General features: G+C 40.5%; 1 protein-coding gene across 1 annotated transcript; it reads left to right on the plus strand.

Annotated features, from left to right (window-relative positions):
* Window positions 1–18649: 18649 nt before the first annotated feature.
* Window positions 18650–91917, plus strand: DPY19L3 (dpy-19 like C-mannosyltransferase 3). Its single transcript, XM_068993214.1, has 18 exons — window positions 18650–18752; window positions 21856–21989; window positions 42325–42415; window positions 49524–49645; window positions 50224–50369; window positions 53453–53576; window positions 54103–54237; window positions 66633–66764; window positions 68097–68198; window positions 70333–70406; window positions 70571–70729; window positions 73849–73971; window positions 74329–74440; window positions 75237–75293; window positions 79456–79538; window positions 86611–86743; window positions 89494–89652; window positions 91431–91917. Exons 1-18 carry the CDS (start codon window positions 18650–18652, stop codon window positions 91590–91592), a joined length of 2151 nt encoding a protein of 716 aa, XP_068849315.1. The 3' UTR covers window positions 91593–91917.
* Window positions 91918–134305: the final 42388 nt, after the last annotated feature.

Consider the following 134305-nt stretch of genomic DNA (forward strand, 5'->3'; position numbering starts at 1 on the left):
GAGGGGGAAGATGATGCATTCTGATCATTATAAGTAATATTTTATCAGGGCTCTATCATTTTCCCTTTCTCTAGTAATCCAGAATATGGTTGGTATCCCCAGTGTTGTAACAGTACCATGCCTATATTCCAGTTGACCTGTAGACTTCCAGTTCTGAGTCCAACCAGCGCAGTGTAGTGACACTGACTGAAGCCTTTATTCTAGATCTTCTGTCTGTTCGAGGTAGCTATCAGTGGCTTTGCTACTATTTGTTTTTTTGTCTCTTCTCACAAAGCAAGCGGTGGGCGCCTATGTTTACATTGTATCTTCCTGCAATGTACTTGGCTTGACAGAGACAAGCAGGCTTCTCTATTGAGACTTACTATATTTTTAGTTTTCATAGACACTTATTTAATCTTTTTTTTATTGTACAGCAAGGTGCTCTAAGTAATATTCTATAAAATATATTTAATAGAAATTTGAGTTTGATATTCATGAACATGAATACATGTATTTTTTTAAGAAATAAGTATTGTGTAACACTACGGCATTGCTTCTATAGCCAAAGTCTGAAAATTTCCGAAACACTGACATGTAAAGACTACAGTCAATTCTGACACTGTATCTTATTAAAATAGGATGATTTGCATTTTGTATAATTATCCTGCACATCAAGCTGCATGCCTTAACGCCTAAAACTCTAGGATTGTGTTCATGGTAGAACAGTTTATCTGTTCAATAAACAGTGAAGCAAGGTCTTAGCGCTTCTTTAACTACCTTTGGAAATACTGTACAATGTTAGAATAATTTATTTTGCTTTATAGGAGTTTGTCATGTATTGACTTTAATATTGTATTTTGGTAATAAATTTTTTGTTAAAAACACTTGCCTCTAAGTTTTATTAACAAAAAGTTATGTCCATTCTTAATTTGGAAATGTTGATTTAATCACATAGAAATTTGGGTTTAAATAATGAAGAACTTCTCCAGGCTTCAAATAAGGGTTATGATTGCCTATTAGTAACATGTTAAACTGTTGGTGACTAGCATTATACTATGTTGGACAGAGGTAATTGAAAAACCGTTTAGATTGTTTTAATCTTTTTAAAAATTCAATTTAATTTTTGAAGTTTGTTTTTCCTTGCTTCACAGCCATCTTCCACATGCTTTAAATTCTGATACAGTCTAAGTGCTGAAGACTAGCTCTCCTAACTGCAGTTAGCATTTCGCATGTGCATTGATTCAGTGCATTGGGAAGTGAAGCTAGTCTGACTGTATCATTGGTCTAGTTCCGTTGCCCTAGAATCACGGGCTACCTCAACTGCTAATGTCCGAGGCCACATATTTCTTCCCAAAAGCTTTAATCCCTTGTCCTGTCTCCCAGAGGCAGCATAATTATATCCCCTGTCTTTTCAAGAGCCAAATCCCAACACTCTTGCCAGCCTCCAGAGAGCTGTAAAAATCCCAGCACAGAAGATCCAGAACATAGAACATGTGCAGTTTGGTAGCCACCAGCCACATGTGGCTGCTGAGCACTTGTAATGACTAGGATGCTACGTGTACAATATGCAACAGTTCTGAAGACATATTTTTTTAAATGTATCTCATTGATAGCGTTTTATATTGATTACTTGTTGAAATGATATTTGGGATATTTTGGATTAAATAAAATATTAAAATGAATTTCACCTGCTTATTTTTTTGTGTAGCTGCTATAAAATTTTAAATTGCATATGTGGCTCACATGGTATATCTGTGGTGATTTAGAAGAGGGATTAGTAAACTGGCAGCTCCTGCTTGAAATCTGGCGTGACACCCATATTTGTAAAAGTAAGTTTTATTGGAACACAGCCATGCCCAGTCATTTGCGTATTCATATGGCTAATTTTTATGTACAACAGCAGCACAAAATAGTTGTTACAAAATACATGCACCATGAAACCCAACTTACTTACAGTCTGTTTAATAGTAAATCATTTGGTAGTTTGCTGACCTCTGACATAGAACTGTGGTATGATCTGTGCTTTAAAGCTCTGAGAAGGAAAAAAGGCTTCTTATACAGAAAACTATATTATATAGCACTATTTTATAACTATGTTATCTCTCCCTCTGTAATTTTTATAGTCTTCTATAGCCCTACCCATAATTTACAACTTCAGCCTAAGTGTTTCATCATCCCTACTTAAAGCCAAACATTTGTTTAAAATAACATAATTAAATAATAATGCCATTTTTAAAAGTACACTTTTCCTCCTGATAACCTTATGGTGCTGATGTACCCTTCCTACTTCACCCCTTCAGTGATGTAACTGTGGTGGGAGGTAACCATGGCAGCTAAACCACTCAACCGTGGTGACCAGTTAACTTGCATGATCCAGGATATAAAGAGGAGCCTCAGATCCACCTCTTTATAATGAATAGCTTCTCTGAGCCTAAAACCGGATTCAGGTCGGGTGTGGTTGTGGTTGCCTTTGATGTAGAACTGTTGATTAAACTGGTAGATCTAAGAAAAAGTCACAGTACTCACCTATATAGATTCTTCTGTATCAAGCAGCAAAGATGTAAAATAAACATTCTTGGCCCTGTAAATTCTTAGAGACATTTCTGTTTTTAATTGGTGCCACACAATAGAGAGTATGTTTTGGTTTATATCTTAGAATCCAAATGACTAAGGTGCTTAAAGCATTTCCAGAGTCCTAAAGGTGCAGCAGAATCCAGTGTGTGTGTGGTGGTGGGGGACTGTAGACCTCGTTCTTCTGGTGATATATTAATATACTGTATCCAGTTTTCTCATTTGAGCCATAAAGTGCTATGACATTGATTTTTATCTTTTTCCAGTATGAGTAATTCCTGTTTAAATTGTTTGCCTTAAAAAATGTTGATTATAGTAGATCATCCTTTGAATTAAAGTTTAATTTTAGGCATCTAATGTAAATTCTTAGATCTTCAGATGTTGGTACTGTTTTGCTTCCTAACTCAGCCACATTTACACCAGTTGTGTCACTTAATCCAGATAGTAAAGGAACCATTTGGAACAGTTTGCAAACCTGAATGTAAGACATATACCCTCATGGCAATTCAGAGGCGCATGGGACCGTTGTTTGAAAAGGGTAAGACAGGTGGGTGGGGTTTTATTTACTCTTTAACCATGCAGTCAGATGCAACTATTTTCATCTTTCTGATTTTTCAGCTTTGTTGTCGTTTAGTCGCTCAGTCGTGTCCAACTGTTGTGACCCCATGGACTGTAGCCCACCAAGCTCCTCTGTCCATGGGGTTTCCCAGGCAAGAATACTGGAGTGGGTTACCACTTCTTCCTCCACAGGATCTTCCTTACCCAAGGGTCAAAACTGGGTTTCCTGCATTGCAGGCAGGCTCTTTACTGACTGGACCATAAGGTAAGCCCCAATTTCTCAGCTTTATCGTCTTAAAAATTAAAAGAATAATTATCCATGTCATTGCCACTGGTATCAGTAATAGTAACATGTTTTTAAAATTATTTTTTAAAGATGTATTTCTTTCTTTAGGTTGTGCTGGGTCTTCGTTGCTACATGTGGGCTTTCTCCAGTTGTAGCGAGCAGGGACTGCTCTCTAGGGGCGGTACACAGGCTTCTCATTGTGGGGGCTTCCCTTGTTGTAGACCACAGGCCATAGAGCGCTTGGGGTTCAGTAGGTGTGGAACACTGGCTTAGCTGCCTGGTAGCATGTGGAATCTTCCCAGACCAGGTGTCATACCCATATACCTCACACTGGCAGGTGGATTCTTAATCACTAGACCACCAGGGAAGCCTTGTTGAATTATCAATAAAGTATATCATCTTAAATATGTACACTACAGAAAATTGTGAACTGAAGAGAGACCTCAACAAAATAAAACAAGTTACTCATTTTTCAGATGTTTTATTAGTACCTAATGTTATGTAAAGGCTCATTGTCACTACAGTGCGTATCTCCAGATTTGGGGGGGGGTGGTTTTCTAATTGTCGTTTTATTAATTTTAGTATCCATACTTCACCAATATGGTGGCTGCATTTTACAGAAATAGATACATCAATCTACATGTTTGTATCTGCAATCCTATTTAAATTCAGTATTTCCAACCACAAAAGGTGTTAGAAAATTCTATTTCGGACTTCTAAGAAAAAGTACAGCGGGATACGGTTCAAATCTTAAGCTGTATTTATTTCTGGTCTCTACAGCTAACATTCTACAAAAAAATAGTTGTGCAGAGATAATTAAATAATTGTGGGAAACCAGTGGTTTCAAGGTTCTTTCTTTTCTAAACCCTTCTCCATATGAAGCATGAGAAGGCAGACGGTATGGTCGTGACGCTAAGACGAGTCCATGCAGGGTGTCACCTTGTAGGTTAACAAACCCTTCAGCATCTGCCCAGTTGGAGCCACCCCTGTGCTCTGTGTGCCAGTGCTGATAAAAAGCTTCCAGTTTACTGTGTGACACTTTATTTACTTTTATTGGAGGATAGTTAACTTTATAATATTGTGATGGTTTTTGCCATACATCGATATGAATCAGCCATAGACGTACATGTGTCCCCTCCATCCTGAGTCCCTATGTGTGACACTTTTTAAAACCTGCTTTGTAATCACAGGAAAGGAAAAAAGTGTGAATCTTCCTAATGGGGAAGCAGTCATCGTGTCCTTGGACAGCCCACTAGGCTTCACGCAGAGTGAGTATTGCTACCTTAGCTGGTGCGAAATATAGTTTACTTTTACCTGTTTTAACCTCTTGTAAGTTCAGTTATTGTTTTTATTTTCTGAAATGTCAAACTGATGTTATAATACCTACCTCAGAGTTATGTGGACTAAAGGAGAAGATACAAGTTCTAGTCAAGTTCTGCCAGTTCTGGATGGTCCTTGGGTCTAAGCTATGTAACCTTGAGTAAGGCTTTCAACCTTTTTTTGAGCCTTGGTTTCTTCAGTAAAACAGTGATACTTAAACCTTGTAGAGTTGTTTGAAGATCAGGAACCATGGGTATAAGGATTCTGGCCATCTGTGAGCTCAAACAGTGGCTCCTATCATTGTTTGAGTATTCAGTGTGTGTGTTGGGGACAGGGAGGCATTAAATGCCCTTATAAATCATGGTATCAAAGCCTCCTGTTACAGCCTTGGAAAGAACCATACTGTTTTGTGTTTTGAGGAAGGATACATCATGAGAAATGTCTGACTGGATGATTTACAAGCTGGAATCAAGATAGGCAGGAGAAACATCAACACCCCCAGATATGTGGATGATGCCACTCTAGCGGCAGAAAGCAAAGAGGGACTAGAGCGCCTCTTGATGAGGGTGACGGAGGAGAGTGAAAGAGTCAGCTTAAAACTGAGATCATGGCATCCAACCCCACGGCAAATAGAAGGGGAAAAGGTGTAAGTAGTGACAGATTTCCTCTACTTGGGCTCTAATGTCACTGTGGAGGGTGACTACAGCCATGAAATCAGAAAACGATTGCTTCTCAGCAGAAAGCTATGACAAACATAGTGTGTTGAAAAGCAGAGACATAACTGCAGACAAATGTCCGTATAGTCGAGGCTGTGGTCTTCCCAGTGGTCACACACAGTTGTGAAAGCTGGACCGTAAAGAAGGCAGAGCACGGAAGAATTGATGCCTTCAAACTGTGGTGCTGGAGAAGACTCCTGATAGTCCCCTGGACAGCAAGATCAAAATCTTAAGGGAAATCAACCCTGAATACTCATTGGAAGGACTGATGCTGAAGCTGAAGTTCCCGTATTTTGGTCACCTGATGAGAACGGCTGACTTGTTGGAAAAGTCCCTGATGCTGGGAGAGATTGAGGGCAGAAGGAAAAGAGGGCGTCCGAGGATGGCATCACTGATGCAGTGGACCTGAACTTAGACAAATTTCAGAAGATGGTGAGGGATAGAGAGGCCTGGAGTCCTGCAGTCCATGGAGTGGCAAAGAGTCGGACATGACGGTGTGACTGAACAACAATAACTCAAAATAATCCTCTCTCTTCAAATAGACCCAAAAAAGACAAACTTGGTACTTGGACTATATACAACTCATGTCACATCTCAAAAGAAAATGGCCTGGGATAAAGTATCAGAACATTACCCTGCTACTATTATATCAGTCCCTCTCTTACATCCATAAACCACCATTAAGGACTATGTAATAATGCCTCTTTCGTTAAGTAAGCTAGTAACCTGGCAGAATGGCCCAAGAAAAAAGAATGGTACTTTAAATTGTATGCATTCAGTATAACCAACTGCTGACTATATAGGAGTGCAGAGGACTATTAGGGAAGGGTGGAAGTTCTTGAAAACAGTGAGAAATGTCCTTAGACCATGCAAGGCTCTGACATGAAAGTCAGTGTTCTAACCGTCACACAGGACAGTTTGACCTGCAGGACTCTGGTTGCAGAGCAATCCTAATTCTGAAGTACACCTGCAGGCCAGCCCCAAAGCCAGCCTCATTCTGTGGGGTACTGTCCTGTGGGCATAGGGCATAGCTCTTGTAGTTCCACCAAGAAGAATTAGGATCAGGTAGGAGAAAGGGCTTCCCTGGTGGCTCAGACAGTAAAGAATCCACCAGCAATGCAGGAGACCTGGGTTCAATCCCTGGATTGGGAAGATCCCCTGGAGAACGAAATGCCTACCCACTCCAGTATTCTTGGCTGGAGAATTCCCTGGACCGAGGAGCCTGGTAGGCTACACACTCTATGGGATCACAGAGTCAAACATGACTCAGTGACTAATACCTTCTGGTTTTTTGTCCAAAGGAAAAAGGCAGAAGGGGCAAAGATAAAACCCAAAGCAGCACTTGTATTTACCCATTATCTGTTGATGTAACCTAACATTATTTCCCATCTTCCTCCCTGCCCCCTGCCACACACTCATGCATAGTGAAAATTCATTAAAGAAAAAAGTTTACTGCTAGGATTTAGTCAGGGTTCCAACCCCCAACACTTAAATCTATATCAGCATTTCAACCTTTTTCTCATTATCACCTCCTTAAGGAAACTTTTCTAGACTTATATTTCCTGATCACCTCTCCTCCATGAAATTTGAATACCTTAGATACACTGTATATCTGCATTTTATACTGGGTTGGCAAAAAAGTTCATTTGGATTTTTCTGTAACATGTTATGCAAAAATTCAAACGACCTTTTTGACTAACCCAATACATAGCACAAACTCTTTTTTCAACTCCTAAGAAACAATTTTCTCCCTATTGGGAGTGGAGGGAATAGTGTCACCATGGAGAAGTCATGCTCATACAAATGAGCTGGTTGGTGACAGTGGTCAGAAGAAACAAGCCTTGTTTCCCGGTATCTTGGCTGAAAACATTTTAATCCGTCAAGAGATGGTGATTAAAAACCTCTCAGAGTCAACTGTGTTCTTTCCTCCATCACGTGGGGACCACAACAGACAAAGCCCGCCCACTCCAGTCTCCACACAGCTATTGAGGTCATTTGAGTCCTAGCATCTTTCAAGCCTGATGAGATGCAATCAGCCCTCTGAATTCTTAAGCAAGTTTATCAACCCACCGGTGGACTCAGGAAGGTTTGGGGACCAGGATTAGATAAGTGTCCATGAAAATTCAACCCAGTGCTAGATTAGCCATAACTTAAGAAATGATAGAAGAAAATGCAACCCACTCCACTATTCTTGCTTGGGAAATCCCATGGACAGAGGAGCCTGGCAGACCACAGTCCATGGGGTCAAAAGAGAATCACACAGGACTTGGCAACTCAACAGCAACAGCAACCACACCACCACCTCTGTTTTCTCTGGAATCTGAACTCCATTATTACAGTCACTGTATTGTAACTAACCCTGCTGCCCTGCTTTCTACCCTACCACTGCTCTCGTCAGTGGTATTTCTAATGCTGATTCTCTTAAGTGGCATGTTTAAATAAGTATGTGGTCAAAGTTCCCTGTTATAATGCCTTTGGGTAAATATTTGGCCAGATCTTTGTTCTGGGCTCCAGGTGACTAAGGCATATATCCCTAAAGCAAGATCCTTTCCAACAACCAATCATCAATTCCATTGTGTGAGTTGGTTAAAAAATATTTTAGGGGGACTTGGTGGTCCAGTGGCTGACACTCCATATTCCCAATGCAGGGGGCCTGATCCCTAGTCAGGGAATTAACTCCCACGTGCTGCAACTATGGGGCAAGTAAGCCACAGCACAGTCAAATAAATAAATAAATATACTTGGACATATTCTGAACCCATCAGAAACCTGGAACTAATAAAATATATACAAAAAAGAAATGATAAAACATCTGAATTTGAGGGTTTTAGAAACACATATATTTATGGCTAAAAGTCCTACTTCTTCCTATTAAAAAAAAAAATACCAAAGCCAGAAATATCTGCTTCTAGGGTCTCCAGACACTTTTGTGTATATGCTGTTTTGCAGGGAATGATACTAGTACAGTCTAGGAGAACAAATTGGAAAGCCTAGCCAAGGCCACTGATTTGTGGATTTGAAAAGCCAGCATCTAGGAATCATCATATTTGGCCTAGAGCTTGAGTGATAAACCACTAGCATTTTGCTTCCCCATTCAAAAATACACAAGTACAATAATTAATCTAACCATAGAATCAGAAAAGAAAGGTGTAGGTGGAAACTAACACAGAGTGGAGGTAAGAAGAGTAGCAGGTGTTGAAGAAGATAAAACAACACTGACAGTGTGTAAATAATAGAGTCCTTGGATAACTATGCACCTATGCTAATCTGCCTATAAATTTCACTGTTTAAACCATTACAAACCCAGTTGATCAAAGGAAGAGAGGAAAAGTTATGAATGATATTACACACTGCCTACTCTTAGCAAGGTACCAAATATTTTAAATGGGGATGGAGGGTGAGAAGGGAGTACGGAGGGAGGAGGACTCTGTGGTAACGTTGATTCCTGTGCAACTCCGGAATGATCTCTGAGCACTGAGATCCTCCTTAGGACTCAGCATGGGGTGCTTAAGACCACGTGTGCCAAATCAGGCTGGAAAGAATGCTGTAGACACACCTGATCTCTGAGGTCTATGACATGGGTCATACACATGGTATATGGGATGCAGGAAGACGTACTAGCATTTCCATATACGTAAGTTTCTGTGTGTGTGTGTGTGTGTGTGTGTGTGTGTGTGTGCAAGGTATATGGGATGCAGGAAGACATACTAGCATTTCCATATACATAAGTAGTGTGTGTGTGTGCGTGCACGTACATACACAGGCTTCCCTGGTGGCTCAGTGGTAAAGTATCCACCTGCCAATGAAGGAGACACAGGTTTGATCCCTGGGTTGGAATGATCCTCTGGAGAAGGAAGTGGCAACCCACTCCAGTATTCTTGCCTGGGAAATCCCATGGACAGAGGAGCCTAGTGGGCTACAGTCCATGGGGTCACAAGAGTCAGACATGACTTAGTGACTAAACAATATATACATACACACATATATTTATCTGTATTATATCTATACATTATATATAAACAATATGTGTGTATACACACAGAGACAGGACAAAATTTGTTATTTGTGAGATCAAAGTTTGGAGACCACTGCTCTTTTATTATTTTGTGTGGGGGGGGTGTTTTAATTTTTTATTGAAGGATAATTACTTTACAGAATTTCATTTTCTGTCAATCCTCAACATGAATCAACCATAGGTATACATAGGTCCCTTTTGAACCTCCCTCCCATCTCCCACCCCATCCAACCCCTCTAGGTTGATACAGAACCCCTGTTTGAGTTTCCTGCGCCATACAGAGAATTCCCATTGGCAATGGGGAATGTAACATTCCAAGTTACTCTCTCCATACATCTCACCCTCTGCTCCCCTCTCCCCATGTCCATACGTCTATTCTCTATGTCTGTTTCTCCACTGCTGCCCTGTAAAGAAATTCTTACCATTATTCTAGATTCTGTACATATGTGTTAGAATATGATATTTATCTTTCTTTCTGACTTACTTCACCCTGTGTAATAGGTTCTAGGTTCATCTACCTCATCAGAACTGACTCAAATGCATTCCTTTTTATGGCTGAGTAATATTACATTGAATATATGTACCACAACTTCTAAATCCATTCATCTGTCAATGGACATCTAGGTTGCTTCCACGTTCTAGCTTTTGTAAATAGTGCTGCAATGAACAATGGGATACATGTGTTTTTTCAATTTTGGTTTCCACAGAGTATATGCCTAGGAGAGAGGTTGCTGGGTCATATGGTGGTTTTATTCCTAGCTTTTTAAGGAATCTCCATACTGTCTTCCATAGTGGCTGTATCAATTTACATTCACACCAACAGTGCAAGAGCATTACCTTTTCTCCACACCCTCTCCAGCATTTATTGTCTGCAGACTTTTTGATGATAGCCATTCTGACTGGTGTGAGGTGATAGCTCATTGTAGTTTTAACTTGCATTTCTCTAATAATAAGTGATGTTGAGCACCTTTTCATGTGTCTGTTAGCCATCTGTATGTCTTCTTTGGAGAATGTCTGTTTAAGTCTTTTTGCCACTTTTTGATTGGGTTGTTTATTTTTCTGGCATTGAGTCATGAGTATTGTATATTTTGGAAATTAATCCTATGTCAGCATAGACAGCATATTAAAAAGCAGAGACATTACTTTACCAACAAAAGTCTGTCTAGTCAAAACTATGGTTTTTCCAGTAGTCATGTATGGATGTGAGAGTTGGCCTATAAAGAAAGCTGAGCACCAAAGAATTGATGCTTTTGAACTGTGGTGTTGGAGGAGACTCTTGAGAGTCCCTTGGACAGCAAGGAGATTCAACCAGTCCGTCCTAAAGGAAATCAGTCCTGAATATTCATTGGAAAGACTGATGCTGAAGCTGAAACTCCAATACTTTGGCCACCTGATGTATAGAACTGACTCATTGGAAAAGACCCTGATGCTGGAAAAGATTGAAAGCAGGAAGAGCAGGGGACGACAGGATGAAATGGTTGGACGGCATCACCGATGTGATGGATTGAGTTTTGAGTAGGCTCTGGGAGTTGGTGATGGACAGGGAAGCCTGGTGTGCTGCAGTCCATGGTGTTGCAGAGTCAGACACGACTGAGTGACTGAACTGTTTGACTGAACCTGCCAATAGAGCTACCGTATGATGCAGCGATCCCACTTCTGGTTATACATCTGGAGGAAAACATGATTCAAAAGGATACACGCACCCCAGTGTTCACTGCAGCACTATCTACAATAGCCAAGACACGGAGGCAACCCAAATGTCCACTGACAGATGAATGGATAAAGATGTGGTACATACGTGCAATGGAATATTACTCAGCCAGTAAAAAGAATGAAACTGCCATTTTTCACAACATGGATGGGCCTGGAGATTATCATATTAAATCAGACAGAGAAGTAAATCAGACAGACAAATATCATATGATATCACTTATATACAGTATCTTTTTTAATGTTACAAATGATCTTCTTTATAAAACAGAAACAGACTCATAGACTTAGAAAATGAATTTATGGTTACCAGGGGTGACATGTGGAGGGGAGGACAGATAAGGAGTTTGGGATTGACATGTACACACTACTATATTTAAAACAGATAGTCAGCAAGTTCAGTTCAGTCGCTCAGTCATGTTTGACTCTTTGCAACCCTATGGACTGCAGCACTCCAGGCTTCCCTGTCCATCCCCAACTCCCCAAGCTTGCTCAAACACAGGTCCATCGAGTCAGTGATGCCATCCAACCATCTCATCCTCTGTCATTCCCTTCTCCTCCTGCCTTCAGTCTTTCCCAGCATCGGGGTCTTTTCCAATGAGTCAGTTCTTTGCATCAGGTGACCAAAGGATTGGAGTTTCAGCTTTAGCATCAGTCCTTCCAATGAATATTCAGGACTGACTTCCTTTAGGATTGACTGGTTTGATCTCCTTGCAAGGACCTATTGTAAAATAATAATAATACACTATGCAGAACTGTTGCACACCAGTTCTTTTTTTACAATCATTTAAACAAGAGTTTACAAACAGGCCATATACATACAAGAATTAGTATGTGATACAGATAATTCAAATCAGTAAGAATGAAGGTGAAACAAGTGATTCTCTGATTTAAAAAACTATCAGATCTCTATCATTCCTCATATTAAAAGGATGCAATAATTTTAAAACTAGTAAAAAGTATGTTAAAAATTTTACAATCTTGGGATGGTAAAAGTTTTCCTAAGCATAGCAAAAAACCCTGAAGCTATAAAGGGAAGAGGCTAGATTTGACAACATAAAATGGAAAATCAGTGCATAGTAAACACACAGTATGAAGTACACAACACTGAGAGGATATCTGCATCTTAATGACAAAAAATTAATATCCATTATCTACAATAATCCTGGGATATAAGAACAGGAAAAGATAAATCACAGAAAAAAGCAACACAAAGTCAATAATCTCCGGCTATAACTATCTCCACCTCAGCAATACATCTGAAGTGCTATATCATTTGTCACCTAAGATTGGCAAAGATGAAAAACAGCCATTGTTGGCAAGGACACAGAGAAATAAGCACCATAACGCACACTGGTCCAAGTGTAAAGTCACAGAAGTTTTAACCTTTTTGGAATGTAGTTTGCCAATGTTTATCATAATTTAAAATATGAGTTCTAGCAATTTTAATTCTAGAAATATATCCTAAAAATATATATATAAGGATATTCTCTATAGCATTACTCATAATAGGATAGAGCTAGAAACCATGTAAATGTCAAATTACAGGGAAATATTAAGTGATGATAAATATATCCATATGATATAATGGACAATATATCCATATGGAGGATGACTACCGTATTGATCAGCCATCATGGTGTAACAAAACTACCCCCCAATCCCTTCGGCTATATCAAAAATAAACATTTACTATTCTCACCATCAGATATTTGGGAGTGGCACAGAGGGCCTGGACCTGGCAGGTCTTGCTCTGAGGTGGCTTGCTCACACGGCAGGCAGGTTGTTGGTCACAGGCCAGGTGCTGCCCATGGGGCCTTCACTACAGGCTGTGTGAATGTCCTCTCAACACAGGGGCTGGTGGCCCTATAGTTGAACAGTCCCGGAGAGGCTAAGCTAAAACTGGGATGTCTTTTATGACCTGGACTCAGAAGTCCCACAGTATCACTTCCACCACATCCTATGCAGCACACAGAACAGCTGTATTCAGTGAGAGGGGAGTATATGAATACCAAGCGGCAAGGATCATTTAAGCTGAAATTTAAAGGCTGAATAGTAGATAAGTCAGGCAAGGAGACCACTTATAAAAACTTAGAAATTTATGAACAGGAAGTAGAGATGAGGCCAGAGAGGTAAATGGAGCCTGATTCATGGCAGTACTTAGAAACTTGTTAAGGAGCTTGATTTTTATAGAAAGCTAGTAAGCCACCAAAATATTTATGTCTTAGTAAGATCAGTTTGGTTATTATATGGAGGGTGGATTGAGTGGACAAAGCCAGGGACCAGGAACCAGAGGCAAGGTGATCTGTCAGCAGGCTATTGAAATGATCCAGACAGAAAGATGGGACCTTGGATTATAGGACTGGCGATAGGGAGAAAAGTTGGGCAAGTTCTGAGATATTTAGGAATAAACCCAATGGGACTCAGTATTTGACTAGGTATTTGGGTTACACAACAGGGAGGAATAAAGTCTGGTTCCTAGGTTAATGGCAATTAGGTACATGGGGGTACGTGGGAGGAAAAGTAGTTTTGGGGATTAGAAAAAGTTTAATTCTTAACAAGGTGAGTTTGACATGCTTTGTACACATGGAAATTTCCAACAGGCACTGAACATATGGGACCTGAAGGTGAGGAGCTATGCCTCGACATAAAAACTTATGAGTCACCACAGTATCACTGGAAACTGGAGACATGAGCCAGAGAGGAAAAGGAGCTTACAAAAGACTGAAAAGGAAAGCCAGAAATCAAGGACTGCCAGAATCACCCCTGAGTATTCACTGGAAGGACTGATGCTGAAGCTCCAATACTTTGGCCACCTGATAGGAAGATCCAACTCATTGGAAAAGTCCCTGATGGTGGAAAAGATTGAGGGCAGGAGAAGGGGGCGACAGAGGATGAGACGGTTGGACGGTATTACCAACTCTATCGATATGAGCTTGAGCGAACTCCAGGAGACCCTGAAGGACAGGGAACCCTGGCTTGCTGCAGTCCATGGGGTTGCAAAGAGTCTGGCATGGCTTAACAGACTGAACAAGACAAAGAAGGAATACCAGGAGAGTCTATTGCCACAGAAAACAGGAGTGATCCAGAGTGTTCACACTACTAAGCCAAACAACTTAAAAACTGCACAAACATCGTGCATGAGAAGAAAGCCGGGGGAGTAGAGCTCTCTGTCTCTGCTGGTCCAAGGCAAGATGCTTTTATGGGAAAGATGCGAACAGCATTAATGACTTCTGGGGCAGTGCTTCTCAGTGTGACGTACATACAAGTAACTTGAGGATTATACTAAAACGCAGGTTTCTGATTCAGTAGGTCTTGGGGAGAGCTGGAGATCCAGCACTTCTAAGGTCCTAGGTAATGCCAACTCTGCTGGTCCACAGATCACATTTTGAATAGCAAGGTCCTGCTATGGGTGTCAAACTTTGCTGAACACAGACTGACATGGAGAACTTCTACAGATTCTCAGTCCCTGACCCCTACAGATTATGATTCAATAGGCATGGAGAGACTCTGATAATTTCCAACAAGCTGTCCATGATGACCCAGGTTTCCAGACCATACTTTTTGAGTTAACCTGTTTCAGCACAACTTAACTGTTGCTGACCCCAACAAAAGAAAAGCCAGAGTCCACTGTGTTTCAAAACATAATACAAACAAGAAGTGCTCACCTCTGCGGTCACATTCCATGACCAGAGCTCAGTGGGGGCTAAGGTCTACCACTCATTACCCATCACCCCCACAGCCACAACTGCTGTATCAGAATGAAGAATTCATTCTTAATTAACTTATTACCAAGACTTACTCTCTGCAGTGGGTGTCTATTTCTCTCAAAGCTTTGTTTAGTAAAAACCATTTCATATTAAAACAACAAGCAGCTGCTAACAAACAGTATTTCCTTTACTCAAAAGATACATGTTTCACAACAGACTCATGAAAATTTATTAATAAAAAAATCCTATATAAGAAAGAAGGGGGGAATCCTAGTTAATGAGGAATCAACTCACATATGTATTTATTAAGCACAGAAATGTATTTCACTACTGCATCTTAGGGTGAAACAGGCAAATTATAAATACGCAGTCCCTGTTCGCAGGTCCACACCATGAAGTAAAGACACCAACAATCATGCTGAAACATGACAAACACCATCTGAAAAAACAGCTGACATTTAGTTTTATTAAAACCACCCAGCAGTTACCTCAATCCATACTCACAGAATGTGTGTTTGTTATTAGTAGCAACAGACACACAAAGGAGGAGAAAAATATCAAACAGGGGTAACTAGGAAAGGCACCTGGCTGAAGTTAATTCCTGGAATTAAACAGATGGGCAGCCTTTTCACAGGTGGAGGACCTAGAGGGCCATTCCTTAACAAAAATGAATTAACATGTGCTCTGAGAATCTGCTGACAAAAGGCTTTACCTACTGTTCATCGCAGTGTGATTAAGAAAGATATTTACGTAGACAGAACAGTAAAAGCCCTCCAAAAAGCTGACACCAGTTTTGAGACGAGTAACACAGGAGAGTAAAAACAGGAACATACTGTTTTCTAGAAGACAAAACTGGGAGAAGACACTACTGCCCTGCTGCTGCTAAGTCGCTTCAGTCGCGTCCGACTCTCTGTGACCCCATAGACGGCAGCCCACCAGGCTCCCCCGTCCCTGGGATTCTCCAGGCAAGAACACTGGAGTGGGTTGCCGTTTCCTTCTCCAATGCATGAAAGTGAAAAGTGAAAGTGAAGTCGCTCAGTCGTGTCTGACTCTTCACGACCCCACGGACTGCAGCCCACCAGGCTCCTCTGTCCATGGGATTTTCCAGGCAAGAGTACTGGAGTGGGCCGCCGCCCCCCAAAAAGGGCATCTATGGAGATACGAAATTATCTCTGTAGGTACTTTCACTGGCAGTCAGTGAAAGACTTCCAAGCACAGATCAGCGACATCTGGGGCCTGGGGAGTTTGCCAAGAGCGGGGAAGGGGCGCGCAGGCCCTGCCACCCAGGAAGCTGACAAGTCCGAGCGGTCGGAATGCTTCCGTCCGTCGGGCCCTTACCGGCCCCTTCGGATCGACCAGCACATGGGACAGGAGGGCGCCGCCGGAAAGAACAGTTTTCTGCTGCCCGCCCACCTTCCCCCTGGGGGACGAAGAGGTGCCAAGGCTCCGCGGTCTGATCCGAGCCACCCTTCCTCGCAGCTCGGCCCTCTTCCCCCAAGCCCCAGCGCTCGCTCTCGTCCCGGGGCGGTGGGCATCTGCGTGGGGGAAGGTGGCCTCCGGCCCTGCGGTCTGCAGCACGAGTCCAATGCTCTTCCCGGGGTCCCGCGTGCCGCGGAGGTAGCTGCACCCCGCAGGCTGGGACGTTTCGAAGACCGGAAGTGCGCTGCTTCCTTCCGGCCGGCGCTGCACGAGACGGGGTGGGGCGTCCCGGGAGGGGGCGGGGGCCCGCGCTGACGGACGGCTCCCGGGACCTATGGGCGCGGCCGCAGCGGCCCAGCCTCCCCGGCGCGCCCCCTCCCCGGGGCGGCAGACGCCCCCCAGCCCCCCATTTCCAGGGTGCTGCACAAGGCTCCGCGGCTGCGGGGTCCAGGCTGTACCCCCGGCGCGTTGCAGGCCGTGGTGAGGCCCCGCACCCGCGACCCTCTGCGCCCCCGGCCGGCCCGCCGCCTTCCTTCCCGGTCCCGAGCCGCGCGCGAGGACGGCTGAGGCTGCAGGTTTGTGGTTGCGTGTCGGGCCGCGGGCGGCGCGAAGGGACGCTTGGGCGCCAGGCTTCGGCGGTCTGGGACTGTCCGGCTGGTGGGCGGGTGGGTGGCGCTGCGCGTTTGCCTGGTGGTGTTCGGCCGGATCAGCCGCAAAGACTGAAAACCCACTGGCCGCCCCGCTCCGTCGCGCAGTCTGGGGGCGCGGCCCCGCCCCTCGTGGCGTCTTGGGGCACCCGATTTGGGACGGGTCGCCCCTTGTCCACCCGACGTGCGGGGCCGGGGGCAGTAACTCTGGAGAGAGCAAGTTTGCCGAGGGCGGGGCGCCTTCTCAGGCGACTTTTTGCTTTGGCCACGCGAGCGGAGGGAGGGCCCGGGTGGTCTCCGGCCTTGGCGGCCACGCCACTTCCTGGGTGAGTCCGGGCGAGTTATTGAACTTCTCCGGCCCCTCGGCCGCCGGCGGGGACCGCTGGTACTATAGGGTTGGGGTGCGGAGGTGAGCTGAACAACGTGCCCTGCAGCGCCCCGGATGTCCAGTACGCGCTGGTCCTCCTAAGCAATGGAGGAAAAAAGCACCGTTGTCGTTTCCCTTTTTAATCATTAGGATAGCTTGTAATTTGATGGGGAAACTTTTGTTCCATGGGTTCATGCAATTATCACACATAATTGACACTTAAATATTTGTTGCCGTCTATCCTAATATGTTACAGTGTATCAGTTGTGGGATTTTTCACAACTCCGCTCGGAGCCTCTTTCTGAGCGTGACTCTAGGATGAGGTAACTTGGGGATAAGCTCATCTCTGAAGATACGACTTTGCCGACACTCCTTTTCTGTCTCGTTGCTCCAGATTCTCCATTTTCCGTGTTTGCACCGAAGTCTGTTTTGCCTCTCAGGTTTTTTGGCTTGTTTGAATGAATGAATTGCATAATGTGGGATGATGTGTTCTTTTCAATAGAGCACCTTGTTTACTTTTAGGAATTAATAAATTGCACCAACAGTCATGTCCGGCGGCAGGTCATAGTTGATAAATAATTAGTTAAGGCTGTTCGTTCGTCGGAGGAGTGACGCAAGATGTTCTGGGGGACGGTAGCCAGCTTACTCACTGCCAGCACTCCCCCGCCTCCCACTTGCTGCTTCCAAACCAGGCTCCTGCTCCCTGCTGGCACTCCCACTGTTGCTCCCTGGCGGAGCAGCTGCCCTGATTGGCACACCCCCGCTGCCATCACCGCCCAGGCATATTCCTAAAGCTTCCAGAGTGGATTGTTTGAAGGAACACAAGTATCAGAATCCAGATACCTGAGACAAAACAGTATTTCGGTTCTTCAAAATCAGGCTATCAACAGTCAACAGATTCTACTTAATACCATTTCCATGGAAGCTACCTAATTATGTGACAAATTGCATGATGACTGCTATAACTCAGAAAAGGGAAGGATCAGTAGGGGTTGGTGCATCCCAGGAAAAGAAGACTTCCTAGAAGAAGGGCAGGGGTTTGTCTGTGATGCTCACCTGTATTCCTAACTCTTGGCAGTGCCTGCCATAGAACAGGCGCTTTATAAATGTGGTCGTGTTAAAGAACTATTTGTGTTGTGTCTTGAGAGTAGCTTTGAATGCTAGTTAAGGTTTGGATGGGAAAATGGGAGGGCATGGTAAGCATGGGAAAATGGCTCAGGTAAAGTCTCTAAAACACAGATGAGCACTAGGGTGTATTTGCTAGAGAGGGTACTCACATGTGGCTGGTGGTTTACTTCTGTGTTGTTTGTAGGAGTGGTTGGAAGAACAATGCATGTGAGTCTTTGACACCATGATATCCATCAGGCAAAGAAAAGGACTACAAACCACAGAAGTTTCTGAGGATTACACGGCACAAGAAGAAAATGCGAAGTTGGAAGATAAATTGCCATCTAGTATGTGATTTAAATTAAAGCAGCATTTTGGATTGTTTTTTGTCTGCATATTGAAATAATCACTCTCCAACAGGAACAAAATTTGGAGAGACCTAATAGTTGAAGAAACTTGTTCTATTACCTGAGGGTTCTACAGATGATTTGATTGCAATCTGATAATGTTTATTTTACAGTTATGCTTAGAATCCTTTGCTTCTCAGGTGTCTGTTCAGTATGATTATGCCAACCTGATCTTTTGACGTTCAGGGTAATACTTTTTCCCACTGTTCAGATTTTAGTCTAGTTCTTATTTTTCTGGTTTGTGTATGCTGCCAACAGTAGACAGCCTTAGCTTGGGTGAGTTTCTCAATTCATTAAAGTATTGAAAGATGAATAAAAACATTTTTTAATTTTCAGTCAAATTCCTGAATATTTTTTCTTTACCTTTTTGAGGGGTGGAGAGGGAAGTGGTCAGAATTTGGTAAATTGTTTATACAATGTTGAAGACTTTTGCTAAGCCATGCATCAAATGGCATTAATTGCCAACCTTTTCCTTCCTGAGTTGCTTTCTTAGACTAAGCATATCAGGATTTTTAAAAGTAGGCATGAAAAAGTCCATGTCCATCAGCCATTTTGGATAGACTGAGTTTATGTCGACTGTAGCTAGAGCTAGTAAAGTAATTTGGGGGTAGCAGTTTTATAAAATAAACAATCTGTGTTGAGCAGTCATGCCACTCAGCTGTTAGCAAATTGAGACAATGCAGAGTACTCTCTGAAAATCTTATACAAATACAAGTTCAAGTTTGTCCTCTTAAATTTTTGCCAAAAGTTTTACTTTCATTTTAGGTTGGAAGTATTTGTTAACAAAAGAAAACACTTGTCACACACAATAAACAATTTCAGCATTTAATAGAGGATTATTTGACTTAATTTCAATATACAATCATTAAAAAAAGATAAATGGAAACAATAGAGAAAAGTAACAGCACGTATATCACCAAATTGGGCTGACCCACATCCAGACTTAAACAGTGCTGGGCAGGCCCTCCTTAATAGCAAATCTGGACTCTCAGTTGGGGAAGGATCCTGGGTGGTGTGTCCACCCAACAGGCGAGATTTGAGATTGCAGGTAGAAGGGCTCCCACTTATAATCCTGGGGCTTCCCTCATAGCTCAGTTGACAGAGAATCCGCCTGCAATGCAGGAGACCCCGGTTCAATTCCTGAGTTGGGACGATCCCCTGGAGAAGGAATAGGCTACCCACTCCAGTATTCTTGGGCTTCCCTGGTGGTTCAGCTGGTGAAGAATCCGCCTACAATGCCGGAGACCTGGGTTTGATCCCTGGGTTGGGAAGATCCCCTGGAGAAAGGAAAGGCTACCCACTCCAGTATTCTGGCCTAGAGAATTCCATAGATTATACAGTCCACGGGGTCCCAAAAGATCGGACACAACTGAGCAACTTTCACTTTCACTTTTCACTTTCATTTATAATCCCAGGTCACAAACTGATATCATTATGAGTTTGCACACAAAAATGAAGCTCTGGTTTTTCTTTAACTTTTATAATGCTGTTTGTTTCACCTTGTGAGTCACAAGATTTCTTAGACCCTGGGGGACTGGCCAGGCCTCCAGGGCCCCAAAAATTTCAGGACACACTCCCATTCTTATCTGAAGTGCTACCTGACTTGCTATACTTGCAGGCAGGCACAGAATTCAGGCAGTGTCCGGGAAGGTCAGAAGCAGGTCAGAGACCTGCTCTCCTGCTTCTGAAGCCTGAACAAGATGTCCTCCATTTTAGTTTCCCTAACATTAAATTAAAACACAGCTTTGAGAATTGTTAATTCTACCAAAGCAGTATCTATGTCAGAAAAAAAAAAGCAAAAAGGAAGGAACAGATATTCCCAGAAACCTACTCATCCTGAGATTACCACTTATGGTCCTTTGATTACCTCACAATCTGCATGTTGTTCTCTGTACATATATACCTACAAGCATTCAGATGTGGTTTTGCAAAACTGAGATCCTACATGCTGTTGTGTAACTTGCTGTCTTTTTCCTATTATGATATATATGAACATACATCAGTCAGTGTATTTTTTAAATTTGTCAGTGTTTAGTCACTGCGTAACTATGACATAATTTCTTTAACTAATTTCTCATTTAATATTTAGATGATTTTTAACCTTTTACCTATACGAACTGAACTGTGATAAATATCCTTGTGGCCAAATGTTTTGTTTAAAACTTTTTATTTAGGGCATATGCCTAGATTTAGAATTATTGTTCAAACAGTGGCTTTTACTTCCTATTGCCATGTTGCAGTGCAGAAAGGTATCAATTTATTCTAACACCAGCATTGTTTTTAAAATGTCTTTTTGTGTGTGTGTGTACATACCAAAACAGAACACTAAACATTTTTAAGCTATCGAATTACCCAGTATTGTAAAGTTATAGCTCTTTGTTTTGATTTCCATTTCTTTAATACTAGCCTTTTTTTTTCTATTAATTTTATTGGCCATTTTTTCTTTTGTGCATTGCCTATTCATATCCTCAATCAATTTCCTACTGGAATATTCATTGTTCTATTATCTTGAAAGTATACTATATTAAGAATACTTAACTTTTCTTATATGTACTATAAATATGTTTCCTAGTTTATATGCCCTTTAACTTTAGTATGATGGATTTTTTCCTATGGATTTTAAAATCTTAATCAAATTTTGGGGTAGCTTTTAATGAATAAACCACACATTTTAAGTAGATCATCTTAAAAGACTGTTTATATTTAAACTATAACACATTTATTCTTCCATTTAAGAAACCGTAGCTAGACTAAGTCAAACATCGGTCCTAGGTTTTAAGGTGAATAAGATAGTGTGCTCGTCTTGACGAAGTTCACATTCTAGTTGGCAAAATGGACAAATGCACAGTTAGATACAGTGGTGGGAAAAGCTAGAAAAAGTATAGAAAGATCTGTGGAATCACAGAAAGGAGCCCTTAACAGGGAAAAATTCTCCAATGACAGGCAGCTGGAACTTAGCATGCTTGACAGTCTGAAATAGAACTTTTACCTGCTAAACCCTTTACTGATTTGGTTTTTCATCTGTTTAATTTTTTTCTAAAAGGTTGTACCAGTAGAAGATTATGGAAGATTCTGTCATTTACAATTGGCGGAACTGTTGCCCTGTGCATTGGGCTTCTTACATCTGTCTACCTGGCCACTTTACATGAGAATGATTTGTGGTTTTCTAATATTAAGGTATGAACATTGTATGATTTACCCATCAATGTCTCCAGTAGCTAGTTAGCCGTTTAGATGTATGACCAAGACAGTTCCATTTTGCCATAAAGAATTCAGGCTCTTACGCTTGGATGCAGAGTAAAATGACTTTTGTTAATTTAAAGTAACATCAGAAGTTTTATAGTCAAATGAGTTTTCCCATTTTCGTTAACTTATTCCAGTTATGTATCAGTTACTCTAAACCAGTATTTTTCAAACTGTAGATTGTGAAATTGGTGTAGTAGGTCATGAATAACATTTTTCTTAATGAAATCAGATACAGGAGAATATGGTCACATAGTAAGGTTGATAATTATTTGTGAAACTTTTAACTATATGTATGTATATACAGAACAGGTCACATTATAATTTTTTTCTGTTAGGTATAGAAAAAAAGGGGGATGGGGAGAAAGAAAGAAAGCCAAAGCAACTATTCTAAACCAAGGAGTTTTAATCTGGCTCCATAGATGACCTTGATGTGGTATACCTTTCTAAAAGTATATGCAAAAGATTGGGGGAAGCTATAAATGTCATCAGATTTTCAGGAGGGTCTGTGATTCTTTAAACACCAGTTTTCTTGGTGTCTCTCTCTCTCTCTCAACATTTCTATACATCCTTCAATTTGGCTTTAGTTCAGAGCAAGGATATCACTTAAAAGGAAACTTAACATGTTGCCAGTGTTTTTCATCCAAATGTAGCTTGCTTTTCATCCAAAAATGTCATGATCTTTGACCTTATTTCCCACCATGACTTCTAATGACTAGTTTGGTTATGAAGGTAAAATTGACTTTCACAAGCAAAGTTTATTGTCTGTGAGAACATTCAAAAGCATCTTTGCAGAATATAAAGACAGTGTCTAGTGTTTTCCAGAATATTTGGAGCTTCAGTTCCATTATTGGAACGAGTCTCCAAAGGAGACTACTTTGAATGACAAGTTTTATTTTTATGAATAATGTCTATTATGTTTATTTTTTTAAACCTGTCATATTACTTTATAGGTACAGCAAGTATCTATGTATCTATCTTTTTACAAATGATCATGGTACCAAAGGATAATAATTCTTATCTTTCAATGACGCTTGGTAGTTTTTCTTGTCAAGAAAAATTTTACTCACCTATGTCTTTTTAAAATGGAGTGCCTGTAAATAGATTCCCTGGAGACAAGAAATTTAAAACTTATTTAACACAAGTATTTTGAATAAAGCAGGAAATTTCCCCTTTGTGGGCGTAAAGCCAAAATTAAATGCTAGGAGCTGTGTAACAGGTAACAGGTGAAAGAGATCACATAATTTTAAAATGTAAGTTTAGTTCTTTAATTTAAAGCTGATGAGTGGCCTTACTAATATACCCCCTCATCAAGAAGCCTGAGGAAAAGGCCAGGTCATGTAGGGCTTTGTGGACTGGGCAGGAATTGGAGAGAAATGGACCGAGACAGAGTCAGAAGGATGTAATGATTGATCGTTTGTTGGAGGACGATTGAGGAGGAGGAATCATCAGTGAAGACCTTTCTCCTGTTAGCAGAAGGACAGATGGGTGGATCTTCATTCACTGTGATCATGAACCCCAGGAGAAGAGAAGGTCTGGAGGGGGCAGTAACATCTGACCAACGACCTGGAGTTAAGCCACTCTTCACAGGTTGATGGCACGGTCCTCCCCAAAACAGCCCCTCACTTCAGACACCAGTCACAACCTTGGGGGTCCCCCAGCTACTCTCACTTGTGACCAACTGGCCATACATTCACTCAGAGGACAGAACTCAGGGAAGCTCTATACTTATCATTGCAGTTTCATTATAGAACTAGGATACAAACCAGAACCAGCCAAAGGGACAGGCACATCCTGCTAGCCGGGGAGGACCCGAGACTCGACGTCTGCATTGTCCCGTCTCCCAGAGTCAGGACATGACTGACTGTCACGTTCTTGTGTGGCAGTATATAGAGTATAGCCAGCCAGCAAAATTTCCCTGAGCTCTGGTGTTGAGAGTTTTTACTGAGGTTTCATTGTGTATGCATTATTAATTAAATCATTGACCACGGGTTGAACTCAATCTCCAGCCCCTTTTCACTCCCCAGATGTTGGTCTGATATCTGCTGGCTCAATGCCCCAAGCCTCTGATGATATGGCTGGACTTTCTGCCTTGACCAGCTCCTATCCTGAATCATCTCCTTAGTGAAAACGGTCTAGGGGTCCACCCTGAGTCGCTTGTTAACACAAGCTATCAGATGTGGGCCGAGGAGCCCACTGTGAATAACAAAGATACTCTTGTCACAGGGAAGTTCCAGGGTTCATTGGCTGCCCGCAGGAATGGGGGACAAAGGGCAACCAAGTCCTTTATTATATAGGAGTCAGTAAGGCAAGAAATGAGGAGTCCAGGTTTGGATACATTGTGAGTCACTTTCAAAACAATCCAAGTAAAGACCTAGAGTAAAGGAAGCTGGATTTACGGACCTGAAGGCAGGGATTCCATCTGTGTTGGAAACAGACACTTTGATGTTACCAGCTTGTGGCTGTGTGGGCAAGATTGTTTGGGGAGTTAGTAGGGTGAGAAAAGAAAGAGACCCTACGCTAGATTCTGGCTGCGCCTCATGTGGCATCTGGGAGAAGCCGTGAAAGAGGCCCATCCTCTGACAGGTTTCTCCCTCTCACCATCAGCCACCACCCCCAGCCCCTCAAGCTTAAAATTGAGCCAGAGTCTTCATGCATTTTTTTTCTTGGTCTCTATTCAACCTCTCTCTCTTTTTCTCCCCTATGTCACAAGAGGAGTCCTGAGATTTTGTAATCATTTCTCAAACCAGATTACAGGCATTGGTTTATTTTTCATCTTCGAACCATCTAAACCCAGTGATCTGCAGAACTCTGCACTGAAGGAAATGATCTAAACCCGCACTGTCCTGTACAGTAGCTGCCAGCCAGGTGTAGCGATTGAACGTTGGAAATGTGGCTAATGCAACACAGGAATTGCACTTCAAATTTTACTTAAATTGAACTTTAATTTTAAAGTATGTATACATTTTCTGTGAATAAACCAATGACAGTTCTAGCCGTTATTGATCAGTGATTTACTTAGCCAAAGGAGAAGCTCGTTTTCAGAGTTTATACCTAGATTTATTCCATTTCATCACTTTCATCTTGGAGGATTATGGAAATATTTGAGATGTGTAAATCTGTTTTCCTCTTCTTTATTTGTGAGTTATAACTTACCAAAATTACTAGGCTACTTTTTTATGAAAATACTTTGCTCTTTTGAATTAGTTGTAATTATTCAGAGAGTATGCTGCTGCTGCTGCCGCTGCTAAGTCACTTCAGTCGTGACCGACTCTGTGCAACCCCATAGACGGCAGCCCACCAGGCTCTGCTGTCCCTGGGATTCTCCAGGCAAGAACACTGGAGTGGGTTGCCATTTCCTCCTCCAATGCAGGAAAGTGAAAAGTGAAAGTGAAGTCGCTCAGTCGTGTCTGACTCTTAGCGACCCCATGGACTGCAGCCTACCAGGCTCCTCCGTCCATAGGATTTTCCAGGCAAGAGTACTGGAGTGGGGTGCCATTGCCTTCTCCTTCAGAGAGTATAGATATTGTTAATAAAATAGACTAATCACACATTCAGTTTATGCATTCAAAGTAATTTTTTTAATGATCATAGCAATGTTAGAATTTAATATGTGGGAAACTCTGGAACAGAGGAACTGGAGAGCTGAAAAGGAGAAAATGTTGGTTTAAATGGTCCTAGAAAATGTGTATGTAGTATCCTTTCCTAGCATATTTCTTTAATTAAAAAGTCATTTTCAGAGTATAAGAGCTTTTTTCAGATAACCTTAATTGAATGTCTGCTATGTGCTAGACTCTGTTTTAGGTGCATTTTACGCATATTTTACTTAATCTGGCTGTTTCCAAAACCCAAGCATTTTAACTCTAACTTGTCCTTTAAATGCAACGTGTTTTTTTTTTTTTCTGCTCTATATTATTAAAAAAAAAAAAAAACTAAGAGAATTTAAAGCCCATACTCTTACTTGCTGTGCTCCCCTCACAGTGACCCGCACGTCATCAGTGCTGAGTAGCCAGTGCTCTTTTGGAGCAGGGTCAGCCTCTAGGGGTGAGGGAGTGGTGTAGCCTGGGGACAACTGACTGCTGCAGAGAATCTGGTTGGAACTAGAGCCGAAGGGTGCAGCCTTCGGAGCTTGCTTTCAAGGTTAGTGCATGGCTAGCAATGGCAAATGGGGAGCCGTTAATTGCATTTTTAATAATTTGTGTTTAGTAGGTGCTAAAGTAAATATCTGTATGGTCTTGTTTGTTTTTGTTTTTTGACCATGTATTTTTTTTTAATTGCACAAACTATACTGTGATAACAACAAAAACCTTTTCAATGAAAAACATTGCTCGGTATTTATTACCTTTAACAGAATACAGTTTTCATTTTCCCTTCCGTTCTTCTTCATCCTGTATCTGTATATGTATTTTACTTATTTATGACTTCAATATAGGTAGTTTTTATAATGATCATATGCTTTTCAATATACAATTGTATATTTTCACAAACAATTATTATGTAAATAATGATAGCTATATAATTTAATCTTTCTGGCATTTTTATACCCTGGTCATTTCACTGTTTCCTTGTTCCCCAATTTGTGGTAGATTGTTCCGACTGTGTGGTTAGACCCGTAAAATTGCTTACTTCTCATTTTAAAGTGGCAGGGTAAAGATGTTAGTGCTCTTACTTTTTTTTTAGAATTACTTCAGAGCAATTGAGAAAATGAAAAATAGTCAAATTCCTTCTCTGATGAAACTAGAGAGTCCTGTAATCTGGAATCGCAGTATATGAGGAACGGCTGCCAAATCCAGTGAAACTCCTAGAAGTGTAGAAAGGTGCTGAGAGAGGAGTCTCAAAGCTGCAGATTTTAGAAAACCCTGCACCTAAACCCAACGTTTAGTCCTCCAAACTCACTGGCATATCCTGAGTTGGGGGCTGTGGTGGCTAATGGGACTGGATGTAAGGAGAAATGACAGAAGCTTTCCTGGAGACACTCTGATGTGAAAGAGAAACAAGATAGACAGGCTGAAAGGCGTCACAGAAACATGCCATTTTTATAAAAGTTAAGAAGTTTAAGAAGACCAGGACAAAGAGAGAAAACTTGCATTTTCAACAGCCCCGAAGCCGCCAATCTCTGTTCACTAAAATGAGAAAAAGACTAAAACCTCACTCTGTAATCCACTCTGAAGCACCAGAAAAATTCTTGCAGGCATGAGTTATGGCCCAGGCCTCTCCCCTGCGTGAACTTCCGACATGTAGCTGATTGGGTAAGAACTTGCCACATTCAGAAATGACTTAATACTCAGAAAGGAGCTAGTACAGGATCTGTACAATGATACTGCAAGAAAAAAGGGAAGAGAAAAACAAGAACAAACGATACATGAAGAATAGTCACCAGAAAACTCTTACAGCAGAGACAAGAAGGTTCTAGCCAGTCATGTCACACTGAAAAGCAAGCAGAGTACAGTGTTTGCCACTGCAGAAGGTGAATGCAGGCTACGGATATAGCAAGGTATATGCCGTCTTTAAGGAGAAGCAGGAAGATGACAAAAGGAGACGAAACTTGAGCTGATAGAAGCTAGTCAATAAATAGAATATTTAAAGGCATAATCATAATAGATAGAACTCATGACTACAGGAGGCAAGAACCTGCAGAAAGCACAGAGAGAGAAATGTTGGACAGGACTGATTCAACAAAATCAAATTAGTAAAGTTAAAATAGCAAAGAGAAGTGACAGCTGAGAAAAACAGCAGCAAGACTGCATAATTTGCGTCCCAAAGGAACCAAAACCATGAAACAGGAAAAGAAAAAGAAGTTTAAATGTGTAATTCAAGAAAACTTTCCAAAAATAAAAGAAGACTTCAATCTCCAAATTGAACAGGCACAGTGGGTCCTAGGAAGATTTGGCCTAGAAAAGTCATTAGCAAGTTGTAGTTATGAAATTGCTGTACTTGAGTAGTAAACAACTTTTCGTCATCCAGACAAAAACATCAAGTTATGTATAATAGGAGACAAAGATCAACCTGGCTTCAAAGTTTTCCATAGTAACATCTAGTGCTCTAAGACCACGAATGACGTCTAAGAAAGTGATTTACATATTTTAACCTAAATAGGAAAAGGAGTACGTCAAGGCTGTATATTGTCACCCTGCTTATTTAACTTCTATGCAGAGTACATCATGAGAAACGCTGGGCTGGAAGAAGCACAAGCTGGAATCAAGAGTGCCGGGAGAAATATCAATAACCTCAGATATGTAGATGACACCATCCTTATGGCAGAAAGTGAAGAGGAACTAAAAAGCCTCTTGATGAAAGTGAAAGTGGAGAGTGAAAAAGTTGGCTTAAAGCTCAGCCTTCAGAAAACTAAGATCATGGCATCTGGTCCCATCACTTCATGGGAAATAGATGGGGAAACAGTGGCTGACTTTATTTTGGGGGATTCCAAAATCACTGCAGATTGTGATTGCAGCCATGAAATTAAAAGACGCTTACTCCTTGGAAGGAAAGTTATGACCAGCCTAGATAGCATATTCAAAAGCAGAGACATTACTGTGCCAACAAAGATCCGTCTAGTCAAGGCTATGATTCTTCCAGTGGTAATGTATGGATGTGAGAGTTGGACTGTGAAGAAGGCTGAGCGCCAAAGAATTGATGCTTTTGAACTGTGGTGTTGGAGATGACTCTTGAGAATCCCTTGGACTGCAAGGAGATCCAACCAGTCCATTCTAAAGGAGATTGTTCCTGGGTGTTCTTTGGAAGGACTGATGCTAAAGCTGAAACTCCAGTACTTTGGCCACCTTGTGTGAAGAGTTGACCCATTGGAAAAGCCTGATGCTGGGAGAGATTTGGGGCAGGAGGAGAAGGGGACAACAGAGGATGAGATGGCTGGATGGCATCACCGACTTGATGGACATGAGTTTGGATGAACTCCGGGTGCTGGTGATGGACAGGGAGGCCTGGCATGCTGCAGTTCATGGGGTCACAAAGAGTCAGACGCGACTGAGCGAACTCCATCATATATAAGACACCATACAGATTTTTTTGACTCTGAGAAACATGTATTTTTAATAACACTTGGAGAAGTTGGTAGAGAAAAACTTTATCCTGTCAAGAGATAAAAGGCAAAACAGTGATAGAAAAATTGTCAGTGAAGTTCAAACTTATTTAACTCTAGGACTGAGACTAAATAGTTACAGAATAAAACATACGTGAACAGTGGGAACGAATTGAAAGTCACTCAGTTGTGTCTGACTCTTTATGACCCTATGAACTATACAATCCATGGAATTCTCCAGACCAGAATACTGGAGTGGGTAGCCCTTTCCTTCTCCAGGGGGTCTTCCCAACCAAGGGATTGAACCCAGGTCTCCCACATTGCAGGTGGATTCTTTACCAGCTGAGCCACCAGGGAAGCCCATGAACAAAGTAATAACATGTAATAATGTTATTCTATAATATTAACACACCACAGTGTAATAGTAACATAATAGCACAAATCAGAAGAGGAATTGGAAAGAGAAGGTAAAAGACGGTGGAGGTATCCTGATGTATCTTTTATAGCTAGATTTCAAAGTTTTAACTAAAAATCATGTCCAGAAACAGACACACAGTATATATAGAAGAACATTCCAAGAAAAATATGAAATAAAATTGGCAGAGGAGAAATATGAACTTCATAATAAGATTGTCATTACTCCTTATAGGAAGTAAGTAGATACTATCCATAGAGGTAAAGAAGTTATCCTCTGAGGTTATAAAGAAAGGTAACCGCGAGAACAAAAACATAAACCGTCCAAGTTAAAGACACATGTACACACATGCAACCACACACACACATAGAAACAAGCAGACAAATCATGTAGCGAAAGATCTGTTCTGTTGCTGCTGCTGCTAAGTTGCTTCAGTTGCATCGAACTCTGTGCAATCCCATAGATGGAAGCCAACCAGGCTCCCCGATCCCTGGGGTTCTAAGCAGCAAAAAGCATGATACAAAATGTATTAACATAACTATATCCAAATGTTTTTGTTTAAATAAATGTCAATGGGTTTTACTCATCTGATAAAAACTCTGGATCATAAAGCAAAATCCGAATCACATCATATATGCATATTATCCTCCCAGAACAAAGTTCCTTAGAGGGATTAGACCGAAGGTGAAGGTGAAGGTAAAGTCGCTCAGTCATGTCCGACTCTTTGCGACCCCATGGACTGTAGCCTACCAGGCTCCTCCATCCTCCAGGAAAGAATACTGGAGTGGGTTGCCATTTCCTTCTCCAGGGGATCTTCCCGACCCAGGGATCGAACCCAGGTCTCCTGCATTGGAGGCAGACGCTTTAACCTCTGAGCCACCAGGGAAGCCCATAGACCAAAAGTGTAGATAAAGACTTAATAAATGCAAAAGGGGGAAAGAAAGTCTCAGACAAAAAATTTTATTCACTGAAGCAAAGAAGGTGAATGTGGTATAACCTAAATCAAATCCCTTACGATTATACAGTGGAAGTGACAAATAGATTCAAGGGGTTAGATCTGATAGACAGAGAGCCTGAAGAACAATGGATACTGTACAGGAGGCAGTGATCAAGATTGTCCCCAAGAAAAAGAAATGCAAAAAGGCAAAATGGTTGTCTGAGGAGGGCTTACAAATAGCTGAGAAAAGAGAAGCTAAAGGCAAAGGAGAAGGAAAGCTATGCCCATCTGAATGCAGAGTTCCAAAGAATAGCAAGGTGTGATAAGAAAGCCTTCCTCAGTGATCAGTGCAAAGAAATAGAGGAAAACATTAGCATCATTCCTTCCAAAGAAATCCCAGGGCTGACCTCCTTCAGAATGGACTGGTTGGATCTCCTTGCAGTCCAAGGGATTCTCAAGAGTCTTCTCCAACACCACAGTTCAAAAGCATCAATTCTTCAGCGCTCAGCCTTCTTCACAGTTCAACTCTCACATCCATATATGACCACAGGAAAAACCATAGCCTCGACTAGACGGACCTTAGTCAGCAAAGTAATATCTCTGCTTTTGAATATGCTATCTAGGTTGGTCATAACTTTTCTTGCAAGGAGTAAGTGTCTTTTAATTTCATGGGTGCAGTCACCATCTGCAGTGATTTTGGAGCCCCAAAAAATAAAGTCTGACACTGTTTCCACTGTTTCCCCATCTATTTGCCATGAAGTGATGGAACCGGATGCCATGATCTTCGTTTTCTGAATGTTGAGCTTTAAGCCAACTTTTTCACTCTCTTTCACTTTCATCAAGAGGCTCTTTAGCACCTCTTCACTTTCTGCCATAAGGGTGGTGTCATCTGTATATCTGAGGTTATTGATATTTCTCCCGGCACTCTTGATTCCAGCTTGTGCTTCTTCCAGCCCAGCGTTTCTCATGATGTACTCTGCATAGAAGTTAAATAAGCAGGGTGACAATATACAGCCTTGACGTACTCCTTTTCCTATTTGGAACCAGTCTGTTGTTCCATGTCCAGTTCTAAGTGTAACTTCCTGACCTGCATACAGATTTCTCAAGAGGCAGGTAAGGTGGTCTGGTATTCCCATCTCTTTCAGAATTTTCCACAGTTTATTGTGATCCACACAGTCAAAGGCTTTGGCATAGTCAATAAAGCAGAAATAGATGTTTTTCTGGAACTCTCTTGCTTTTTCCATGATCCAGCAGATGTTGGCAATTTGATCTCTGGTTCCTCTGCCTTTTCTAAAACCAGCTTGAACATCAGGGAGTTCACGGTTCACGTATTGCTGAAGCCTGGCTTGGAGAATTTTAAGCATTACTTTACTAGCATGTGAGATGAGTGCAATTGTGCAGTAGTTTGAGCATTCTTTGGCATTGCCTTTCTTTGGAATTGGAGTGAAAACTGGCCTTTTCCAGCCCTGTGGCCACTGGTGAGTTTTCCAAATTTGCTGGCATATTGAGTGCAGCACTTTCACAGCATCGTCTTTCAGGATTTGAAATAGCTCAACTGGAATTCCATCACCTCCACTAGCTTTGTTCATAGTGATGCTTCCTAAGGCCCACTTGACTTCACATTCCAAGATGTCTGGCTCTAGATTAGTGATCACATCATCATGGTTAACTGGGTCATGAAGATCTTTTTTGTACAGTTCTTCTGTGTATTCTTGCCACCTCTTCTTAATATCTTCTGCTTCTGTTAGGTCCAGACCATTTCTCTCCTTTATCGAGCCCATCTTTGCATGAAATGTTCCCTTGGTATCTCTAATTTTCTTGAAGAGATCTCTAGTCTTTCCCATTCTGTTGTTTTCCTCTATTTCTTTGCATTGATCGCTGAAGAAGGCTTTCTTATCTCTTCTTGCTATTCTCTGGAACTCTGCATTCAGATGCTTATATTTGTCCCATTTGAAAAGATCCTGATGCTGGGTAAGATTGAAGGCAGGAGAAGGGGATGACAGAGGATGAGACGGTTGGATGGCATCACTGACTGGATGAGTATGAGTTTGAATAAGCTCCAGGAGTTGATGATGGACAGGGAAGCCTGGTGTGCTGCAGTCCACGGAGTTACAAAGAGTCAGACACGACTGAGGAACTGAACTGAACTGAGGTAAAGAAGGACAGTGTTTCAGTGTAAACATACAAACTACAAAAATCTGTATATCAAATAATCAAAATATTTACAAAGCAAAAACCACAGGAGATGCAAGAAGAATATAGAAATACATTAGTATTGAGTTTTAATTCTTTCCCATTCATAGAAAAGCATGAGAACAAAAATAAGTAAGGAGGAACCTCCCTGGTGGTCCAGTAGCTAGGAGTCCATGCTAGAGGGCCTGGGTTTGATCCCTGGTCAGGGAACTAGAGCCCATATGCTGCAATTAAGACCTGGCACAGCAAAATAAATAAATATTTTTAAAAATAAGGATATAAAGACCTAGTAATATTGAATATGATAGACCTAATCTATAATATCTAAAGAGAGAATATACACTCATCTCCATTTTCCACAGAACATTCACTAAAACATTGATAAACTAAGCCATAATAAAAATCTCAGTCCAAAAATACAGAAATTATATGATAATATTCTCTAATTACAGAGTGATAGCACATAGTCTTGGCTTGTTCCTGACTTTGGCATAAAGGTCACAGTATCCCCTTTATTTAAATAAAGATTGGAGATAACTAGTTAAAAAGAAAAAACAGTACCTTGAATTTTAAAAATAATCTTTGACCATGGGTAATTAAAACTGAACTTGTAGAAATTGCAAATGAAATCTAGAAAATATTGAAAACTATGTTTCAGAATTAATGCTGCTACTGCTGCTAAGTCGCTTCAGTTGTGTCCGACTCTGTGCGATCCCATAGACGGCAGCCTACCAGGCTCCCCCGTCCCTGGGATTCTCCAGGCAAGAACACTGGAGTGGGTTGCCATTTCCTTCTCCAATGCATGAAAGTGAAAAGTGAAAGTGAAGTCACTCAGTCGTGTCTGACTCTTAGTGACCCCATGGACTGCAGCCTACCAGGCTCCTCAGTCCATGGGGTTTTCCAGGCAAGAGTACTGGAGTGGGGTGCCATTGCCTTCTCCTTCAGAATTAATGAAATGAAGTATTATTCGGAAGAAAATTTACAGCTGAAAATACTTTCATTATGAAATAAATGAATTATTCCACTTATGAGGTCTCATAACAGAAGGAAGGATAAAAGTATTAATAAGAGAAATTATCACCTCAAAAGAAAGAATAAGTCCATAAATGAATGGTTATTTGGGGAGTGAAAACCAAAGACAGATAAAGATGTGGTAGGAAGTGAAAATATCCAAAAATTACAAAGATCATGAAATACGGTCACAGAGAAATAACCATAAAGACCATGAAATAAGAAAGAGCCACATGATACTGTTTTGTTTGATTTTATGCAAGTTAGATGAGTGGGTAACATGGATGATTTTCTAGAAGAATATAAATGACCAAAATGGCCCCAGTAAACACAAATTATTTCTGTACATGTGGTAGAGAAAACTTGAAAAACACCTACCTAACCCCCACCCCCAAAATACCAAATGCTGTTGATTTTATGAAGGAATTCTGTAAAACTCTTAAAAAATTCCACTGCCATTTGAGCTTTTCTAGAACACTAAAGAGGAAGAAAATCTCCAAGATATTGTTATAAATCAAGAATTACACACTGAACTTGAGGATCAGAATATAGCTATAGTCAGTTCTTATTTCCATCAGTTGCAATCTAGTCACTGAGAACCGTGAGTTAGAGAATACCGAACCATTGCTCTTGGGGAGATATGTACATGTGTATAAGCACACTCATATCACACAGAGGTTGCAGTCTTAAATCCTAAAATCTCCTCCTGGTAGATTCTATTTTCTTTTTTTCACACACACACACAAAAATGAGGTTCAGGAGTGTTACCTGAGTTGCCTGAGGCCGTCCACTAATATTTGAAAGAGCTGGGATTCAAACTTTGTCCACTGGCCCCGGAGCTGGGGCATCTTGCACTGTGCTGCTCTGCACCGTACTGAAAGAGGACATAGAGTTATTGCCACACGGCGCAACTATGTACCTGTTCACCCCAAGAGAATCTAAAAAATGGTTACAAGCAATAAGAAAATTCAGAATGTACCAGGGTTTAGATATGCTGAAGCCAAAATTAAATATACAGAAGCCACGATCATTTTATTTTTACATCTGTCAAAACCTGAAATTAATAGGGAAGGAAGACTTCACACATGCCCTTTTTAAAAAGTGTTGTCTGGCTGTCCTAGAACACTTCATTCGGTCCCCAGCTCTTCTGTGACTGTTTCAGCCTTTTCTTCCCTGCTCCTCTTCACTAGACCTCCAGTCTTCACTGTCAGCTAGCGACACTGCTTCCTGTTTCACCGTGTAGGGAAGGAAGAAATTATTTTTCCTACTACCCGCCTAGGTTCATCTGGCTGGAGTCTCATAAATTGAACTGGCAAAAGACAGGTTAACAAGAGAAAAGCGTATGAATTTCTTTAATACAAGTTTTACGAGAGACAAACACCTTCATAACGAAATGACCCAAAGAAATCCTTAAACCTTTGCATGTTTGTACTGGATTTGATGAAGAATTGAAAGTAACGGGAGAATGTGATGGTGTGTGAGCCCAGGGTAGTACACTGGGGGACACTGAGCAAGGCCTGTTCATTCAGAGTCCTCTCAGCACCCTCCATCTTCAGAGATAAGAGGTTCTTTTCCTCTCAGAAGCCACCTCTCACAAGAGTCTTAATGACGGCTTCCAGGGAGAAACGAAAGGTCAGAGTCCATTCTGCACCTGCCGTCCATCCAGTTCCTTCAGCTTAAAGTGTTCAGTATGCCAAGGTGCCATATTTTGAGGTAACGTGTTCTGAACTTCGTCAGCTGAGAAAGTAGAAGCAGAGTAGACGAGATCGCCCGCCTGCCTCCACTCCATAGCTGCCCACGTAGTCGCCCACTTCCTGCCCCACATGTGCCAGACCCGTGGCCCTGTCCTCCACTGATGCACGTCGCTCTAGCGGTTACTTCCGTCTCACACTTTCTCCCATCCTGGAAGGAATAGTCCACTCTACCCTCCCCCCTTCTCTTGCACTTACTGTCCCATTTTTCTGCTCATCTTAACACCAAAATTCCCCCCCACCCCAGAGTTTGGTGACTGGTCATCTGTGTTCCTCTCTTCTCCTTCTCTCTCTCAAACCCGTTGCAGTCAGGCTTCACCCATGATGTTGTGCTTAAAAATGTCTGGCTAACGTCACGGATATCCCCCAAGTTACTTAACTGTGGGCTTCCCTTGCGGCTCAGCTGGTAAATAATCTGACTGCAACGTGAGAGACCTGGGTTCGACCCCTGGGTTGGGAAGATCCCTTGGAGAAGGGAAAGGCTACCCACTCCAGTATTCTGGCCAGGAGAACTCCATGGACTGTATAGTCCATGGGGTCGCAAAGAGTCGGACACGACTGAGCGACTTTCACTTTCACTTACTTCACTAACTGTAGTGGTCATTTCCCGGTCCTCATTTTACTTGACCTGTTAGCATTTCTTTTCTTGGCTCCAGTACACACAGACTCCTGGGTTTCCTCCTGCCTCTCCAGCTGCTCCTTTGACTCCTTTACAGGCTACTCCTCAGCCTCCTGAGTGACCTCTTATTGGCAGAGAACCCTAAGAATCAGCTCCTGCATGTTTCTGTCCACCCTCAACTGCTAAGAACAGCCTGTCTATAGCTTTAAATACCATCTCTGTGGGCTCCCCAGGTGGCTCAATGGTCAAGAATCTGCCAGTGCAGGAGACGCAGGTTGGATCCCTGTGTTGGAAAGATCCCCTGGAGTAGGAAATGGTAACCCACTCCAGTATTCTCGTCTGGAAAATTCCTTGGATTGAGGAGCCTGGCGGGCCGTAGCCCACAGTGTTGCCAAGAGTTGGGCACGACTGAAGCGACTGGGCACGCGTGCACCATCTCTGCGCTTGCAGCTCCCAGATGTCCCTGCTCAGACATCCCCCTGAACTTCAGACTTGTGTATCCAGCCACCTGCTTGATCACCTGCATTTGTCCAGTAGGCATTTCGGACTTAACTGACTTAAACACCTGACCGTCCCTGGCTGCAGGTGTTTCTCCTTAAAAACCAAATCTGTAAATAGCAACTTTGTCCTTCAGTGGCTCAGGATTTCTGTCCTTAGAGAATTCCAGTCCTTTCAAACACCATTAAATCTAGGAAATCCTATCAGTTTTCTTTCTGGCTGCGCTGCGCAGCATGCAGGATCTTAATTTCCCCACCATGGATTGAACCCACCCCCCCTCCCCACCGTCCCCCCCTCCCCACCCCCCCGCCGCATTGGAAGCATGGAGTCTTTTTTTTTTTTTTTTGATTGGAAGATAATTTTTTTACAATATTGTGGTGGTTTTTGCCATACATCAACTTGAATCAGGCACAGGTGTGCATGTGTACCCCCGTCTTGAAACCCCACCATCAACCTCGCCCCCCACCCCATCCCTCTGGGTCGTCCCAGAGCACTGGTTTTGGGTGCCCTGCTCCTGCATCAAACTTGCACTGGTCATCTATTTTACATATAGTATATGTGTTTCAAGGCTGTTCTCTCAAATCATCCTACCCTCGCCTTCTCCCACATAGTCTTAAAGTCTGTTCTTTACATCTGTGTCTGTTTTGCTGCCTTGCATATAGGGTTGTTGTTACTGTCTTTCTAAATTCCATATATTTGTGTTAATATACTATATTGATGTTTCTCTTTCTGACTTACTTCACTCTGTATAATAGGCTCCAGTTTCATCCATCTTACTAGAACTGACTTAAATGCATTCTTTTTTATAGCTGAGTAATACTCCATCGTGTATATGTACCACAGCTTCCTTATCCATTCGTCTGCCGATGGACATCTAGGTTGGGAAGCATGGAGTCTTAACCACTGGACCGCCAGGGAAGTCTCTCAGTTCTCTTTTAATAGTATCTAGAATCGGATCACCACTCACAACCTCCGCCTTTGTGTCTGCGAGGATTGCTTCAGCGGCTCCCCTCCTGCTTTCCGTGCTCTGCCTGTGCCCTGTGGAGTCTATCCTGAGCATAACAGCCAGTGAGATTCCTTTCGATGTTCGGCAATGTATGTCTGCTCAAAACCCTTCACACTCAAGCACAGCATGCCTAACACCCAACTCCTACCTCACACCTCCCTACACACCCACCTTCTAGCTCAGGGCACAAGCCCAGAGTCCGTGTGCCTCCCAGACTCGGGCCAGCCCCCAACCCCCCCTTACATCTCAGCTTCTCTCTCTGCGCCTTCGGCCGCTCTGACAAGGCTACCCCTCCTTTGCTGTTTCTGCTCAAAGCACCCTGTCTTCTCCGTGCTCTCCAGGGAGTGTGTGGGCTGCTCTGACCTCCGCGGGGCCCACTGCCCCACCTCTTCCAGGCTCTGGCCAGTGTCAGTCCATCAGTGAGACCTTCAGTGCCCACCTCCAGGACCGCAGTACCACCCCCTTCCCTTCCACACCTCTTCTCTGCGTTCCCTTTTCTGTTTTACTGGTTTATTCTCTTCTCCTCCTGCTCTGGGTTATAAATTCCACGAAGGCAGAGATTTGTGCCTCTTTTGTTCCCTGCTAAATCTCCCGGCGAAAGATTGCTTATAAATTGTTGGTGGTTAGTAGGTATTTGTTGAATGAATAAATGAATGGATGGATGGATGAATGAGTGAGTGAATGAGGAGATTAGAAAGATACCAATCAGAAGCACCGAACCCAGTTGGCAGGCTAGGTTTGGGTTTTTTATATTTATTTTTATTTACCTCTTTAACTGCACAGGGCCTCAGTTGCGGCGCGCAGGACCTTCAGTCTCTGTTGTGGCGCGCAGGACCTTGTTTTTTTGTTTCAGTTGCAGCATGCACACTCTTGGTTGTGTCATCTGTGATCTAGTTCCCGACCCGGGTCCACCCCAGGCCCCTCAACCTGGGAACTCGGAGTCTCAGCCCCTAGACCACCTGCGATGTCTGGGAGGCTAGTTGAATAGGCAAAGAATAGTCGTTCCTTTGTATTGATACCAGTCTTTCCTGGAATAGTTATTTCCCCTTTTAAAAAATGCATTGTTCTTTCTCACTGAAACTCAAACTGCTTGGGGTCAAGGACTGAATTCTTAACACCTTTTATTTCCTCAGCAAATGAATGTTCAGTGATGAGAATAGGTAATTCTCATTTGGCTAAAAGTACTAAAGTCACTCACTTTTTTAAAAAAGTCTTTTTACCTTATGCTAACATTTTTGCGTATGTATTTGATACTATAGAATTTGTACATCTCCCCATTAAATACTCCTGCAAAGCAAGGAGTCTTTAGACCAAGTAGGGTTAATTTGCACAGTGGTAACTATGGTAGAACAAGGGATAATAATTGCTTCAACTGAGCCCAGTGGAAGTACTGTCACTTCAACTAGTCTAACCTACTCACAAACACTGCTTGGCAACTGTCACATGTCACTGCTTTAATCAACTCTAGGGCAAGAATCATCCCATTGTAACAGATGGACATGAATTTAACCAGACAATAAACCATGTATGTGCCATAAATATGTTTGCTGAGGGCATGATTCCCTGTACAGAACTTTAAGAACAGCTGTCTTATCATGAGCTACTGTTTCTTGGTGAGATGATTTGTTAACTGAATTCTGAAAGGTTACATTTATCTTTAATGTAATCTTTAACGTTAATATGATCTTTAATGTTGGTTTTTCAGTGGCTTCCCCACTAACAGTTGCCTAGTTATTTGGGGGGCAATTTTTATAAACAAAAGTTATTTACATGAGATTTTTAAAAGCTAATGATATGGTTCCTTTGCACATTTGGTGTGATTTTGTCTGAAAGGGCTTGTTACCTTTTGTATGTTGCCAGGATATGCATATCATTAACTGTGAGCTGTCATTTTTTTTCCTGATGCTTATTTCTTTTTAATACTTCTGTTCAATTACCATATAAACTACTGCTTACATGGTTTTAGCTGTATAATTTCTTAAAAATGCAGTGTTTTGTCTTTCTCCTTTTTTATGTCATTATCTTCAGAGACCATGTTTCTTTTTATTCTTTCAACAGTGCTTCTTACCCTGTGGAACTTGTGCAGATTAAAATGTGAAGTATTATATTTGTTCATTTTACAATCTTTAGAGGGTAACTTCTATTGGTGTACATTTTCATTGGCACTATCCACCAGGCAAAGTATAAATTGCTGTATAAAAACTGGAAAAGTGTTTGAATGAGTAAAGCAGATGTTCTCCTAGCGTGAAGCAGATGTAAAACTTGCAAGTGTCTGTCTAATAAAGTACAGCATTTGGTTCTATACAGCTGGTGCTAAGATTACCAATTAATCATGTCGAAATGCATTTTTACTAATCAGGATCCCCTCTGTTCTTTACACATTCTGGCTATGTTAGAGAGAGAGATGGGGCACAGAAGTGGCTTTCTACTTTTAGTACTTTGAGCAGTGTTGTTTTTTTTTTTTTTCCTCATCTTTATGAAGTCAGTATCCTTTTATTTCTAAAAGCATGTCAAATTGGAAGCCCCCTACATGTGAATGGCTGGTTTGGTTCTCCAGTTTGGTTGGGCATGTGAGTTTGATGTTAGAATATTCCACTGAAAGCAGGCATACTTTCAACACCTTAAGGCAGCAGGAGAGAAGGAAAGGAATGTAATACATTTAATGGTTTGGTGTTTGTTTGTTTTGGGTTTTTTTTTTTTTTTTTTTTTGGTATGGACAAAAGCTAATATTTGCTTAATGTCAATTCCTAGCTTCTATGGTTACTTGATCAAGGAGGAGGTTGAACATTCTAGGAACAAGTGATACAATTTAGTTTTATGTTATCAGAAGCAATGGAGCAGGTTTTGCTGAAAGATTGAAGGTGAATGGATTAATGTGACTGCTAAGAAGATAAAACTTTGTAGCTATAAAAGACACATCACAGATCAGTAGCAAATGTAAAAGCTAAAAGAGCTATATCATTTTCTGTCCTTTTTATAAAGCAAGTGTGCTCATGAAATTATGTTTCAGAACCTCATGGGCCTGGAATGTTTGCTTTCATGTTTGATTTCCCAAGGATAAATTTGTTTTCTATGAAAGGCAACTCAGTATATAAGAAGTTTTGCTACCCCATATCTCCTGGCTTTTTAAAAAAGAAGCGTTAATAATGATAAAACGTAACAGTTTGTTTCAGTATCATTAAGCGGATGTTTACACACTCTTTGAAAGTTGAGTATTTCTTCAGTGCTCTATTCATGAATTGGTTTATAATACTTTTTTAAAGGGTAGGAGAAATATTTCTTTAAGTATCGTAAGGGCAAAAGGAAATACATTGCATAATTTCCAGATCTGAAGATAAATAGCATGAATGGTTCTTTTAATGAAATGTTTATTATTATTTGAAAAATAATTGGAGATGGGGAAAGCAAAGATGTGCTAAAAGAAGTTATCAACTAGAAAGTAAGATTTTCTGTGCTTTTCTTCCCCAGTAAAGCTGCATTTGTGGAATATGGATCTGCTGTATAGGAAAAACGCATAGATGGTATTATGTTTTAGACTGTGTGTTACAGAACCTGGTCTTTTTAAATACTGGTGTTAAAAATCTATAATAGGTTATAAAAATTTTTGTTCATTTATATTTTTATATATATATATATGAAATATAAGGTCTAAGAATATTAATAGGATGATTTTGGAAAGTTCCCCATGCTTATTACCAATTGCCTCCATATTTTGTATTACTGATTTAAATCTTAAACTTCATAAAAGCATCTTGCAACCGAATTGACTAATAGCTACGACTTTAGATTTTCAGTTCTTCTAAAACTGAATATTTATATAAAGGCAGTTTAATATTTCTTATATCCATTTTCCTACAAGAAAATATTTCCACCAAGGCTACACTTATCGGAGTAAAATTCACATGTAAGAGATCTGCCCCATTTTACTAAGAATACCTTATACTCTTAGAATAAAAAGATTATCAATCTTATATAATATTATTAGCTTTTAGGTGAGTATCTAATGCAATTGTAGTTCTTTTTATTTGAGAGACTTTTTTGATGTCCCTATTTTGTTTCTAAGTAATAGTACATAAGAATGGTGTTTTTTTAAGGTTTTAATTTGTATGAAATAAAAAAACATTAACTCCAGAACATTAACTTAAATGGAACTAGTTTTCTCCATTGTTAAAAATTATTTGTTAGAGAAAATTTTAAACATCCAGAAAAATAGAATAGTAAAATCAACCCCTATAATATATACCCAGCTTCAATAATTATTAACCTTCTGTTGCTTATTTATTTATTGAAGCATATTAATAGTTGATATACAGTATTACATAAGTTATAGGTATACAATATAGTGATTCACAATTTTTAAAGGTTGTATTCCATTTATAGTAATTACAAAATGTAGGCTATATTCCCTGTCTTATACAGTATGCCTTTGTAGTTTATATTTTTTTAACTTTTTGTTTTATTTTAGGTTATAGCTGGTTAACAGACAGTGTTGTAAGTTTCAGGTGAACAGTAAAGGGACTCAACCATACATATACATATTATGTATCAAGCCTTCCATTGTTTTCTATTGGGGTATAGCTGATTACCAGTGTTGTGATAGTTTCACAGCAAAGGGACTCAGCTATACATAAACATGTATCAAGCCTTCCATTGTTTTATTTGCCAAGATTTCTTAAGACTGTTTTGTCAGAAGTTTTTTTTTTTTTTTTTAAGTTGTAGTTCTGTGTCCTGTTTCTACAGTGACAGTAGATGTTTAAACAAAAACTAGGTCATGTAAACCCAGTAAACCTCACTTTATTTCAGGAAGTGGAGCGAGAAATCTCTTTCAGAACAGAATGTGGACTGTATTACTCCTACTACAAGCAGATGCTGCAGGCTCCTACCCTCATGCAAGGTAATCACAACCAACAGTCTTATTCAGAGTCTCCTGCATTCTTTTCGATATTCCAGCCAAAATATACTTCTGCACTAATACATTTTCAGTGTTTTATAGGGCTTGTGTAGTTTCTCTTTGTACTTGTATGGTTTTCCTTAACAATATCTGTGAAGATGTTTTGCTCGGGAAGAAGTTACATGTAATATTGTCTGTAGCTCTCCTCTCTTTGCGTCTCAGCTCTACTCCATCCCAGATTATCTGTTTGCAGTTTCTTGGTTTTACTGTTGTCGTCGTCGTTTTCTCATGATCATTTTGGAAAAGGTCCCTGTATTTAAAAGGAGTGTTGTCTGAAAACAGGAGACATTTTGGCAATACAAATGAGAATAACGGTTGTCTTTTCTGTCTCCAGTGCCCCCATTCGTCCCTTTATTTGCAGTTACCTTTTTCCTCCATTTCCTGGGTTTCTAAGTGGTTTTGTGTGTACTCTTTACCTTTACTCCATTTAATGGAACCCCCACAAAAGGCTCTCTCCTACTTAATATATGCTTTATATCCTTAACATGGGTGCAGTGACAGAGAATTGCCTTTTTCTAGGCTTTGTTTGGAATCAGGTATATCTTTGGCAAGTATTCGTCACAGGTAATGTTTTGTACTTCTAATTTTATCACAACAGGAGACTTGAAATTTTGGCCGCCTTTCATTTTAGTGCCATAAAAGTTAATCCCTTGACTCCTGTGTAGATAATCACATTCAGACATAAGAAGGCAAATTACCCACCAGCCTTGCACTTAATGGCTTTAGCAGCCATTGATGCCTATTGCCTATGTACATTATTTCAGTAGTTACAGAAGTGACTGTCATCCCTCCTGCGTTTATTAGCCGAAACTCTGTTATATAGAAAACCTTTTTCTCATCAGCTGTTTGGTTACCCTGAAGTAGTTTATTTAAAAAAAAAAAAAATGTCAGGGCAAGTGTTGATTTCTCATCCCATATAGTTGATCCTCATTATTCATGGATTCAGTGTTTGCAAATGCACGTACTCACTGCAACTTATCTGTAACCCCAGAGTCAGCAGTTCTGGTGCTTCCGTGGTCATTCACAAGCGTGTGCACAGCAGTGACAAATCTCAGTTGCCTGGTGTGCGTGTTCCCAGCCGAAGGTGAACAAGGTGGTACATTGCTTTCATGTTCCAGCTCTCAGACTACAGAGTCCTTTGCGCAGTCTGTTTAGTGCCATGTTTTTTGCACTTCTGTGCCTTTTGTTGATGACTTGGATATTTAAAGTGATCCCCAAGCATAGCACTGAAATGCTATGTAGTCTTCTTAAATGCGAGAAGGCTGTGGGGAAGGCATACGGAGAAAATACATGTGTTAGATATGCTTTGTTCAAGTGTGAGTTAGCGTGCTGTTGAGTTAAATGTTAGTGAATCAACAAATGATGTCTTTAGACAAAAACTCACATAAATCAAGGTCATGAGTTGATCATTTGATGAAAACACATGACTAGAAGCTTGGAAGAACCTAACCCTGTTTTTCCTACTCCTTCAGTATCTCTCAGTTTTCTTTGCAGGTTTATAGAACATAACTACAGTGAGTATGAGAATCAACTGTACTCACTAGTTCTCAAAATTATGAGTTGCTTCTCTAGCATTCTCTAAAGCAGTGGTTCTTATTGAAGGGCAGTTGTGTCCCTGGGGGACAACTGGAATGTCCAGAGATCTTTGATTGTTGCAATTTAGAAGGGAGGGAGTGAGTGTGCTACTGGAATTTAGTGAGCAGAGGGCAGAGATGTTTCTAAACATCCTGCAATGCTCAGGACAGTCCCCCAAACAAAGAATTATCAGGACTAAAATATCAAAATACAGGTAGTGCTGAAGTTGAGAAACTGCTCTAAAGGTGAATAATGAGTATTTCCTAAGTATCACTGTGAATGCAACAGTTGCTATTTCAGTTCATTTAAGTCATTTGTTAAGATTATTCTTTTGCAAATTTCCAAACATATAAAAACGTAGAACTCACTAATGGGTTTGCAGTCAAGTATCACTCAGCTACAGTGGTTACCCATTTATGACCAATCTTGTCTCCTCACTACCCCCCACCCTCAATCTGGATTATTTTGGAGTAATTCCAAGACCTCATATTGCTTCATCTGTAAATATATCAGTATATTTCTCTAAAGAATAGCAACTCCTTTTTGTAAACATAACCAAGTTGTCATTGTCACAAGTGAGAAATGACTTAGTATCAAATATCCACTCAGTATTCTCATTTTCCTGATTGTCTTACAGATTTTTGATGTAGTTTTTTGAGATCCAAGTAAAGCTCATCCATTGCAATCTTTTGCTGTGTCTCTTTCTTTTAAGCTATAGATTTCGTACCATCGTTTTTTGTTGTAATTCCTTGTTGAAAACAAACACGGATTGCTTTGTCTGAGAGTTTTCTACTTTCTGGGTTTTGCGGGAGCTCCAGTGGTTGCATTCGGTGTTTCTCTGTTGTCTGAATTTCCTCTTGATTGGCAGTTAGATCTAGAGGCTTGCTCAGATTTAGGTTCTGCTTTTTGGCAAGAATACTTTATAGATGGTGTTGTACAGTTCCACATCAGGGAATGCACAATTCTTTCTTTTGGAGTTAGGCCTGGGCCATCCATTATTGAATTCTCGGCCTTTCACCTATTGGTTTGGCACTGCTGAGGATCACTACCTAAATCTGTTCATTGTGTCATGACTATAACGTGGTGATAATCCAAGTCTATAATTCCTGCCATCATCATCAGACGGAATTCCTCTCTAAAGAAAAACATTTTCTTTTCAGCTGTTTGGCAACCCAGAACTTCAGTTCCTCGAGGGAAAGTGGGAGAAGCATCACTCCTCTCTCTTAGTTGTAGAATGAGGTACATCTCTCGCATCCCCTAAAGGTTTGCTTTTTAAAATATCACCATAGATGCATGGATCTCTAACATATTTGATGTGTTTCAATCTTCTGCATTATTCTTCTTACAACAAGCTGTCCAGTCTTTGGCCAGTGGGATGCTCTTCATGTCTTCCTGATATGACTCCTGTAGTCTTTGCAGACTCCCTTGTTTTTGGCATGACAAGTTGTTTCAAACCCATTTTGTGTGTTTTCTACCCCTGGCTTAGAATCAGCTGTTTCTCCAGAGGAGCCCCAGTCCTCTTTTGTGGCTATTTTGAGACCACATTCTGGGTACTCAAGGCCCTTACTTCTGCTAGGTTGGTCTTTGTTTCCAGACTATTTTAGTGAGCAGAGCTAGGAAATGTGATTTTTTTTTTTCCCCTGAGAGAAAATATGAATATAGCTATTTTTAGTTCAAATTTAGAACAAGGTTTTACTTTTTCAACTTTATATTTGTATCTTTTTTACTTAAGTCAAAAACTTTGACTTATGACATTAACATCACTTACCTATCTTTTGCTGCTATGTATAATACTTACAGTGTAGAAATGATAATATTGCTACCAACAGTGTGACTGCCTGAAAAACAAAGCTGTCTTTGTAATTCTTTTTCATTTTTGTATTTTTTGTTTGTGTGTTTTTTGCCTTTGGCCACACTGTGTGACTTATAGGACCTTAGTTCCTTGGCCAGGGATTGAACCTGGACCCATGGCAGTGAGAGTGTGGATTCCTAACCACTGGGCCACCAGGGATTTTTGTCCTTAGGATGTAGCCTCCTAGAAATTTATAGTCACGTTTCTCTATTCTCAAGAACACTGGAAAAAGGGTTTTTTGGTTTTTTTTTTCAATACCAACTCAGTAGGTATCTTTGTTTTATCTTGCTTTTGGTTTTCAGGGATTGCTTTGTAAAACATTTATATATATATAAATATATATATATATTTATATATTTATAAAAAAAAAATATATATATATTTATACTTATTTTTAAAATGTTTTGCATGGTTCCAAAGTCAAAACTATAAAATGGGGAGCATTCAGGAAGGTCCCCGTCTCATCTCCACCCTGTTTCTTTGCTTACTCTTAAGGTAACTGTTTGTATTAGTTTTTGGTTTATTCTTCTACAGTTAATATTTTCAGTGTAAGCAAATATTTTATATATTCTTATTTTCCCTTTTACTGTAGAAAAATCCCTGCTTACTGTACACACTGTTCTTTATTTTGCTTTTTTTTTTTACTTGACTGAAATCTTCATCACTCTGTAGCAGAGTATCATGATTTTCCTTATTTATTTGCTTGCTTACATCCGTGCAGTGGCACAGTAGCCCTTTGTGTGGGTAACCATATTTTATTCAGGTAGTCTTCTTTGTCTGCTCGGAATGCCATAGCAAACTAACACAGACTGGGTGGCTTAAAAAACAGAAATTTGCTTCCTCACAGTTCCGAAAGCTGGCAGTCTGAGATCAGAGTGCCAGCACAGTCGGGCTCTGGTGAGGACTCTCTGGGTCTGTTGATGGCCGCCTCTGCACCCTCACGTGGAGGAGAGACAGAGAGCAAGCTCTCCAGCGTCTCTTCTGATAAGGGCACTAATCCCACCATGAGGGTCCCCCTCTTCTAACCTTCATCTCTACCTAATTACGTCCCAAAGGCTCATCTTCAAATACCATCACACTGGGGGTGCTTAGGACTTTGACATAACACTGCTACATTCAGCTAGTAGGACTGCTGTAACGAAGTAACACAGACACGGTGGCTGACACAGTATAAGTTTATTCATTTTTTTTCAGTTGTGGAGGCCAGAGGTCTACAATCAGGTACTGTCAGGGTTGGTTTCTAGCGAAGCCTCTTTCTGGCTTGTAGATGGCCCCGTTCTTGCTGTGGTCTTAGATGCCCTTTCCGCTGTGTGTATTCTTAGAGAGAGGGAGAGAGCCCCCTTTTGTCGGTTCCTCTTCTTATAAGGACAGCAGTCCTATCAGATTAAGGTCCCACCCTATGACCTCACATATTAACCTGTTTACCTCCTTATAGACCCTATCCAAATACAGACACATTGGGATTAGGGCTTCAACATAGAAATCTGGGGAGATGCAGTTCAGTTCAGTCACTCCCATTGATGGACTTTGGAGTTGCATGCATAATTTGGTACTCATGTCGTTTTGTCTTTCTGCCAGTCTGTCTTTGGAAATACTTTCTAGACATGGCTTCCTGGATCAAAGAGTAAATGCATATGTAATTTTGCTAGGTGTCGCCAAATTCTCTTACACAAGGATTATATCGTTTTGCCTACCCAGCTACAGTGTATGAAAGTACCTTCAGTTCAGTCCAGTCCATCAGTCATGTCCGACTCTGTGACCCCATGGACTGCTGCACACCAGGCTTGCCTGTCTGTCACCAGCTCCTGGAGCTTGCTCAAACTTATGTCCATCAAGTCGGTGACGCCATCCAACCATCTTTCCTCTGTTGTCCCCTTCTCCTCCTGCCTTCAATCTTCCCCAGCATCAGGGTCTTTTCCAGTGAGGCAGTCCGGCAGTCCTTTGCATAAGGTGACCAAAGTACTGGAGCTTCAGCTTCAGCATCAGTCCTTCCGGTGAATATTCAGGGTTGATTTCTTTTAGGAACGACTGGTTTGATATCCTTGCAGTCCAAGGGACTCTCAAGCATCTTCTCCAACACCACAATTCAAAAGCATCAATTCTTTGGCACTCAGCATTCTTTATGGTCCCACTGTCACATCCATACTTGACTACTGGAAAAACCATAGCTTTGACTAGATGGACCTTTGTCGGCAAAGTAATATCTCTGCTTTTTAATATGCTGTCTAGGTTTGCCATAGCTTTTCTTCCAAGGAGTAAGCGTCTTTTAATTTCATGGCTGCGGTCACCATCTGCAGTGAGTTTGGAGCCCAAGAAAATAGTCTGACACTGTTTCCATGGTTTCCCCATCTATTCGCCATGAAGTGATGGGACCGGATGCCATGATCTTCATTCTTTGAATGTTGAGTTTTAAGCCAGCTTTTTCACTCTCCTCTTTCACTTTCATCAAGAGGCTTTTTAGTTCCTCTTCACTTTCTGCCATAAGGATGGTGTCATCTGCATATCTGAGGTTACTGATATTTCTCCCAGCAATTTTGATTCCCGCTTGTGCTTTCTCCACCCAGCATTTTGCATGATGTACTCTGCATGTAAGTTAAATAAGCAGGGTGACAATATGCAGCCTTGACAAACTCCTTTCCCTTGTAGCCTCACTAATAGAATATATTGTCAAGCTTCTTGATTGTTCCCAAGCTGGCAGTTGAGAAGTGGTATCTCAGTGGAATCTTAATTTGCATTTCTAGTAGGGGTAAGGTTGAGCATCTTTTCAAATGTGTAAGAATTGTGTGCATGTTCTTCTTTGAACTGTCTATTCATACCTTCTGTTGAATAGTTGACTTGGTTACAGTAGCAGATGACCAAATTATAGCAGTGGAATTCTTTAACAACAGATTTATTTCTCACTCTTATTATCCAACCCCTATGTGGAGCATACTGTTATCACAGCAGAGGGAAAAGCAAGGCTGCTGGTGGAAACATGCAGTGATTCTGCTGATGTTTCTGTCACATCCACTCACATGCCATTGCTCAGAGCAAGTCATGTGGCCAAACCCCTCCCAGGGGAGTAAGGGAGGCTTCATATATTCTCCCCAAGGAGGTCCTACAGGCCCCATGACAGGAAGGCAAGGCAGGAAAATATAAAATCCTCTTGTGCAAATTTCTGTAGAAGATTCTCTCACATCACGAAAGTTGTGATTTACTTATGTTTGTGTAAATATTTAAACAAGTGTCCATCTGATGTATGGGGGGTAAGCTCTTTGTGAATGTTGTTGTTTAGTCGCTAAATCGTGTCCGACTCTTTTGCAACCCCACTTGCCGTAGCCTGCCAGGCTTCTCTGTCCACGGAATTCTCCAGGCAAGAATACTGGAGTGGGTTGCTGTGCCCTCTTCCAGGGGATCTACCCAACCCAGGGATCAAACCCACATCTCCTGCATTGCATTTCAGGTGGATTCTCTACCGCTGAGCCACCTGGGAAGCCCAAGCTTTTTGTGGATAGGACTATATTATATCCCCAATACCGAGCACATTCTCTGACATATACTAAAGAATCTATGAATAGTTTTGAATGAGTAATTGAATGAGTAATTATAATTATCTTTTCCTGAATTTTCAAATATTAATCTTAGGTTTTCGTGGCTTAATATATGATAACAAAACGGAATCTATGAGGACAATTAACCTCCTTCAACGAATGAATATTTACCAAGAGGTTTTTCTCAGTATTTTGTATAGAGTTCTGCCCATACAGGTATGTTGTGATCTGTAACATTGAATTTAATATCAGATGAAAGTAAAAGTGTTGAAATGTTTCACATAGGTTTTTCTGATCTTCAGCTGTCTTGATATAAAAACAACAGTATGCTAATTTTCTCCTTACATGTTGTGAATTTGCTTTTTATTTATATTTTATAAGATATTTTTACATATAGATACTTCAAGGCTTATAAGTGTGCAGTTTGAAAGATGGTAAATATTTTCAATTGGAAATGTGTAATCACTCCTCATTTACCTTTGAATTAAAAAAAAAAACCTGGAAGATTAGCAGATCACAGTGACCCTCCTCACCTAAATAAGGGAATGCTAGACAAAATTAGGTGTAAAACTTTTCTGAAGCCAAAGTCCTCAGGAACTTCCCTCTTCTGCTCTTGATACTGAGAAAGAAGGCTGCTAGCACAGTTTTACATGGGCAGGCGTGATGTATGCTTATTTCTTGGAATTAATACCAAACTTCTAAATATTAAATTTCCACTGGCATGTTTTTTAAGTTGCAATGAGTAGGAGTAGGAGTTCTGTAACAAACATTTTTTTTATCATTCCCTTTTACAGAAATATATAGAGCCAGTTTATTTTTATATCTACACCTTATTTGGACTCCAAGCAATTTACGTCACAGCTCTTTACGTAACCAGCTGGCTCCTGAGTGGCACGTGGCTGTCAGGACTGTTAGCAGCCTTCTGGTACGTCACAAACAGGTGAGTTGGAGTCAGTATTCCTTTCTCCCTTTCTAAAGTGAAAGTTTAGGAAGTGAAGTTACTTCATTTCCAGTTTAAAGAAGGTTGTTCTTCCACATTTGGGTGAGAGTGTGGGCTTCTCTTTGGGGAAGCCCTGGTGGCTCAGTGGTAAAGAAGACATCTGCAATGCCAGAGACATGGGTCTGATCCCTGGGTTGGGAAGATCCCTTGGAGAAGAAATTGGTAACCCCCTCCAGTATTCTTGCCTGGAAAATTCGATGAACAGAGGAGCCTGGCATGATACAGTCCACGGAGTTGAAAAAGAATCGGACACGACTTGGTGACTAAACAACCACCATTTTCTCTTTGGGTTAGCTCGTGAAGTTTTTATCTAGTAACATAGAAAGTCCTACTTCTGTGTTAATATATCTGAAACTGAGGAATAAAACATTGAATTGTAAGTCAAAAGAATCATCTATAATAGTCCCAATCCTGTTACTAACTTGCTGTATGATTAATATTTCTCTAGTCATCAATCTCATTTCTTAAAGGTTTAATAATATCTTTATTATCAACCTCAATAAGATTGTGTGGACCTCCTAATTAGCAAAGCATAAAGCACTGTATAAATGTAAGGAAGTTCTTACATTATTTAATTAATATATATTAATTTCCAAATACCAGAGCATTATGAAATAACATTAAAAAAAACATATTCAATATATATCGAATTATTGCCTGACCTGTAAAAGCAACATCAGTATTCAGTATCAGTCTTAAAATTTGAACATGAGTTCTAATACTGGTTCAGTTCAGTTCAGTTCAGTTCAGTCACTCAGTTGTGTCTGACTCTGCGACCCCATGAATCGCAGCACACCAGGCCTCCCTGTCCATCACCAACTCCCGGAGTTCACTTAAACTCAAGTCCATCGAGTCAGTGATGCCATCCAGCCATCTCATCCTCTGTCGTCCCCTTTTCCTCCTGCCCCCAATCCCTCCCAGCATCAGAGTCTTTTCCAATGAGTCAACTCTTCGCATGAGGTGGCCAAAGTACTGGAGTTTCAGCTTTAGCATCATTCCTTCCAAAGAACACCCAGGGCTGATCTCCTTTAAAATGGACTGGTTGGATCTCCTTGCAGTCCAAGGGCCTCTCAGGAGTCTTCTCCAACACCACAGTTCAAAAGCATCAATTCTTCAGCACTCAGCGTTCTTCACAGTCCAACTCTCACATCCATACATGACCACTGGAAAAACCAGTCTTGACTAGACAGACCTTTGTTGGCAAAGTAATGTCTCTGCTTTTGAATATACTATCTAGGTTGGTCATAACTTTTCTTCCAAGGAGCAAGCAAGCATCTTTTAATTTCATGGCTGCAATCACCATCTGCAGTGATTTGGAGCCCAAAGAAATAAAGTCTGACACTGTTTCCACTGTTTCCCCATCTATTTCCCATGAAGTGATGGGACAAGATGCCATGAACTTCATTTTCTGAATGTTGAGCTTTAAGCCAACTTTTTCACTCTCCACTTTCACTTTCATCAAGAGGCTTTTGAGTTCCTCTTCACTTTCTGCCATAAGGGTGGTGTCATCTGCATATCTGAGGTTATTGATATTTCTCCCGGCACTCTTGATTCCAGCTTGTGCTTCCTCCAGCCCAGTGTTTCTCATGATGTACTCTGCATAGACGTTAAATAAGCAGGGTGACAATATACAGCCTTGACGTACTCCTTTTCCTATTTGGAACCAGTCTGTTGTTCCATGTCCAGTTCTAACTGTTGCTTCCTGACCTGCATATAGGTTTCTCAAGAGGCAGGTCAGGTGGTCTGGTATTCCCATCTCTTTCAGATTTTCCAGTTTATTGTGATCCACACAGTCAAAGGCTTTGGCATAGTCAATAAAGCAGAAATAAATGTTTTTCTGGAACTCTTGCTTTTTTGATGATCCTGGTTAATCCTCAACAAATTACTTTTTATTATAACATTATTAAGTGGTTACTATATGCCAAGCACTCTACATTAGTGCTTTATGTATATTATTTTAGCAACCTTATAGTGCAGGTACTATTATTATTACTATTTCAGAGATGAGGTAATTGAAGCTTCAAAGGTTGAGTTTTATAGTATATATTATATATATAAATACATGTAAAAGGTTAAGTTATATGCATAGACATGTATATGAGACTATTTATTAGGTATATATACTTATATAGAAAGGTATACACACACACACGGAGCTAAGTTTTGATCAGAATTCAGATGCAAAGTGTGAGACCGCTGTGTTATGCTGCTCCTTAACATTTTAATCTAACATATAATTCCTGCTAAAAGTCAAATTTGCTTCTATTAAAAGTAAATAAAAGACATTTGTTGGATACCTAGTGTGTGTAGGAATGGTTCTTGGTACTAGGTATACAAACTTGGAAACTATTCTTGCCCTCTGGGTGTTCACATTCTAGCAGGGGTGGGTCAAGCAGTTTTTACCAGTATTTTTTAAATTTATTTATTTTTTATTGAAGGATAAGTGCTTTACAGAATTTTGTTATTTTCCGTCAAACCTCAACATGAATCAGCCATAGGTATACATATACCCCTCCTTTTTGAAACTCCCTCCCATCTCCCTCTCCACCCCACCCCACCCCTCTAGGTTGATGCAGAGCCCCTGTTTGAGTTTCCTGAGCCGTATACCAAATTCCCGTTGGCTATCTATTTTACATAGGTAATGTAAGTTTCCATGTTACTCTTTCCACACATCTCACCCTCTCCCTCCCTCTCCACATGTCCATAATTCTATTCTGTTTGTCTGTTTCTCCACTGTTGCCCTGTAAATAAATTCTTCAGTACCACTTTTACATATTATTAATGACAAAATTAAGACTCGAGTATAAAGCACTACCAGTTCCACCCCTGTCTGCCTGTGGACAGGTTATTTAAATTTTCTCAATGACAGTTTTATGTTACAGGGATGATGATAAGGACAAATTAGTGAGAACCAAGAACCAAAATCTAAATATATTTAATGTAATACATCTTTCACTTCAGGAAATCTTTGAGGTAGTGATAGTAAAAATTACCCTTTTGGCCTTTGTGTTTTCCGTGTACAGAATAGATACCACAAGGGTGGAGTTTACCATCCCCCTGAGAGAGAACTGGGCGCTGCCATTCTTTGCAATCCAGATAGCAGCAATTACATACTTCCTGAGACCAAACTTACAGCCTCTTTCTCAAGTAAGTTTTTACAATCCTTTGTGTCTATTTTTAGTTCTCCAGTTTTATCTTAGAAGCTTCAGAAAATGTGATGTTCATAGTGTCCCAGTGTCTGTCGATAATTCTTATTCCACGACTAGCTTTTTAATTTTTTTTCCAAGCCTTTCCCTACTTTACAAAGAAAATGTTTTCATTTTTGATGTTAAAAATGTTCTTTGTATCATCTGCCCTTAAATAGTTGCAGCAAACCACACAAAATTTCTGCAGAGCTGTCAGAATTTTTAAGCGATTGCTCTTGAGATGTGACTTGGTGCATTATCGCCTCCATAATAATATGGAGTACACATACTGTATGTGAATATTTATATGCAAAGTGTCACTTTAGGATATTTAGAGCATAAGTAACAAATGCAAGAGTTTTCAGAGCAACATTTTATAGTTTTTTTCTGTTTTGTTTATAGAGATATTGGCTGCTCTTGAGAACACTTGTCTGAGAGGCTTTTTATTAGTAGAGACATGTAAATTATATAAGATTTTCTTTTTACAGAGGCTGACACTTCTTGCCATTTTCATATCAACTTTTCTCTTTAGTCTAACATGGCAATTTAATCAATTTATGATGCTGATGCAAGCATTAGTGCTGTTCATACTGGACTCCCTAGACATGTTGCCAGCAATGAAGGTAACCTTTGCTTTCTTTTCTCAGTTGAGATGGTCATTGTTTAATGTTTTATATCATAGAATGAGCTCAAAATATGCACATGCTTAATGATAAAGTTGAAGCTCCTTCTTAACTGTAATGTAAATATGTTGTGGTCAGTTGAAGTTGAGTAATTTATACAGCCTAGTTTGATGATTTTAACTTTTGTCCTGCTTATTTTACATTAAAAGACATATTTATTTGGAGCACTAGTGTCTGAGTCAGTGGTCCTTTATAGAGTTTACTTAAATGTTAAAATATGGGATAGCTGTCTTAAAATGCGTTACTGTGTATTGCCCCATCCTTTTTCCCCCTAAGGAAATCAGTGGATGTATAACAACTTTTCTGTGGTACTTTATAAAATTTTCATAGTAGCATTTACCAGTGTGGGGTCTGAATCCCTATTGATTGGCCAGAGGCCACCTATGAAATAAGGAAATTATGAAGGAAAGCGTTGTTTGTCTCCCAGTGTGTGCTGCTGTCATTTAACTGCATGGTTTTTGTCACGTGCAGAAATATGTTATAATGTATTGTGTATAATTTTAAGTTGCTCATAGTTACTATTCTAAAGTCAAGTATATAAAGTAAATATTCTTAAGTATTTCCCAAATACAATGAAATATTATCTCCAGACCTAGGGCAGCAATATAATCTAATAGAGAAGAGTTGAGCTTACATATTCCATGTCAGAAGAGGTGTAGCACTCTTTGAAAACTGACTGAATCTGAATTAGGAAATATTAAAATCAGTCAGCACAGAAAACACAGGTGGGAACCCATATAAGATGTTGTCCCATCCATTGGGAGTTTGCCATCTAACTTGGGAAATGAAGATGTCTATACAATTAGATGTCTAATATATACATCTATATATCTATATCTCTCCTCTATCTATATAGATAGATGTCAATTTGTCCTGATAATAAGCAATAGAAGTCTAGAAGAGGAAAGTTATTTTTAGGCTAAAAAGGTTTCACAGAAATGAGATGCTCGAGCTGGACAAAAAATGAAGAGAGTAGAATTTGGATGGAGTGTGAGAAAGCAAAATAATAAAGGTAAAATACAGTAAAGAAAGCAGGTGGATAAATGGGAAAAGAATCAAAAAAGAATGGATACTGATATGGGTATAACTGAATCACTTTGCTGTGCACCTAATAGCCAACATATCATTGTTAATCAAGTAAATTCCAACATAAAATAAAAATTTTTTAATTTAGAAAAAATTTAAAAAGAAAGCAGGTGGATAAGCGAAAGCTAGAATGTATACGTGTGTATGTGTATATGTGTGATATTGGATAATAATAATAGAACCCACGTGCCTGTAAAAGCTATATGTACAAATGAAGCTGAGTCCATTCCTGTCGGTTTATTTTGGCTTTCCTGTTTTGTTAACTCTTTATACTTAGCTCATGGAGACTTGCAAGTTAAGGGGAAGGACTGCCTAGATGCCTCTGTATTTCTCCTTGTCATACACTCCTAGGCCAGTTGGTGTCTTCATATCACTCCCCTACCCCCACCAACAAGTACATTCAAAAGAACACTGTACACTTTAACATAAATAAATTGATTTATTAATTAATTAATGGAATACATTTAAAAATAAATAATTAGAAATTTTGAAAATATAATTATGAAGTTTTTCTGTAGTATATAATTTTCTCTAGTGTATTTTTACAGTAAGTATCAAAAGCCCAAGAAAATGTGTTTTGTCTTTTCACCAGACTTGCACTTCTTGAAATTTATCATAAGGAAATAATCAAAGATGTTCATTTTAGTTGTATTGTAATAAGGAAATTCTGGAAATGACCTAAGTCAATAGCAATAGAGTACTGTTAAATAAACATGTCTTAACTATGTAACAGAGTGTTATATAACCATTAGTTTTCCTTCTCCCTTTTTTTCCAAAAGTAAAACATGTATATAGAAAGGAAAGTTTCCAGAAATATATACATTAAAGTATTAGCAGTCATCTGATCCGTGGGTGGGGAACATCCCCTGAGGAAGGAAATGACAATCCGCTCTAGTATCCTTGCCTGGGAAATCCCATGGACAGAGGAGTCTCGTGAGCTGTAGTCCATGGGGTCGCAAAAGAGTCAGATATGACTTAGCAACTAAACAACAACAAAATGTGCTTAGTGCTCTTATTTTCTTTTTGTTCTATAGATCTCTTGAGTTTTCCATAATAAACATTTCTTTCTTTTTTTTTTAAATAGAAAACAATAAAAGATACTATTTTGGCACACACACAAAACTAAAGAATAATACAGCTGATGTATTTTATATTCAGTTCTGAACTTCACCGAACTTTTCATATTTGAAACTCTGTTGGTGTTAGAAGTAGTATCAGAATTTAAGGAGGAACAGTATCATAATGAAAGGATCCTGGCTTATAACACCAAGTTGCTACTATCAGTTCTGAAAATAACTAGCTCTTTAAGAGCCTTAGTTTCTTCATAAACTGGAATCATGATATATAATCATGTCACATGGGAAAGAGTCAGAATAATTGATACAGAAAAGGATAATACAAATTCAGAGCCTGATGTGGTGATAAAAAACTATATTTTTCAGTACACGTCATCTTCTTTTCATGGATGATGGAAAGTCTCTTACCATCAAAAGTGAAGTTTTCAGTGAGAAATGTGTACAGAATTTAAAAATATAAAATAGAACAATAAATGTTATTATTAAGCATGTAATTCTGTTCCGTTACTAAGAATATAGAGATTACCTATTATGAAAACAAGACACATTAGTGATTAATACCTGGGAGGCAATTTAAAAATACTCAATAAATTTCCAGATGAAATGAAGTAAACACACTTCTCCTTATTCCTCCTACTGCTGCTGCTACTGCTAAGTTGCTTCAGTCGTGTCCGACTCTGTGTGACCCCATAGATGGCAGCCCACCAGGCTCCCCCGTCCCTGGGATTCTCCAGGCAGGAACACTGGAGTGGGCTGCCATTTCCTTCTCCAATGCAGGAAAGTGAAAAGTGTAAGTGAAGTCGCTCAGTCGTGTCCGACTCTTCGTGACCCCATGGACTGCAGCCCACCAGGCTCCTCCGTCCATGGGATTTTCCAGGCAAGAGTACTGGAGTGGGATGCCATTGCCTTCTCCTATTCCTCCTACTAAGTACAATTAAAAGCAGCCCTAGACGTTATATAAAAAACAAACGTAAGATTTTGAGAGGTGGAGAAAAGAAAGTAGACTATGCCTCGAGACCTCAAGACCAAAGAAAAACATGACAGTGAGCTCCCTCAATTTTCTCTTTGTTGTATTTATCTCAGACTAAGTACTAGAGTAGTTAACAACCAGGAAATACTAATGGATTCAGAGGGGAAAAAAGCCTCAAGAAAAAGGTGAAGTATGAATGCCACGTGGAGAACCTCCAGCTTCTAACTATTGGTAATAAGACATCCCTTCCCCTCTTTGCCAGGATGGTGTCAGCAGATGCCTTTTGGGGAGCCTAAACTTTCGTCTTCACCTTGCAGTAATGAGATGCCCCCTTAAAAGTCAGCAGAGGTCAAATGGGCACCCTGGACAGCCAGATTCATCTGGAAATAATGAGGCAGCATCCTTCTTTCCTCAGTGGCCTGAGGCTGGGATGGTATCAGAGGAGGTCTGCTGACAATGAAGGTTTACAGAAGGTTCCAAGATCCATAATATCCTACAGTACAGTTGAAGATCATTTATTAAACTAAGAACCAGGAAAATCTCTTGAATGAACAGGGATCAACAGGTGGCAACACCAGGACACACAAAAGTTGAATTATCTGACAAGGAATTTAAAGCAGCCATCATAAAATTGTCATTGAGCAATTACAAATGCACTTGAAACAAAAGAAAAAATAGAAACTCTCAACTGAGAGTTAAAAGATAAAAAGAAAAAGCAAATGAAAATTTTACAACTGAAAAATTCCAATAATGAAAGTAAAAACCTCAGAAGGTCAATTCAACAGTGGACTGGAATGGTCAGAGGAAAGAATCAGTGAACTTGAAGGTAGGACAATTTAGAAATTAACTAGTTTGAACATGAAAATAGACTGGAAAAAGTGAACAGAGCCTCAGAAACTGGTGGGACCATAGCAGGAACTTGAATTCATGTAATCAGAACCCCAAGAGGAGAGAAGGGTGTTAAACTGGAAAAAAGTATGTCAAAAAATACATTTTTGAAGGAATGATCAAAAACTTTACATATTTGGGAGAACCTACAGAATCAAGACGTTGAGCTAATGTCGAATAGTATAAACCAAATAAATCAATGCCAAAATGCATCATAATCAAACTTCTGGAGGCTAAAGATTTTTCTGTGAAATCCGTCAGAGAAAAATGATACTGATGGGGTAAACCAATTTGAATGACAGTGAATTTCTCATCAGAAACCATGGTGCTGAAAGAAAACAATGGTCAACCCAGAGTCTTATACCCAGCCAAAATATCTTTCAGGAAAGACAGAAAGCAAAACATTCTCAGATGAAGGAAAACTAACAGAATTTCTTACCAACAGACCTACTGTTTTTAAAAAATGGTAAATGAAGTTATTGAAACAGAAGGAAGTGATAAAAGGAGAAATGTTGGGACATCAAGAACAAATAAAAGGCAATTAAAAATAAAAATATTAATTCAGTTGACTTCAGTCATTCAGCCATGTCTGACTCTGCAACCCCGTGGACTGCAGCACACCAGGCTTACCTGTCCATCACCAACTCCTGGAACTCGCTCAGATTCATGTCCATCAAGTTGGTGGTGCCATCCAACCATTAATCCTCTGACGTTCCCTTCTCCTTCTGCCTTCAGTCTTTCCCAGCATCAGGGTCTTTTCTAAGGAGTCAGTTCTTCTCATCAGGTGGCCAAAGTATTGGAGCTTCAACTTCATCATCAGTCCTTCTAATGAATGTTCAGGACTGATTTTCTTTAGGATTGACTAGCTTGATCTCCTTGCAGTCCAAGGGACTCTCAAGAGTCTTCTCCAACACCACAGTTCAAAAGCATCAATTCTTCAGCACTCAGCTTTATGACTAATGGAAAAACCATAGCCTTGACTGCATCAACCTTTGTCAGCAAAGTAATATCTCTGCTTTTTAATATTCTGTCCAGGTTGGTCATAGCTTTTCTTCCAAGGAGCCAGTGTCTTTTAATTTCATGATGTCAGTCACCACCTGCAGTGAGTTTGGAGCCCAAGAAAATAAAGTCTGTCACTGTTTCCATGGTTTCCCCATCTATTTGCCATGAAGTAATGGGAACTGATGCCATGATCTTAGTTTTTTGAAAGTTGAGGTTTAAGCCAGCTTTTTCACTCTCCTCTTTCACTATCATCAAGAGGATCTTTAGTTCCTCTTTGCTTTCTGCCATAAGAGTGGTATCATTTGCATATCTGAGGTTATTGATATTTCTCCCTGCAATCTTGATTCCAGCTTGTGCTTCATCCAGCCCAACATTTTGCATGATGTACTCTGCATATAAATTAAATAAGGAGGGTGGCAAGATACAGCCTTGTGGTACTCCTTTCCCAGTTTGGAACCAGATGAAGCAAGTTTGTTTTGTGGAAGTTGCTCAGGCATGTCCAGCTCTTTGCAACCCCATGGGCTGTAGCCTACCAGGCTCCTCTGTCCATAGAATTCTCCAGGCCAGAATACTGAATACTGGAGTGGGTAGCTCCCTTAATTTTGAGTTATACTTAATTTTAAAATATGAATTAAGTGTAATAAACTTGTCTCATCTTGAGTGTTCTAAATTATGTTTGATAGCTGAAGCAAAAGTTACTAATATTGCCTGTGGTTCTCTATGTAGAAGAAATATTTAAGACAGTTGTAAATGAGAAAAGTGAAGGGACTTAAATTGAGGTAAAATTTCTAGACTTGATTCAAACTGATAAAATGTCTACACCAGTAGACTAGAATAAGTTAGAATGCATAATGGAATAATCCAGGACAGCCACTAAAAACCTGTACAAAGAGATACATTCAGAAATACTATAAATAAGTAAAAATAGAATTCAAAGAACGTTCAAGTGACCCACAGGAAGGCAGAAAAGAGAAAACAAATAGAAAACAGAGTGAACAAAAAGCAAATGATAAAATGACGGATTTTAAGATCTAGCACAGCAATAATTACTTAGGGCTTCCCTGGTGGCTCAGAGGGTAAAGAGTCTGCCTGCAGTGCAGGGAGCCTGGGTTCAGTCCCCAGCTTGAGAAGATGCCCTGGAGAAGGGAATGGCATACCACTCCAGTATTCTTGCCTGGAGAATTCCATGGCGAGAAGAGCCTGGTGAGCTACAGTCCACGGGGTCACAAAGAGTCGGAGACGACTGAGCTATTAACACACACGTAGCTGCTAACACACACAGGGCAATGAAATACAAAAACTTGAAGACAGAGATGGGTTAAAGCAGATAAATATTAACCCAAAAAAGTAGGAGTGGCTATATTAATATCAGATAAAGTAGGCATGAGAACAAAGGAAATTACCAGAATACTGTATATTGAGAAAAGGATTCATCTACCAAGAAGACATGAGAACTCTAAATGCATATGTACTAAACAGCAGTGCCACAATATATATGAAACAGAAACTGACAGAACTAAAAGGAGAAATAGACAAACCTACAAACAGGGTTGAGGATATCAGCAACCCTCTCTCAGCAATTGAGAACCAGACAGAAATCATTGAGGATATAGCACTGAACAACACCATCAACCGACAGGATCTAACTGACATTTATAGAACATCCCACCCAACAACAGCAGACTACCCAGTGGATTGAATCAATGGATTCAAACTAGAAATCATACAAAAAGGTAGGAAACTTTCCAAACTTGGAAACTAAATAGTGCACTTCTAAATAATCTATGGGACAAAAAGGCAGCCTTGAGAAAACAATGAATTCAGTGACAACAAAAATGCAAGACATCAAGCCTTTTGGGGTGCAACTAGAGCAGCACGAACAGAGAAATGTGTAGCACTACATACTTACATACATACTTACAAAGGAAAAAATCTCAGTCATAACCAAGCTGTCAACTTTTTGTTGTTCAGTTACTAAGTTGTGTCTAACCCTTTGCAACACCATGGACTGCAGCATGTCAGGCTTCCGTGTCCTTCACTGTCTCCCAGAGTTTGCTCACACTCATGCGCATTGAGTTGGTGATGCCTTCCAACCATCTCCTCCTTTGTCCATCCCCTTTTCCTATGGAGGGAATATGCTATGCACAGGCTTGTACTATAATTAACATGGCTTCTTTGAAAAAGAATGACTTTCTCCTCACCCCCAGATGAAGGGCTGGGAGCAGTAAAACGTATATCATGGAAAGACATCTTGAAAACAAGATGTTGAAGTTTTGATGTGACTGATGGAAAACCGTAACCAGAGCCTTGAGGGCATTGCTAAGAAAGGTTGTCACTAACCAAAGAGCTAAACAAAGTCATGAAAGGCCTGAAGGCTTGACATTGTGGACCGTGCATTGTAGATCTTTATCCCCAATCTGAGATTGTAAAGAACAGATGTCTCTAGAGCACAAACAAGGAAGTAGAAGTTAATAATAAAAGGCATGCAAGGATTAGGATCTGGGCTTTTGCCTGCGAATGGCATCAGACCCCTGAGTCTTCTTTTTATTTCTGAGTCTTCTTTTTCTTTATTCTTCTGTGGCACTCTTCCCTTGGGTCGGTTCGTTGTTGGGCTGGTGCCAACATTTGGCACCTGAACAGGGACCCTGGCCCTCAGTCTTTCTCAGCATCAGGGTCTTTACCAGTGAATTGACTCTTCACATCAGGTGGCCAAAGTATTGGAGCTTCGGCTTTAGTCCAAAGAATATTCAGGGTTTATTTCCTTTAGGATTGACTGCTTTGATCTTTTGCTGTCCAAGGGACTCTCAAGAATCTTCTCTAGCACCACAATTCAAACACATTAATTCTTTGGCCCTCAGCTTTCTTTATGGTCCAACTCTCACAATCCGTACATGGCTACTGGAAAAACCATAGTTTTTACTATTCAGACCTTTGTCAGCAAAATGATGTCTCTGTCTTTAATCTGCTCTCTTGTTCAGTCACTCAGTCATGTGTGACTCTTTCCAACCCCATGGACGGCAGTAGGCCAGGCTTCCCTGTCCTTCACCATCTCCCAGAGCTTGTGTCAGTGATGCCATCCAACCATCTCATCCTCTGTCATCCCCTTCTCTTACTGCCTTCAGTCTTTCCCAGCATCAAGGTCTTTTCCAGTAAGTCAGCTCTTTGCCTCAGGTGGCCAAAGGATTGGAGCTTCAGCTTCAGCTTCAGTCCTTCCAATGAATATCCAGAGTTGATTTCTTTAGGATGGACTGACTTGATCTCCTTGCAGTACAAGAGGCTCCCAAAAGTCTTCCCTAACATTACAGTTCAAAAGCATCAATTCTTTGGTGCTCAGACTTCTTTATGGTCCGATTCTCATGTCCATACATGACTACTAGAAAAACCATAGCTTTGACTAGATGGACCTTTGTCAGCAAATTAATGTCTCTGCTTTTTAATATGCTGTCTAGGTTTGTCATTGCTTTTCTTCCAAGGAGCAAGTGTCTTTTAATTTCATGGCTGCAGTTACCATCTGCAGTGATTTTGGAGCCCAAGAAAATAAAGTCTGTTACTGTTTGCATTGTTTCCCCATCTATATGCCATGAAGTGATGGGACCAGATACCGTGATCTTAGTTTTTTGAAAGTTGAGTTTTAAGCCAGTTTTTTCACTCTCCTCTTTCACCTTCATCAACAGGCTCTTTAGTTCCTCTTCACTTTCTGCCATAAGGGTGGTGTCATCTGCATATCTGAGGTTATTGATATTTCTCCCTGCAATCTTGATTCTAGTTTGTGCTTCATCCAGCCCAGCATTTCACACAATGTACTCTGCATATAAGTTAAATAAACAGGGCAACAATATACAGCCTTGATGTGCTCCTTTCCCAAGTTTGAACCAGTCTCTTGTTCCATCTTCAGTTCTAAATGTTGCTTCTTGACCTGCATACATATTTTTCAGGAAGCAGGTAAGGTGGTCAGGTATTCCCACCTTTTAAGAATTTCACACACTTTGTTACAATCCACACAAAGACTTTAGTGTAGTCAATGAACCAGAAGTAGATGTTTTTTGGAATTTCCTTGCTTTTTCTATGATCTACTGTATGCTGGCAATTTGATCTCTGGTTTCTCTGCCTTTTCTAAATCCAGCTTGTACATCTGGAAGTTCTCAGTTTACGTTCTGCTGAATTGGAGAATTTTGAGCTTGACTTTGCTCACTTGTGAAATGAGTGCAGTTGTGCAGTAATTTGACATTCTTTGGCATTGCCTTTCTTTGGGATTGGAATGATAACTGACCTTTTCCAGTCCTCTGGCCACTGCTGAGTTTTCCAAATTTGCTGGCATATTGAGTACAGCACTTTAACAGCATCATCTTTTAGGATTTGAAGTAGCTCAACTGGAATTCCATCACCTCCACTAGCTTTGTTCGTAGTGCTGGTTCCTTAGACCCACTTGACTTCACACTCCAGGATGTCTGGCTCTAAGAGAGTGATCACACCATCATGGTTATCTGGGTCATTAAAATCTTTTTTGTATAGTTCTGTATATTCTTGCCACCTCTTCTTAATATTTTCTGCTTCTGTTAAGTCCATACCATTTCTGTCCTTTATTGTGCCCATCTTTGCATGAAATATTCCCTTGGGATCTCTGATTTTCTTGAAGAGATCTCTAGTCTTTCCCATTCTATTGTTTTCCTCTATATCTTTGCATTGTTCACTTAGGAAGGCTTTCTTATTTCTCCTTGCTGCTCTCTGGAACTTTGCATTTAGTTGGATATATCTTTTCTCCTTCGCCTTTCACTTTTCTTCTTTTCTCAGCTATATGTAAGTGTTCCTTAAACAACCATTTTGCCTTTTTTGCATTTCTTTTTCTCGGGGATGGTTTTGATCACTGCCTCCTATGCAATGTAATGAACCTCCATCCATAGTTCTTCAGGCATTCTTCCAGATCTAATCCCTTGAATCGATTATCTGTGTGTCACTTCCACTGTATAATTGTAAGGGATTTGATTTAGGCCATACCTGAATGGTCTAGTGGTTTTCCCTACTTTCTTCAATTTAAGTCTGAATTTTGCAATAACGAGTTCATGATCTGAGCCACAGTCAGCTCCCAGTCTTGTTTTTCCTGACTGTATAGAGCTTGTCCATTTTCAATTACAAAGAATATAATCAATCTGATTTTGGTATTGACTATATGGGTGATGTTTATGTGTAGAGTCATCTCTTGTATTGTTGGAAGAGGGTGTTTGCTATGACCAGTGTGTTCTTTTGGCAAACCTCTGTTAGGCTTTGCCCTGTTTCATTTTGTACTTTAAGGCCAAACTTGCTTGTTACTCTAGATATCTCTTGACTTCCTGCTTTTGCATTCCAGTCCCCTGTGATGAAAAGGACATCTTTTTTGGGTATTAGATCCAGAATGTCTTGTAGGTCTTCATAGACTATTCAACTTCAGCTTCTTCAGCATTACTGGTTGAGGCATAGACTTGGATTACTGTGATATTGAATGGCTTGCCTTTGACTGTATACCAGACCACCTTACCTTTCTCCTGAGAAACCTGTATGCAGGTGAAGAAGCAGCAGTTAAAACTGGACATGGAACAATGAACTGGTTCATATTGGAAAAAGAATACGTCAAGCCTGTATATTATCACCCTATTTATTTAACTTATATGTAGAGGACATCGTGTGAAATGCTAGGCTGGCTAAATCCCAAGCTGGAATCAAGCTTTCCAGGAGAAATATCAGCAACCTCAGATATCCAGATGATACTACTGTAATGGTAGAAAGTATAGAGGAAATAAAGAGCATCCTGATGAGGATCATGAGTTTGGGTAAACTCCGGGAGTTGGTGATGGACAGGGAGGCCTGGCGTTCTGCAGTCCATGGGGTCGCAAAGAGTTGGACACGACTGAGCAACTGAACTGAACTGAACTGAACTGAACTGATGAGGATCAAAGAGGAAAATGAAAACACTGGCTTGAAATTCAACATTCAAAAAAACTAAGATCATGGCATCAGGGCCCATCACTTCATGGCAAATAGAAGGTGGGGGAGGGAGTGGAAGCAGTGACAGATTTTATTTTCTTGGGTTCCAAAATCATTGTGAACAGGGACTGCAGCCATGAAATTGAGAGACACTTTTTCCTTGTAAGAAAAGCTATGACAAACCTAGACAGCGTATTAAAAAGCAGAAATATCCTTTTGCCAACAAAGGTCTGTATAGTCAAAGCTATGGTTTTTCCAGTAGTCACATGGATGTGAGAGTTGGTCTATAAAGAACGCTGAGTACTGAAGAATTTATGCTTTCAAATTGTAATGCTAGAGAAGACTCTTGAGAGTCCCTTGGACTGCATGGAGATCAAACCAGTCAATCCTACAGGAAATCAACCCTAAATATTCATTGGAAGGACTGAAATTTAAGCTCCAATACTTTGATAATCTAATGCAAAGAGCCGACTCACCAAAATAGACCCTAGTGCTGGGAAAGATTGAAGGCAAAAAGAGAAAAGGCTGACAGAGGACGACATATTAGATAGCATCACTGACTTAATGGATATGAATTTTAGGAAACTCCGTAAGATAGTGGAGGACAGAGGAGTCACGTGCTGCAGCCCGGGGAGTCACAAAGAGTCGGACTCAACTTACCGACTAAACAACAGCAACAAAATCACGAGTATGTAAAAGAAGAAAAAAATTGATGAATTGGACTTCATCAAAATTAAAACCTTTTGTACTTCAAAGAATATTACCAAGAAAGTAAAAAGACAGCTTAGAAAATGGGGGACAAAATTTACAAATCACATGTTTGAAAAGGGATTTCCAGGATATATAAAGAATTCTTACAGCACTATCAATAGTTAAATATCGGCAAAAGCTTGGATAAATATTTCTCCAGAGAAGATATATAAAGGTTCAATAACCCATGAAGATGTTCAACATCATTAGGGAAGATTGAGAAATAAAAGATTGGGAAATAATGTATACATTAAATTATTGATTGTTGGAATATGATAAAATATTATAAACTGTAACTGTAAAGGAATTTAGAAGAAAATTGAAAGCTATTAACAGCATTTGCCTATTTCTAGAATTTATTTATACCATTGTTTGCTTCCTCTACTTCATATATTTCCTTTCTTTTTAATGTTATAAAGTTTAAAATGTTCTATAACTAAAAGGTATAATGTTGTATTTTCCTTTCTTAGATTGTATTACTTGAAGCTAGGTGTGCTTTCTGCATTATTTATAACTAGAGATGTATTCAGCTAGGGACCAACCCATCAGCATGTGGGAGTCCCCTGATAAAATCTGTTTAACCATCTAATCTTTGGTTGTTGCAGGTGACATGGCTGTATGGTATACAGCTCACAGGTTTACTCCTGGTCTGCCTGCTTCAGTTTTTTAATTCCATGATTCTTGGATCATTGCTTATTAGTTTTAACCTTTCAGTATTAATTGCAAGAAAACTTCAGGTAGGACTTTTTTTTTTGTCCTTAAACTTTTTAAAAAATGTGTATTTGTTTGGACCATGTCTTCTTATAGGATACAAAGGAAAATTTATGACCAAACTCCCACTAAATCACAGTAGGGGCTTTTTTTTTTTTTGAAGTGCATGGTATAGCATTTGTTTTCAAGCTCTCTGATATGTCATCATCCCTTTGTTGTGACATGATTATTTCCTAAAAAATTGGAATCTTAATTAAATTCAGGATTAGCCTGAGATACTTATTTGAATGCTATTGGTTTAAAGTTGAAATAAAAGAGAAAAAAATGTTAACTTTTCAAGTGTGAACTCAAGAATGAGAAGAACCTATTGTTTGTAGGAAGTTTGTCACAGTCTTTAAAGTTGGTGGACACCTTGTTATTTGAAGTAGTAACACCACTCTCCCTCATTCTTACATATTATTATTATTATTGATTTTTAAGTCAGTTAAAATTAACAGTTTTGAGAATTTGAGGTTCCAAATAAATAAATACCTTGGGACACTTACTAGAATAACATGTTTGACATTCACCTAATCTTTGACTTTATTATACAATTAAAATTTGTTAAATTTACATAAAATTTGAGTTAGTTGTCATTTCCTTAATAATGTTGCAAAGCCTATTCTCTGTCTCATAAGCATATGAGAAACATTTCTCATAATCACTTTTAAATCAAGAAGCTGTTTTGTTTTCCATTTGGGGAAGAATAAATCCTTTTTCTTACTAGTCTTTTGAGTGAGAATTGCTATGGCAAATTCTCACAAAGATTTCAATAAATGGCTTTTAGCTGACTGTTAGAAACTGTATGTCTCACTTATCCTTTTAACCTTAATTAGAAATGAATTATCACTCATCTTTGAACTGTTTAGATATTATATTTGATAATCTGTAAAGTTATTTGAGTGTTACAATAAAACTATTATATATCAAAGAGCACAATTTATTTTTTATGCTGGTGTTTTTATTTAATGGGTTATAATCTGTGACATACAAAGCAGCGGATAAATCTTCAAAAGATTTCTTCAGTCAGTATGAGCTGAGTACCTTCTAAGGAGCCGAGTCCATTCTCTGGTTGAAGAGGTCTTTAAAACAGAAAGGACTTGGTTACATTCTTTATCATATAGAACTTATTATTAAGTGATTCACTTACTATTAGAAAATAACAAATTTTAAGCAATGTTACTGCATGAAAATTAGGTTATATTTTCTCTGTATGTTGCATGACTCAATGTTTTAAATCTTTTAAGTAATCTCATTTTAAATGTTTATGAAGTAAAATGAATATTAAAAAATTAAAACTTAACTCTCTTAATTTCTAGAAAAATCTGAAAACTGGAAACTTCCTTAATAGACTTGGGAAACTATTGTTACATTTATTTGTCGTTTTATGTTTGACACTTTTTCTCAACAACATTATTAAGGTATGTTAATAAAATGATATATTTAATTTAGCATTACTGAAGAGCTACTAGTTTTACTTTAAACAGATTCAGTTTTACCTTTGTTTCAGTAACAGGATTGTTTTCTTTATTTTAGTCCTTGATTTCTATTCACTCTTTAACATGTTCTACTTTGAACCCACCTTTAAGTTTATTAAACTTTTTTAAAAACTCACCTTTAAAAGCATTTGACAAGCATTTCTCTAAATTTAAAAAATCTACTTTTTAGAGATTGTTTTCTGTACTATATATAGTACTAAAAAAAAATGACATGATTTTTATTGGATTAAGTTCATAAATAAAACTAGCTTTACTATCAGAGCCACATTGATTGATGGAGATGATTTCACCCCTCTGGGAAGGCCAGACCAGGACAGACCCTTTCTCTAGGAGAATGGCAGTCCCTCCCCCTGTCTGTTGACTGTCAAAGAAAGACAAAAAGACCCTTCACTCAGCCAGCTACATTACACACCTTTACTCCAGGTCCTTGTCACTATGTCCTTAAACTCCATTATCGGTCAGTACTCACCAAAAACATACTTGAGCGGAACAATCAGCATTTCTGAAAGACTGGCTGAAAGTTATGCAGTCTGTTCATTTCGCCACTCTACATGTTCAGTATCTGTGTCTGGATTAAACCAGGAGAGAGCTGCATATCTGGACCACTGTTCTTTGACTCCCCCAAAAATAACATCTATCGAATTGCACTTGACATTCTGCCAGCCACCTAATGAGAAGAGTTAGGGAGAGATACTCTTCGAGACTGCTCACTGTTTTTAATATACCCAGGGGCAAGATTTCTCTTGAGTCTCAATTTTAAGACCATAAGGATCTCTTCTAAGCAACTGGTTGGTTTTAATCTTATGACCCTGTGGGTAGCATGAAGGCTTTTATTTCCTTCTTTGCATTTTCTGCTAGAATGCTTGAGCCCAGATTTGTGGCTCGTCTCTAGTGAATATATGTTATGTACCAACCTCAGTTCTGGATTAATCATTTTTTTTTCTATCTGCATTTTTCTTCTGATATAATTTCTTCACCCATTTATGTTATAAGAATTTTTGTAAGCCATAAATTAAAAATAAAATAATGTGAATTAAAATTATACTCATTAATGATAAACACTGGCATTTGTCTCTTCACCCCTTGAGGGTTACTCCTGTGTCTTGAATTATCTTTGAGTGAATGAGTCTTGTATCAGCAAAATAGGATTTGTGGACTATGTTCCTGTTTGAGGTTTCAGATCATGATATTATCAGTTTTCTGATTTAAAAAATTGTACTCACTGGGCCTTCAGCCATCTTGCTTTCCCTGAAACCAAAGAACCTCATCTTTTATCTATTTTGCATATTGAACTTAAGCCTAGATTTTGTTTGCAAAAGTGATTCTGCTAAAAAAAAAAAAAAGAAGAAGAAGAAAGGGAGTTTGAAAAGCTCAGCTTTTGAATAAAATAATGCCATCTGCAGCAACATGGATGGATCTAGAGATTATCATACTAAGTGAAGTAAATCGGACAGAGACAGACAAGTATTGCACATCACTTACATGTGGAATCTGAAATATGATACAAATGAATTTATTTACAAAACAGAAACAGACTCACAGACATAGAGGACAAGCTTATGGTTACCAAAGGGGAAAGGAGTTCAGGGAAGGATAAATTAGGAGCTTGGGATTAGTAGATGCACACTGCTGCTGCTGCTACTAAGTCGCTCCAGTCGTGTCCGACTCTGAGATGCACACTACTATATATAAAACAGATAAAGAACAAGGTCCTACTGTATAGTACAGGGAACTATATTCAATATCCTGTAGCAAATCATAATGGAAACAAATATATGTATGTATAACAGAGTCACTTTGCTGTATACCAGAAACTAACACAACATTGTAAATCAACCATACTTCATTAAAATACTTTTTTTAAAAAAAAAAAAAGAAAATCTCAGCTTTTGAATTTCTTGATTCTAAGAATTGTTTTGAACATTTACTAATTTTATACATACACACATACAGTCCTATGAAATGGGACATTGAATAAGTGTATTCAATGGGAAATGATCAGAAAACCATGTATACGGAGCTAATTAGCAATTTTTGTTTTCTCCCTCCCTGACAGAAAATTCTTAACCTTAAGTCAGATGAACACATATTTAAATTTCTCAAGGCAAAATTTGGATTTGGAGCAACAAGGTATGATTAAATTTAAAGTCTGTGTTTGTTTTTAATATAAAATCAGCAGAGTCTTTAAAATGTAAGTTATCAGTTATTTTAATTTCAGGCTTGTTTTGAGGAAAAACGTGAGGTTTACTTATCTTGTATTGAATTAAATACTTTGCTTTCTTTTTATTTCCTAGAGATTTTGATGCAAACCTATACCTGTGTGAAGAAGCATTTGGCCTTCTACCTTTTAATACATTTGAAAGACTTTCAGATACTCTGCTTTTTTATGCTTATATATTTGTTCTGTCCATCACAGTGATTGCAGCATTAGCTGTGGCCTTCCGTAATCTCAGGTATGGCATATTTCAGAAATCTAATTTTGTGCTTTAATGACCTTGTTCTGTGTTGCAGAAAAATTGCTAAATTGAAAATCGAAGCATTAGATACAGAGCAGAGTACAGTCATCTTAAAGGGAGAACATGCCCAGGTTAGCATGGACTCTACTCTCAGTTGTCATGGGTGGAACAGTGAAGAGACTGTAAATAGTCGTGGTTGCCATGCACCCAGGTCTGGGTTGAAGTCCTGGCCCGCACACTTGGGAATGAATGGGATCTTTGAGCCAGTTACATAACCTTTCCGTATTTCCATTCCCCTTTCTATAGAATGAGAGCACTAAGAGTATTTACCCATCGAAGCTTTGTGAGAAATAAGTTAAAATTACACAAAGTACTTTGTGCCTTGTGCATAGAGTATTTTGTTGGTTTTAGCTATCATTATCAGGTATTATTCGGAGAAGGCAATGGCACCCCACTCCAGTACTCTTGCCTGGAAAATCCCATGGACGGAGGAGCCTGGTAGGCTGCAGTCCAGGGGGTCGCGAAGAGGCAGACTCAACTGAGCGCCTTCACTTTCACTTTTCACTTTCATGCATTGGAGAAGGAAATGGCAACCCACTCCAGTGGTCCTGCCTGGAGAATCCCAGGGACGGGGAAGCCTAGTGGGCTGCCGTCTGTGGGGTTGCACAGAGTCGGACACAACTGAAGCGACTTAGCCACAGCAGCAGCAGCAGCAGCAGCAGGTATTATTATTGATTTACAAACCATTGTTTGTTTTGTTGCATCTTGTTTAAGGGCTTATGAAGTTGGAATGGACCATAATTATTAGCGTCTACTAAAAGTCTTAAGGTGTTAATTGACAGTTTTTTTTTTTTAATGTAGCAATCTGCTAACCTACTTAAAAGAAAAAGTCAGGGAGTATGAAGACTTTTTAAAACCTTATGGAATACCTACCTATCAAGTTGATGGAGGTTTTTGCATTTACTATCCATGTTAAATTGAAAGAAAATTAAGTGTAAGAAGTTGAAGCTACTGTCATTTGTGAAAATGTAATGAAGCCCAGAAGGAAGCCCTTTTTCTGTGTAGTTACCTTGCCAATTAAGGTGCTGGTGAGCTGATTCACAGCCACCAAGAGTTGGCTGGGAGAAAGTCATTACAGTGAGCCCAGCTCAGCTGAGGTGTTTTATGATTATTAAGAATGAAGCAACATTGAACCATGAAGATATTTCATTGACTATAAACTATTTTAGTATCTTTCAGAAGTGTTCTTTTTATACTGAGCCCAAGATAAAAATTTAGCCCTGTGAAAATAGATGGAAATTATTCTAGACAGTGTAATTTAATATTATTCCAGACACATCAAGTGTCGACAGGACTCTAGACTGCATGCAAAGCAGGAAGTTCAGTTGGCCTGCAGTGTTGTGTGAAAATGTCTGCCATGCTCAGTGTGAATCTATGAGCCGTCCCCTGGGAGCTGATTTGGTATATGATTATAGATAAAGATTTTAGAGCGTCTTCATCTACCAGGTAGGGATATTAGGACTTGATTAGAGGAAAGCACTACGTTAATTAAAGTCTCTAAAGAATTACAGTGTCTTAATGTGAATTAATGTCTAAGTAATTTGAAGGAAATACTATCAACGCCAAGTATTTAAAGTATTCCTGCCTTCTGGTGCTAGGAAGGATGGTACTATTATGTTTATACAGCACATCTACATTAGTGTGCAGTATATAACTGAAAAGGGCGCCCTGCTCTATATTCACAGAGTTAATTGAGCATTCTAGCTCAGTTGCAGGGCCTGGGAGAGGTGTTGCAGAATTCTCCCAAGTATTAAGGGAGGATGAAAGTGTATGTTCTTGTCTGGAGTAATCTTTTAGTGTCACTGGAAGCCAGAGTTTGGGTTGTGATACATAACGTTTAGGTAAAGAATATCACCAGTGGTGAAATTTATCATAGAGTATCATTTTCATTTTCCTAAGTATCTAGGGTTGTGAAAAGAGAATTCCAGGAAATAATAGGTCAGTAGTTATACAGAAGCATTGTACATATCCAAGCCTACTGGATTTGTATGAAGGATAAGTGGAGCCTTTATGGAAGTATTATTTTTAATCCTAAGTTGGCAGCCATTACTTGTTTCCTTTTCCCGTTGACAACAAATTGTGCAAATCTGAACGCACTCATCCATCTCAGTATCACTCAAGTAGGAATAACCAGAGAGTACATACTTTCCTACTTGATGCAGTATGGAATACGTTGTACCCTCATGAAGTGTACTTGCCAAAATAAATGAACTTGACTCTGATAATTAACCTCTAGATCTAGTTAAAAGTTTATCAAAAATATGAGAATAGAGAATTATGTTAAATGGCACCACAAGGAGACAATCAACCAAATCCAGAAGATGGGAATAGTTATAGGACAAATGATACATTTTCTTCAACAAGTAAATGCCCTTAAAAAGTCGGGAGTGGGAAGTAATTCTGTTGATTGAAAGATAATTTAAAACAGACATTACTGAAATGCAGTATGAAAGCTTTGGATCCTGATTCAAAGAAACTACCTGAAAAAAGCTATTGTAACAAATATAGACACTAGAATATGAACTGGGTGTTAGGTGATGTTAAAGGATTATTGTTAATTTTATGGGTACAATCATTTTAATGTAGCCATATTTGATTTTAAAAATCATGTTAGATATATGTAATGAGATATGGTGATAGGTTAAGAATGTGATCATTGGTTCATAAAACTACTGAGTTCCAAGTTTATGGATATACTTTTATTTCTTATTTGTAAAAACTAGAAAAATATGAGTACTACAACACCTCTGAAGATCTCTTATAGTTTTAGTGATTGCAGAATTTTTTGCTGTCTCTTATAATTGAAGAGATTGAAGGACTTTAAGGTTTTGTTTTAATTAAAATGAAATTTATGCAATTTTAGGTACTCTAATAATATATTTATGACAGTTTTGGCCTCATAAATTCAAAATTGATCAGAGCTGTTCACTTTATTTTAGGGAAATAAAATATTTCTAAATATATGAAGGCATAGCTTTCTTGTATCTTCTTCTTTAACAAAGATTTAGCTGAATTAAAATTAAGAACTAATTTTGTATATGTGCTGTTTTATCCAGTGATTCTACCAATCAACAGTCCATGTGTAAAATGGGAAAGTACACAATTGGCCTGAAACCAGAAACTGCCTACAATTTAATACATACGATTCTGTTTGGATTCTTGGCATTGAGTACAATGAGGTATTTTTGTCTTATCTATTAATTTTTTTTATGACCACTCTTTACCTGACATAGTTTAGCAATGTAATTTGGAAACTGACAATCATCTTCTTAAATGATTATGGTTACCATAAAAATATCCTTATTTACTGTCTTCTCCCAGTACAAAATACCACTTATAAACGAGTTCTAATTACCAAATGTTCCTCTATTTTTACTTATATGATCGTTCTCAAAAAGCAATGGAATTAATAACTAACACCTTGGCAGTTGGTTTTAGTAAGTTCTATGATCACAAATAATATAGCTGCCTTTACAGCTGTCTCGGGCTTCTATACAGTTAGCACTGTTGACCTTTGCCTGCCTGTGTCCTTATAGAATGAAGTACCTCTGGACATCCCATATGTGTGTATTTGCATCATTTGGCTTATGCAGCCCTGAAATATGGGAGTTACTTCTGAAGTTGATCCATCTTTATAACCCAAAGAGGGTCAGTGCTATCTCTTTTTCCATTTCATTTTTATGACTTTCAGTATTTCTTTCATTATCAATTTGTTTTCCCAAGAGTTATCTAAGTATCAGTTTGATAAAATGGATACTAAACTTTAAAACTAAATTAATTGATATATTATGATTTTTTTAATTTATTTATTTTAATTGGAGGATAATCACTTTACAATATTGTGATGGCCACTGCTATACATCAACATGATTTGGACACAGGTATACATGTGTCCCCTCCTTCCTGAATTCTCCCTCCCACCTCCCCCCTCCATCCCATCCCTCCAGGCTGTCACAGAGGACCAGCTTTGGGTTCCCTGCATTATAAGGAATTATTTTAAAATAATTTTGTGCTTAATTTTAGTTTTATTTTCTAATTTTTTTTCATAGTTAGATATGTTCATAATACAGAATTTGGAAATACTGAAAAGCACAAAAAGGAATATTAAAAATTACCAGTAATCCCATTATCTAGAGTTATCACTATTATTATTGTTAATTACTATAATATATAATATGTACATAATTACTAATAAGAATATGGTAATGATTAATAGCCCATAAGTGCAGTTCTGGGTTGTTCTGCCCTGTAAATTCACTAGGTGGCAATATGGTGGAAGCTACAAATACTTTACAAATGATTGACTCAGTTTTTTTCGCCTATTGGAGATTCATGCCCTGTTAGATTATATATATATTTTTTAAAATAACATATTTACAAAGCAAAAATATAAAGTAAAACTATTCCAAATACTTGTAATCTAAATAATGTCTTTCTTATATAGATATGTATAATGCGATATTCAATACCGATATTAATACTGCTGTATCTGTGCTATAAGGTAAGACTGATTGTCCTCATTCTTGTCTTTATTTAGCAGAATAATTGCTTTGACTCAGTGTACTTCAGTGTCATTGGCAAGGAGAGTGGTTTGCAGAGCTTACACATATCTGCTTAGTTTTTATGGCAATTGACATTGGTAGGAAAAGTAATCTACTTCCCGAAAAGGGGTTTAACAGATAAAAACATTATAGCAAAAAAATACTACAGTTTAATTATTCTAATTAATTTTGGTTCTGACTTACTATTCAGCTGATACAAGCTCTGAAAATAAAGATGTTTTCAGACCCATTTTGAGAAAAATTATTTTCCCCATTACCTGCTTTTGATAGAGTAAGATCTTAAAATGCATCTTACTTTAGCCTACACATTTTATTAGATGCTTAAAATCATCTGTGTAAGAACACTGAGCACATATAAATACAGTCTAAGATTAGCTTTGTGATCTGTCCTTCAGTTTCAGCAGGAAGTAAAGAAATTCTTCATATTCTCAGTTGACTGATTTCTGAAACAGCATTAACTGTGTTTCAGTTCTGAGATTCCTCCATAAAAGACCATGAGTCTGTGTTTTCACATCTTTGAAATTCAGACGCTTGAACTGTTACCTCAGTAAGGGAACTTGGATGGTTTTATCCAGTTGAGCTCTTACCCTCTCTTAAAGGAAAAAAAAAAAAACATATATATTTTAACTTTAGGGTTTTTTTTTTTTTCAGACTTTAGAACAGTAGATTTCAAACTCTCCTGTGTATAGCTTCTGATTTAGGAGGGTAGCTAAAGAAGGTGGCAAGAGGTGGGGAGACTCTCCCACAGAAAAGATCAGCTTTGGCAGCTCAGCTTCTGGGTTTATTTGCTTGTATTTTCATTTTAGATTTTTTTGAAGCAAAGCTTTTAGGCTAAGAAAAGTGTCTGATAATCACTGTATTGGACAGTTCTGTTGTAACTATTTCAAAAAATTATGTTCTATCATATTCCTGTCTACCAAAACATTTGCTATTATAGGCAGACCACTGTGCCAATTCCCAGATAGTGGCAAACATAGAACTAATCATTTCTGCCACCACGCCTCTGGGAATTTTATTGCTCTACTGTAAGTAAATGAAACTTCTTAAAAACATCTGGAAAGCAACAACTAAGGATTAAGCAGAGTATAAGTGTGATGGTGAAGGAGGTAACTTTATCTTTACACATTCATTCTCAGGCATAGAGCACAGGAAAGATTCAGCTCACCTTCATTCTTGACTCGCCACTAAAGACACACACCCCAACAGTCTTTTCTCCCACTGTTCTGTGTGGGGCTGAGTTCCTTGATGTCTCAGATATTTATTTGAAAATTTGTTGATTTTCTTAAAAAGCTACTTGAGGGCTAAAGTCTCTTGTTCTGGACAAAACTGAGGAAGGACATAATAGAAGAAATAAACAGGCAGCATCAGCATCACGTGGGAACCTGTTAGAATTGCGGAAATTTGGGTCCTACTCTAGACCTACCGCAGCAGGAGCCCTGGGAGTGGGGTCCAGGGGTCCAGGTTTAACCAGCCCTCCAGGTGGCACGCTTGAGAAACCCCTACGTAGGACGGCTTCTCAGCGGCAGCACTGTGGGCACTTTGTCCGGATAATTCTTTGACTTAAGGGCTGTCCTGAGCATTCTAGGACACTTGGCAGCATCCCTTCCTTCTACCCACTACATGCTAATAGCACCAACCTCCAGGTGTGACTGTCAAAAATAAAAACATTTGTAGACACTGCAAAACGTGCCCTTAGCGGTGTGGCAGAATCCCCTGTCACCACCCCTCTTGAGAACCATTGCCGGAAAAGAACCAATGATAGCACTGAAAAGGCCATCATTTCCTTAGGAAATCTTTGTAGATATATCCTGAGTAAGACAGTTAGTGGGCTTCCCAGGTGGCGCAGTGGTAAAGACTCTGGCTGCTAATTCAGGAGACGCAAGAGGCATGGGTACAATCCCTGGGTCAGGAAGATCCCCTGGAGAAGGAAATGGCAACCCACTCCAGTATTCTTGCCCAGAAAATCCCATGGACAGAGGAGTCTGGTGGGCTGCAGTCCGGGGGGTTGCAAAGAGTCGGACAAGACTGAATGTGTTTGTGTGTGTGTGTGTATGTGTGAGCGCGCGCACGCACACAGACACACACACACACACACACACACACGACAGATAGTAGTAATTCTGAAGAATCCTTTCAAAGACAGGTGCCCAGGCCTCTCTCAGTATTGGACTTCAGGAGAAATCCTGATGCATCCAGCTTTCACTGTATAAAATAGTTTAATTTACATAGTTCAGCTTCTCAGAACTTGTAAAATACAAAATCACAAAGACAATAAAGATTTTATGTATATTAGCAGTTACCCTGAAACTGAATGTTTTCCAACTATTGAACAGATTTATCTGTAAGAAATAGGAACTAATATTTCAAAGTCTGATTTAAGTTTATTTACATAGCACTTTTAATGAGGATTTCAAATTTTCTTATTAATAATACCTATTTTGCTCTACGTCTGCTTAGGATAATACTCTTTTAAAGGGAAAAATATGTGCTAGTCTCCACTCAAAAATCGAGTTTAATAAAATCATCGCCCTCATGTTAATTCACTTATTTGGATATCTAAAGTCTCATATAAACTACTGCTGATCATTTACCCAACAGCATTTAGTTAATTAGGCATTTTTTCACACAGCATTTAAGACATTTACCGTAAGACTGTGTTATTACATTATAACATTTTCAGAATTAACAACAGCAACTTTCAAACTAGAAAAATATCTGATAATCATTGAATTCACAGGTTTCAAAATGTTTTATACCAAAATAATTAAAATATCATTTAAAAGTTAGTATTCTATTATTATCAAAATTAATAGGGACAATGGGTAATTGAAATTTTACAAGCATTATCATTTAATCAGTAATTTTTATTACATTTCTTCTGAAACCTAGGATTAGTAGTGCAGACACCTGATTTTCCATCACCAACAATTTTCCTGATTTACCCACCCTAGAGACCAGATATGAATGAGCAGTGAAAATGGCCAAAGATGAGATGATAAGAAGATAAGAAAGTGATGGGGATTAAAAAAACAGCCACAGACCAGTCAGGTGCCACTTTGTTTCTAGTTAATGGTTCTTAAATAGAAAATTTCTATTTACAACATTAATGAAGGATAAATACATTAATATTGGGCTTCTGTTTCAATATAGGTCATGAGTTCTGTGGTTCACCCTAACATGTATTTAGATGATCAGTTCTTTTTAGGCAACTGCCATTTGATAAAACAACATTTAATTAATTGTTGAATTAAACAGACAAGTTATAATATAAAAGCAGTGGATTCAGCATGTGTTTTTGCATTATATTTTCATAGCTTAAGTAACTCAAGTTGAGTAGGAGGACCAGTGGCATAAAGATAATACTCAGATGTACTAGGTTTTCCTGGACCACCCTTCTTTCAAATATTCTTCCCTCCCTTTGTACCTGTAATAATATTAATGTTCATCAAACCATTTGTCCAGATTTCTAGTACAAACAATATACTCACCATAGCACAGAATGAAAAGTTTCCAGTTATGACTCTGCCAGTCTGATCTGAGCAAGTCAGGTTATCTATCTCTCTCAGCCAAGGTCTCTAAACTAGAAAAATAAAGAACAGATATTCATGGTAATGATGCCTTCTGCGTCATCTTTCTCCCTGAGGAGTTGTGAGGATACAATGAGATTCTGTATTCCAAAGGGTACATTCTGCATTTAAAGATAAATACAGGAAGTTAGTCAGTCACATTTTTCTCATATCCTGTGAACTTTTTCATGGTTACCACTCCTATCATATCCAAATTAATGTTTTACTAGATATTCACACACATACAACAGCATTTTTGTTAGTGTAAAATAAAAGTTCAGTTTCTAAAGTTGGCAACACCAGTACTTCTAATTAGCTGCAGCTCAAAATGATTTGGGGAACTTTTCTCAGACTTTATCTCACTTTACACTTAGAAGGTTGACCTCAGAGGTGAAGGAGTTCTACTCTTCCAGTTACTGGGTTTACTTAGTTTACAAGTTATATGCAGTTTCTCCTTTTTAACACTTTAATTTTAGTGATAGCTGTGGGCCTGGGGGTGGATTTTGTTTTTGTTTAGTTTTGTTTTTAATTTCAGTTCTGGCCAGGAATGATGGATGAACTCTCCGAGTTGAGAGAATTCTATGATCCAGATACAGTGGAGCTGATGAACTGGATTAAGTAAGAGGATTTTTTTTTTTAACCTTTGAAAATTAAAGTGCTTTTTTAAGAGTCACTGTAGGCCTCATTTGGTTTTTGGTCTTTTGGGGTTTTTTTTTTTTTTTTTCTTCTGAATCTAATTATGAAGATACATTCATTCTCAAGTTTTTTCTTTAAAACTCTATACTTGAAAATAATTTCTTTCCATTCAAGAAATGTTCTCTCTAACCACAGTCCCGTGAAGAAGGGAAAGTAGCGATATGGAGAGGGAAACAGAATCGGAGGATGTATCAGATCAGTGACAGCAGTGGAAATCAAGTTTTATGTTCTCTGCCAGTTTTATCTTTAGCATTTCTTCCACTTTAATAGCATTCAAATGTTCTATTAATACTGACATATAAAGTATTCTTTCCTTGTTAATCATTTAAAAATTATACGGTAAAAAAAAATACAGTTAATTACTAGCTCAGTGCAGACTTTCTTTGAACTGATCGTATAGACCAAGATTAGGCCTAGAGAAAATTTAAAATACCAAAGCTAGAGCTTTTCCTTCCTCGAACATCATAATGCTTTCATGTTATATTGGTTTTTCTTTTTGCCTGCACGGTTACTTCACCTCAGCATTCAGCAGCAGAATGAGATTCATGTTTTTCAAAGTTTTGTTAATGAAACCCACCTCCCACCAGCAAAAATTAACTCTTTTACTCCAAGCAGCATTCCTGTGCCCTGTAATGTTGTATTTCCCTATTTTATAACCAAACAGCAGCAGTGTAATTATTTACACATAAATAGATGCTGCAAATCTTATGTGACATATTCTGAACGCATCGGCTGTGTTGTCTCCATCACTTAAGAGTTTTAGTAGCCATATTGGCACTTGCTCGTGACTGATGTTTACTAACCAGTATAGTTTAGCATGGCTTGTGTATTAAGCAATGGTAAATGTTTGATAGCTTGGGCCTCTTGAGTACAATACTTGGATTTGATAGAGATTTGTATCTAAAATATATATGTGGCTTTGGTCCCAGTGTTGGACTGGATTTGACTAGATGCAATGAGTATAATTTTTCATATATTTCCAGTGCTGAGAGTGTGAATCAGTGCTTTATCTTTATTTATTTATTTAACTTTAAATCATGGCAGACAGTTGTAGAGGAAATAATTCCCTCCGTATGTATTGTGTAAGAGGAAAAAGGCTTATTCATATAAAGAAAAGCTAATTACTTTGGCATTAGCTATAGTCAACTGGAAATTAATGGCATGCGTGTCTGAAGGTGAGGCTGCTGTTTTCTGTTTTTCAAATTGCACCGTTGGTAGGAGTGGTGTAGGCACCCACTCTGGCACAGTCCCGGAGGTGGCACACCTTCTGGATCTACTTGGATTGGCATTATAAACATCCCACCGCCACTTCCCAGTCTTTTAGGAATTAATTGTAGTGTCATTAAGATTGTATTCTAGTGGAGTTATCTTTGGCTGTGTCAGACTGGATATACTTATTGCAATGCCTTTATTTTCATGCTCTTGCTCACAGAGGTTATTTAAAATAACATTTCTGGTTCTGAAAAATTATGGATGAGAGTCTGTTCCATGTGTAAAGAAGATAATCTTTTAGTCTGCATTTGGGAAAGTGGGCTTTGTTCTTACATTCTCCTTCTACTAACAGTTCTTCTCCCTGTATGTAGACTTATTCTTTTCACTGTTTACAAATCTCAGCAACTGAAGGATTTGTATTGTTCCCCTAAAAATGGTTCCATTGTGATCTAATCTTGCCTGTTTTCCCTTCAAAGTCTTCAAATCTAAATTATTGTTTTTGCAAAAATAGCTGCTAGGCATGTTTGTGAAATAAGCTTAAGTGATGATGAATGTATGTCAAAATAGGGTCTGTTTAGACACAAAATGCATTTGTTTAAATCAACATGTAAATCAGCTCTGGTCTAGGCTTCATTTCCAAACAGAAGCAAATGTACTTTACTATTCATTTAACCTGTCCTGATTTCTTCTGCCTTTAAGTATAAAATATGACCTTCTACTTTGACTCTACTACCTTGACTAATCACACAGTGTTCGTGACATGAGTAGGTCTGAGCTGTGCTGGAGGAAAGGCTGTGGGTTAAGGATTCGTGGAGTGTATCTGAAAGCCTGTTTGGAATTGTCTGAAGGCAGCAGCTGGGCCTCTGGTCCCACCCAGCACTGTTACTGAGAGATGCCTCCTCTCCGTCCTGTCTGCTTCTCTTCTCAGGTAGCCAGAGTGATATGCTCACATCTGTCCTTTGTCAGGGTGGACATGACCTCATCTTTTGGGGTCAGCACAGGATGGCTGCCCGGCCTCTAAAATGAGTCAAACAAGAAACGGTGACCTGAAGAAACTCGGGAAGACAAATGACTCTCTATTTCAGCAGGGGCAACCCTTGTGCTTAGTGTTCAGAAGGAGCTACCACCATCTCCTAGTCCGCCTCATGTACTTGATGCTAGGGCTCGATGCTTGAAGATTAAATTCTTCTTTAACCAGTGAGGACCTTTTGTTGCAGTCTGGCCCCCAGCGTCTTCCCGGTGAGAACTAGGACGTCATCTCTCCACGCCTTCCGCAGCCCCATCTGTGTGTTCACGGGGCTGGTTGCCTACCTTGCATGTTATACGGAGCTGCCAGCATGCCCTATTTTCCAGTAGATTTAAGTGTGTGTGTTCACTTTAACCCCTTTTTGCTAATGATGTTTTTCCTGAATACGAAAACTAAAAACCTGCCTTTTCTGTTTTACTTTCTGGTACCTCTTTCAGCAGAACCCAGGTGGAGCTTTTATAGGTTTTATGTGTGGCTAGAAAGCACATTCACTTCAAGGCCAAATCTCACAGCAATTGGTAATTCATACCTTGTTCGTTTGCAACCTTAGAATGTTTCATTTTTGGCTCCTGAAACATTTCTCGGACATTATGCAATTCAGATAGACTGACTGTTTTGAGGTGTGGCATTTTACCTACTACAGGAGATTTTCACTAGAAATAGTTTCTTGCCAGTGATGAAGCCTGCATGTGCAGTGTTTTCTCAATGGGCCTGAAAAAATGGACCAGACTTCCTTCACATTTAATCAAAGCAAGAAAGAATTACAGTATATTTTAAATATGATGTAGGTTAAGTTCAGACCTTAAATGCCAATAAGCCTCTTTTATATTTAATGAATCATTTTGTGGCATTTGCATAATTCTATAAATTTTTGAAGTGTAGATAAAGCAACTGTTCACACGTTATATTATAATGCTCAGTTTACCTATTAGTTCAACAGTAATTAACTTGTTGAAGCTTAGAGCTTCAAAAATAAATGAGATTATTAGTTCAAAAATGCCATCAGGTCTTCCTAGAATGACATTTACATTATATAATGTAAATCCATTTGACCTGTGAGTCCTTGTCATTATTTAGTGACATTTCTTACAGAATAAATTGTTCGCAGGTTGGGCAGCCTGCTATGGAGCTTGGCAGAGAGCTATAAAAACAAATTATTCTTTCATTTTATACATCATTTGTTCAAACATTGGTAAAAATTGCTTTGTTTTTCTATAATAGAGAAGTGTCATTCAATGGTTAAAAGCACATTAGCTATTTTAGACACAGACCACAGACTGTGTCAGCAGAAGTGTCCGTGAAGGAAGAATACCCATCGTTCCATCTGTCATGCTGCATATTTTAAGTCGAGACAAAGAACCCCTGCTCCCTTTGCCCACTGAGCTTACCAAGGAGAACATAAAATACTGCAAACCTAGGTTTTTAAAGTTTAGAAAAACGTGTGATTTTTTTTTTCATTTTGTTTCACTTTCCTTGTTTTACTTTTGCATTTGCTTTATGGGTAAAATTAAATATTTAAGGGAGCAGTTAAATGTCCCAGATTTACCACAGGGCTAGCACATAAAACCAAGTCAAACAACCCCATGAATAAACAGCATCTTTATATGCTTGGAAGTCAGTCGTTTTCAAAGAAATTATTATATCTAAATCCATTTCATAGGCATTAGGGATGCTTGTATTTTGCTGAAAATGAAACCAAGAACCTTTAGTGAAAGACTCTTAAGAATCCGGAGGATTGTAGCACCGGCAGTTGAGACGGATTACATTTCTTTTAAACTTTCTGACTCTTTTACTAATGAGGCCAAACATGAAAATCTTGTCGCAATCGAATGAGCCTCACCTCCTCTAAGCGGTCATGTGGCGTGACCTGCTCTCCTGGTGATGCTGCCGTTGCCTTGGGGACCGTAGCCAGTGGGGTGGCAGGGGCAGCAGGTGCTGTCAGAGGGGAGAGGCATGTTTACCACGATCCTGCCGCATCTGAGGTGTTCTGTTTCCAGCACAGCTGCAGGCCCACAAAAGGCAGGCATCAGTATGTGGTGGGCTAGTTGTGGGTTTGCTTTGAAGTGTTTGCCTGTGGTGGGAGCTGAGTCTGTCAACCAGTAAGCTTCTTGAAGACAGGGTATCATACCAGCCCAGCACGTAGTAGGCTCTCAGTAATGTTTTGGCCGAAGCAAGTAGAACTTTATAACTCTGAAGCAAGTAGAATCTTGTAAGTCCCCAGCAAGCAGTTTAGGATTGTTGACATTTTAAACCTTTGTGAACTATATAACTCATTGAAGTATTCTGATGATAGCCCAGGAAGGGGAAAGAAGCCTTGTTCGTTAGCCATGAATAGATAACAGGCCAGTCGGCCGTCTTGGCCAACATTACCAACAGCTCTGTGCATCTCCCTGATGTTGAATTCTGTTGCATATTCAAAATGATGATCCTCAGACAGCCTAAAGATTTGAGTGGATACTGTCAGCACAGCTGCTGCGTTTCAGTAAGACCATACAGACCAGGATGGTTCTGTCTCTGTGAGTTCTCACCTTGACCTCGTGCTTTGCTAAACACGGAGACCAGATGCATCTTCTCCCTGCATTCTAAACCTTTGGTTCAGAGGACCCAAAGAGGGCTTTTTTGTATAATTTATTGCAGTAGGACGGTTTGTGCCAGTTAAGAGTATACAGAAGGAAAGAAGACAGATTTGGAAAAATGATGACATTGTCTTTCATCTTATTTGTTCACATCTATTCTCTTTAGCAATTATGACCCACTGTAAATGAGAGCAGCACAGTATATATGGCACAGACTGAGCATTTAGTAAGTATTCATTGAATTAAGCTAAATTTTTAGAAAATCTTTCACTAAGGAACTCTGTGCACCTTTACCCTTTTTCATTTAAACCCTCCTATTTCCTTGATCGTGTGGGACACATGTCAAGAATTTCTTATAAATTGCTGGCTCAGGGCGGGGGGCAGAGCAGACATGTATTTATGCCTGTATTCTGGATCTGGTTGTCAGAATGATGATATCCTGTGAAGCACAGCCAGGTTCATGTAAAAGTTTTTCCCTTGTAATCCGTTCTGGCATCCGACAGGAATAATGGAGGGTACAGCCTATGTTATTCCCTGTGTGTGCTCACTGTAATTCTGTCACTTTAAGAAAGGTTATTGGAATTCAAGTGAAGGAGATGTCATTGTTAGAAAATGTTGCACTTTTGTAAAGTATATTATTTGTCAATGTTTTGGCTTGAGCTGTAGAATGCCTTGATTGTAGACATCCTAAGGCCTTTGTTGGGTGGCATTTGTGCTGCAGTCTTAGCGTAAAAATGTAATAAGTAGAACAACCTCATGGAATTTATGAATATGATGAGGCTTCTCTTAGAATGAACATTAGAGCAAGTTTCATGCCCTGATGTCCAAAACATTGAGAATGGTATGCTCTGGCTTTTTCTGCAACGTTCCCTGGTGGCTCAGAGGTTAAAGCGTCTGCCTGCAATGCGGGAGACCTGGGTTTGATCCCTGGGTCGGGAAGATCCCCTGGAGAAGGAAATGGCAACCCACTCCAGTATTCTTGCCTGGAGAATCCCATAGACGGAAGAGCCTGGTGGGCTACCGTCCACGGGGTCGCAAAGAGTCGGACACGACTGAGTGACTTCACTTTCACTTTCATGTTGAGTTTTAATGGTTTCAGTTAGCCTCCTTCTCAAAAAGACTATGTCCATTTTAACTCAGCCTAGCAGCCGTCAACTCCTTGTTTTTAACACAAGAAGGGTGAATGTATCTCACATTATTCAAGTGGACCTTTACTGGAAATTCTGCACTAAGGAGAGTGCATAGAACAACTGTTATGTTCTTCATGATAAAATGACACCTCATTGATTTGATGGTAGCTCCCAGGTTTTAAAAAATAGAAGGGAATTGAATCAGTGACTAAGATTATTTTTTTCCAGGGGGAAAAGGAAAACATGCTTTCACAGTATCACAGTAATCAGGAAGTCTTCCCTTGGCCCTCTGTCAGCTGTCCCTCACACCCTATGGGGAGGCAGAGAATCACAGCTTGGTGATAACTGGAAAGTGAGACCATAATTTAGTATCAGAATGTCCTGTACTTCTTAAGATGCATGCAGTCTTTCATAATCAGGACGAAAGGAGAGAAATACATAAAATACTTCTGCCCCGCATCCAAAATGTTGCATAGCTTCATACTGAGTAATAAGATACCTGCTAGTTCAGAATCCTCTTTCCGTGTTCTTTTGTTTTTAGCAATTATTTTTTTCTGAAAAGTAATTTATAGTAGTATCTGTGATCCTTTTTTCTGGTTTTAACCAAAAACCCTTGGAATCAACTCATGGCCGCTACAGTTTCTAGCATAATTTGTTTTAGTCTGGGCAGCCCATTTAATTAAGTTTAATACAAAAGGCACTGGCAGTCTTCTAAGGCCTCTTGTTAGAAGCTGTCCCTTTGGAACAGGAGAAGGAGAGGGTTGTGGGATTGAGCCTAGAAGACTCAGGAGGTACCCACATCCAAAGACAATTCATTGTAAGAGTAAACCCATCAAAACAGTAAATCAGAAACTTCCCAGTCATTGTCAAAATCAGATAGGAAAAATTTCATGAAACAACTTGAGTGCAGATCAGAATCACAGCAGCCTCTTGTTTTTCCCAACTCATACATAGCCTTTCTTAACACAGCCGGGTCATCCTGAGTGTGTGGCATTGTCTTCGTGAAAGTCTTAGCAGTGAGGTTAATTCAGACTCTTAAAATCTTTTAGCGCTAACACTCCAGGGAAGGCTGTGTTTGCTGGAAGCATGCAGCTGCTGGCGGGCGTCAAGCTGTGCACGGGACGGACCTTAACCAACCACCCGCACTATGAAGACAACAGCCTCAGAGAGCGGACGAAAGCGGTGAGGGCCTCACCTGGCTCCTCGTGGGGCAGCCGTGGGCTGGCTTGTGTTTGGTAAAGCCAGGGCTCCAGTTGCTTGTCTTAAGGGTCCTGAAGGGAAGGCACAACTGAAGTGCCTGGCAGGACTCACATCTCCGGAACCTAGACCTTGACCTGCCCCGTCCATTAAAGGCGTGCCATTTAGGCCTTATGTTCCTCTCGGGTTAGAAGAGTACCCGAGGAGAAGTGCGCCTTGAGATGTTTAGGGCAGAGTGTTTGAGGATGGAGCCCTCGGAGCCTGGAACTGGATCGAGGAGAGAAAGGGGGAGAGCTGCGCTGAGAGCTGCGCTGGTCACCGTGTTTATGGGCCGTTTCTAGTGAGTGAGTGAGTGAGTGAGTGAGTGTGTGTGTGAGTGTGTGTGTGTGTGTGTGTGTGTGTAGGGGGGCAACACACAGTTAAGAAGTTCAGAACATGCAAAACAGAACATAGAGAAAAGTCCCCATCCCAACCCTGTCTTTCAACTAGCGGTTCTTCTCCCAGAAGGCAAATAACATTACCAGCAATTTTATGTATGTACAAATGTATGTGTATGTATATACACATGTAAATTCATATTCTTTTCCCTCTTTTTTTTTTTAAACAAAAGAACCTACTACATCTTCCTTTTTTTGAGCACATAATATATTTTGGAGATTGTTCCATATTGGTTTATCAACAGCTTCCTTGCAATTGTTAAAGCTGCCTAATATTTTGTTATATGGAAATAGCAAATTTTACTTAACCATTTAGGTTGTTTTCCTGTCTTCTGCAATTCCACGAACAGTGTTTCAAATAACATACTTGTATAGGGCTCACTCTGCACAGGTACAAAATGTACATCAGATTCTTGGAAGTGACGTTGCTGGGTCACAGGGTATGGGCATTTTTATTAAGATAGAATTACTAAGTCTGTATGAATTACACCAACTTTACGTTCCGGTCAGTGCTACAGAAGGGTACCTGTCTTGGTCCTTACCAGCAGGGCTTCCAGACTTTTCAGTGTTTCTTGTCAGTCACTTCATAATCTTGGTGGCCAAAAGTCTGTTGAAAAGTCTTTTGGGGGGATGAGATTTCTTAATAACTAGGCTAAAAGCCAGAGAAGGCAATGGCAACCCACTCCGGTACTCTTGCCTGGAAAATCCCATGGATGGAGGAGCCTGGTAGGCTGCAGTCCATGGGGTCTCTAGGAGTCAAACACAACCGAGCAACTTCACTTTCACTTTTCACTTTCATGCATTGGAGAAGGAAATGGCAACCCACTCCAGTATTCTTGCCTGGAGAATCCCAGGGACGGGGGAGCCTGGTGGGCTGCCATCTATGGGGTCGCACAGAGTCGGACACGCCTGAAGCCACTTAGCAGCAGCAGCCTAAAAGCAAATGATTTTTACTAACTCCTCCATTTTAAAGAGAACTGTCTGATTCCAGCTAAAATGGGAATTTTCCAACTGGCCCAAAGGTTCCAGATAGCCCCAGGTTAGCTTGAGGAAGACGGGAAGCTGCCTGGCTCACCAGACTCCAAAATTCAGCCAGGGGGTGGCCACCACTTTGACTCGAGAGACGGGAGTGCTGTGTTTCATCCTCTCCAAGATCCAGTCCCTACCTCAGTGCTGTTTTATGCCCTAAAAATTGATGTCCTGAAGGTCCCAGTGCCCCTCCTCAGTCATGACCTTCAAATCCTTGAAATGCCTTACTCTGAGGCTGGTGCTGGACTGTAGGTAGGATTAACCTAACAGTGTTAGCAGTATAAACAGATACCCTCTGCCATTTCAACATCCGTCCGGACACGCTGACCGAGGTTGTCAGAACCCAGGCTCTTAATCCCAAGACGTGTGAGAATCAGTGGGCGGCACGGGAAGCAGCACCGCTTTTCCTTACCACCCCCTCCCCATGCACACCCCATCCAGCCTCCCCCCGCCCCCACCCCGCCAAGTCCTAGGAGACAGGACTTCGGGTGTGTGAAGCTGGCGGTGACTGGGAAGACACCTCCTATTGATGCCCCTGAGCTCTGCACGTTGCTCTCCCTCCAGGAAAGACGAGAGAGAAAGTGTAGGGTCTGCCGGTCAAGCCGAGTGCAGCAGAGCAGCAGTAGAGGATGGCTGCTGCCCCTGCCCGGGGGTCCAGGGGCCCCATGAGGGTCCTGTTCCCCCACTGCCATCATCAGAGGCTGGGTCTCCTTACACGCATCTGTGCCTCCAAAGGCCCCTCCACTCCTCTTAGTCTGAAGGTCCCCTTTTCAAAGGGAAAGGTCGTGTCTTATTTACTAAATCGCATTATTTACCTTGGAGAAGGGAATGGCAACCCACTCCAGTATTCTTGCCTGGAGAATTCCATGGACCGAGGAGTCTGGTGGGCTGTAGTCCACAGGGTCGCAAAGAGTCAAGACAGGACTGAGCAACTTTCACTTTGCCTCATTCTTTACCTTGGTGCAGCATTCTTAGAATCAACATCTACTAATGAATATATTCATAACTCAAGGTAATACATTCTCAATCCAGATCTCTTTGGTGTCTAAATCCAAATATATTCAGCATAACTGACTCTCCCTCTTGCCAACAGTTTTCTTTTTTTGAAATATCCCACACACTCCAGGACTATAGGTGAATGAGATGACCTGCATGGGAAGAGATAAGGGAGATTAGACTCACCCCTGGGGGAAGTTACATCGATAGATGGTCTTGACTTTCTATGGTAAGTGGTATTTTGCCTTATTCATTTTTTATCTCCTTTTGAAGGTTTATCAGATATATGCAAAGAGGGCCCCAGAGGAAGTGCATGCCCTGCTGAGGTCCTTTGGCACTGACTACGTGATCCTGGAAGACAGCATCTGCTACGAGCGCAGGCACCACCGGGGCTGCCGGCTGCGGGACCTGCTGGATGTCGCCAATGGACACGTAAGCATGCCAGCCAGCACACACGGGGCATCTCCCGGGGAGGAGAGGGTCCAGGGTGAGTCCTGAGGAACATAACAGCCTTTAGACTGAGTGTCTGCAGAATTACATGATAGATCCAGCATTCATCTGCTGTGTTCTGCAGAATTCCTACCTTGGCATGTTAGATACTTACCACGGGAGCTGGGCAGCGGGAGAGATGGGAGTGGGGCTCTAGTCCCCAGCTTCACACCAAATAAAGCAACTTTGTCTTCACCTGGTCTGTGTCATGCTCTGCGTAGATTTTTTTTTTTTTTTTTTTACAATTTTGCTTCAGAAGTGATAAAAGAAACCTCAGCCTTTTAAAACTGCTGCTGCAAACCATCATTTTGGCTCTTTCAAAATGACTGCAGTGCCCCATCCCCACATCGCTGCCACCCCTGTGCCCTCCCCCCACCCCGCCCCCACCCATGATAGAATCTCATTTCTCTCCCTGCTCTCCCGTTGGGTGTCCCATTTCATCCTCTAACACACTTCCACAGAGATGGCTTTCTATGGCCAAGCTTACACTCCAGAGCAGGAAAACAGATACTTCTCTTTTCTTCCTTCTAAGGGAAAATATTTTTGGAGCTGTGCCAGATAGAGCAAACAGAAGATTTTCACCCTATAGAAGTGGTATTTGCTATAATTATTGGGGCTGTGTTAAAAGCTGATAGATATTTCTAAAATTGGGGGGGGGGGGAATAAATCTAGCCTAACTCTGAAAAGAAAAAACTTAACTACAGAATTTGAGATTCTGAACACTTAACGATCTACTTTCTTAGCAAATTACAGTATTAACACTAGTCACCATGCTGTACATTTAGGTCACCAGAACTTACTCATCTTACAAAGGCAAGCTTATATCCTTTGACCACAGATGTCCTGATCCACTTGATTGTGGTTGTAATTTCACCATGTTTATGTATAACAAATCATCAATTATATGCCTTACTGCTAAGTCACTTCAGTCGTGTCCGACTCTGTGCGACCCCATAGACGGCAGCCCACCTGGCTCCGCCATCCCTGGGATTCTCCAGGCAAGAACACTGGAGTGGGTTGCCATTTCCTTCTCCAATGCATGAAAGTGAAAAGTGAAAGGGAAGTCACTCAGTTGTGTCTGACTCTTAGCTACCTCATGGACTGCAGCCTACCAGGCTCCTCCATCCATGGGATTTTCCAGGCAAGAGTACTGGAGTTGGGTGCCATTGCCTTCTCCGATATGCCTTAAATATATATAATTTTATTTGTCCGTTATGCTTCAATAAAGCCGAGGGAAGAAAAAAGAATATTTGATTTTTGCCCAAGGAAAATAACTGTCCGTAACTATCTTGAATTCAGAGAAGGTACAGACCAAACACCTGCATTTAAATTTTGCTTCGTGGGTAACTTTTGTAAGTGTTTCTAACAAGGCCATCTAATGAGTTGAAAAGCTTTCTCTAGTCATAGGAATTCTTGTCTTATATTTGATTTTTGTGAAAGGAACAGTGTAGTGTGTTCCTCAGGACAAGGAGATCCAAGTTCTAGTTCTAGCTTTACCATTAAAGGTGAACACTGACACAGAACTCTCCTCTTCAGCCCTGGGTCATACTTCCCAAGGGAAAAAGGATGAACCAGATATCTCCAAGCAGCAGGTGACGTTGACATCATTCAAGTTCACTAGCATATCATTCTTAAAGAAACTCAATCCCTATTCCTACTTATGTTTGGCTTGTAAATATGATTTTTTTCCCAAATTGTATTTGGTTTTGTTTTGGCTTTAGATGATGGACGGCCCAGGAGAAAATGATCCTGATTTGAAACTTGCAGGCCACCCTCGCTTCTGTGAAGAGATTAAAAAAAACCTGCCCACCTACACGGCATACTTCACTAGAGTGTTCCAGAACAAAACATTCCACGTTTACAAGCTTTCCAGAAACAAGTAACAGAGCTTTCTATTCAATCTCTATTTTTGATACATGAAACTCCATCATAATGAAACTCAGATGATGTTTCATATGTAATTAGGTAGCCCGAACCTTAAAGCTGTGATATGATTAAGTCTACAAATGTTTACACAAGCATTACCATCTTTGAAAGTATCTTATACAAGCTTCAGTCTTTGTCCTGTTCCATGAATGTTCTTTAGCCTAAACGTTTCCACTTTCTAAAAGTGATCTAGAAGTTTGTTGTTGGGGAGAACAGTACGTGTTCTCTAGGAAGCCTGAACAGCTGCATGCGTGTGTGCATGCTAAGTCACTTCAGTCGTGTCTGACTCTTTGCGACCATATGGACTGTAGCCCACCAGGCTCCTCGGTCCATGGGATTCTCCAGGCAAGAATACTGAAGTGGGTTGCCATGCCCTCCAGGGGATCTTCCTGACCTGCATCTCATGTCTCCTACATTGGCAGGTGGGTTCTTTACCACTAGCGCCACCTAGGGAGCCCGGAACAGTTGCATATCCTGTTGTAAATCCAGAGCCTGTTCAGGATTTGAAATACTTCTAATTTTTAATTGACTCACAATAGCTATAGCTGAATCGAATTGAGGAAATGCATAATTAAGTTATTTAATATTATTTTACCAGTGAAGACCAACTGGTGACTTTTTAAAAAAAGCTCTTTACTGTCCTGTTTCACCTAAAAATTTTATAATGTCTTCCATTTGTCATGCTTTTAGTATTTAAAGAAAGATCATGTTAGGTCTTCGTGTATATCTGAATTTTTTGTCGTGCTCTGTCTGAAATGTAACGGGTAGCACTTCAGCAGTGTGTGTCTGTGTGTGTATGTGTGTACACGAGCATGTGCATGCATCTCTTAATGCTGGACACAGAAAAGGGTTACAAATTTCATACTGTCAGTCCTTAAAGCTGCAGCAATGTTACATAGCTGAGCCGAATTCGTTACTGTTTAGTGTTATCATTTTAAAACCTATTGATACTATTTAACCTATCCTGCAAGTAAGAAAATTTTTCTTTATTTCTTACTCATTCAAATTTACTGGGTTTGCAAGATTTTGTAAACTCTTTGTTTTTAGCCTTTGTATTTTTTACAGCCTAGAACCTTGCAAAGTCTTACTATTTTTTAATTGTTGTATCTTAACTAACTTACAACTATGATATTTTTGGCAGAAAGCATTTTCATACTAGGTTTGATTTGTGGTCTCCAATCTTACTGCAAGGGCCCTTGATAGGTTGTTCTTTTTCTTACTCAAAGGTAACCAAGTGCCTCTAAGTCATGCTTACTTGTAAACAATGAAGAGGATTATGTGTACCTTGTACCTGCTCAAAAGTTTTTTGATAATTGCTTTTATAATTAATTTCTAATGATAGGGACATGTAAAAAAGTTGCTGATAAAAGCATATTGTGTTTTCAACTAAATCAAGACAGCTAATGAAATTAACTTTCATCTCTCATGCCAGTTGGAAATGATTTAAATGTTCCTCCTCACAATGGTATTAAAGTAAATCACTGTAGGCATGAAGATGGATATATCATATGTCCAAATGATTTTATATTCACCTACTACTTATTAAGCAATATTCAGAAAGAAATTTTACACTGTCATGTTGGATTCAAGGACACTTGGCCTTTATCACAACTTATTTAAATAAAAAATTGACAGTAGCTGGGTTATTAAATTATGCAACTGAAACTCCTGAATTATATCTTGTATCCCTTAATAGGGTTGGAGACCACTGCAGTTTAGGATAATACGATAATAAAACATTTTAATCAGTGCTAAAACTTTAATTCTGTAATGATGCATGCCTGTTGTAGCTGACAGCATGGGTCAGTCCACTCTTCAGTGAGTGCCTTACTCTAATTGAAACCAAGCACATGTAAGGTACAGTATGTTAGACTATCTAGTTACATTTTTAAAACCCCCTATTACCTTCTCAGAAATATTTTTATTTTAAATATTTCTATATGTATTATTATAATCTACGCATTTGGGTATTTGGAGTTTCAATATACTAGAAACATGTACTTAAATTTTTATGCTTATCATCACTGCATTGATGGCACACAGTAATCTTTTTTTCATGGTTTAGGTGCCATCTGTTGCCAAAACACTTAGTGTTCAGTCTTCAGTGAAAAATATAAAGTGCCAAAAAATCTTGCAAGACAGAATCCATACATACACTCTTTCCAAAACACTGTGACCATGTATAGTTGACGTTTTATTTCCTGATGACCAAATCCCTCAATGAATCATGTTAAATATTTTTAGTGCTCCTCAGTTTTCTCTTTTATGACCTTCTTCTTGGAGTACACAGGAGGAAAGAGAGGAAAAGCGGCTGACTCCTGGTTCTGTGTTGAGCCAAAGCGAGTGACCTGAAGCCCAAGATCCCTTCCACACGGATCTCAGTGGCTGTGCTAATATTTGATAATGACCTCAAATTATGGCTGTATTTTATGCATAGAAATGCCACTTGATTTTGCTTCAGAGTTAGCATTCAAAAGAAACCCTAAGTACAGTAAGTGCTCTTAATTATCCTTTACTTACACAACTCACCAGATTCCTTCATAGTTTCCATCGTCATGCACGCTGACTGCCACCCAGCACCACTGGGGGCTGCTCCGCGCTGCTCTGTTCTCACAGGCCTCAGCTCCCTCCTTGGAGTTCTCTGCTTGTCTGTGCATGCTCTACTTCCTGTTGTAAATACACGGTTCAACATAAATCCAGGACATTTCGAGCTAAAACAAAAGGATTATTTCTGTGAAAGTTAGCTAGAATGCTTTGGTCATATTTGATTACGTTGCCACTAGTAAAAACTGCTTTTAAATTAATTGTGTTTGGGAAAATTATAAAATATTGGGAGAACCTAAAATTCAAGAAAATTTATGAGCTTAGATTGCTTCACAGATTTATTTATTTTGTCCTCATTTCACCTTTAAAAAAATCTAGACTGATCAGAAGATGTTAAAATGTACCCAAAGCATGTTATTGGTATGATTTATTCAAGAATAAAACCACAGTCATTGGACCCTTATGCAAAGGAAAGGTCTCAGCTTTACATCAAAAGATGAGCAAATGAATATACAAATTATACGCGTGAAGTTACGATTCCCCGCTTTGACCTACTTAACTTCATTAAATGACTAGGTGCTGATGCTGATCACAGTGACTGATCTGCTAGAGTTGAAAGGTTCCAGTCACTTTATTACAGACTTAAAAGTAGGAATTCATTTCAGATATAGCAGCCAGGACCGTAATTAGGTGTTATCTACGTCATTTGTTGTCCACTTAAAGGTGATTTTCTTGACCTCACTGAGATCAACTAGACAAATGTATTTATGTGAGTGTGTGTGTCTTTGTATGTGTTGGGTTGGTGCTGGTGATGGCAAGGGCATATGGAGATACCACAGACCAATGTTTCATCTGGCCTGCATCTTTAAAAGAACTAAAAATGGTTATTCTGATTCCACGTGAACCTTGTAACAATTTTAGCTCATCTTTGGCCAAAACTTACCTAAAGTAACACAGAAATATTCAGTTTTTAAATTTTCATTTAAACCTTGAAATTAACAGGAAGACAAAATGTTCTCAGATTATATAACTTGGCCAGTATGCTCCCAAATGCTTTATATACAACAACCTTTTGGCATAAAAGAGAGTGCTTGTTTGTTCATGGGAAAAAGCTTGGAAAATGAGAGCGTGGCTTACTTTCTTGTGGCAATTCCTTTTCTGTGCTTAATATCCTATGGGTAAAATCTTACAAAGAGCTTTTATAATTTGTTGTACTGAACTGTATGAAGATTATGTACTGAATAAAGCTCTTTTAAGTTACACAAAATGAGTGTCTCTCAGTTCTTTGAAAGTCAAAAACCAAGGAACTGGCTTACTGAAGTGTATTAAATATGTGCTAAATAGAGTATCGTCACTAAGGATGGATGTGGCAAGGTCTTAATTGTGCTTGCTAATGTTGAAGGGGTTCATTTTTTCACAAAATTTGGTTTGCTAGCTGCTTATTTGCTTCACTTGAAACTCAAGGTTATAGTTAAGGTTTCTAAAGAGAAGGCTGCTATCAGCAGAATTTATCTTCAAAGAGATAAATGCTATTGTTTTGACCTTTGGAATTATTTCTACTTCTTGATCAAATTCTCAGTCTTTAGTAGCTCAGGAAAATTGGCAATGGTTCACATTTTTGCTAAGTGTTTAAATAATAAATGTGCTTGACTATCGTTCAAAGCAGATATTGAAATTCCAAGCAAAAATGGTCAGGGAGACAGGTATACTTCCTAACAGAAGAAAATGGCATTGGGATCTCAGCTATTTCATACTGACTCTTTATACATATGCAGTTTCCGTATACTTACAGTTAAGTACATGTTGCTAGAACAGTCTAGCAAATTGAGAATTGCAAACAGTGCAGATAAGCGAGAGATTCAGGATGTGAATGAACATGTAGTGCTCTGACGAGTGACACCAGGCACAGAGCAGATAAAATGCTAGTTCTCTGCCCCTCCTTTCAGAAGAGGGATCTGAAACTCATCTCAAACCTTTTCAGTTAATTTTTAAACTATTTTATTATTTTTATTTGCCCATACCATGAAGCATGTGGGATGTTAGTTCCCTGATCAGGGATCAACCCCATGCCGCCTGCCATAGAATCACAGAATTTTAACCACTGGGCTGCCAAGGAGGTACCCCTTTTCAGTCAATACTTAGATGTTTGCCTTATAGGATTGTTCTTTGAAGTGCAGATAACAGAGCTATAGTGTAATGTGAAATCAGCTTAGCAGGTTGCAGCCAACATTTAGTAGTTGAGAGAGAGAGAGAGGAAGGAGGAAGGACGGGGAGAGAGAGGAAAAGGGAAGGGAGAGAGCAGGCAGCCAATATGGTAACTATAAGTATTGTTTTGTGAAATGTTTGTTTCGGTTATACATGTCAATATCTGTGCACTGGAATGCAATGTCAAACGTGTTTCTTACTGTGAACTCATAGTCAATTTGAAAGCCATGCCCTTACAGCAGGGAGGACTCTGGGAGGATGGCAGCTTGAACTTGGCTCTGTGTTTGTCCCCCCAACTCTACTAGAGTAGACCTTTTTGAACAGTGATGATGTTATTAAAGAATTATACATTGTAGGTATGATATGGACATTGTTATTTTGTTAGATCCTTATCTTTTAGAATATATACTGAAATATTTACAGGAGAGATTATATATACAGGGTTTATACCCAAATTGCTACACAACAAGAGACACCACCACAAGGAGAACCCTGAGCACCGCAATGAAGAGTAGCCCCCACTTCCCACAGTTAGAGAAAGCCCATGCAAAAGCAACAAAGACCCAGTGCAGCCAAAAATAAAAATTAAACTAAAAAAACATTAACTTATCCAAGTAATGTTATTAAAAACTAACAAATTTAACCAGGAAGCTAGGAAGATAAAAAATTTAAAAGGTAAGAACTAAAGCCAATTATATAGGAAAACAATAGAATAAACAAATTGCCCACCCCAAAAATGCTGGATATTTTTTTTAAAAGACTACTGAAAACAACATCTGGTAAGCCTGATTAAGAAAAAGAGCAAAAGAAGACAATCACAGAATCAGAAGTGACAAAAAATATATATGAAATAATGTATACAATTTTGTAGCAAAAAATAAATTGGGAAACCCTACCAAAATTGGGTGATTTCCTAACAAAACAGAAATTGTCAAAATGAACCCCAAGAAGAAGATGAAATCTTGACTAGATAAGAACCATAGAAGAATCTGGAAAGAGGTCCAAAGGTTGTAAAGGACACCTGGGCAAGAAGGATACACAGCCAAATTCCAATTTTTAAAGAAAGGATAACTCCAAATTTAATTTGGGCCATGGAAAAATAAGGAAATCTCCCATATTTCTTCTAGGAAACCTGTTCAGTTAGTTCACTAGAATTCAACACGGATAGTGTATTTGTTTTCTAATGCTACATAACAAAGGACCACAAACTTTGCAGCTTAAAACAGCATACATTTGTTATCTCAAAGTTTCCATGGGGCAGAGTCCAAGCACAGCTTAGCTGGGTCTCACAAGACTTGAGTCAAGATGTCAGCCAGGCGGCTTGCTCATCTGGAGTTCAGGATCCTCTTCAAAGCTCGTAAAATTGGTGGCAGAATTCAGTGACTTGTGATTATAGGACTGAGCGCATTAGCTCCTGCAGCCCATGCCTCTCTGTAAGCATTTCATAACATGGCTTTTTGCCTCTTCAAGACCAGCAGGAATGCATCTCTCTTCAGGAAAGATTCTTTTAATGCCTTTTAACTTGAGTAAGTGAGACTCCACCACCCACCCAACTCCACCCCCCTCGGAATAATCTCCATTTTTTTATTTACTCAAAACCAACTGACTTGGGGCCTAAATTACATCAACAAATTTCCTTCACCATTACCATAGACTGTGATGTAATCAGAGGAGTGACATTCACCAGAATTACAGGGCCCACTGGTACTTGGGAGAGGGATTATAGAGAGCGTCATCACCATGGGGTAGGAATCTTAGGGGCCATCTTAGAATTCTGCCTACCACAGACAGGTTAAAAAGAAAACTAGAGTCTGGCCAATACTGAGTATCTGGCAGCAACTGACCAGAGCACCATCTTTGTATGTTCATTTATTTATTTTGGCTGCACCGGGCCTTCGTCGCTGCGCACAGGCTTTTCTCTCTAGTTGCCGTGAGTGGTCACTGCAGTGCGTGGACTCATTGCAGTGGCTTCTCTTGCTGTGGAACACAGGTTCTAGGTGCTTGGGCTTCAGTAGTTGTCTCACACCGGCTTAGCTGTCCTGGGATGTGTGGGATTTTCCCAGATCTGAGACCAAACTCCTGACCTTGCATTGGCAGGTGAATTCCTAACCACTGAGCCACCACAAAAGCCCAACATTGGAGTTGAAAGCATATGCTCTGCCACGTCACGTCAGTCGTGTCTGACTCTGCAACCCCATGGACCGTAGCCCACCATGCTCCTCCGTCCATGGGATTCTCCAGGCAAGAATACTGGAGTGGGTTGCCATGCTCTTCTCCGGGGGACCTTCCTGACCCAGGGGTTGAACCCACAGCTCATTATGTCTCCTGCATTGGCAAGTGGATTCTTTACCACTAGCACCACCTGGGAAACCCATTTAAACTTTCAAAAATAACTATGCTTATTATATCCAATAAATTAAATGACAAGATGGAAAATTTAGGTGAACTGAAAACTGAGAAATAAGAATAAAATGGAAATACTAGAATAGAAAAATAATAAGTCTTCAGTGAAGGGTTAAATAAAAAATTAGATACAGCTGAAGAGAGACTTATCAACTAGATGGTAGGTTAGAAGAAAATATTCAGACTAAAAGGAGAAAAAAAGTGAAAAAGGAAAAAGCATGAGATGTGTATGTTGAAACATTTTACTTTTCCTATAACTAAAGCCCCACAGAGAGAGGGAAGAGAATGGGGCTATATGACTTTGCACAAGCTACATATACTCTTAGCTTCAGCTTCCTTTTTTGTATATGAAGAAGTGAAGTGAAGTCGCTCAGTCGTGTCCGACTTTGCAACCTCATGGACTGTAGCCTACCAGACTCATCCGTCCATGGGATTTTCCAGGCAAGAATACTGGAGTGGGGTGCCATTTCCTTCTCCAGGAGAACTTCCCAACCCAGGGATTGAACCCAGGTCTCCCGCATTGTAGGCAGATGCTTTACCCATCTGAGCCACAATCTACCTATAGGGTCATTGGATGGATTAAATGAGATAACATTTAAAGCAATAGGCCTAATACTTTGTACAAGGTGAGTACAGTAGGTGGAAGCTACAGGATATTATCACCATCATCATTGTCATTAAAATTAGAATGTCAAGAAGAGTATGAAGAACAAAGTTATGTGACTCAGAAGAACCCTTGATAATTTTGTGAACTATTTTTGCTGTATTGCTGTAAAAAAAAAAAATCTTTAAAAAACAAAACAAAAACTTTTATGGACATACAGCATGTAAGGAAACTAACTTCTTAGTATTTTGAGTTATGTATTTACATCACAAAGAGGAATGTTTGTGTCTGTGGCTAGCTAAAAGAGCCATAGACAAAGACTGAGAACCTAATTATTTGCATGTTTTTGGAAGCAACATCATCATAATTGAAGATAAATGTCAAAGCCCTGCCAAAATGCACATATTCATGAAGAAAGTAAAAGTGTTTGATTGTGTATGAATCTACTTAAGAGAGGGAAAGGAGTAAAAGAACATGACTTCAGGAATTACCATAGTAATTAGAACAGCAGAATGATAATTAAAGCTCATAAATTTAATGTAACTATTAGCATTTTCTTTTGCAAGAAATGGTGGATTTCTCCCTCCCCTAGGAAATGACACCTGTGAACAATTATCTCTTTTATCATTGCTGTTAAGATTATTTACATGTGCTTATTCAAAATTCACTCTTAATGCTTTTTTTTTTCTTTTAAACAATGCCTGATCTCACGCTCAATTCTCTCTCTGGCCAGGAAAGTATTTGGGGATTATTGATAATTAATGGTGTAACACAAATGGACAAAACCACTGTCAGAGGGCCTGCTGTACAACTATTTTGCTCTGGCTTTGTGGGCAGTATTTTTTGCTTGTTTAATAGGAAATCTGATTATCTGTAAGAGCCTGTTGGGTTATAAACATTATGGACACAACCTTCCCTGTACCATCATTCAGCTCAGTGATTCCTTCCATGAGAACTTACTGAGGACCTACTCTATGATAAGGTGAAACCTAAGGATAGGGAAGGTCCTATAATATAAACATGAATGGAAATACCCTTGTTATACTGAGTGAAAAGGTTATAAGGATATGCTTTAGACAGAGCTGAAGTTGTCCATATATACAATGGAATATTACTCAGCCATAAAAAGGAACAAATTTGAGTCAGTTGAACTGAGGTGGATGAACCTAGAGCATGTTATACCTAGGGAAGTAAGTCAGAAAAAGAAAAACAGATATCATACATTAACACATATACATGGAATCTAGGAAAATGGTACTGACGAACCTACTTGCAGGGCAGGAAGAGAGACACAGATGTAGAGGATGGACTTGCAGACATGGCGGGAGAAGGAGAGGGCGGGACGAATTGAGAAAGTAAATACTGAAATATATATATATATATGAAACCATGTGTAAAATGGATAGCTAGTGGGACGTTGCTGTATAAACACAGGGAACTCAGTCTGGTGCTCTGTGATGACCTAGAGGAGTGAAACAGGTGAGGGGGAGGGAGGCTCAATAGGGAAGGGACATATGTATACTTTTGGCTGATTCACGTTGTATAGCAGAAACCAACACAACGTTTCAAAGCAATTATCCTCTAATCAATAAAACAAAACTCCTCTAAGGGAAAACAAAGGATGTGCCAGTTAGGAGGTTTCATGTTGAGAGTTACAGAAAACCTAACTCAAACTGGCTCAAACCATAAAAGGAATTTACTAGCACATTAGGCCTTTAGGTAAGACTTAGTCTAATGTCCCAGTGACTAAATGGACTCAATATTTATTGAGACCCATAGGCACTCAGAACACATTACTGTACAAGACGGACAAGGTCCATGGTTTCACTGAACTTATATTTTAGTGGAGGATACACACGATAAGAAAAAAAATAAAATGCTAAATGTTTAGAGAGACAATAAGGTGTTGTGACAGTGTAATTAGGGGGTTACAGTGCTCAGTTGCTCAGTCGTGTCCAACTCTTTGCTACCCCATGGACTGTAGCTCACCAGGCTCCTCTGTCCATGGGATTTTTCAGGCAAGAATACTGGAGTGGGTTGCCATTTCCTCCTCCAGGGGATCTTCCAGACCCAGGGATCGAACCCTCTTCTGCACTGGCAGGCAGGTACTTTACCCCTGTGCCACCTAAAAAGCCCAATTAGGGGGTTACTTGGTTTTAAGTGCTCAGAAAGACTTGTCTGACGAGATGGCACTTAGGCTAGGGTTTGACCGGCAGGAAGGAGGCAAGTAGGTGGGAGGAGTCTGGGTCGACTAAGGGTCAGAAAGGAGAGCATAGGAAAGGAAGTGAATGGTGGAAGCATGCAGCCATCAGATCGTGGATGCCATAGGAAAGAGGACATTAATTTTACTCCAATATGATAGGAAAATAATGGAAGATTTTGAGCAAAGTAGTGACATTAATTTCTGTTTCAAAGACGGTATCCATGGATGCTATATTCACTTTCTGTTGCTGTTGTATCAAATTACCAGGCTTTCCTAGTGGCTCAGAGGTTAAAGCGTCTGCCTCCAATGCGGGAGACCCGGGTTCGATCTCTGGGTCGGGAAGATCCCCTGGACAAGGAAATGGTAACCCACTCCAGTATTCTTGCCTGGAGAATCCCATGGACAGAGAAGCCTGGTAGGCTACAGTCCATGGGGTCTCAAAGGGTCGGACATGACTGAGCTACTTCACTTTCGCTTTCTATGCTTAAAACGTTACCTCTCAGTTTTGTAGTTGCAAGTCTGCATAACTCAGCTGTTTGCCCTGCTCAAACTCTCCCGAGAAATGGAGGCTCCCTTCTGAGGGTTCTGGGGATGAGTCCATTTCCAGCCTCATTCTGGTTGTTGGCAGAATTCAGTTCCAAGCACACGTGGAACTAACGTGCCCATTTCTCTGCTGGCTCTCAGCTGGGGAGCACCCTTAGCTCCTGGGGATCTCTCTGTGACCCTTTCCCATAGCCACCTACGTCTCAGGACCAGCAACAAGGTGTAGGAGCCCCTCCCTGCTGTATCGCTTGTCACTTCTACCTGCTGTCTACCGCGTCTTTCTGATTTCAGCTGGGAAAAGTTTTCCACTTTTTAACATTGTATTTATGTTTGACTGTGCGCTGGGTCTTCATTGCTGCACACGGGCTTTCTCTAGTTGTGACGAAAAGGGACTGCTCTCTAGTTGGGGTGCACAGGCTTATTCTCGAGGTGGCTTCTCTTGTTGCAGAGCACAGACTCTAGAGCATGGGCTCAGTAGTTGTGGCGCTTGGGCTTAGTTGTCCCACAGCACATGGAATCTTCCCAGACCCTCGTCCCTTGCGTTGGCAAGTGAATTGTTAACCACTGGCCCACCAGGAAACTCCAAGTGTTCTTTTAAGGGCTTGTGGCCTTAGATTGGACCCACCAGAAGTTATAGGATAATCTCCCCATCTCAGTGTTTATAACCTTCAAGGTTTATAGCCTGCAAAGACCATTTTGCCAAGTAACATGACATATTCCCAGGTTCTGGAGGTTAAGAAGTAGAAATTGGGGGAGGAGGGCATTACTCAGCTTACCACAGATGCTGTGTGGAAATCAGACTTGAGTGGGCAGAGGGTAAGATTGGAAGGGTATTTCAGTACTCCAAGTAAAAGGGTGTGGCTTGGGGAACAGAATGGTAGTGACGGAGAAGGAAGAGAAGGAGGGTTAAATAGGAGTTGCTGGTTGGTTATACATTGAGAATAAGGGTAAAATCAAAGGAACACCTAATTTTTTTTTTAACTTGGATAACTGGGTATATGATGGTAGTACCTTTTGAAATGGAGAAGACTAGCATTGTAGTCCTTCAGTTCAGTTCAGTTCAGTCTCTCAGTCATGTCTGACTCTGCGACTCCATGAATTGCATCACGCCAGGCCTCCTTGTCCATCACCAACTCCCGGAGTTCACTCAGACTCACGTCCATTGAGTCAGTGATGCCATCCAGCCATCTCATCCTCTGTCGTCCCCTTTTCCTCCTGCCCCCAATCCCTCCCAACATCAGAGTCATTTTCAATGAGTCAACACTTTGCGTGAGGTGGCCAAAGTACTGGAGCTTCAGCTTTAGCATCATTCCTTCCAAAGAAATCCCAGGGCTGATCTCCTTCAGAATGGACTGGTTGGATCTCCTTGCAGTCCAAGGGACTCTCAAGAGTCTTCTCCCAACATCACAGTTCAAAAGCATCAATTTTTTGGCGCTCAGCCTTCTTCACAGTCCAACTCTCACATCCATACATGACCACAGGAAAAACCATAGCCTTGACTAGATGGACCTTTGTTGGCAAAGTAATGTCTCTGCTTTTCAATATGCTATCTAGGTTGGTCATAACTTTCCTTCCAAGGAGTAAGCGTCTTTTAATTTCATGGCTGCAGTTGCCATCTGCAGTGATTTTGGAGCCCAAAATAATAAAGTCTGACACTGTTTCCACTGTTTCCCCATCTATTTCCCATGAAGTGATGGGACCAGATGCCATGATCTTTGTTTTCTGAATGTTGAGCTTTAAGCCAACTTTTTCACTCTCCTCTTTCACTTTCATCAACAGGCTTTTTAGTTCCTCTTCACTTTCTGCCATAAGGGTGGTGTCATCTGCATATCTGAGGTTATTGATATTTCTCCCGGCAATCTTGATTCCAGCTTGTGTTTCTTCCAGTCCAGCGTTTCTCATGATGTACTCTGCATAGAAGTTAAATAAGCAGGGTAACAATATACAGCCTTGACGTACTCCTTTTCCTATTTGGAACCAGTCTGTTGTTCCATGTCCAGTTCTAACTGTTGCTTCCTGACCTGCATACAGGTTTCTCAAGAGGCAGGTCAGGTGGTCTGGTATTCCCATCTCTTTCAGAATTTTCCACAGTTTATTGTGATCCACACAGTCAAAGGCTTTGGCATAGTCAATAAAGCAGAAATAGATGTTTTTCTGGAACTCTCTTGCTTTTTCCATGATCCAGCAGATGGTGACAATTTGATCTCTGGTTCCTCTGCCTTTTCTAAAGCCAGCTTGAACATCTGGAAGTTCACAGTTCACGTATTGCTGAAGCCTGGCTTGGAGAATTTTGAGCATTACTTTACTAGCATGTGAGATGAGTGCAATTGTGTGGTAGTTTGAGCATTCTTTGGCATTGCTTTTCTTTGGGATTGGAATGAAAACTGACCTTTTCCAGTCCTGTGGCCACTGCTGAGTTTTCCAAATTTGCTGGCATATTGAGTGCAGTACTTTCACAGCATCATCTTTCAGAATTTGAAATAGCTCAACTGCTGAAGTCTAGCTTGAAGGATTTTGAGCATAACCTTACTAGCATGTGAAATGAGTGCAATTTAGTACTAAGGTATGACCTCCATTCTCAGAGAACTCTTCCTGTTTCTAGACTTGTTGTCAGCTGCTCTCAAGATCTATAGCTCAGAGGTCCAAAAATGGAGTTTTTATGACCTGATCTTGTTCATGTGTCTGTCTTAGAACCAACTGCTGAGACCATGGGAATGGGTTATATTGACAACTTAGGCCAATCAGTTTCTCCCTCTGGAGTTGAATGGGAAACCAGTCGCATGTAATTCACCTGACTAGGAAAACCAGGGCATTCTTGAGAGGGAAGCTGCTGGGAATGCATGTTCAGTACAAGAGGAGGACACATTTTCAAGTTCCTATTGTAGGTCTGGCACAATGCTTGATACTTTGCTTGTACCATTGTTTTTGGTGTTTTGTGGTTGCACCGAATGTGGCTTGTGGGATTTTAGTTCCCTGACCGGAGACTGAACCCAGGCCCTCGGCAGTGAGAGCACAGAGTCCTAACCACTGGTCCACCAGGGAATTCCCACCATTTTATCAGTAATCCCATCCTTCATGGAACCCATTATGAGCACTATTAATCTCAGCTAAAATTGTTGCAGATATCATGTATGTAACTTTTATCTACCCACAGATTTAACTTGACATTTTCCCAATAGATACTATGAAAACAATAATTAACATTTGTTTCCAATGCCGCAACTGTGATAATTAACCATGTAGAGAGAAGTCTGAGAAACTTACGGGTCTGCCCATCGATGGCAAGTGTTACCTGCACTGCCCACATCTGCTTCCCAGAGAGTTTGCCCCCCTCAGCCTCTGTTGAACACAAAAAAGACCATATTCCTGAATCCTCCCCACAGCTGACTTACTACATGGGTTATCTTACCGTAAGTGCAATTGGAGCTATGACTTCAGGACCCCATCCGTCTTCACTGGCATTTTGTGTTGTAAAACCACAAGACTGGAGCAGCTGTGTGCACACCAAACTACACAGAGCCAGCCTGCAAAGAAGGAGTGAAGCAGACAGAAAAAGCGGCCCTAAGAAGCCATGCAGCTGCCTGGCGAGACGGGGAGAAATGGCAGGTTGCGGATGATCAGGGCCTAATCATAGTCCCCCTGAGGCTGGCCTCACGCATTGTTCTTGGGTTCCAGGAAGTACCCGTTAATTCATTTTCCAGTAAATTACTTCTTTGACTTGAGCTACTGTGTGTTTGTTTCTTACAACCAAATGATCCCTGATGAAGACGATAGTACAGGCAAAGAATTCTCAGGAGTCTGGCTTTCTTAAGATGTCTCTTTTTGATGTTCTTAATTTCATGAGACATTTCTGCACAGTTAACATGGTACTTGTCATCCTGTTGTTTAGTCACTAAGTTCTCCTCCTGCCCTCAGTCTTTCCCAGCACCAGGGTCTGGTTAATTATGTAAGTTGCTACCCTTCTGACTGTGCTGTGAACTTCCTGAGAGGGACTATTTATTTTTTCATCTTCAAACTCTGAATGGACACCCAGAGTGAGTGTGTTGTAAGGGTTTATTGCACTGGATTCTGCAATTCAGATCAAAATGGCCAAATACTCACTGAGCTATAGTCAGTCAATTCCTCTTAGGGAGAGAAAGGGAATGAGAGCATGCTTCCTGGCAAGCTAACCTTCCCTTCCTACTACCTATTGAAGAAACTGATTCACCTACATTCCAGAAGGAAGGTATGAATATGAGAATTCCACTCAAAGCGTTCAACAGTAAAAAAAAAAAAAAAAATGGTGACTATACACACACACACACATCTATATGTACACTTTAAAAGGGTATCTATTATGTCATTATTGATTGAATACAGTGCTCTAATATTTATTGTTAGGCCAAACTTAATTTTGTTATTTAGATATTCAATATATATAATGACTTATTTCTTTGTTTCTTCTTGTCAGTTGTTGAGAAAGGTGGCAGAACCCATAACCCGCGATGGGTATGGGCTCGCCTTTTTCTCAGTTTACTCCTGTTAATTTGCTTTACGTGTCTTGCAGCTATGCTACTGGATGCATTAAGATTTAGAATTGCAGACTTCCCTGGTGGTCCAGTGGTTAAGAATCCACCTGTCAATTCAGGGAACATGGGTCTGATCCCTGGTCTGGGAAGATTCTACATGCTATGGGGGGACCTAAGCCCGCAGGCCATAGCTACTGAGTCCACGTGCAGCAGCTGCTGAAGCCCACCCACCTAGAACCTGTGCTCCCCAGCAAGAGAAGCCGCTGTGATGAGAGGCCTGAACACCACAACCAGGGGTAGCCCCTGCTCGCCACTAGAGAAAGCACACACACAGCAACGAAGAGCCAGCACAACCCAAAATAAATAAATTAATTTCAAAAGATTTTAAATGGCTGTGCCTTCCTAGTAGATGAATCTCTTCAGTATTATGAGATTCCTCACTTAATTTCTAAATGGTGCTTATCAGCTTAGCTTACTCTGTCTGATGTTAGTAGAGTTACCCCATTTCTCTTTGCATGGTATATATATATTTCCACCCTTCTTCTTGGAAACTTTCTGTATTCCTACATTTATGATGTCTCTTATAAACATACAGTAGGGTTTTTTCCTCCATTCTGAAAATGCTGTCCTTTCAAGAAATATTTAGTTTATTTAGATTTTAGTGTAATCATGGATAAATATATTATGTAGATACAGTGATACTAAACCAGTGATTTTGTGTCCTTCTCAGGGCACCACACCTGAAGACACATGATACCATTTTTCTTTTCTCAATGATATTAATTTTGGTCACTTATTTAAGGTGTTGTCCAATTACCCACTGTATGCTGCTGTTGCTGCTAAGTCGTTTCAGTCATGTCTGACTCTGTGCAACCCCATAGACGGCAGCCCACCGGGCTCCCCCATCCCTGGGATTCTCCAGGCAAGAACACTGGAGTGGGTTGCCATTTCCTTCTCCAATGCATGAAAGTGAAAAGTGAAAGTGAAGTTGCTCAGTCGTGTCTGACTCTTAGCGACCCCATGGACTGCAGCCCACCAGGCTCCTCCATCCATGGGATTTTCCAGGCAAGAGTACTGGAGTGGTTTCCATTGCCTTCTCCAACCCACTGTATAGTTATTATTAACAATTATGAAAAGATAAATAGTAAGTGATGTGTGGGAAGATATTTTGAGAACAAAAACACTGTTTTTCATCAATTCCGGCTCCTCCACTAGATTTACAAACCATCCCTGGTCTTATTACGTCAGTGTACACAGTCTTCTAGCTTTGAACAGTGGAAGTCCTTCAAGCTGATTCTTCTGCCTTTTTCACATGCCCTGTTATTCATCTTAACCTTTCCCCTCTTTCTGGTACAATAAGACATTCCATACTTACTTTGTGTGATTCCTTCCTGAGCCCTATAACCAAGCATTTCTCTAAGGAGCTCTGGTCCTTTTAATAAGAAATGGTATTTAGAAACCAAACTCTGAGTGCTAGATGTGCTCATTGCTATTGACCATTGTGGCTTCTAGGCTTTTCCAGTGGACTATATGATGAAATACACAGAAACACATGCACACATATGCATGTGCATATATTCAAGCATGAGAAAATTTATGTACGTGTGTGTGCATAAATATATACATGCATGTATGTATAAACATACACATGACTTTGTGCTGATACAGCCAATTTCAATACAACTCCACAATGTTCTTCCTTGCTTTCCCTATATTTAAACAAAAAAATTGATATTTATTTCTTACTTTTGCAGTGAGAACCCTGGTTTCCAATGTTAGCAATCCAAAATCACATAAAATAGTTTCAGAATTGCTATGCCTATAAGTCACTATGAAAATAAAACCTACTTGGAAGTGTTCAGTATTTATTATTTTTTAGACTGAGGGTGGATATATAGTCAAAGTATTATGTTCAAATATTGCTCAAATTAATCCCGTCCCCCTTTATTGTGGTTGTTATTCTTATGAAACACAGTTGGATTCACTGGTTTATGTTTGCGTTTAGTTTGAGTTTTCCCCTCTCCCCATCCATGCTGTTCTGTTTTTTGTTTGTTAGCATTTAGAACATTAATATGATGGCAAAAGTCAAAAAAATAAAAAAGAAGTGTCATTTTCTCCATTATCCTTCCCACCTGACTTCATTCCTGTGCACAATCCATTTTACGAGTTTCTGGTGTTTATTTTTTCTTTGTATCTTTTTGCAAAACTAAACAGGTGTGTGTATGTTTTCTTGTCTTTCATTTTTCCTTATGCAAAATGAATATATCCTTTTACACTTTGCTATTTTTTCTTAATGATATATAGCCTTGAAATCATCTCACATATTTTCATAGAAATTTTACTCATTTTTAATAGCGGTTAAGCCCATTGTTTATTGATATGATGATATGTCTGTCTTAATGCCTTCGTATTGTTTTAATTATTGTGCATGTTATATTTGCCATGTTTCTTTATGTGATATGTCAACTTCTTTCTAAAATTACTGTTTATATTTAGGAAAGCTTGCATCTTGTTTCACTGGTTACTTTTATATTTGTCCTTTTGATGTTCTTCATTAGGCATAAGTGAGAAAAACTCATTTAGCTTTTACTCTCTGCTGTCTCGGGTGTCTGTTGAGTCTCACCTGTTATCTGTTCAACAATCAATTATCACATTTGCCTTGGCTTTTCTCCCTTCTCCTCCAAATTTCAGTCACAACTTACACTTTGTCAGACTATATTCTGTTTACTGTTATTTCTCACCCTTGTCTCCACCTGTTATAAGATTCTTATATTTTACCTGAAGTGATACAGTATTATTTGAAGGTATTCGGTAATGAAGGTACCTGTTGTTAACCATAAAGCGATCTCCCTCACCCTCTCTCTTTACCACACTTTATTTGTAGCTATTTAGATAATACTTCAGGAATTAATGTCTTAATAAAATTGAATTTAGCAAAAACCTTTCCAAAGAGTGCCACTTCCACACTGGTAGCATGAGGAATTCTATGGACCTGCTCATCAGTGAAACAAGTATACATTGAGAAAATAATTTTTTTAACCCAACCATTTAAAGTGTCTGGAAATTATCTTATAAAAAAACATTTATTCAAGAAAATCTGTTAAAACTTAATAAACACAGTGCAAGTCTGTGGTATCTGAACCACAGCCAGCCCCTCTCTCCCCTTCCCCTGCCTATTCAGCGTGACAGGAACTCCAGTCCAGGCCAGCGTAGATGAGGACACGCCTCCCTCCCCAACCTCCCAACTGATGGCTGCAGTGTCTTTCAAGGAGGCACAGCGTTTCTTACCCTTCAACCCCAGTTACGTGTTGCAGAGACTAGATTCCAGGCAGGTGTGGCCAAAGGTATGGGGCTCCCTCCGTTCTTCCACCCAGGCCCCCGCAGATGGGGGCTCTCCTCAAGGATGGCACACTGCAAGCACCAGGCCCTACTCATAGGGCTGAGGGGCAGTGCCAGGAAGGGCAGTTTGGGAAGCCGGAAAGCTGCTGCCCTCAGCCAGCGTCCTCCTCTGAAAGCAAGGGAGGGGTCCCTCTGCCACCAAGTCCACATGACCCAGACAGAAATCACGCTACTCAAATGTGTTGAAAATGTATATCTACTTGTATAGCAACTTTATTCATAACCGCCAGTATTTGAGAACAACCAAGATGTCCTTCGCACCAGGCCTCCCTGTCCCTCAGTGCTATAGTCCATGTGGTCAGATTTGGACACGACTGGGCGACTGAACAACGGCAACAGTAACAAGATGTCCTTTGGTTGGTGAATGGATAAACTGTAGTACGTCCAGACAGTGGAATATGATTCAGCACACACACACAAAATGAGCTATCAAGTCATGAGAAGCCTGCAGCATAGAGGAGTCGGCGTTCTACTAAGCAAAAGAAGCCAGTACGAAGAGGTCACATGCTGTATGATCCCAACTATATGGCATTCTGGAACAGTCAAAACTATGGAGAGCATAAAACATCGGTGGTTTCCAGGAGTTGGTGGGAGGAAATGTTGAATAGGCAGACCATAGAGGATTTTTAGGGACATGCATCTTCCCTAAATATATGTTGGATGTTTGCCATTATACCTTTGCCAAAATCCATAGAATGTACACCACCAAGGGTGAACCCCAAACTGTGGACTTCGGGTGACTAGGATGTGTCGATGTAGGTTCATCGATTGTAACAAACGCACTCCTCTTGTGGAAGATGATGGTGGGGGAAGCTGTCTAGGAGTCAGTGGGGAGCAGGGAGTGTATAGGAAACCGCTATGCTTTCTGCTCAATTTCTCTATGAACCTAAAACTGCTCTAAAAAATAAAGTCTATTTTTAAGTTAATTATATGAAAATCAGTCATTAACAGACAGAGCTCAAAACTATCAAAGGAAAAACAAATGCAGAGTATCTGAGCCTGCTGTGTAAACAGAAAGACTATAAAACACAAAGAATGACTACTACCCCATGATCAGTTAGGGTTTTTCCAGATGGACAATATTTGAAAAGATTCGGCGTATCAGCAGCTGAGAGTTCAACATAAATCATTAGCCCATTAATATTTTATGATAAGATACAAACTCAGTGAGTGACATTTTAAGAATTCTAACCCAAACAACTAGTAAGCAATCTGTAAAATCTAAGCTGCTTTCTATCCAACTACTATAATCTAATGTTACATTAAGATATTTGAAATTAATTTCCCCTTCACATATATAATCCACTCCATTAAACTTAAATCATAATGCATATTATTTGCTAATATTTTCTAATATCCTTCCAAGAGATTTGGATGAAGGCAGCACAAGGGCGAAGGGTTCTGCCAGAGCATCATCGCTTGACAGCAGCGTGACCTTGGACAAGAAACACATAAACACGAGAAACTGTGTCTCAGTTTCCTGAACTGTAAATAGATTAAATCAATAGTCTCATCCCATAAGGTTTGAAAGGATTAAATTAGTTAATAATTTAAAGCTCTCTGGCAGTGTCAGGCATGGCGTAAGCACCTAATAAATATTTACTGCTGTTATTAACACAATTTTGACAGTTCTTAAAGGGGAGTTTGGCTCGTGTAATTCTTCTTCTTCCCCAATGGAATAAAATGTTTACCCCTGGTGTGACGAGATCATCTGTTAATAGACACTTTCTGCTTTTTTTTTTTTTAACTCCATGAAAATTTTGAAATACTCTGTGCCATCAGCAAAAAGCAATTCTCACTTCCCAGAGCACTGGCCAAAGCTCCCATCCGAGAGCATTTCTAGGTATCATCCCCTTGGCTTGGGATTCTGTTTCCACAGGACTCCCTCCCTCCATTCAACTCTGTTCAGATATTACCCTTTATGAGAGGAGTGCCCTGCTCACTCTGATTCTGCTTCCTACCATCTCTCAGTGCCTACAGCTATGCTTTTAAAAAATTATTATTTGTAGCTGCGTTGCGTCTTCACGGCTGTGCACGGGCTTTCTCCGGCGGGGTGAGTGTGGGCTACTCTAAGCTGTGGTGCCTGGGCCTCTTGGTGTGGAGCTCCAGAGCACCGGCTCAGTTGTTGCGGCACACGGGTTTAGTTGCCCCGCAGCATATGGGATCCTTTTGAACCAGGGATTGAATCTGTGTCCCCTGCGTCGGCAAGTGGATTCTTAACCACTGGACCCCCCAGGGAAGTCCCACAATTGTGCTTGTTCTATTTTCTATTTCCTCCACAGGAATGTAACTGTCAAGAAGGCAAAGACTTTATCTTGTTCACTGCACTGTCCTCTATTTCCAGAAGCCCCTGCAACTAAGCTGCCCTGGCCCCCTACGTAAAAGAGTCCCCTTCATCCCATCCCTTCCTCTTTCCTTTTGAGTTTGCATCATCTTTTTGTTTACTTATTAATTTTCCACATCGCCCATAAGAACAGTGTCTAGAACAGCGGACACCAACTGCAGTGAAAGTCGCTCAGTTGTGTCCGACTCTTTGCAACCCCATATAGTCCATGGAATTCTCCAAGCCAGAATGCTGGAGTGGGTAGCCTTTCTCTTCTCCAGGGGATCTTCCCTACCCAGGGATCGAACCCAGGTCTCCCGCATTGCAGGCGGATTCTATACTGTCTGAGCCACCAGGGAAACCCTGGCACCAGTTAGTGAAAGTGAAAGTGCTACTGACTCAGTTGTGTCCGACTCTTTGCGACCCCATGGGCTATAGCCCACCAGGCTCCTCTGTCCATGGGATTCTCCAGGCAAGAATACTGGAGTGGGTTGCCATTCCCTTTTCCAGGGGATCTTCCTGACCCAGGGATCAAACCCAGGTCTCCTGCATTGCAGGCAGATTCTTTACTGTCTGAGCCATCAGGGAAGCCCAATTAGACACCCAGTAAATATTTGTTAATGCATAAAGGGTGTTTGGCACATAAGAAACCCTCAGCAAATGTGCTGAATGAGTCTATGTTCCTGAAGATGTCACAGAAAGACCATCCTTCATTCTCAGTAGATAAAACTGAGTATTAGCGATCTATTGCTGTGTAATAAATTACCTTAAAAAACTTAATGGCTTAAAACATGAAAAGCATTTGCTGTCCATCATTTCTGTTGTTCAGAAATTCAGGTGTGGATCAGCTAGATGCCTCTGGCTCCAGATCTCATTTGGTTTCAGCCAAGTTTTGTCGGTAAGGTCTGTGCCTCCCCTGAAGACTCAAGTGGGGCAGGATCACTCCCATGCTTGTTGGTGGTGTTCAGCTCCTTGCAGGCTATTGGTTAGAAGCCCCCCTCCCCAGTTCCTCACCTTTCAAGACTTTCCATAGGGCAGCTCAGCTTGCTTTCCTTAAGTACACTTGCAGGCAACAGAGTTCAAGACAGAAGCCACTGCCTTTCAGGGCATCTCATAACTGAAGTGGCTTCCCGTGACTGTGCCACATTGGGTCTGGTGGGAGCAAGTCACTGGGTCCAGCCCACACTCTAGGGAGGGGTCACCCAAGGGCATGAGCACCAGGAGGCATCACTGGGGGCCATCTTCAAGGCTACCAACCACAGCCCACTTCCAATTTTACACAAAAATAGAAGCCATGGCATGAGAACTTTCTCATCTGCTCATTCATCTGCGTCATCTTATCACCCTTACCACCTGTCGCAATGGAGAAGCACCCTCTCACCTGTGGTGTGGTTCCCATCTTGACCCTTCTTCTCGGGATGCTTTCAGAATGGATTATCCCTCCTTTGTTACACAGCCTACCTCTCAACTCAACTGGGTCTTTCTCATCAGCTTTTCAGTGTACTCAAGACTCTTCTCACAGAAACAGACCAACAAAAGCACAAACCAACCCAACTAAACCCTCACATCCTCTCGTTCCAACGTATAAATTTCTCTCCTTTGTTGAACAGGCCTAATGCCCTTGTCCTCTCCCCAAAAAAGCTGCCTGTAGTCACTTTTGACCCATTCCAGTGTAGATTTAGCAGGATTACTTGACTAGCTCTTGTTACCAATGACTTCACGAGATTTGGGGACACTTGTTAGTCCTTGTGCTCTCTTGATTTTAAACATTGGTGGTTTATAACAGCCAAGACATGGAAGCAACCTAAATGTCCTTTGACAGATGACTAGATAAAGATGTGGTATAGTCCTCAGCCATAGAGAATAATGAAATAATGCCATTTCCAGCAACATGGATGACCTAGAGATTATCATACTAAATAAAGTAAGTCAGATAAATGCAGATATCATACAGTATCAGTTCTATGTAGAATTTTTTTTAATTATGCAAGTGAATTTATATACAAACAGAAATAGACTCACAGACATAGCAAATAAACCTATAGTTACCAAAAGGGAAAGGTGGTGGGGAAAGGACAAATCAGGAGCTTGGGATTAACATATAATCACTACTGTGTATAGATAACCAATAAGGACTTACTGTATACATAGGGAACTGTATTCAATACACAGGGAACTGTATTCAATATCTGGTAATAACCTATCAGGAAAAAATCTGAAAAAAGAATACATATATTTTCAGACTTATCCAAATTGATATATACACATATGTATGTATGAACATATATATAAAACTGAATCACTTTTCTGTACACCTGAAACTGACACAGTATTGTACATCAAGTATATTTTAGTAAAAAATATAAACCACTCCATCCTTCCCAAAATAACCCTCTTCCCTTATTTCCTAAGACAGTGCTCTCCTGATTCATTCTCTTCCCTGCCCTCCCCTTCCCTAGCTCTTCTACAGGTGTGTCTTCTACTACTTATCTCTTTAGAGGCTGAGGTACTTCAGGACTTAGTCTTCTTGTAAATACTTCTTCCTTGTATTTTCTCTCCTCTGATCTTACCATGCCCTGCCTTCCAAGACCACCTAAATGTACATGACTCACAAACTGATTTTTCCAGCCTAGACAAGTACATATGGGCCCATTCAACTTCTCCTCCTTGCTGTCTCAAAGGCAGTTCAAGTTCAACATGTCCAAACAGACTCACTATTTCTTCTCCCAAGCTTGTTCCTTTTCCAGTGTTCACTAGTGCATTCACTTCTGGAGCTGTTATAACAAACTACCACAAACTTGGTGACTTCAGACAACAAACTTATGCCCTCTCAGTTCTGGAGACCGTAAGTCTGAAATCAAGCCTCCCTCCAAAGGTGAGACCTAGGGGGCAATCCTCCCTTGGCTCTTCCAGCTTCCGGTGGCTCCCAGTGTTCTTAGCTTGTGGCCGCATCATTGTAGTCCCTTCCTCCAACTTCACACGATCTTCACTTCCTCTCCTTGTATGTCTCAAATCTCCCTCTGCCTTTCTCTTAGAAGATCTGGAAAAATCCAAGATGATTTCATCTCAAGATCCGAACTCATAAATACCTCTGCAAAGGGCCTTTATCCAAATAAGGTCACAACCACAGGTTCTAAGATGTAGACATCTGAGGACAGCACCATTCAACCCACTGCATATACTTCAATGAATGGTACCTTCATCCATCCTGATGTTTACGCCTGACGTTTAAGAAACCTATCCTTGTACTATCTTTTGCCTTGTCTCCAATATCCAACACATCCAGAAGTCATTTTATTTCTTCTATATCTCTGCTGCTACCGCTAAGTCGCTTCAGTCGTGTCCGACTCTGTGCAAGCCCATAGACAGCAGCCTGTGAGGCTCCCCCATCCCTGGGATTCTCCAGGCAAGAACACTGGAGTGGGTTGCCATTTCCTTCTCCAGTGCATGAAAGTGAAAAGTGAAAGTGAAGTTGCTCAGTCGTGTCTGACTCTTAGTGACCCCATGGACTACGGCCCACCAGGCTCCTCCATCCATGGGATTTTCCAGGCAAGAGTGCTGGAGTGGGGTGCCATTGCTAGTACCTGTCAATTCCTCGTTTTTATATAACTTAATCCAAGCTAACATCATCTCTCACCTAGAGTCCTGGGCAGCTTTCTGTCTGTCTGCACCTACTCCTATGCCGAGATCTATTCTCCATATTGCAGAGGAGTTATTTCAAAATGCAAATCTGATTATGCTGCCCAAGCCACTTGTCCTCCTTCACTGCTCTTATGAAATGAACTAATAGAAATAACAGTCCATATTAAAAATGAGAATGAATTAAAAGGATAAACTTTATGAAGTCTTGAAAAAGGTGATATATAGCAGGCAAAGAAATGTTTTGTAAAACAATTAAGAGGAGTCACTATAAAAATGAATGATTTTTCATGCACCCCTATGCTCATAGCAGTACTGGTCACAATAGCCAAGACATGGAGACAACCTAAATGGCCGTCGACTGACGAGTAGATACAGAAGATGTGAGACATGTACACAATGGAATACTGCTCAGCCATAGAAAGAATGAAATAAGGCCATTTGTAGCAACATGGATGCAACTAAAGATAATCACTTTAGGTAAAGTAAGTCAGAAAGAGAAAGACAAATACTCTTTGCTATCACTTATATGAGGAATTTAAAATATGGCACAAATGAACTTATCCATGATACAGAGACAGTATATTAAAAAGCAGAGACATCACTTTATCGACAAGGTCCATATAGTCAAAGCCATGGTTTTTCCAGTAGTCATGTATGGATGTGAGAGTTGAACCATAAAGAAGACTGAGCCCCAAAGAATTGATGCTTTCAAATTGAGGTGTTGAAGAAGAGTCTTGAGAGTCCCTTGGACTGCAAGGAGATCCAACCAGTCCATCCTAAAGGAAATCAACCCTGAATATTCATTGGAAGGACTGATGCTGAAGCTGAAGCTCCAGTACTTTGGCCACCTCTTGGGGAATTAAATGAACAGTCTTGTTTAGGCTTCAGAGACTAAGCAGAGCAGGCCTCTGACCTTGCTTTTACCCTGCCGGGACACTGCCCTGACTGGGAGTGACTCTAAGTGACTGCCTGCTGTGAGTGCAAGACGTGCAACACCATAGGTGAGATGGGGGAGGAATCTTGAGATTGTTGAGCCCCTTGAGGGGCCCTGGCCAGCCAAGCCCCAAGCTTAGCAACATTCCAAGTTTTACAAGACAAAACAAACAGCATTAACAGGAAACCAGGTTTACAGTTTGGTCACAGATTGATGATGGCATCAGTTGGCATCCTTCCTGGGATTATAACCGGGAACCCTGAACTGCAATCTTAAAGTCTCACCCATGGAGTGGACACAGTGCCTGAGACATTTTCCCAATTGTGACTCCAGATGTGCTGTGACACGGGACGTCCCAGCGCAGTTTAAGTCTGGATGTTGGTCAAAACCCGATTTGGTCTTTCTAGTTCTCTTATTGAAAGTAAGCTAGGTAATTCTCTAATAAATACCTATATTATTTATCTGTATATAATGTGTGGCTTATTTTGTTAACAAATCCTTTGAACCTGAGATGAAAGTGAAAACTTTCGCCAAAACACCACCTGATGCAAAGAGCCAACTCATTGGGAAAGACCCTGATGCAGGGAAAGATTGAAGGCAGGAAGAGAAGGGAATGACATGGTTGGATGGCATCACCGACTCAATGGACATGACTTTGCACAAGCTATGGGAGATAGTAAAGGACAGGGAAGCCTGGCATGCTGCAGTCCAAGGGGTCGCAAAGAGTTATACGCAACTTAGCAACTGAACAACAACAACAATGAAACCGAGACAGGCTCACAGACAAAGAACAAACTTGTGGTTATACCAAGGAGAAGGAGAGTAGGGAAAGGATGAATTGGGAGTTCGGGGTTAGTGGATGCAAAATGTTACGTATAGGATGGATAAACAATAAGGTGCTACTGTATAGCACAGGGAACTATATTCAATATTCTAGGATAAATCATAATGGAAACGAATATTAAAAAGTATGTATATGTGTTTTTATCTGAGTCACTTTGCTGTACAGCAGAAATTAACACATTGTCAATCAACTATACTTCAAAAACATTTACTCTTTTAAAAAAAGAATGACTTTGAACTTGGCCTCGGCCTGCTCAATACCCAACAACTTAACATCCAACAATTTAATACTTAAATTGTTTAAATACTTAAATTTAATACCCATGGGTTACTAGGCCCCTTTTCTGGTCTATGAGAAAACAAAGTCATTGGACATTGATATGCTAAAAAGCATCTGCCTCCCTTCAACACTCATCACATAGTAAATACTGAGATGCTGGAATCCCCTCAGAGTATTTCTAGCAGCCGCATTTTAAACCTGTCTGCCTTCCCCATGCTCATCTTTCCTTATAACTCTCCTGCTGTAATACCTGAATGTGAGCTGTCCAAACGGTTTCAAAATGAAGTGCCTCTAAGTTACCAACTTTCATATTCCTGTCACTACAAAGCAGTCTGCTCCAATTTATGTTCTAATAATAGCTTAGTGGAGACCTTAGAGGTCCAATGGAAGTGAATTTCTAGCATAAAAAATATGACGTTCACCGATCAATCATAAACTACCTTCTAGGCAGCCACGACATATCAGCGCTGTGGTGGTTCCTCTCTGGCCTTAACAAGGGTTTTGGCCCCCAAACAGGGAGATGGAGTGTAAGGCGATTTCACACAAGTGAAATGTTCCCTTCACATTTCTGTGTCTTCAGGATAGGCTTAATTCTGCTGCCAGCAGCCCTAAAATCTCAGCGGCTTAAAGCAATGAAATGTTATTTCCCACTCTCCCTACATATCCAGCAAGTTGACTGGAAATTTCCATCATGCTATCCTCCCCCCTAGACTGATTGACGAAGTGGCCCTTGTGTGGCATGCGCCTGGTCACCGAGGCAAAGGAAGAGATGGCTTTGAGGGGGTCTTCCACCAGTAATTAAAAGCTCTGGCGTGGACTTCCCTGGTGGTCCAGTGGTTAAGCATCTGCCTGCCAGTGCAAGGGACACAGGTTTGATCCCTGGTCCTGGAAGATCCCAGATGTCACAGGACAGCTAAGCCTGTGCCCCACAGCTACTTGAGCCTGCACGCCCTGGAGCCAATGCTCTGTAACAAGAGAAGGCATCACAATGAGAAGCCTGCACACTGCAACTAGAGTAGCCCCGCTCTCCACAACTAGAGAAAGCCTGCACACAGCAACAGAGACCCAGCGCACCCAAAATTCAATAAATAAATACTTAAAAAAAAACACCCCAAACTCTGACCTGGAAATGATACATCTCTTTTGCTCACAACTCATTCTACCACCAGGGGGCCCCAAAGTGCACCCAGCAGGGTACCCAGAAATGGGAGAAGTGGAAATATTGGCCAATTTAAGATTATCACAGTCTATGCTTCTTGTCATTAAATATTTAGACACTTCTTCCCTACAAGCAATATATACTTACACACCTGCCCTCCACGGATGATATCCAAAAGTTCCATCCAGTCATGGCATCAAGCTTAAAGTCCAGAATCTACGGGTGTTGGACAGGAATTTCTAAATTGAGTGGAAGGAGGTGCTCTCTCCACCCAGAGACTTAAGAGCCAGATGCCGAGTTCATCACTCCAACTCCAGTGTGTTGCCCGACTCACAACATACAAAGACAGAATACTCCTGTGCTCGCCTAACCACGGTCAATGCACCCTTCAGCAAGGGCAACAGTAAAAGGCAGTCAGACATTCTATTTCCCTTTATCTATTGTATTTATTGCAGTTAACATTTCCATAGCGTCATTTCTCCGCCAGGAAGCCCTCTGGGTAATATACATACAGCAATTTAGTTAATCCTCACTTCAGCACCATGAGAAAGGTACTATCACAAACCCCCTTTTCAGATGAGAAAATTCAGCCAATGCATTTGTTCAAGATCCCCCAGCTGGATTTCCCTAGTGGTCCAGTGGTTACAACTCTGTGCTTCCAATGCAGGGGGTACAAGTTCAAGGTTTGAACCCTGGTTGGGGAACTAAGATCCCACATGCATCGGTGTGTGCTAAGTTGCTTCAGTCATGTCTGACTCTTTGCGACCCCTGGTAGCCTACCAGGCTTTTCTGTCCATGGGATTCTCCAGGCAAGGATACTGGAGTGGGCTGCCATGCCCTCCTCAGGAGGATCTTTCTGACCCGAGGGTCGAACCCTTGTTTCCTGTGTCTCCTGTATCACAGGCAGATTCTTTACAGCTGAGCCACCAAGGAAGCCCAAGATGTCACATGCCACATGGCAAAAAAATTATCCCCCAGCTAGTACGTGCTGGAGTTGACCAGCAGCCTAGGTCCAGGGTCTGCTCTGAACCACTACACTATGCTGTCTTTGCATGATGTCTTCATCTTCAAAGATTCATTTACAAGTAAAACTCTAAATTAAGCTTGCAACATAAAAGTGGGGAAATGCTTATTAAGGGAAGTATATTTTCGTCTTGGAGGAAACAGATTTGTTACCGGAATCACCCATGCCTACTCTGCCCTTCACTGCCCATCACTTCATGGCAAATAGATGGGGGGAAAGTGGAAACCATGGCAGATTTTATTTTCTTGGGCTCCAAAATCACTGCAGATGGTGACTGCAGCCATGAAACTAAAAGATGCTTGCTCCTTGGAAGAAAAGCTAGGACAAACCTAGATAGCATATTAAAAAGCAGAGACATCACTTTGCGACAAAGGTCCATCTAGTCAAAGCTATGGTTTTTCTAGTAGTCATGTACTGATGTGAGTTGGATCATAAAGAAGGCTGAGTGCAGAAGAATTGATGCTTTAGAACTGTGCTGCTAGAGAAGACGCTCAAGAGTCTTGGACTGCAAGTAGACCAAACCAGTCAATCCTAAAGGAAATCAACCCTGAATTTTCACTGGGAGGACTGATGCTGAAGCTGAAGCTCCAATACTTTGGCCACCTGATGTGAAGAACCGAGTCATTGGGAAAGACCCTGATGCTGGGAAAGATTGAAGGTAAAAGGAGAAGAGGGCAGCAGAAGATGAGATGATTAGACAGCATCACTGACTCAATTGACATGAATTTCAGCAAACTCTGGAAGATAGTGAAGGACAGGGAAGCTTGGCGTGTTGTAGTCCATGGGGTCACAAATAGTTGGACACGACTTAGCAACTGAACAATAACATAAAAAAGTTAAAGTATATTTATAAGCTTTATTTAGTTATTTATTATGTTTTTTAATTAATTAATTAATTTTGGCTGTGCTGGGTCTTCTGCAGTGGTAGGGCCTGGGCTTAATTGTGGGCTTAGATGTGGGATCTTGGTTCCCTAACCAGGGATGGAACCTGCATCTCCTGCATCGGAAGGCAGATTCATAACCACTGGACCACCAGGGAGGTCCCTATTTATGAGCTTTAAAAATAAAATATTATTGGATTTCCCTGGCAGTCCAATGGTTAAGACTTTGAGCTTTCAATGCAGGGAGTGGGTGTTCCACCCTGGTCAGGGAACTAAGATCCCACATGTGAAGTGAGTCACGCTCAGTCACTTCCGACTCTTTGCAACGCCATGGACTGTAGCCCTGCCAGGCTCCTCTGTCCATGGAATTCTCCCAGCAAGAATACTGGAGTGGGTTACCATTTCCTCCTCCAGGGGATCTTCCTGACCCAGGGATCAAACCCTCATCTCCTGCATTGGCAGGAGGATTCTTTACCACTAGTGCCACCTGGGAAGCCCAAAGTGCCACTTGGCAAATAAATTAATAAAATATCATTTCTTGGTTCCCTGCTATGATATGAAGGTGTCCTCCCCACTGCAAAGTTCATATTTTAAAATCCTAATCCCCAAAGGTGATAGCGTTAGTATATTGGAACTTCGGGAGATGATAAGGTCATGAGGGTGAAACCCTCACCATTGGGATTAAAGCTCTCATAAAAGAGACCCCATACATCTAAAAAGAAATGATGTAAATGAATTTACTTACAAAACAAAAGAGACTCACAGATTTATAAAATGAACTTATGGTTGCTGGGAGGACAGAAGGGATAGTTAAGGAGTTTGGGTTGGTTATGTACACACTGCTGTATTGGACAGCCAACAAGGACCTACTATATAGCACATGGAAGTCTGTTCAATATTATGTGGTGGCCTGGATGGTAGGGGAATTTGGGGGAGCATGGATACATGTATATGTATGGCTGAGTCCCTTTGCTATTCACCTGAAAACATTGTTAATCGGCTATACGCCAATACAAAATAAAAAGTTCAAAGGGAAAAAAGGAAGGAGATATAATGCTTATACTAAATAAAATGTTATATATGGAAAAAAAGAAAAGAGAGAGATAGAGAGAGAGACCCCGCAGTTCCTACCCCCCAGGCAAGAACACAGCAAGAAAAGCCTTCACCTGACCATGCGTGCCCTCTGATCTCGGATTTTCAGTCCCCAGAGCTGTGGGAGATACATATCTGTTGATTATAAGCTGCCCGGTCTGTAGAATTATGTTATAGCAGCCCAAACGGACTAAGATACTCCCCTTGTAGGAAAAAATGAAGAAGCCAAGATCCTTTCCAGTTTTCTCTGCTTCCATTGCTTCTGCTGGCACTAGCTGAGATTTTTGAGATCTCTTACATTTCTTGAGTAAGCAACATAATGTAAAAATAAAACCATTTTAATAAGTAAATTCTGGTGTATGGCCACAATTGTCAGTCACTTTAACCTAATAATTTTGTTATTTAGATTCAAGGCTCATATGTCCTTCATATTCATATGTCCTTTATTTTGATTCTTCTTTTAGTATGTCTTCCCTTGAAGCATATAGTTTAAGAAGCATTTGTGAGTTCTCAGCTCAAAGGCTTTCCCACCATACTCTACAAATGACTATTCCGTTCTCCCTTGGCATCTTGAATTTTGGAGGAAAGTCTAAACCCAACCTTAAATTTCCCATGAGAAGCTGGCCTTATTCTGCCCTGATGCTTATAGGGTTATTATTGGTTCTGATGGTTTTATACTATTTGCCGTCTTATAGTAAGAGAATCCTTTTAGTAGACAAATTACAGTCATCCTTCTACTTTATTTACAGATTTGGTTGTGTTACACTGCTCTCTTCTCGTTGGGAAAACCCACTGTGTGCTGCGTCGTTACTGCCAGCTTCCATATCCATCATCTCCTCACGTTTCTCCGCTGCCTTTGCCCCATGCATCTGACAGGTTTTCCCTTGGACCTCATCTCCAAGGCAGCAAGACACATTTGGCTTCAAGGTGCTTCAGAGGTGCTTTTCATTCTGTGAAGTTTTCCCCTCTGCTCAGCTTCCAAGAGCCACTTCCCTTCTCTTTCTGCTGGTTGATGCTCTTGTCTTTGACCTTTTGTTTAACCTCTTGCTTTGTAGGCATGCCCTATGATTAAGATTAAAGATCATTTCGTTGAGACTTCAGAGATGTTTTATATAAATGTTTCTTCAGGGAATTCCCTGCCAATCCAGGGGTTAGGACTCAGCGCTTTCACTGCTGGCCTAGTTCAATCCCTGGCCAGGAAACTAAGATTCTGCAAGTATCATAGGGCAGCCAGAAAAGAAGTGTTTCTTCAGTTCAGTTCCTGGGTTGGGAAGATCCCCTGGAGAAGGGAATGGCTACCCACTCCAGTATTCTGGCCTGGAGAATTCCATGGACTGTATAGTCCATGGGGTTGCAAACAGTTGGACATGACTGAGCGACTTTCACTTTCACTTTCACTTCTTCCGTTGCATGAGCTAATTCTTGTTCAAGTGTGTATCTGTACTCTGCACCACTATTTTTGTAACATCTAGGCCTGAGTCCCTCACTGGTTCCTTTCTGGTCACACTGAGTGGGGTAGCTCTCAGAGCCTTCCTGATAACTGCATGATGCCATCCCCATTTTCTTCCTGATAACCTGAGCATTGTTTTAATTCTTCCCTTAGAAAGAGAGCTGAAGAACTAGCTATTGACCATTTATAATGAAATCTGTTCATTCTGCTGGAGAATGGGTGAGAAGGGTGAGGAATGAGCTGGAGTAACTGTTTGTCTTGACTTGAGAATGTTGCCTAGAGATCTTTTCCATTTTTCTCCTCTGATAGTTCAGGCATTTCTCTCTTTGGGGTAAGCAAGGCAACATGGTAGGAGTCCCCAGATCAAGGTACAACCTTTGAGGTCTGGCTCTCCTCGGTTGTGTCTGACTCTTTGCAACCACATGGACTGTAGCCTGACAGGCTCCTCTGTCCATGAGATTTTTCAGGCAAAAATATTGGAGTGGGTTGCCATTTCCTACTCCAGGGGACCAAATCGCGTCTCCTGTAACTCTTGCATTTCAGGCGGATTCTTTACCCTCTGAGACATCTGGACTGGTTATCTATTGTGGCCTTATAAACCACTCCAGTACTTAATAGCAAAGACCAACAATTTATTATTATCTCTTTACAAGTCTGTGGGCTGACTGGGCACAGCTGAGTGACTCTCGTGTCTCATGCTATCGCATTTATTTATTTTTAGCTGTGCTGGGTCTTTCTCCGTGCACACAGACTTCCTCTAGTTGTGGTGAGCAGGGGCTACTCTCCGTTGCAGTCAGTGTCCGAGCTCTAGGCACACGAGCTGCAGCATGTGGGATCCTCCTGGACCAGGAATCGAACCTGTGTCCCTCGCATTGGCAGGCAGACTCCAAGCCACTGGACCACCAGGGAAGTCCATCATGCTGTTGCACTCAGATGAGGCCTAGGGCTGGAGTCATCCGAGGTCCTCTTCACTCATATGTCTGGCACCAGTGGAGCTGGACTGAGTGTGTTGCTGTGAGCTCAGTCTCTCAGTCGTATCTGACTCTTTGTAGCCCACCAGGCTTCTCTCTTCATGGAATTCTCTAGGCAAGAATACTGGAATGGATTGTCATTTCCTTCTCCAGGGATTGAACCCGTGTCTCTTGTGTCTCCTGCATTGGCAGGAGGATTCTTTACCACTGTACTACCTGGAACTACATGGGTCATAGCAAACCTGTGCTCCTCAAACTTTAAAGCACACAGAAACCACTTGATGGTTTTGATCAATGCCCCGTCTTGCATATCCGTCACCACCATTAATGCCATACAGAATAGTTTCACTGCTCTAAAAACCTCCCCTGTAATTCACCTGTTCAAAGCCCTGGCAATCACTGATCTATTTACTGTTTTTACAGCTTTGCCTTTTCCAGAACGTCATGTAATCACAGTCATACAGTATGTAGCCTTACAGACTGGCTTCTTTCATTTAGCAGTGTTTTTCAGATTCACTTGTATTTTTGTGTGGCTTGATATTACATACATTTTACCTTGATGAGGAGAAAATATTTCATTTTGGGCTGCTTCAAGTTCCTTTTCAAAACATCTAGTTATTTATTTGGCTGCATCAGGTCTTAGTTGTGTCACGTGGGATCTTTCCTTGTGGCGCTTGGGCTCTGAAGCACACAGGCTCAGTAAGCTGTGATGGGCAGGCTTAATTGTTCAGCAGCATATGGGATCTAGCCCCGGACCAGGGATTGAACCTGAATTGCAAGACAGATTGTTAACCACTGTATCACCAGGGAAGGTCCCTGCTTCCAGTTCTTAGTGATCATGATTACAACTGCTATAAATATTAGTGTGCAAGTGTTTGTATGGATGTAAGCTTTTTAATCAGTTGTGTAAATACCTAGGTACACAATTGCTGGATTATACGGTAAGACTAAGCTTAGCCTCAAAAAAAGCCACCAAACAAGTCTTCTTAAGTACTTGTTCCATTTTGCCTTCTCACCAGCAGTTAATAAGAGTGCTTCTTGCTCTGAATCCTTGCCAACAATTGGCATTTAGTTTTTTTGGATTTCAGCCGTTCTAATAGATGTTAGCGGTGTTTTATTATTTTCATTTCTATTTCCTTAATGCAAAAGATGTTTGGTATCTTTTCATATGTTTATTTGTAACTGAACTGATAGCTTCTTTGATAAAGTTTCTGTTCGGATATCTTGCCTATTTTTAAACTGGGCTTTGCTTTCTTATCCTTGAACTGTTAGCGTTCTTTGTATATCTTAGACGCGAATCGTCTGTCATATATATGTTAATTACCATGGTTTGTCTTTTCATGCTCTTAACAGTGAGTGTCTTGCACAAAGAAGAAGGCTTTCCTTTGAATAAAGTCCAGCTTATCAATTTTTTTCTTTCATGGATTGTGCTTCTAGTGTTGTACCGAAAAACTCATCACCAACTCTAAGTCAAGGAGCTTTTTTATGTTTTCTTGTAGAAGTTTTATTTTTAATTTTTTGAAATTACTGTTTCCATAGCAGCTACACCAATTTACATTCCCACCAACAGTGCACAAGTGTTCCCTTTTAGCAAGTGTTCTCCAGCACCTGTGTTTTCTCTTTTTCATTCCTGCCATTCTGAATGTGTGAGGTAGTATCACAGCACAGTTTTGCTTTTCATTTCCCTAATGATCTGTGGTCTAGTCACTAAGTTGTGTTCGACTCTTGTGACCCCATGGACTGTACAGCCTGCCAGGCTTTTCTGTCCATGGGATTCTCCAGGCAAGAATACTGGAGTGGGCTGCCCATTCCTTCTCCAGAGGGTCTTCCCGACCTAGGAATCGAAGCTGGGTACCCTGCATTGCATGCAGATTCTTTACTGACTGAGCTATGAGGGAAGCCCCCTAATGGTTAGTGATGTCGAGCATCTTTTAATGAACCTGTTGGCCACCTGGTCTTGAGACTTCTTCTTCAACACGTGTGCTGTTTAGAAATAGGTTGTTTCATATCCAAGTATTTGGGAATTTTCCAGCTATCTTTATTGCTTTCTGTTACTTTCCAGCTTTCTGTTACAGATTTCTAGCTTCATTACATTTTGTTCTGAGAACATACTTTATATGCTTTATGCTCTTTTAAATTTGTTAAGTTGGGTTTTATGGCCCAGGATGTTGGTCTCTCTTGGTGATCTTCTGTGGTTGGATGGAGCACTCCATAAGTGTCAATTAGATGAAGCTGATTGATAACACTCAGATCATTTATATCCTTACTGATTTTCTGCCTACTTGATCTATCAATTACTGACAGAAGAGGTTAAAATCTCCAAATAGTGGATTTATCTATTTCTTCTAAGCTCTTTAGATGTTGGGGCTGAAAGCAGAAATCCCGAGACTTTGCTTTTATCATTCATGTCATTGATAAAAATGTGCTCTTGCACGTTGTCTACGGAGGCAAGAAGCAAGAGATTAAAGCACCCTGTCTATGATGCTTCTGTCCCCTGGGATTCCTTAGGCTGTCTCCCTGCACACAAATGAAGATGAATCTGTAGGCAACACAGAGATAGACCCTTAGGGCTCTAGACCATTTACATACCAAAAGCACATTGACTCAAAAGCTTTAGGGTATCAAATGAGCGTCACATCCAATTCACTGAAACAGACATACATGTAAATAATTGTTGCCAAATGTCATTGAACAATTTAGAGTCATAACTTTTTTATCTTAAAGTCACAACAACTCAAGTTTAACTCTGTTCAATCAAAACTATCAATTAAAAAAAAAAAAATATATATATATATAGGAACTTTCCTGGTGATCCTGTGGTGAAGAATCTGCCTGCCAATGCAGGGGACACAGGTTCAATCTCTGGTCCCGGAAGGTTCCACATGCCGTGGGACAACTAAGCCCATGTGCCACAACTACTGAGCTCACACGCCTCAGGTACGGAAGCCAGGGCCCCTAGAGTCTGTGCTCCGCAACAAGAGAGGCCACCCCAATGAGAAGCCTGCGCTCCACCGCTGGGAGCAGCCCCTGCTTGCCGTGACTAGAGGAAGCCCGCATGCAGCAACAAAGACCCAGCACAGCCAAAACTAATCAAGCAAATTTTAAAGTAAATAAACAAAGCCAACCTTATTTAAAATATCTGCCTAAACCAAGAGACTCTGTAGCTTCTTCCTATAGTCAGTGATTGGAAAGGGTTCCTGGACCCAGTTTTAACTCGTGTGTGTGGAGGCTGCCCCACACCCACAGCCGGTGATTCTCAGATGCCGGGAGGGTGTCCTACACCTCAGTTCTGACCCTCTCTACCTAGAGATAGAATCAGACTCCACAGGTAGAGGACTCAGTCCTACAAAACCGCCCTCTACCTCAGGCACCAGGAGCTAACGTAGGTTGTTACCTGTGTTTCCGACCAACTGACCATAAGCTAGAAGTTTCCACAACATCTCCTTGGGTTTGATTAATTTGTTGGAAAAGCTCAGAGAACTCAGGGAAGCCCATTTACTTACTCGATTGCCACTTTATTATAAAAGGCTGTTAAAGGATATGAATCAACAGCCGAGTGAAGAGATACATAAAGCAAGGTTCCAAACAGAGAAGCTCTGTCTTCATGAAGCCCTGGGCACACAAGGGGGCACTTAGAAGCAGTCTGTTTGCCTGATGTGAAAAGGGGCCAAAAAGCTGTCCTTCTGGATCTTTACTGGGCTTCCCCGAGGGCTCAGCGGGTAAAGAACCCACCTGCAATGCAGGAGATGCAGGTTCAATCCCTGGATCAGGAAGATCCCCTCTTGCCTGGAAAATTCAGTGGACAGAGGAGCCTGGCAGACTACAACCTAAAGGACAGCAGAGTCGGACTCGACCGAGCAACGAAACCTGCACAGTACCCATGCTGAGTCTGCATGGTAGCTCCATAACACAGTCATGATTAACTAAACGAGCTGATGATGATTTATTCAACCCCTAGTCCCTTTCTCCTCCCCCACCCTCTAATCACCTGCCTAGTTCTCCAGGCAACCAGCCCCCTTTCTTAGGTGCTTCTAAAAGTTACCGCATTCACATAGTAAAAGACACCTTTATCATTCTCAACATTTAGGAAGTTCCAAGGGTCTGGGGAGTTGTGAGCCAGGAACTGTGAATGCAGACCAAATATAATGAGAAAGGTATTTTGGGCATCTGAATGACCCAATATATATTTCCTATAAATCACAATATCTCCGTGATTGATAGATTTAATTCTTTAGAAAGATCATAAAGCTTTATGTGTCTACAGCAAGATTATTTCTTTCAATAAAGCTTTGTGTCCCAATGAGGAGAAGGTAGACAAGGAGTCAGGCAAGGAGTAAGCCTGCATTCCACATAGACCAAGGCCCTATGCAGCTAACCAGTCCCCATCATTGTCATTTCCGCAGTGAGAGAAGCAGTACAGCTGGCAGCAAGCACCCCACCTCTGACCCCATATGGCCCTGGGGCGTATGCACCATCCTTGAAGGCATTGCAGGGGGCAGAATGGGGGAGCCAGACAGCCTTGGCCAGAGCCGCTGCTCAGCCACTTGCTGGCTCTGTGAGCACAGCATCCTCACCGAGAATGGGGAAGGTAATGGTTCCTCATCTTATCAGGCACCATGAGAATTAAATGAAGTGCAGCATCTGGGCCTCATAAAGGGTTCTCAGCAATTGTTCATTCTTCCTCCACCCACCACTTCTCATCTCTTGTCTTGAAAATATTACTTAAAAGATAAGCCTAAATGCATAAGAGAAATGCACATTAAACCTGTACTTAGGTGTGCCTTCTCACGTGTCACATTGGCAGATGTTGAAACCCTATGTGACAGAGGAGGCACTATAGGCTAGAGCATTCAGTAATAGCATCAAGATAATGTATGGATGTGAGAGTTGGACCATAAGGAAAGCTGAGCGCTGAAGAATTGATGCTTTTGAACTGTGGTGTTGGAGAAGACTCTTTAGAGTCCCTTGGACAGCAAGGCGATCCAACCAGTCCATCCTAAAGGAAACACTTCTGGATATTCACTGGAAGGACTGATGCTGAAGCTGAAATTCCAATACTTTGGCCACCTGATGTGAATAACTGACTCATTGGAAAAGATCCTGATGCTGGGAAAGATTGAAGGCGGGAGGAGACAGGGACCACAGAGGATGAGATGGTTGGAGGGCATCACTGACTTGATGGACATGAGTTTGTGAAAGCTCTGGGAGTTGGTGAGAGACAGGGAAGCCTGGCGTGCTGCAGTCCATGGGGTCACAAAGAGTCGGCTGAACTGAACTGAATCTATATCAGTTCAGTTCAGTCACTCAGTCGTGTCCGACTCTTTGCCACCTCATGAATCGCAGCACGCCAGGCCTCTCTGTCCATCACCATCTCCCGGAGTTCACACAGACTCACGTCCATTGAGTCAGTGATGCCATCGAGCCATCTCATCCTCTGTCGTCCCCTTCTCCTCCTGCCCCCAACCCCTCCCAACATCAGAGTCTTTTCCAATGAGTCAACTCTTCGCATGAGGTGGCCAAAGTACTGGAGCTTCAGCTTTAGCATCATTCCTTCCAAAGAAATCCCAGGGCTGATCTCCTTCAGAATGGACTGGTTGGATCTCCTTGCAGTCCAAGGGATTCTCAAGAGTCTTCTCCAACACCACAGTTCAAAAGCATCAATTCTTTGGTGCTCAGCCTTCTTCACAGTCCAACTCTCACATCCGTACATGACCACAGGAAAAACCATAGCCTTGACTAGATGGAACTTAGTCGGCAAAGTAATATCTCTGCTTTTGAATATACTATCTAGGTTGGTCATAACTTTTCTTCCAAGGAGTAAGCGTCTATTAATTTCATGGCCGCAGTCACCATCTGCAGTGATTTTGGAGCCCCCCCAAAATAAAGTCTGACACTGTTTCCACTGTTTCCCCATTTATTTCCCATGAAGTGATGGGACCAGATGCCATGATCTTCATTTTCTGAATGTTGAGCTTTAAGCCAACTTTTTCACTCTCCTCTTTCACTTTCATCAACAGGGTTTTTAGTTCCTCTTCACTTTCTGCCATAAGGGTGGTGTCATCTGCATATCTCAGGTTATTGATATTTCTCCCGGCAATCTTGATTCCAGCTTGTGTTTCTTCCAGTCCAGCGTTTCTCGTGATGTACTCTGCATAGAAGTTAAATAAGCAGGGTGACAATATACAGCCTTGACGTACTCCTTTTCCTATTTGGAACCAGTCTGTTCTAACCATGTCCAGTTCTAACTGTTGCTTCCTGACCTGCATACAGGTTTCTCAAGAGGCAGGTTAGGTGGTCTGGTATTCCCATCTCTTTCAGAATTTTCCACAGTTTATTGTGATCCACAGAGTCAAAGGCTTTGGCATAGTCAATAAAGCAGAAATAGATGTTTCTCTGGAACTCTCTTGCTTTTTCCATAATCCAGCGGATGTTGGCAATTTGATCTCTGGTTCCTCTGCCTTTTCTAAAACCAGCTTGAACATCAGGGAGTTCACAGTTCACGTATTGCTGAAGCCTGGCTTGGAGAATTTTGAGCATTACTTTACTAGCATGTGAGATGAGTGCAATTGTGCAGTAGTTTGAGCATTCTTTGGCATTACCTTTCTTTGGGATTGAAATGAAAACTGACATTTTCTAGTCATGTGGCCACTGCTGAGTTTTCCAAATTTTCTGGCATATTGAGTGCAGCACTTTCACAGCATCATCTTTCAGGATTTGAAATAGCTCAACTGGAATTCCATCACCTCCACTAGCTTTGTTCGTAGTGATGCTTTCTAAGGCCCACTTGACTTCACATTCCAGGATGTCTGGCTCTAGATGAGTGATCACACCACCATGATTATCCAGGTCATGAAGATCTTTTTTGTACAGTTCTATGTATTCTTGCCACCTCTTCTTAATATCTTCTGCTTCTGTTAGGTCCAGACCATTTCTGTCCTTTATCGAGCCCATCTTTGCATGAAATGTTCCCTTGGTATCTCTAATTTTCTTGAAGAGATCTCTAGTCTTTCCCATTCTGTTCTTTTCCTCTATTTCTTTGCATTGATCGCTGAAGAAGGCTTTCTTATCTCTTCTTGCTATTCTTTGGAACTCTGCATTCAGATGCTTATATCTTTCCTTTTCTCCTTTGCTTTTTGCTTCTCTTCTTTTCACAGCTATTTGTAAGGCCTCCCCAGGCAGCCATTTTGCTTTTTTGCATTTCTTTTCCATGGGGATGGTCTTGATCCCTGTCTCCTGTACAATGTCACAAACCTCATTCCATAGTTCATCAGGCATTGTATCCACCAGATCTAGGCCCTTAAATCTATTTCTCACTTCCACTGTATAATCATAAGGGATTTGATTTAGGTCATACCTGAATGGTCTAGCGGTTTTCCCTGCTTTCTTCAATTTAAGTCTGAATTTGGTAATAAGGAGTTCATGATCTGAGCCACAGTCAGCTCCTGTTCTTGTTTTTGTTGACTGTATAGAGCTTCTCCATCTTTGGCTGCAAAGAATATAATCAATCTGATTTCGGTGTTGACCATCTGGTGATGTCCATGTGTAGAGTCTTCTCTTGTGTTGTTGGAAGAGGGTGTTTGCTATGACCCGTGCATTTTCTTGGCCAAACTCTATTAGTCTTTGCCCTGCTTCATTCTGCATTCCAAGGGCAAATTTGCCTGTGACTCGAGGTGTTTCTTGACTTCCTACTTTTGCATTCCAGTCCCCTATAATGAAAAGGACATCTATATAGATAAGATGAAATCGAAGCCCTATCTTTTAACAGATGAGTGAAATTCTTGATGGGTTATAAAGATTTAAATATGAAGGACAAGACTTTAAAAATGCCTAGGAGAGACTTCACTAGTGTTGGATGTTTAAGACGCTGCTCTTCCAATGCAGGGGGCACCGGATGGATCCCTGGTAGGGGAACTAAGATCCCACATTGGCAAGACCAAAAAATAAATTTTTAAAAATGCCTCGTAGCTAGCAGAGGATAACACCTTGAGTAGAGAAGAATTCCTTAAATAAGATATAGAAAGCACCAAATGTAAAGGAATATCAACACATTGTACGCTTATATACAATTATATTAATTTAGTTACTTGAATATATTTTTATATTATATTTTAAATAATATGTTATATATTATATAGATTTGTATATAGATATATATTACATAAATTATATATTAATATGAATGCATACATTAAAATTAAGAACTTTAGTTCATCCAAAAATATTATGCAGGTCATATAAGATGTTAACAGAAAGGAAAGTAGGTAAAGGGTACATAAGCATTTCCTGTATTATGTTGCAACTATTCTATTCGTCTCAAATAATCTCAAAATTAAAAGATTAAAACCAAGTATAGGGAAAGTGAAGAGATCAGCCACAGAATATTTGCAACACATATAAGCAGCCAAAGGATTAATGTCATGGTTTCTCTGGTGGTTCAGAGATTAAGAATCTGGCTAGCAATGCGAGGGACACCAGTTCGATCCCTGGTCCGGGACGATCCCGCATGCCAAGAGGCAGCTGAGCTGGTGTGCCACAACTAATGAGTCTGTGCTCTGGACCCCATAGGCCACAACTACTGACACCACACCCCACAACTCCTGAAGCCTGTGTGCTCTAGAGCCTGTGCTCTGCAACAAGAGAGGTCACTGCAACGAGAAGCCTGCAACTGGGCAGTGGCCCCTGGTGACCCAAACTAGAGAAAGCCTGTGCGCAGCAACCAAGACCCAGTGTAGTCAAAAATGAAACAAATATATTTTTTAAAAGGATTAATGTCTTGACTATGTGAAGAACCACTAAAAGTTAATAAGAAAAAAAATACAAATAACCCAGTAGACAAAAAAGTACATACACACACACACAAAATACTAAACACAAAAATAAAGCAAAAACAGATAAACTGTCATTTCACACAAGAATGACCCATAAACATAATCATGACTCAACCTCATTAGACATCCAGGAAATGCAACTGAAGACCACAGTGAATATGATGTCTGTGACCTGCCTTAAACTGCCTCAGTAAATAAACACAGCTGGGTGATGGGGAAATGAGGCCAGCTCTACTATTCTCTCCACTTAAAAACACTTGAAAATGTCCATATTAAAAAGTTTTCCAAAACTGTACAAACAGAGACTATATTAGTTTGCTCAGGCAGCCATAACAAGGTATCACAAACCAGGGGACTTAAACAACACAAATTTATTTTCTTACAGTTCTGAGAACTGGAAGTCTGAGATCCAGGTGTCAGCTGGGTAGGTTTCTGCTGCAGACCCTCTCCATGGTTTGCAGCTGGCTGTCTTCCTCCTGCATCTTCACACCCTCTCTTCTCTGCTCATATCTGTGTCAGAATTTGCTCTTCAGTTAAGGACACCAGGCATATTGGAATAGGGCCCACCGTAGTGACCTCATTTCAACTTAATTACCTCTTTAAAGATCTTGTCTCCAAACGCAGTCACATTCTGAGGTTCTGAAGCTTAGGACTTCAACATGTGAATTTGGGGGAACACGATTCAGCCCATAATTTTCCACCCAACTGACTAGCAGAAAAGGAAGCCTGACCCATGTTGATGAGCTCACAGACCAGCAAGAACTTGCCCCTCTGCTGATCAGAGTGTGAACTCCTAAAACAGCTCTGGAAAAGAACACGCAATTTTGTGACGTT

This window comes from Capricornis sumatraensis, chromosome 20 (assembly GCF_032405125.1).
Source record: "Capricornis sumatraensis isolate serow.1 chromosome 20, serow.2, whole genome shotgun sequence".
Classification (NCBI taxonomy): Eukaryota; Metazoa; Chordata; class Mammalia; order Artiodactyla; family Bovidae; genus Capricornis; species Capricornis sumatraensis.

Excerpts from the sequence above, each read along its gene's own strand:
- DPY19L3 (XM_068993214.1), top strand. The coding sequence starts at position 18,650 with ATGATATCCATCAGGCAAAGAAAAGGACTACAAACCACAGAAGTTTCT. Across the intron at positions 49,646-50,223 it reads ATAGAGTTCTGCCCATACAG|AAATATATAGAGCCAGTTTA; the intron begins GTATGTTGTGAT and ends TCCCTTTTACAG. Across the intron at positions 50,370-53,452 it reads TTCTGGTACGTCACAAACAG|AATAGATACCACAAGGGTGG; the intron begins GTGAGTTGGAGT and ends TTCCGTGTACAG.